Source organism: Pteropus medius, unplaced genomic scaffold, assembly GCF_902729225.1.
Source record: "Pteropus medius unplaced genomic scaffold, Ma_sr-lr_union100, whole genome shotgun sequence".
Classification (NCBI taxonomy): Eukaryota; Metazoa; Chordata; class Mammalia; order Chiroptera; family Pteropodidae; genus Pteropus; species Pteropus medius.
The window spans coordinates 10,980,214-11,124,392 of record NW_024340701.1 but is presented as its reverse complement, the minus strand read 5'-3'; the positions used below and the strand labels follow the sequence as shown (position 1 = coordinate 11,124,392).

The following is a 144,179-nucleotide window of genomic DNA, read 5'->3' as shown; positions in this document are numbered from 1 at the left end:
GGAAGGTGTTAAAAGAGCCCCGCTATCTTGCCTAGGATGGAAAAAAGGGAGCTATGGTGAAAAATGGGCTTTGGAGCTAGAGAGACCTTGAACAAGTCATTTACCCTCCCTTACTTTCAATTTTTTCATTTCTAAAATCAGAATGAAATTTAAAAAATTACAAAAACATTAAAAAAAAAAAGACCCCCAAGATATCTTATTCAATTATGTATTTCCATTTACTGAGCAATTACTATGTGTTGGCTACTTTATATGTCTTAGCTCATGTATTCCCATGGCATCCCTGTGAATTAGTTTTACAACCATTTTATAGATAAGTTTGAATACAATTAAGTCATTTGCCCAAGGTCTCACACTAAGAAGTGGTCTGGCCAGGTTCAAATCAAATTAAGCCTGATAGCAAAGCTTATGCTTTTCACAGGCTTTATATCATATGGTTAGTACAGTGTTCAGTAAGTGTCATGAAATGACAGAACAAATAATGTTTTTTACAAGGCGATATGCAGAGTAGATGAGTGGACAGGTTTCCATGTTCTGGCCTTTCTACCCAGAAAGTGGAACGAAGTTGAGATTGCCAGGTCTATGATGACTGGTTTTTACTGAAGTCTCTAGGGAAAAAGCCCCAAATTATACACACTTGGTGGTGTTCAAAGGAAGGGAAATGTATCCCTATAGAGAAATTCCAGCACTCACACAAGTAGCCATCTTTTCATTTACCCATCCACCCTGCCCCACCCAGCAATCACCACCACCCTTCCAAATGCACTTCTTACCCACTTACCGCCTACCATCCATCTCACCAAATTCCTTCAAATCAAATCAAATCCATTCCTTTTCATCCCCGTCACTGCCACTTACCCACCATCCGTTCTCCGTCCTTTCCATCCATCATTCCATCCATCCTACATCAATCTGACGCTCAATCCATCAACAATGTCCAACTTCTTTAGCATCTTCACATTCTTCTCTTCTTTTTTTATTCCCCTCACCATCACCACCATTGTTACATTTTCATTCCTTCTTTTTTAGAGGGATCTCTTAAACATTATCCTTTTAAAGTTTTTTTTTTTATCAAGCTTTCATACTTTTCACCACCAGATTAATATATTGAAAAAATGGGTTTTATTATATTACCTTTCTGCTCAAAAATCTCCAATGGCTCCCCATTGCTCCTAGGGTTAAGATCAAGTGTCACAACATGACTGCAGTCTATTTCTTCCCAGCTCATTGCTCCATCACCACAGCCCACTTACTATATCCTGAAATTGGCCCATGCTTTTCTGTATCATGTCTTTGCCCAAGTTATTTCTCTTCCTGGGGATACCCTACTTGACCCTTTCCATTCCCAGATCTCTACCTTTTCTGATTGGAATTGTGTTCTGTGAGTCTTCCTCTGAACCCCATAACAAGGAGTTACTCCTTTTTCCTATAAGCACAAACTATCTGGGGAGGCAGCTTAGACTCATATGAGTTTTGAAGTATAGTCACATATCTCTATGGGAAAGTCACATATCTCTCTGAGCTCAGTTTCTACATTCATAAAATGAAGGTAGAGGGGATATTAATATCTACCATGTAAACTTACTGTGGGCATTAAAGGAAAACATGAAAATGCATAGTTGGTGCTCAACAAGTATTTGTTATTGGATTCATATAGTCAGGCCAAAATTTTGCCAATATTCATTATTGTATCTTTTAATGAAGTTTAATATTGTTTTTTTGAGGGAAATATTTTTTTCAGGCCCGCTCTAGGCTAGAGCTACAGGTGTCGACCAACTGTAAGAGTTAGACCACTACCTTCTCACAATTCCTGGCTCAAATGAATGCATGTGCCATCAGTTCAGCACCAGGATACCTCTGGAGGTACATTAGGCTGAAAATGAGGACCAGCCCAAGCCTTGTAGAACCTTCCTCTCATCTGGTACATCATTCTTTGTGACACTTGGATATGTAGCTTGCTATCAAGGAGTAGAACTCTGGTTCAAATTCACCCTTATATTGTGTTTAGAGGTAAGAACATGCTGCTGGAACAGGCAGGAAGCTTGGAGTCTTTTGGGATCTGGTTTAGGATCTGGCTTAGAGTAGGTGCTAGGCTAGAGTTAGCTAAAGGAAGGATGAATAAGTGAGTAGATGGATGGGAGATGAATTGATAGATGGATAGATGAGGGATGGATAGATGGACAGATAGATGAATATGAATGAGACACTAACTCTCTTGGGTTTGGTTAGAAGTCAGAGAAGCTGTGTAATGGGATGTCCAGTGGACTAAGAAGCAGGGACACAGGTTTCAGGTGAACTTTTGTGGCTTCTTTAATATGTTACCCTGGGCAAGTTAAGGTGTCTGAGGATCTCTTTTCTTATCTGTAAAACAATAGACTTAATTAAATAAGATGATCTATTTGGCTTCTTATAAGATGATAGTCTATAGTTCTATGACTCATGAAGTAGGTGTAGGTCAGTATATGTATTTTTTATATGCTCTTAAAAATATAAGTATGCAAACATTTAGTTTTGTTGTTTTCTCAGCAATCAAAGCAGACAAACACACACAGTTCCTGATTCTCGGTTCTGTACTCCTCCCATCATTCCGCCCTGTCTGTCCTGTGTCACCTCTCTATACCTTCATTAGTTCCTAAGTGTTGCAATTCCTTATTAGTCATTTGTAAATGATAAGGCAGCTTGTTTTAGTGGAGGTAGCTCAGACTTTAGAACCAGACAGATATTAGAATCAAATTCTGGATTCTGTACTTATTTGTGATATGTGGCAGTTACTTACTTCTCAGGCCCCCTTACCTGATGGTGTCACTAGATGCCTCATAGTGAGGATTAAGGAGAACAGCTACGTCAGAAAGGTAATAGGTCTTGATAACCTGTTAAGTCTTCCCTTACCCTCTGCCCTATGCGGAGAAGCTACCAGTTGCAAAGTACATGTTTCAGAAAGTACTTGTTGAATCAAATGAATTTGAATTCCACCCAGCAGCCCCTGGGTTTTACTTGCTTTGCAACTAATGCTTTCAATCTATTACCAGCAGAGTATGAAATGCAAATGTGAAATTTTGGAGATGGTTTCCACACATTATAAATCTGATATTTTGAGAGCATGGCTATGAATAGTGAGCTCAGCTTTTACGTCATTTGGCCCGATATTAATGCACCTCTGGGTATTGGGAGGCCATCAGACATTGACCTCCTTGGGTCTGATAGAGTGTGGACATGAGGCTAGTAGTAGTGGGGGATGGGGGATGTATGAAAATTACTCAGACAGTGCAGAAAGGGACCCAGCCCCAGAAAACTTGCATCTGAGTCACATTGGAAGTATTAAGAGCTAAAACAGGAAGCCGGTGGTAAGGACACCGCCCCCACCAATAGTCTTTTTGCATGGGCTGCTCACAATCTTACCTCAGTTTCTACCATCTGGGGCACTATTACCAGGGAACCTAAAGTTCAGATGACCTGCTCCTGAATAGATGATCTGAGAGCTAGACACTGCTGTGTTTTTCTGTGACATCGAATATGCATGCTGCATTGTTCGTCCTTTCCTTTCAGCACCTCATTGCAGTGGTCCTGGCATATCTGACTGGTGATTGGCAGTCCTGAAGCTCCTGCTGTCCAGCCTTGCATTTTACACATGAGCAAACTGAGCCTGGGAGAATGGCCCAGGGTCACCATGGAGTTGATGGTAGAGCTAGGGTTACAACCCAGGGGTCCTGACTCCAAGTCACAACCCCCTCAGCATTCCATAGCTATGACTGTCTTCCCAAAGGGATCTGCCCCGAGGTATCTCCTCTGAATTCCTTAATATCATTCAAAATTCCTACATCTCGTTGTTCCTTTGGTTTAAGGCAGCATTCCCTAAAGTATGTTCATCTGATGCTCTATAAAGCAAAAGGGGTTTGAGGCCAAAAAGGATTGAGAAAGCTTGCAAAAATATGTTTCCCTTTTTATATTCACAGTGTATGGTATGGTAGCTAGTCAAAGCAGAGCCTTACTCAGCAAAGAAACTTCACTTAACTTTATTATCCTATTATTTCTCAAATTGATTGGACAACAGAACCTTATTTTCACTACTCTTTCACTCTTTAACTCCTGTAAATACCTCACAGAACCAGGTTCATGGAATACACTTTGGTAAATGGTGGTTTAAGATACTGAGCACCCTCATTTGTATTTATGGTTTGCTTTATAATAATCATGATTACAGAACTTCAGTTTCCAGAGCTTTTTCGCACCCATTATCCCTTTTGATTTATAATAACCCTATCAGGCAGATAATAATGTATTGTCTTCATCAAAAAACAAAAACAAAAAACAGACTTAGACGCTTGACTGACAGGACTGAAGATGGGAGATGAGATTGCAGTATAGGTTTCAGATAGCACATCTCGTGGTCCCCAACTCTTCCAGCCTCCTCTTCATGGTGCTGACCTTTAACAAACAGACAGCTGGATATTTCTCCATCAAAATGAGTTTATTTGAGAACAACAAAGAGTTGCAATTAATGTCAAACTACATACAAATCCAGAGAAACAAAGGATAGGACTGCTCTTTCTTGGACTTGGGAGGGGCTCTTGTAAACAAAGGGTCTATTGAAGGAAACCAAAAGTTCAAAGTATAGAGACTTTTGATTGGCTGAGTTATTGCATTCTCCTATTGGCTGAGCTTTTGCTGAGAAATCTTTTCTTCCTCCTGATGAGGTGGTAAAGCAGTATCACTTCCTGTCAGAGATGTAAGATACTTCTCTTCATTTGGGGGCCAGTAGTGTGCATTGAGTGACATATAAGACCTCTCTTCTAGCCTCACAATTCCATTTTAAATGAGGTTTCTATTTATTAATTTTCACAGTAGTAAGCCCATCTTCCTTAGTTCACCTCTACTGGCCAGGCACTGTCTGTCTCCTGGACTTTGCTTCAATGATAGACTTTCATTTTCCATCCTACTTGTCTTTGAGAACAAAGATAGACTCAGAGAGGGGAAATGATGTGCCCAAGAGCCCACAGCTAGTTAGTCATGGAGCTAGAAGCAGAGTCTCAAGGTTCTGAGAAGCCAGTTGAGAATGAGGGCCCTGTGTGCATTGGGGGTGGAAAAGTAAGCCTGAAAATAAGTACATAGCATGAAGAGAGGGGGAAATTGAAAGCTATCAAGGGTGAAATTAGCAGTGTTGTTTATTACTAGCCCTGTGAGGAATAATTGCATTCACTGATGCCACCAAGCTGGCTATCCTTATGCAGTACCTGGCAGCCAATTGGAGGTGGATCAAAGTAGAACACTTGGAAACTTGACAGTCACTTGCACTAACTTGGAGGTTCCTCATTTGTACAGCAACTTCATCTATTTGAAAAACAACTGAAAGTCTTGAATGAGGATGAAAGGTCTTCGAGCAACTAAAAGAGATCAATTAATGAATCGCTCAATTACTAAATAAATTAATGAAAGAAAAATGTATGAAACACAGGCCCTGGGAGCCTACTAACAGGCAGAGAGGTAAGACAAGGTCCAATCCTCAAGGATCTTAGAGCCAAAGATGGGAGAGAGACACATAGGATGAGACCCTGTAACAGAATATGAAAGAAAATTCAGGGTGCTGTGGGTTCTCTGATGAAGGGTATCTAACCCAGACAAGTCAGATGGGTTGGGTATCTTGCAGCCTGCAATTCTTGAGTAGAGTTTCAAAGGATAAGTTAACCAAGTAACAAAAAGAGTAAGTAAAAGAAACGTAACCTCTGTAGAAAAAGCACAGAGGCATGAAATAGCAACATGTTAACCAGGAAGGGGTATAAGATGCATGGTGGAGAAAAAGCAAGTGTTGAGACTGAAAAAGCAATCATACAATGAGACCCGAGAGCCTGTATGTGCCAAACTAGGCCCTTTTCTACACCATAGCAATTTGATGAAAAGAATTAGAGATGGAAGAAGGAGACAAAGACACGTTTAGTTTTCAAGAAATAACAACCAATAATGGTCTTCCAGTTTGTGTATAAGCTGAGATATATCCCCTAGAGAGAATAAGCTCATGGGACTATACAGAAGAAATCCTACTGAGAACTTCAAATTGAGATTCATGAACTTGAGCTAACATTACCCAGATCTCAAAGAGCAGGGAGGTCTCAGGGCTCGTATCACATTTTGTTAATCCACTTTAATTATGTCATCATTGAGGAGCTTTTTGTTAGGCTGCAAGCCCATTAGGGCAGTTAAATCAGGAGTCCTCTGGGCAGCCTCAGCAATACTGTATCTCACTCATGGTTGGTGTCCTACATGTGGGAGGGGGAATTCTCAGAGCAGCACTGGATCCTGTATGTACTACCCTGTCAGGTAGCCACTGCTGCGGAGAAAACTGCAAGAAGCCTAGGTGCCCCTCCTAAAGGTGACATTGATGGTCAGGGTTATGCAAATCAAGAACTGCAGAGTACAGGCAGCTTTTCACAGATCCTTGCCTGTGTTAGAGGAAGAGGAGCAAGACAGTCCACTGTGTGTGTGTGAACATTTAAGTTCTACTCTTTTAGCAAATTTCAGTTATACAATAGTGTTATGAACTATAGTCATCATGTTAGACATTAGATCTTCAGATCTTCTTCATTTTATAGCTGAAAAGTTTGTATACTTTTACCAACCTCTCCCTAGTTCTCCTACCCTCCAGTCCCTGGCAACCACTTTTCTATTTTCTCTTTCTAAGTTTGACTAACTGCTGCTGCTGCTGCTGCTGCTGCTGCTATTTCTACTACTATTGCTACTACTTCTGCTTCTCCTCCTCCTCCTCGTCCTCCTCCTCCTCTTTATTCCACATATAAGTGATACCATGCAGTATTTATCTTTTCTGTCTGGCTTATTTCACTTAGCATATTGCCCTTGAGGTCCATTCGTGCTGTCACAAATGGCAAGATTTCCTTCTTTCTTGTGACTGAATAATATCCCATTGTATACATGTATGTACATATATATGATATATATATCATATATATATATATCGTATATTTATCTCACATCTCTTTATCCATTCATCTGTTGACAGACCCTTAGGTCGTTTCCTTATCTTGGTTATTGTAAACATGGGAGTGTAGATATTTCTTTCATACCCTGTTTTCAGACAGCTATATGTAAAAGAATGAAAGTGGGCCCCTATCATACCCGATACACAAAAATCAGCTCAAATGGATTAAAGACTTGAAAGTAAGACCTGAAACTGTAAAGCTCTTAGAAGAAAACATAGGGAGGAAACTCTTTGACATGGGTCTTGGTGATAACCTTTTGGATTTGACACCAAAGCAAAGTAAACAAAAACAAAAATAGACAATTTACTTTTTTTTCCCCTCTTTAATCTCCACCCCCGCCCACCCCCACCACTTCCACCCCTGACCTATGGCTGTTACCATCTGCCCTTAAGAACTGGATCTCAGAAGGCGGGATGTCTTCCCCTACACGCTCACAATGCGCATCAGGCCTGGCGTCCTCAGGGTATAGTCCATGGCTCCACCTGGGGCGTGAACCCAGGACCTTCTGAGTGTAAAGCAGACATGCTGACCACTACACTGTGGAGCCACCCCCGACAATTTACTTTTAAAACCAATATTTTGAAAAAGATGGACCCCTTCCAAACAAGTAGTCATGGACCTCTATGTTACTTTCTTGGTGCACTGGAAGGTTCATGGGTTCATTCTGAGCCTCAAAGGATTTCTCCTGCCCCATCCTGTGGGGAGTCCGAATAAAATACTTCATTCTATACTATTTTTAATTTCCATTTTTGTTATCAAATAAGTACACCATAAAAATAAGAAAACCAAGTCTTAATTTCTCTAAATTCAAATATAATAATAGTAGTAGTAATAATAATAGTAATTATTATTATTATAAAAATAACAACAATGACAGAGTGAGTTTCTAGCCAGATCTATTATCACCATATTGTCTGCCTCATATAATAATGATGGCCATGTTTCTACTAAGTGCTTAGTATATGCTCAGCACATTGCTAATTATTTTAGATGAATGATCTTACTTGATCTCACTTAACCTTCAGGTTAGTTAATCTATGAGGAAGATGCCATTATTACTCCTGCTATATAGATAAAGCAGTTAAGGTTCAGAGAGGCAAAGACACTTGACTAAGCACACACAGTGAACAAGCAGCAGGTTGCACCCAACTCCATAGTACAAAGTCTTAAACTACCATGTTAAATTGCTTCATTGCATGAAATATGAGGAGAATCCAAGGAGAAATCAGGTGTCCAATATTTAATCTCATGTATCTGGTAATTCTTAATATCTAGCCCATTGCCTGTAATTAATAAAAAATATTAAAATTCAAAAGAGTAGACATCCCAATATTATTCAGGTAGACAAGTGTCTTGGCAAAGTGTAGTCATCTAGACACAGGTAGCTCATCATCTCTCTAACATGATATAGCCCCTAATTCATTACTGAGATACAGCCCAATGTAGCAGCTGATGTTGATACTGTTGACTCGACTTTTAAAACCATATTTAAAGAAGCAGGGATAAGAATAACATATTATAGAAAGAATGTGTGTGTGTTTTTTTAAAGTAACCTTTTAGAATGCTCGTGCTTAAATCTGTAATTGCTCATTTCTGTATGAGTTCATGTGTCTGGGTAAATAAGGTCTTGTGAGTATTATGTATAGAAATCTAAGATAATGTAGCAGGTCATCAAATAATATCATTTTTAAAAATGTTTCATGATAATGTTGATGAGAAACAAATTGATTCCTACCAGGGCCATGGTCTATGTGGAGTTTGCACATTCTCCCCATGTCTACGTGGATTTTCTCCGGGTACTAGGGTTTCCTCCCACATCCCAAAGATGTGCATGTTAAGCGAATTGGCGTGCCTAAATTGTCCCAGTCTGAGTGAGTGTGGGTGAGGGTATGAGTGTTCCCTGTGATAGAAGGGCATTCTGTCCAGGGTGGGTCCCCCATCACGCCCTGAGGTGCCAGGACAGGCTCTGGCCACCTGTGACCCTGAACTGGATAAACAGGTTGGAAAAGAACTTCTTACTTGTTTTTATCAGTCTTTCTCAAATGTATATATAGCTCGCATTTATTTCAATGTTTAATATTGGAATTACTTTGGGTCTTTATTTAGAAGTTTGCCATGTTCTGTGACCAGAAATATGCCATAGGAACTTAATTCTTGTTTATATCAATTAGCCTATGAAGAAATTGGTTTTATTAGACATTGTTTGACTTAAAGTCACTATTTTCAAGAACCTTTAGATGATGTTAAGTGAGTATTTACTGTATATATAATCTGATAGCAACCATTTTATTCCCCATGCTGTTAATGTGCATTCTAAAACTTATTGCTACAGCGTTACAAGATGATGCTACATACCACATATACACAGAGAAATATATACATAGGCATGCACACTCACACATCCATATACGTATGTATGTATATTCATAGTAACTAGGATGCTGAGATGTCAAGTTACTGTGAAAACCTAGATGTTTACACTAATATTTTAAAAGTCTGTGGCATTTCTACCATTCATATGATACTCATGACACTGTCGTGCACTAAAGTCGTGTGTGTGTATTTGTGTGTGTGCATGTATGTACGCAAGCACTTGCACGTGGTTTCACGTAGTAGAGTGGGAAGAAAAAGGAACTTGGCAGATCTGAGTACAAATCCTGGCTTTTACTAACTGGGTCGCCTTGGTCAGGTTTTTTTGGCCCCACCAAGCTCTTGTAAATGAAGTTAATCATAGTTTTGTAGAGGCTGCTTTTCCTGCATGAGGGTCCCCATTTCTACAGAGGAGGGGGCTTCCATTCCATCCCCAGGGGAGGAAAAGTGGAAACAGAAAACTTCTGCTCTCTCTCCACTTGCTCCTTGTGCTTCCCAAATGAGCAGGAGTGCTTTACCTGCTTCCTGAGTGTGAGTGAAGGAACTGTCCCAGAGCGGTCAGCCCTCTTGCATCTGCTAGATTATAGGACACCTTCAAGCAGAGGTCTCTCTGCAAGGGAGTCAGGGAAGAGAAAAGTTATAGGAAGCTTGATTTTGGTGACAGGCTGGCATTTTCTTTAATGCAGCTTCATCAACAATACTTTTGAGAGTTTGATCTCTATCTGGCTGACTTTTGTATGGATCTCTCTCAACTGGTTCTGGACTTGGAAGTGTGGCAGGGAGTACTGATCATCACCTAACTCTCTGACATTCACAGGGGCTGATGTGATGGCTAAAACAACAACGTGGATATTGAGAAATTAACACAGTGTGTTTTACATGGTAGATATGTGGTGACTTTGGCTTCCCCTCTGGCTTCCCCTCCTATGTATGATTGCAAATCGAACATGGCCCAGCCTTCATTTTACAAATGTCTCTCTCCTTCTCCCTCTCCTTGCCCCAGTACTTAGTACAGGGTCTCAGATATGTGCTAAAGAAGACTTTTATGAGCCAGAAGAAACTTAACAAATCAATTAGTCAAATTTCCTCATTTTCTAGGTGGGAAATTTGAGGACCAGAAATGCTAAATACCTTGCTTGAGATCACACAGCTAGTAAGGGCACACCTAGGCTGTAAGCAGGTCTTGTCACTCAACAATGCATGATTTCACAGAACAACGGGGCTATATCTTCTATAGAGGGTAAATTACAAGGCTGCTAAACCCGAGAGCTTTGTCAAGGTAAAATGTTTCCATTTTGATAGAACAAGAGAGCTCCCAAAATACTTTTCTTTTGACCTACTTAGCTATTATTCATCTCCCTCCCACCCCTACCCGCATCACCTTTTTCTTCTGCTTAGAAAATCCTGTAATAGTTTTATCATTCCATCTGTGGCTCTGGTTTTAAAGATGTTCTCTGGTGGAGCAGGGGCTAAAGAAAAACATGCTCAGGAAGGCCGTGAGAGACAACGGGGCCATATTACACCTGTGTGTTACTTCTCTGAATGTCTCGACATACCTGAATCCACTTGGGGAAACACAGTGGAGGAGAGTAGAAGAACGATAGGCACTGTTTCTTCCCCTTAGAGTCATTTCTCCATTGGCATAAAATGTCACGGCGATTACTTGCCCTTGTGGTTGCCAGTCAGAGGCCAGCTCTAGAGAGTGATGGTGGCCATATTGAGTGTATTTATTTCTTCCTGTCCTGGAGTGAATTGTGTTATAAAGACATAATCTCATTGACATTAAGAATATCTCAGAAAAATAGGAGAAAAACAGACATTCCTATTCTCATTTTGTATATAGGAAAGCAGAATGAAGAGAAATCAAGAGATTCCAAGATTTTCTAACTTCTGCCCTTTACTGTACTTGTGGTTTGTTCTTTTTTCCTAGAATATTCTTTCCCCACTTTATTTTCCTGGAAAGCTCCTATTCATACTTTAAAACCAGCTCCTTGATGAAACTTACTTGGTGTTCTCATTGTGACTTCTATGTTATATCTGGTACAATGTTTAAGCTGTTCTGCCATGAATTAATCATTTATATGTTTCTATCTTTCAGAAATGCTTTTGTCTTTAATAATGATCACAAAAATCTTATCATCCCCATTTTATAAAGAAGAACGTGAAGCTCAGAGAGGTTACATGTCTTACTCAAGATGACCTGTACAGTATGTGATGGGGCCAATTCTTAAATTCGGGGAGGTCAGCCTCCAAAGGCCAGTCTCTCTGCTATGGTGCGAAACTGCCTTTTTAATAACAAAGGATCTGGATGCATTTTACCCTTAGCTTATTCCTAATACCAATAACTAATTACTAACGCCATTGATAGAATGCTTTATGATTTACAGAGCACTTTTCCATCTATATCTCATTCGATCCATATAACAAAGCTGCAAGTTGGAATTGTTCTATAGTGTTAGAGTTTATTGCTTTACAGTTGAAAAATGGAGGCTCAAAGAAGGGACTTGCCAAAAGCCACCCTGCTATTTTGCTATTTTACTATTTTGCTAGTTGGCAATTTGCAGGAAATTAAACTCACATCTCCTAACTCGAAATCCCTTTGCCATGTCGCAAAAATTAATTCAGGTCCACAGTCAGTTTAACATGCAATCATGGAAGAATTCCCAAATAAATAAACTGTGCACAGTACTTAGGAGACCAAGACATTCTTTGTGGTTCCCAATGCCATCAGAGTTTTACTTCTTTGGCCATATGATACAGTGAACAGAGCCACACATCATAGTCAGGTAAAAGTGTCTTAGGCCTCAGAATATGATCAAGAACAGTCATTTGTCATCTCTGTATTTAGCATATTGTTATAGGACTTGACTTGGTATTACAGAGTGGCACTTCTCAACCCTTTTGTTTTTCTTCCAATACACACAAGACACACACTTGTGGGAGAAATTAGGGGTGTGCATAATTCCCCATGTTTTAACTTTAATTTGATACTTTTCTACTCAAGAGAATAAGGAAAATATTAATTTTTAAATTTATTTTGAATAGCTCTTTTTTTTTTTTCCAAGTGTGATATCTTAGAAAAATCTTCTGACACGTCTCACAATTCAATGGGACACAACTGTGTTGTGTGATGCAGTAGTAAAGAATAGATAGTTAATTATCAGGGCTCTGTTCTCAAGGAGCTTACAGGTGGTAGGGGTAGGCAAATATGGACTGTTGACGATCATTCAAGACAGGAAGTCCTAGTACCAAGAATCTTTGTTCTGGCAGTGCAAAGGAGTGAGAGGGTGTTTTCTGATTGGGAAAATAAACTAAACTTTGATAGAAAACTGAATCTTTGATTTGAATCTTTAGGGATGAGTGTAGGGGAAATTGAGAAAAAAAAATAGAAACATCATGAATATCACAATACTTTCTGTTGGGTCTGGGGGAATGTTAAAAAGCCCTGTTACAACCAGAATAGACATTGAAAGAAGGCGATATGGAATTGAGGTTTGAAAAGTAGGCAGCCCTTGAACACCATGCTAGTGTGTTTGCATGTGATCCTCTAGACAGGAACCACTAAAGATTTGGAGTAGGGGCATGACATGATCCAGCTCATGTTAGAAGATTACTCTGGCAGCTCGGATCCTATGATGTCCATGATCATAACCTGATAAAGAACCTTGCCGGTCAAAGCGGGAAACTAGAAGTGTTAGTTGATGAGCTGAAAAAAAAAATCAAAGATTCCATTTTCCTACTTGTGTCAAGTCAAATAAATGGAGCCAGATAAACGTGAAAAAAAAAAATCAAGATAGTAGCAAAATTGCCTGGAAGCAGAATGTTTTTCAAAGTCCCTAATGAGGTGTCAGTGAACCTAACGAGATGAAACTCCCTACACTACACCTAGTTTTTCACGTTGTCCTTTTCATCCAGTCATAATTAAGTTGTGAAATTGGAATTATATCCTATCATTAAAGACTGAGGCCAACTCTGCCTGACTCTTGCTTCTCTGAAAAGCACTCTCTTCCATCGCTTCTTCTCTCACCCGTGCTTCCTCTGATATTGCTGTAGGCGATGGCGTCATCGTTTTAGATTTTGATTAAGAGGGGCCACATGGCTCTTCTTCATTGATTTCTGTATTGAATTCTGTCATTCTTACTTAGGTATTATTAGGTAGCTGAAGTTGAAAGGAATATGTCATAGTCTTTTTAGTGCCGTTAGCTTGTTAGCGGAAGGGAAGGGTGGGCAAGAGGAGAGAAGTTTCCACCGTGGGCTAGACACTGTCAGGAGCTCTCTAGGTATGTTGGTGCCCTTCTGATGCTTTCAGGATGTTACCATGAGAGGGAAACATCATTCCCATTTGTTCAGATGTGGAAACAAGCTCACAAGGGTTGTAGGACTTGTATAAGGTCCTCCAAGCTTATTGCAAACCCACGCTTTTCCTTCACACTGTAATAAAGATGATGACTAGATTTGTATACTAACAGGATCCACTGACAGGAGGCTTGGATCCACCAGTCACCACTCAGTGAGTATCTTGCAATGTCCCATGCACTTTACTAGGACACTTTGAGGTGCATTATTTATTCCTGCAGGAACTCTTTGAAGTGGTATCATTTGCTTCTTTTTATAAGTGAGCTATTTGTGGAACAGAGAGTCTGAGTGATTTACCCCAGACCACACAGTTAGGAAGTGCAGACTCCCGTTTTACTCCATTGCTTTTCAAGTTGAGATCTCTACAGGATAAAATACCCAATCTCAAAGGATAAATCCAATAAAGAACATTTTTGTTATAGGGCCAGCTAGAAATATGAGAGAGATATTTGTAAGGCAGGCCCATGTTTTCTGAAACACTGACATTCTGAAATGTAGGGGTAGAGTGGGGAGAAATGTGAGGAGAAGGGATCAGAGGCTAGTCTGTACAAGGGGGTGTTGGCCCTGTGCGTCGTCAGTCTGGAGTCCTAGAAAAGCTTCTACAATAACTAAGTCACTAATAAGAACATCATGTCCCTTTTCCTGCCTGTACTATTTAAATAAACTTATCGAGCGGACTCATAAAGCAGTGACTGGACATGTGGCTGCTTCAGGAAGTGCCCTGCTGCAGATGCTCCACTGTCTCATGGTTGAGTCTGTCTCTTCCCCACCAAGGTGGCTCCAGCCCCACCTCTGCTCCAGCTCGCCTGGGGAATGGCTACTTTTCTCTCCAACAGCAGCACTGGTGAGAGCTCAGCCCTCCAGGTCAGGACCTGTTCTCTCTGCTCTGTCCATCATAGCTGACCCAGTATAAAAATGTGAATGTAAAGCCATGATTTCTTGTTTGAAACTTTAGGGGCCAGATGTATGTCAGAAATTTAGACTATTTCAGATCTGAAAAAGGCAATGTGATATGTATATTACATATTATGTGACACCCCCTGCCAGACTTGGGGCAGCACCCATAATTAAACACATTAACATCTCTGCAGTAAGATGTATAATAAATAAATGTAAGATGAATAAACACTGTAAGTAGTGTTCTGTCAGTTCAGGTCAGTTTGTGCCACCAAATTAATTCAGATCAGCTTAGATTTGCTACCAAAATGTGTTATACACTTACACACACACACACACACACACACACACACACACACAAATCACACATACACATACATGTACACACAAAATTCAGTTTTCAGAGCTTTTTGGATTTTTATAATTCAGATAAGAGATTGCATATAAATATTTGTTCAATGCCTCCTACTGCTAAAAGAGTAGCTCACATTGATTGATCGCCTATTATGTGCCAGGTACCGTACTAAACAGTTTACAGACATTTATTGCACAAGAGCCTCAGAGCCTATAATGAATATAGTGTTACTGTCTGCATTTTGCAGTGTAGAGATGCACCGTGCAATCAATAGCTACTACCACGTTTGGGTATTTATGTTTAAATTAATTAAATTAATTTAAACTAATTAAAATAAAATAAAATAAATTGATTTCTTTGTTGTACTATCAAGTATGTATGGCTAATATGTGGCTAATGGCTATATATTGGATCAGCTGTATGTGCCCGGTGCCTACCACATTGGGTAGAACATTTCCTTCAGAGAAGAGAGTTCTATTGGGCAGTGCTGGTCTGCTTATTGTATAGCATAGTGGTTATGAGCATGGGTTCTGGAGCTGTACTGCCCAGCACCACCATGTCCTAGTATGTGATCTTGGCCAAATTTCTTTACCCCTTGGCACCTCAGTTTTCTCATCTATAAAAAGGGGATTAAAAACAGTGCCTATCTCATTTACTGTTTTGAAGATTGAGTTAATGTTATAAGGCACTCATAACTGTGCCTGCCATGAAGTTATCTCCTAGTAACCGTTAATCTATTATGATTAGTAAAGATGGGAAAATCAAGGCACAGGAAGATGTTTTAAACTCTACCTCCCAAGTTCTTACTCTTAAGCTAAACATGCTTCAGCCTCTCCAGACAATTGTCTCATTCATCTATGCTCCTGTGTTGCTGAATAAGTGAATGGGTGAATAAATGGGAGGGTCTGAGAATGGTGACCTGGAAGCCAAGAGCAAGGAAGAGCTGTGTGATGTCCTGGTCTTTAGGGTCAGACTCAGATGTAGAGAGCCACAGTGGACTGTGGTTATCCTTTATTGATTCCTCAGACCAAGACTTAATTCATGTATTTTTTTTCCATTTTATTCCATTTTCCTGTTTCTAACCTTAATTTTTTAAAATCATCCATAACGAGGCTATTGTAAGGCATTGAACTTGCTGTCAGGACAATATATTTGAGATAATATGTTGAAGCTTCATTGATTCTGTTTGACAGCGGTCGAAACAAATAGAGTGGAGCTGCTGCCTAGATGTCACCCAGTGAGGCATTGGATCACTCTGGAGAGAGGTACCTGACAGATGTGCCTGGATATAGATGTGAGCAACATCTGGTCTGGAGCAACTGTAATGGTAATGTTTGCTGCAGGGCCTCCAGGCTGGGGTTCAGTTGCAGTGCTGAACCAAACCTCGGAAACCACATCATGGTGCTTAAGCTTTTTGAGATGCAGTGCCATCATTTGCAACATGGGGTAATAATTCTGATTCCATCTCTTTCACGTGTCATGAAGATCAAGTGCAAAGTAGATTAAAAACACTTTTCAAATTTCGAAGCACTGAGCACACACAAGTAACTCACTAGTGTAGGCAACACTTTTCTTCTGGTAGGAAGGGAAGTCTCTGAGCTTTGGGAGATGGCAAATAGAAATATCTGGTGTGTATTAGTAACTGACATTGCTTATTAAATGTTAGTCATCATTTTTGTCTTAGTGGCGAAAAAGAATGTTGTAAATATGTTACTGATATCCATTGATGGGTGAACAGACCATTTTCAAGGAGTAAATGAGTATGCTAGTGTGGCAGTCTCCTTTGGGGTTTCCTGAAAAGAAGGCTTAGAAGGCTGCTAGTAAAAGTATCCTTTCAGGTTGTCTTTTGTCTTCTTTCTAAATTTCAAATTTTCTGTTTTGAAATTGTATCAACAAGAACTATCCTGCATATAATCTTCTAGTTGTTATCAAACAATAAAGAGTTATATCATCATTCCCTTCCCACCCCTGACCACCAGGAAACTTATAATTATTTTAATGCACATTTGAAGTTGTCACCCTATTCTTCATGCAGTTTTAGAATTTAAAAAATTGAATTAGAGAATGAGGGAACAGGAGGGGAGAGTAGAGACTGAAGTTTAGCTTCTTTATTTTACAGATGAAGAAATCAAAAATCCAGAAAGGACAAGGAAGATGCTCAGAAGCTGAGGGTCAGCCAGTGGCAGAACTAGGACTAGAATTGCTGTCTCTGACTCATGGTTCATTCATCAAGCAAATTCTAATCCAAGTTATGTGTTGAGTGTTGAAGCAAGTCAAGAGAGTTAGATGAGTCTAATGTATATTGAAAGAGCTTAATGTAGCCATCTTACCATAGGGGTGACCTTGCTAATGAGACCTGAATGCTTGAGGTCCATGCTACTATAACAGTTAGGAATGTGTGAAGCACCAAATCGTTCCTTCTGGCTTAAACAAATAGAATTTTACATTCCTTATCTAGGAAGAAGTCTAAATATAGAAGCTGTTAGCATTCGTTCAGTTGTTCCAAGATGCCTCCAGAGACTTAGGCTCTTTCTATCTTTCTACCTCTGGTTGACAAGATGGCTACTTCAGTGCCAGGCATCATGTCACTGAAGGAGGAAAAGCTGAAGCTAAAGCTTTCCCAAAATTATTTCGGGAGACTTCCACTTCCATTTAATGTTTAAGAACTGTGTCACCTGGTGACATCTAACTTAAAGGGAGGTTGGGAAACTGAGTATTTACCTTTCTAGCCCCTATCATTGGGATAATACTTTTAAAAATTTAATCATCAGTGTGGCACAGGCATAGACCAATCACAGTGGATGCCAACCATAAGTAACTGGCACAGTTTTAACTATATATACTGACCAAATATTAGCTTTGCCTATTGTAGAAGGTTACCAGGGAGAAGAGTGTTGAGAATGGGTATTGAGTAAGTCTCAGTAGTGTGTAGTGTTGTATAATGTTCTGTGTCAGGGTCAGCAAAGGGTCAGTAGTAAGTATTTTAGGCTTTATAGCTTTATGATCTCCTTGCAGTTACTCAGCTCTGTCATCATTGTGTACAAGCAGACGTAGATAATATATAAATAAATAGGCGTGGCTGTGTTCCAATAAAATTTTATTCACAGAAACAAGCAGGAGGCCAGATTTAGCCTGTGAGCTGTATTTTGCTGATGCCTGTTCTGTATCCATCTCCACATGAGGGATGTTCTGGCAATGAGACTAGAATACCAGAAGTTGATTGCATTTAGCTGTCTCTTTCTAGAGGTATCCAAATGGGCATTGCTAACAATTTTCCATTTGGACTGGATAATCCTTCTTTCTCTCCTAATGAATAGAGGCTGTTTCTTTCTCCTTTGGGCTCTACGTACCTCTGCCATATGCCTACTATAAATAATGACATGGAAATTCAATCTATATCTTTCATTTTGGGGGCACCTTCCTGTATTACCCAAATATTGTCATCTTGAGTAGTCATAATGCTTGGGAGATTCAATAAAATAATAATTATGAAAGTGGTTTGTCAGCTCCAAAGCAGTATATGAAAACTCTTACGTAGAACAGCCTTCTTATCTGCAGATGTTCCCCATGCTTCAAGGACCTTCTATACTTTGCAAGGACTGTTCAGATTTCCTGGCATCACATTTGCCCCTATTTGAGCACGACTTATCTTTTCTTCGGCAGTACAGTCTGCATAGGGAGTGCATTAATTACCACAATAGGGTCATTGAAGTGAGCTCTTCATTTACAAGAAGCCCCTAGGGATTCCAGTACATAAACACGTACCCATACTCATACACTCTCATTAGATGGAAGTTTTTGCTGTTTGTGTCTCAGCCTTTGACAGCAGACACTTTATGATGGCAGAATGGATGATGCAGAGAAAGAGCTAGGACTTTTAAGAAGCCGATGTTTGCTAAAGGCAGATTATGGAGATCTTATGTCAGTCGTAGGCTAGCCAGTCACATAGATGTGTTTGGAAGGCATGCCATTACCTGGACACCTCAAGCCATAGCAGAATTCTTTGCATCATCCATAACATGTTCCTCTCCCTTGTACCTTCCAACCAATCAAAAGCTTGGTTCTTTTTGACCAGAGTTTTACCCACCCCCTCTTCTCCTTGCTGAACGCTCCTCATTCTTCACTCTGTCTGGGTATCAGTCCTTCCAGGAAGCATTTCCTAACTTCCTACACCTGTTTCATGTACCCTTCTCTGTGCCAGGATGGCATCTCCTACTATATTGACATTGCATATTTGTCTGTTTTTCCCACCAGGCTGTGGGTTTGTGAGGACAGGGGACACATACGTTTTACTTATCTTTTATGCCTGGCATGGTGACTGTTACTCAAGTGGAAGTCAATCAACAATTTTTTCATTCCTCTTCTCACAGGCAGGACTGTATTTCCGAGCTGCAGCTTCTCCCTATTTTTAAGAGCTTTGGGAGAGAGTGTCCCACAACTTTTCAGAGCTTGTGTTCTCTGTTTGGGTCATCAGATTTAGATCACACCATCTACTTGGAGAGATCGTGGTAGACTTTGGGAACATGCGTGTGATGTTTCATTTATCTGCTTAGCTAGCGTATTTTAAGAAAAATCATTTATTTCATTCATTATTTTATTTGGCAAACAATCATTGAGAGTCTACTCTGTGCTGGGCACTGCATTAAGAACTGTGGATTTCATAAATAATGACATAGAAGTGAAGTTATCATCTCTGTGCTATATTTGGCAGGCACTTTTGCTACGAACATAGTAAAGGTTCTATTTAATCTTCAGTACACTTCTATGAGGTGCCTACTGTTATTCCAGTTGACAGAAGAGAAAATAGTTTCAGAAAGTTGTGAGACCGCACAGGTGGAAGTGGAAGTGTATAAAACATGGCCTCTGTTTTTAAGAAACTTAGTGTCTATTGGGGAAAACATTCATTCAATCAAAAAATATCTATTGAGTACCTGGTTAATGATGGGCACTATTATAGATTCTTGGGATACAGCCTTGGACAAAGCACACTAGGTCCTTGCTCTTAAGGAATTTTTATTCTTTCAGAAAGGAAATAGGCAATAAATAAGTGAACATATATGTGAGGAAAACACTGGGATGTGTAAAAGAATTACTGGGGCATGCAGGGACACTCCAGTTGGAGAGTCAGGGATGGCCTCCTTAAGGAGACGATGCTTGAGCTGAGACCTGCAAGGGGATAAGTGGTGTGAGGATCCAAGGGCAGTGGGAATGGAGAGAAATGGACAGATCCAGGATGGTACCAGAGAAATAGAACTTAGCGAGCGAGGTAAAAGGCTTTCTGAGGCACAAAAGAAATCACAGAGGAACATTTATTCATCTTCTGATCCAAGTTTTCCCAAACTGTGTTCCAAGAAAACACTATGTCCTGTGGGATGTTAAAAGTTGTTCTTAGAAAAAGATCAAATTCCTTCCTAATAATAATAATAATAATTATAATAATAATAAGCCTAGACGATGCTGCATCCTGTGTTGCAGAGTAATGGTGAGCAGATAGTTTATAGGAGGCTCTAGGAAGCTCATTATTAATGAAACCAATTTAACTTTAATTTGCTTTTCTCAAGTTTATTTGATCCCAGAACTCATTTTTCACAGAACATATTGTGCTGTTCCAGCATTCCATGGAGAAGGTTTGATGAAACAGTATGATCTAAGACAATGCTTTTTTTTATTATTTATATAGCAAAATGGTGGTCCAGAGCGGGGAAATGACTTGACCATGATCACACGGCTTGTTAGAGGCAGAGACTGGCAAAAATCATAGCTTCTCTGATTTAAGACACACTGCTTCTTCTACCCCAGGGTGCCATCTGCATCTGCAGAGAAGACTTGTGCTGTTGTATTTATATGGTTCTGACTTCAAATAACACACATCCTTGCCTGCTGCACGAACTAAGCACTCTGCCCAAACTCCACCCTCCCAGAAGGGCCCTAACTCAGAAATAGTGATGCACTGTTCCCTGGTCAAGGTGTCAGGCTTATAAATTCTTACCCTAATGAACAACAGAGAGTTGTAAAAACTGCACACAGAGAGAAATGCAACAGTTATGGTGGCCTGAGGGGTTTAGAGAAATATTGAAACATACTGAAATATGCTTGCAAACTCTGCTCCTGAGCAACATTCTAAATAACAGTGGACTATTATGAGGTGATAATTAACAGAGTCTAGGCTCAGCAAAAAAAAAAAAAAAAAAAAAAAAATTAAGGGCAGAGAATGCAACCTGATTGTAATTCTGCATAAACTCCTGGGAGACCTGACCATTGTTTCAAAGAATAGAGTGTCTCTGTTTCTGACTGCATGCAGGGCATAGAAAGTGTGTTTCAAGGTCAGATTTTAATCCAGATTTTGCCAAATCCTGTCTGGGCAATTATGTGCAAATTGCTTAACTTCTCTGGCCTCAATTTCTTACCTATGAGATGAAGATAATATATCCTTGCAGGGCTGATGTAAAAAGTGAACCAAATAACATATGTCAGGTACCTAGCATGCCTGACTCAAGCTAGGTGCTTGGTAAATGAAAGTTATTAGAATTATGTATGTGGTATCTTTCTTTTCTGAACACAAGATCATTCTGATGACCTTTATCCCAAATGGACTTGGTGTTATTTATGCACTTAAATTGGTGATGATACTTTTGATTGCAAATGACAGAATCCCACTTTGAACTAACTTAGACCAAAGAAGAAGTGTCGTGTTTTGCTTATTTGTTGTGGAAAATATTAAGTTACTTTATGTCATAGTGGCAAGGGCAGGGGTGTAGTTTGGCTTCAGGGGCAGCTAGAACCTGAAATTCAAACGTAGCCACACTTCTCTTTTCCTCTCAGCTCTGTGTCTTCCTTCTCTGTGATCAGCTTTCTGAGTGGAGGGGAATGGCTGCCAAAGATCCTTCAAGACTCAGTTGAAAGTTTAAATATCCCAGGAAGAGCCCCTGATTGGCCTAGAATGTGTCAGGTGCTCACCCCAGGACTAATCGACTGCTACCATGAAGAGTGAATCCCTGAAGACATACCAGCATTTATTCATATCACAATTCGAGTGGGGGAGAAGGCTTCAGACAGAGCTGTCTGACAGGAAAAAAATATATAGTTCTCTAATATCTCCCTTTCGAAACTAAGCTTGTTGTGCGAAGTCTAGTGGACAGCTGCTCTTTTTGCTTGCTCAGCTTCTATCCCACCATCCTTTGTCAATAATATCATCTTTGGCATTAGAGAACTACCCTGCTCCTTCCCCTGTGCTTTGGCTGGAGGCGTAAACCTTCTTTTCTTGAGTCTACTCCTACATTAGCCCTTCCATAGTCCCACATTTTTGGCCCAGGTGCGCATCATTCCAGTCAGGTCGATCAGACTCCAGCTTGTTCCTGAGTGGTTCTTGACAGGAGTAACTCATGGATTAGAGCAGAATCATGCTGTTGGCGTGCTTCTTAAGAAGTCTATCCATGTGCTCTCCCTGTTGTGATCCCCAGAGCTTCATGGCTCTTGCCCAACCTGAAGTCTGATTGTTCAATTCTGTCATCCATTCTAGAGCTGACCTAAGTTGTCTTCTAAGAAATCGACGACTCATTTAAGTTAGCTGGAGTTGATTTCCGCTGTGAACAAAGATCCTTAATTGATGCAGGAGCGGGCTGTATATTATTCATATTAGTATCCATCACACTCCTACTGATTCCACCTGGTATGTACATGCTCAGAAGGGGTGTGGGGGATGTGTTGACTGTATGAACTCCTTTCTTTTACTTCTCTTTGTTTTTCCCATCCCAACATGTAAAATAATTAAAAGAGAGGCTGGGCTACTTGGGTTGAGGAAAGCCCAAACGCTGAAGGTTTGGCCTCTACTTTGCTCCTTAGGGGCGTTTAAGGAAACTTAGAGGTCTCTGGGACACAGTTTGAAAACCTCTGGACTTGAGGCTGTCTCAGGTCCCTTCCAGCACTAAGGTTCTGCACTCTGACCACATGCCAGGGCTTCCATTGAATCCTGGGTAATCATCCTCCTTCAACCCAGAATCATTCTCTACATCTCAAGCCTGTTCCATTTGGGGCCCCCCAAAGACACCTTTCTCTAAAGTAATATCTCTACTTAAAAGTGTCTGACAGTCTCATTCTCAGCTAAATGTTTTATGTGTACTTGTCACTGGGGTATTTCATAGTATTTGGGGCATTCATATGTCATTAAGCATGGGGCAGCCCAGGTTAATTGAAATTGTTATTTTTGGAATTGAAATTATTATTTTTTTTTATTAATTGAAGCTGTTTGCCAGAATAAAACTGTCACGTGCTTTGGAGTTCACAGTGGTGGCTCTGAAGATTTAGCACACGTTAAGTAAGAGTGCTGGATTTCAAATGCAGATTTCTGGGCATTTGAAGGTTTGGGTTTAGTATAGTTCCAGTGGGTTCTAAGAATCTATACTTGTAAAATAGGGAGAATAACTGCCAATATCATCAAGTTGTTTTCATTCTTAAATGCAGTAACACATTTAAAGTTCTTTGCCTACTAACTGGCTTTATTCTAAGGAAGTAAAACCATTATTATTGTTAGCTTTGTTTGTGATATAGTGTCAATGGGCTTATCCTGTACTGATTCAAGCAGGTGTTGAAATCAACATGCAACACTCAGGGAGGTCTCTCTCGATTCTGTGTATTCCCTACCTCTACTACATTGGTTTAAGTTCACTATCATCTCACCTCTGTGTCATCACCACAGCTCTCCCTACAACTGTTCTCTCTGACTTCAATCTCCTTGTTTGAGTTCATTCTCAAAAGAGCAGTCAGTTGTTTTACTAAAAATCCGATCTGATAGTATCACCTTCTGCTGAAAATCCCTCCATGTCTCTCGCAGCTTTCAGAATGAAGTCTAAACTTCTCACTTGTGCTCTGCACAGTCTGACTCATGAGTTCCCCTCTAACAGCAGCTTTCTCTCTTGTTTAACGTAGTCCAACTTCCCTAAACAAACTGTAGGTCCCCCAAAGCCTCACACTCTCCTCCCAAGCTTTGTTCATTTGGTCCCCTCTACCTAAAACACACTAGCCCCACCCTCTTTCCTGGCCAAAGGCCCTTCGGGTTTCCTTTTGTCTGTTACTCTTCTGTGAAACCCTCCCTGGAGGAAGGAGGAAGAAGGGAAGGAAGAAAGAAGGAAATTTATTTCAGCCAGACTCTAGACAGTGTTGGAAGATATAGAGAACAAGATCAAGCTCTACAGAGAAAAGAACTTATAAGTGTTAGGTGGAGTCATGTTCTCAGCTAAAGGGCTTAGTTTAAGGCAGGACTTCTTCCCTAGAGAACACCCATGGCCTGAGAGAGCTGGGGCACTGGATTTGAGTAGTAAAATCACAATTTCAATGTTGCCCTGTCACTGAAAGCTCCATAAGGTTGGCGAGTCACTTCAGTTTTCTGGGTCTTTAGTGTTATCATCTTTAAAATAGAGCTTATAATACCTATTACAAAGGATTTTTTAAAAAAATAAATTTATTTATTTGAATTAGTTTCAAGTATATAGTACATTGGTTAGACATCTATAATGTTTATAAAATGATCCCCCCAATTGCTCTCTCTCTTCCCTGGCCCTTCATTTAGCCATCATATTAATGCTAACTGCATTCCTTATGCTGTGCTCCCCATCCCCATGCCCAACTATCAACTACTATTTTGTTCTTCTTTAACCCTTCACTCCATTCTTCCAGCCTCCCAACCCCCCTCCCCTTTGTCTATCACCAAACTATCCACTCATATTTGCGAGTCTGTTTTTGATCAGTACGTTCTTTTTGTGCCTTAGATACCGCATATAAGTGAAATCATATGGTATTTATCTTTCTCTGTCTGACTTATTTCACTCAGCATAATAACCTCTAGGTCCATCTATGTCATTGCAAATGGTAGGATTTCATTTTTTTAATGGCTGAGTAATAGTCCATTGAATATATGAACCATAACTTCTTTATCCAGTTATCTGTTGATGGAGATTTAGGTTGTTTCCATATCTTGGCTATTGTAAATTGTGCTGCCATGAATATTGGCGCGTATAGATCTTTGCGATTTATTGTTTTGCTTTTATTTGGATAAATACCCAGAAGTGCAATTGCTGGGTCAAAAGGTATATTCATTTTTAATTTTTTGAGAAACCTCCAGACTGTTTTCCATAGTGGCTGTACCAATTTGCAATCCCACCAGCAATGTATGAGGGTTCCCAAAGGGTTGTTTTGAGGATGAAATAAGGAACTATATATTTAAAATGCTTTGCAAATTGCAAGGCTGTGGTCATCTTTGCTAGTCTGTGAGCTCCTTGAGGGCAGGAAATTTGATGTGATTGATCTCTGTTCTTCAGTGCCAGATACACTGAAAATGCAAGATGAAGTTTTTGTTGGATAAGTAAATAAATAAAATGATAACTGAATGGGTGGAGGGGGAGGGAAAGTCTGGGGCCCTAGGTTGCTTCAGCAAGAAATGACAGGCTCAGAACAGCCTTGTTGGGATGCGCTGCATACACACATTACGTTTTCCTCCTCCATGAAAAGTTCCTTGAAGTGGGGACAGTTTCTTAACTCTCTCCACAACTCCTAACCGAGAGCCTTGCTCAGCGTTAGTGTTTAAAAAAAAAAACTTAGGAACCCACATGATGATTTTCCAGTTGCGTAAGGTAGGTATATACCTTCATCCCCATTTTATAGATGAAGAAACTGAGGGTCAGAGATGTTTAAGTGAACTTCTCAAGTCTGTATGGCTGTCAAGGGCTAGAACCCAGGACTAGACCCCAAGTCTTCTCAATCTTCATCTGATGCTTTTCCCACTAGAGAGTTCATTTCTTTGCCTCTTGGCTTCCCTTGTCGTCATTGTTTCTCATGCACCCAGCACACTGCGGGGCCTAAAGCAATGGCGACCCTAAGTTAATGAGCAGTAAAGAACTTCAGCAAAGAAGATTCTTCTAATGGGTGTTGATAAATGTTTACCAATGGAGGTTGTGCTTTTAACAGACTGAGACCTAATTTTAAAATGCATTTAATTATTTTTAAGCCCTAGGGGCATTTAGAAATGACCATTGCTAACCACCAAAAGTAGGAGTGTCAAGACTCTGCCTTCTTCAGCAGCTGTCCTTTTCTGGGCTTGGCCTCACATGAGAGTGCCAAAGCACAGAATTTATAGAGTCTTCAGAGTTTTTGTGGTTGCAAATCACAAGACTTTATCAAACAAAGAGAGAAGCTTGTCTTGGAGGGTCAGAACATACTTTTCAGTCGTAGCAATGGGAATACACACAGGCCAATTCAATTTCTTTTGGGGTCATGCTTTGTAGCTTTATTGAATGTGAGACATTCCCTTTTGAAAGTCCATGGGATGTTTTCACTTCAGAGAATAATTTCCACATCCCATTCGACATCAAGAAATGGGTAATTATTATATCACTTGGTGGTTATTTATCACAGTTTGAATGGAAATAAATTGCTTCAAAGTGAAATCAGGCTACACAGTTACCTGTCTGCTCTATTAATCTTTCGTTTAATTTTCTTTATTTTAATGTGCATACCAAGGTTTGCGACCTGTCTCATCTGTCTCCCTCATAATTTCTCCAATGAATTTAAATATGTTAAAAGGAATTAAATAAATGGGTTAAAGGAAGGCTTGGGATTTGGGAAATGGGGGTTTAGCTAAGAGCAGTAATTTATTTCTGAATTGGCTCTCTCACTTCCCATAGAACAGGGGCATACTGGAAATCAAAAATGGGTAAAGCACATGGATTTTCCTGCAATAGTTAAGGTGCAAATGGAGATGACCCTTTTTTCTCACTCCAATATTATCCACAATGCCCACTGTAGCAATTTTTCCCAGTGCTTTCGTTTCAACTAACAAAATCCACAAAATAGACTGTTTTACTGTCACTTTAAGGGCATGAAATCAGTCTTCCCCAGCCTCCCTGTTTTTGCCCTAGTCATTTACACTCTGAAAATCTAGCTGAAAGGGCTTGTTCACTTCAAGTTGACAAATACTTGTTGAGGGCCCACTGTGTGCTAGACATTAGGATATGGAGGTTCACAGTCCAGTGAGGGAGAGCTCTCTGTTGCATTTCCCGCTCCGTGCCTTTGCACCAACACATGGATATGAGATAGGCATAGTTTTCTTAGTGGTTGTTGGAGAATTCTTTTAGGGAGAGATCTGCAGCATTGGGAATATTTCTAGATAAGACTTCTTGACGCAAAAGCTGATCCTTCAAATATTTTGAAGGTGAGAACTACCCAACAAGAGATATGGGAGGTGGGGGTGGATTTGTCAATGCTCCCAAGTGAGAGGAAAAGTGAGAGAGTGAAGGAGCCTGCACATGACCCCCAGCATGAAAATGTGCAGCCAGGTCATGAGGACCCAATTTGACCATGAATGGGAACAGAGAGAAAATGGACAAGAGGGCTGTCTCAAGGAAGAACAGAGATAGGGGTGTAGGTTTTGGTGCAAGAGGCGGGACCCAAACTAGGGCAAGGCCAGTGAGGCTCCAGCCCTGAGTGCAAAGTTTAAGAGGGCACCAGGAACTCAGTAATCCAGGTAAGTAATATTTGAGTGCAGTGATTTTTTAAAAATCACAACGCCAGCAGTTTCATGATGAGCACATCATCAAAAATTGAAATGGTGACAAGATCGGTAACAGTGCTATGTGGAGCCATATTGGAGCCTGAGGCAAAAGAAAACAGTAATACTGATCTTTTCTTTATTTAAATATTTCACATTTATTTAAATTGTTTTGTAAGAAGTTTTATTGGACAACAGGTGACCGTCGATTGTCTATGGCTGCCTTTGAGCCACAACACTGAGTTCGAATAGTTGTAACAGACGCTGTATGGCCCACGAAACCTAAAATATTTATTTATACCCAGGCTCTTTACATAAAAGGTTTTCTACCTCCTGGACTAGATAGTTGATCACTGGACTCCCTTCTGGTTCTGATATTTGAAGATTGTGTTTTCAGTTGATTTAATTAGTTGCTTTTCAAAAAAATTTTTATATTTTTTTTTTTTCAATTATATTTGACATACAATATTATGTCAGTTTCAGGTATATGGCAGAGTGATTAGACATTTATATAACTTACGAAGTGATCACCCCAATAAATCCATTACTCATCTGATACCATATGCAGTTATTACTATACTTCTGACTATATTCCCCATTCTGTACTGTACAGCCCCATTACTATTTTGTAACTATCAATCTGTACCTGTTAATGTCCTCCCCCTTCACCCATCCCTCTTCACCCATCCCTTTACCCCCTCAATCTGACAACCATTGAAATGCTCTCTGTATCTGAGCTTGTTTCTGTTGTTTGTTTGTTTATCCTGTTCTCTAGATTCCACATATGACATTTGTCTTTCTCTGTCTGACTTACTCCACTCAGCATAATACTTTCTAGGTCATCCATGCTATTGCAGATGGCAAGATTTCATTCTTTTTTATGGCTGAGTAATATTCCAATATGTATACATGCCACCTCTTCTTTATCCATTCATCCATTGATGAACACCCAGGATGCCTCCATATCTTGGCTACTGTAAATAATACCACAATGAACATATGGCTGCACGTATCCCTTCAAAGTAATGTTTTGGATTTCTTCAGATAAATGTACAGAAATTGGATAACTGGGTCCTTCTTTGTCTCTCTTTATAGACTTTTAAAGTTTATTTTGGTCTACAGTCATGCTACCCTGAACAAGCCTGATCCCATCTGATCTCAGAAGCTAAGCAGGATCAGGCTTGGTTAGTACTTGGATGGGAGACCACCTAGGAAGACCAGATGCTGTGGGTGTAAAAAGTAAAAAAAAAATAAGGGATTATAAGCTGACAAGGTCCTTGCAATCTATGAGGTCAACCAAGGATTGCCTCGCCTAAAAAGTAAATAAATAAAATAAAGTCTATTTTGTCTGGTATAAATATTGCTACCCCAGATTTTTTTTGTTTGCATTTTCATGAAACATCTGTTTTTATCCCTTTACTCTCAGACTGTGTGTAACTTTGATCTGAAGTGAGTTTCTTGTAGGCAGCAAACGTAAGGGTCTTATTTTCTTATCCATTCAGCCACCCTATCTTTTGAGTGAAGGATTTAGTTTATTTATATTTAAAGTAGTTTTTGCCATTCATATATTTTTTTAATCTCTTCTTTGCTTTAACATTTCCTGTAATACTGGCTTGGTGATGATGAACTCTTTTAGCTTTTTCTTATCTGAGTAGCCCTTTATCTGTCCTTTGATTCTAAATGATAGCTTTGCTGAGTAGAGTAATCTTGGTGTAGGTCCCTGCTTTTCATCGCTTTGAATATTTCCCACCAATCCCTTTTGGCCTGCAAAGTTTCTGTTGAGAAATCAGCTGAAAGTCTTATGGGAGCTCCCTTATAGGTAAGTAACTGCTTTTCTCTTGCTTTTTTTTTAATTAATTAATTTATTGTAAGAAGTTTTAATTAGTTTCACGTATACAGTACATTGGTTAGACATTTATATAGTTTATAAGATGATCCCCCTAATTGCTCCTTCTCTCCTCTGGTTTTCTACCTAGCCAATATATTAATGCTAACTGCATTCCCTATGCTGTGTTCCCCATCCCTGTGACCATCTTAGTTTGTTCTTTTTGTTCCTTAGATTCTACATGTAAATGAAATCATATGATATTTATCTTTCTCTGTCTGACATTTCTCTCAGCATAATAACCTCTAGTTCAGGTCCATCCGTGTTGTTGCAAATGGTAGATTTCATTTTTTTTATGACTGAGTAATAGTCCACTGTATATATGTATATTTAACTGCTTTATCCAATTGTCTGTTAATGGGCATTTAGGTTGCTTCCATATCTTGGCTATTGTAAATTGTGCTGCCATGAATATTGGAGTACATAGATCTTTGCGATTTATTGTTTTGGTTTTATTTGGATAAATACCCAGAAGTGTAATTGCTGGATCAAAAGGTATATCCATTTTTAATGTTTTGAGAAACCTCCAGACTGTTTTCCATAGCGGCTGTACCAATTTGCAATCCCACCAACAATGTGTGAGGGTTCCCTTTTCTCCACATCCTCTCCAACACTTGTAGTTCTCTGGCTGCTTTTAAGATTCTCTCTTTGTCTTTAAGCTTTGGCATTTTAATTATGATGTGTCTTGATGTGGCCTCTTTGGATTCCTGGTTTTGGGGGTTCTCTGAGCTTCCTGGGGTTGTATGTCTATTTTCTTCACCAGGTTAGAGAAGTTTTCAGTCATTATTTTTTGAAATAGGTTTTCAATTCCTTGTTTTCTCTCTTCTCTTTCCGGTACCCCCATGATGCGAATGTTGATATGCTTGATGTTGTCCCAGAGGCCCCTTAAACTATCCTCATTTCTCTGGACTCTTTTTTCTTGTTGTTCTGATTGGGTGTTTTCTGCTACCTTATCTTTTAAATCACTGATTTGAGCCTCTGCTTCACCTAATGTACTGTTATTTCCTCCTAAGATATTCTTCATTTCAGTTACTTTATTCTTCATTTATGACTGGTTCTTTTTTGTTTTCTATCTCCACTTTTATGTTTCTATCTCTTTGCTAAAGTTCTCACTGAGTTCATCTACTCTTCCCCGAAGTTCATTGAGCATCCTTATAAGAAGTGTTTTGAACTCTGCGTTTGGTAGATCGCTTGTCTCCATTTTGTTTAGTTCCTTTTTGGAGCTTTGTTCTGTTCATTCATTTGGCACATGTTTCTTTGTCTCCCCATTTTGGCTGCCTACTTGTGTTTGTTTCCATGTATTAGGTAAGGCTGCTATGTCTCCAAGTATTTGTAGAGTGGCCTTATGTAGTAGGTGTGCTGTGAGTCACAGTGTTCCCTGGTGACCTGAGCCAGGTGCTCCAGGCATGTCCCTCGTATGAGTTTTATGTGCCCTCTTGTTGTTGCTGAGCCTTGGTTGCTGTTTGCTTGTCAATGGGAGGGATTGACCCTCAGGTTGATTGGTTGTGATGATTGGCTGTGACCAGTGGAGGAGCTGTTGTCCAAGAGCTGACCCCACAGAGCAGGATTTGCTTCAGCAGGGCTCTGGTGACAGCTCTGTCTGCTTTTGGGTGTGTCATCCTCAGATGTACTCTGACTCAGATGGTGCTCTGGCTCCGACCAACACTGGCCACTGGGAGTGCAGGTAGAGGATTCCTGAGAGGGGTCCTATCACAAGCCAAGTTCAGCTGCAGCTTGTGCCCTGCCTGAGGTTATGGGCATGAGCCACCAAGCAATCCACAGATGGCTACCACCCATACTAGGCTTGGAAGTTATTCCAGAGGCCAAGCTGCAAACTGAGGCCAGTTGCCACTAGTGCTGGGCTTTGGGCAGCTCAGCAAGAGATATGGGGCATACCGAGGCCAGGTGCTGCTTGTTTAGGTTTTGTGAACTTTTGACAGATTTTAGAAAAGTCCGCAGCATGAGCCAAGTAAGACAAGACATTTGTATAAAAAATCCACTGGAAATGGCTTGGGTGGGCCCACATGTTGGGAGGGGCGGAGTTTCAGGGAATCACCTGGGTGGAGCACCCAGTGTTAGTTATGTTGTAGGAGACTCAGATACGGCGCCCGCCTGGGTCTGCAAGCTGGTCAGATTCAGTAAAGGATCAGTGCCCTCTGCCAGTACTTCTGTCTGAGAGAAAGCTGCCCCTCCAGTCCTTGCCTTGAAGCCAAAAAACTCAGTTTCTCCCTGTATGTTTGTGGCACCTTTTGAGCAGCTGCCCCAGCACTAGAGTTCAGAGGGAGCATGTCTGTCAGCAGTAAGTCTGCACCTGGGCCTCTTAAGAGGAATGTCTGCGACTCCCACTACCCTCCATCTCATTCAGCCACAATCTTCGCTGGTTTTCACAGCCAGAAGTTATGGGGAATTCTCTTCCCAGCACTGGAGCCCTGGGCTGGGGAGTCTGATGTGGGGCTAGGACCTCTTGCTCTTCCGGGGAGACCTTCACAGCTGAGATATTTCTTCCAATCCTCAACTGCCACATGCGGGTGTGGGACCAGCCTGTTTCATGTCTCTGCCTCTCTTCCGAGTCTCAAAGTGGCCTCTTCTGTGTGTTCCTAGTTGTAGGATTTCTGTTAAGCCAGACTCCAGGTGACTCCCAACAATGGCTATTCTGTAGTTGAGCTGTAACTTTGATGTGATTGCGAGAGGAGGCAAGCACAGTGTTTACTTACTCCACCATCTTGACTGGAAGCCCTAATTAGTTACTTTTAATGCAAGATAAACTCTAGCCTTTGGGAATATTTTAATGTTTTGTAAGCATTGAATCTTGTATTACATTAGAAAAATTTTAATAGAAGACCTACAGTGTATCAATTGCCACATGAGGTCTTGATTGATAGCTTGGTGCATTCAACTCTGTGTTGCATTTCCCCTTATTAGACTGTGGGCTGCTTGAGGACCCATGGGGGCATTCAATCAGAGTTTCTTGAATTTACCTGAATTGATTACCGGTGTTTCTCAGCCTGGGTTAGTCCTGTCTCTCTAATAGTCATCTGGAAATGTGTGTGGGGGGTGGTATCGGTGCTTGCAATGATTTCAGGTTTCTACTGGAATATAGTGGGTCGTGGTCTGGGATGCTAAACACCCCATAATATGCTGTATAGTTCTATACAATGAAAAATTATACCCCCCCTCAAAACAAAATGGCAGTAGGATCTCTGAAAAACACTGAGCAACCCTCTGTTCCTGCAGGTAATCCTTGTCCTTTGCCTTCATCTATTGCCAATTTTTGCATCGTTTTCCAGAGATAATTATACATACATATATATATATAATTTTTTTTTCTTTTTGCATAAGGTTGTACCACTTTAATGGAGATGCTATCTTCAGGAATTATGAAAATGACTAGTTGAAAGGCTTTAAATGATACTAGGCTTTTCAGTTATTTTTTTATTGAGTTGTATGTATTCTAATTTATTAAATTTATTAAAGGAAAAAAGTTTATGGTAATATGGGTAACTTTCTATTTCCCATTATTATTCACAAAACATGGATTTTTTTCTTGTTGCAGTAAAAAGAAATTTTTTTTTTTTTTTTTTTTGGTAAACTGATAGCTCCCATTTTTCTGGAAAAGTCCTATAAAGGAATGTCCTCTTCTAAGATCTTGCCTAAAAATAGGATTTGACCATCTCTGGATTAGAAAATGTGTAGCTAAGAGAAACTGTCTCATCAGAGGTGGTTCTAGGACTTTGGGGAAGGCAGCATTTTGGTTCCTCATCCCTGGCAGCCAGTGTTACTGGGAAGCTGCCTCCCCTCTAGAGATTCAAGTGCTTTCAGGAATCCAGCTTGATCATACTCACTTCTACTCTCTTTATCTTTTCTTTCCTCTCTCTTTTCTCTTTCCATCAGCTCACCCTTTCCTCAGTCCCATTCAACAGCACACAGTGCATTCTGTGCACCTTTTTGGGAGGCATACAGAGTTGTAGATAAAAGCCAGGGCCTTAGAGCCTGGTAACTGGGTTTGATTGAAGGCTCTACCACCAACTACCTGTGTAGCTTTGGGGAAGTGACTTAACCTTTACGTTTCTCAATATTCTCATCTCTAAATTGGGGATTAAATAAGTTAATACATAGAAAATACTCAGAAGAGCATCTGTCAAAAAGTATTTACAAAGGGAATATCTGCCATTGCTGTGTAGATGCATGTCAGAGCTGGAATAAACTCGAGTCAGAAGAGTAAAAAAAGACCCAGGGGTGTTCAAACCTTGTTGCAGACTCTTGGAGCACAGGAAAAGCAATTCTCAGCCACTGGGAAATGGTGGGGCTTTAGACTTCCAGCTCTTCTTTGACATGCCCCATGTGTGTACTCTTCTGTTTGGAAGTCTACTGGAGGGAAAAAGATTCTATAGTTTAAAAGGATGTTTAATTCATTGATATACTTATATCCATTATATGTACGGATAAATAAACTAAGTTACACAGAAAAAAGTTACTTGCCTTAAGTCATATGTCAAGATAGTGATAGCTTGGGATTAGAAACCAATCAATTAACAAATATTTGTTAATGCTTAATATCTCCAGGCACCATCCTGAACCTTAAAGTCAAAACATTGTATAAGAACCTCCATGGTTTCTTAAATTGAGCAGGCTCCCCTACCCACTATCCAGCTAACCCCATTTTAAAGGCCCCCCAGGCACCCCCACGTTGTTCTCACTCTCTGACCTGGACTGGACTGTTTACTGTGTCTCATCCTGAATGCCTCTTCCCGTACTACTGCTGGTCCCCCTAGCAACTGACCCGATGACAGATGTTCTTGTTTTCAGCCTCACGCAGACCCAACTCACGCTTGCTTCCCCTAAACTGATCTCTCACTTCCCTCCTTGACCTCAGTTTTTCCCCTTTGATTTTATTGCTTCGGATACAGTGGGCAAAGACCTAATTTTACTCTTTTGGTCTCTGGAACCCTTGACCTCAAGATCAGGACCCACACCAAATATGTTTATTCATTCAACAAATATTTATTTTGTACCTGTCTGTGAAAGACATGTTCCAGGTATAGGGAATACAGCAGTGAACCAAACAGAGAAAAATCTCTGCCTTCACTGGAGCTTATATCCTAGTGGGTGGTGACATTCAATAATCAAAATAAATTGTTAAAACATATAGTACGATAGACAATTATAAATGCTATGGAGGTGGAGGACAGTTTGGCAGTTCCTCACGAAAGTTAAACTTATAATTACTGCATGACTCAGCAATATCAATTCTAGGTATATATTCAAAAGAATGAAAAGCTCAGACTCAAATACTCGTACACATGTATTCTTAGCAGTGTTATTCACAATAGCGAAGAGATCGAAACAACTCCAATGCCCATTAGAAAATGAATGAATAAACAAAAAATACATGTGCATGCACACACATACACACACAATGGAATATTATTCAACCTTAAAAAGGAAGGAAATTCTGATACATGCTATAACATAGGTAAACCTCGAAGACATGTGCTAAGTGAAATAAGCCAGACACAAAAGAGTCAAATGTTATATGATCCTTCTTATATGAGATATCTAGAATAAACAAATTCATAGAGCAGAAATTAGAATAGTGGTTTCCAAGGGTAGGGGGAGAAAGAAGGGGAGTTACAGCTCAGTGGATACAGTTTCCATTTGGGATGATAAAAAAATTCTAGAAATGGGGAGTGGTGATGAATTTCCAACACTGAATTACTTAATGGCACTGCATTGTATGCTTTAAAAAGTTTCAATTGTAAGTTATATTAAGTATATTTTACCGCAATAAAAAAAAAGGTAAAAAAATGCTACAGAGAAAAATAAAAGTTGAAAGGGAGATAGCGTTGGGTGGTGATGGTAGGGGGCTGATTTTAATAGGAAGAATTGCTGAGGACATGACACTTAAGCAAAGACTGGAAGGAAGAAGCAAGTCATGTGGCACTCTGGGGGAAATATATCCCAAGGAAAGGGACCCCACGTGCAGGCGCAGTATGGTAAGACTGGTCAGCCAGGTCTGGGTGCAATCCAGGGTGAGAGTTCCAGTTCCATGCTTATTTTCTGCATGACCTTGCACAACGAACTTCTCTGAGCCTCAAGTTTCTAGTTTTTATAAGGGATATTATAAAATCTAGCTATGTTGGTATTTTGAGTATTCAGTAAAATAATGTACAAGAGATTCCTCAGCACAGTGCCTGGCACTAGGCTGATCTTGTTTTAGCCATGGTGTGAGCCCAGCCATAACTGGGTTTATGACCAGCATCTGCTCTGATGTGTTTGTCGGTGCCTGTGCCATACAGGTTGTTAAGTATTTTGCTGTCACCCCTGCCTGGCACATAGTAAATGCTAAATGAACAATAATAGTTTTTTTCACCCCCGGCTCCTGATTTGATTCAGGCAGTAATAAAATTTGTGAAAGCACTTAAGATAGTATTTGGCACATTGATGGTAATTGATAAATGTTAGTTGTTTTTTGTTGTTGTTGTTGTTGTTTTTTCAGCCCATTGGTCATTCTTTTGTTCATCAGAAATAAGATATAGTCTCTGTTCTCAAGATGCTCATTACTTTACTGCCAGGCAGTGTAGGACAATGTGCAGGTGAGGGCTCAGACCATCCCCAGGGACTCAGGGATAGAGGAGATGTGGCCAGGAGTGCACGGGAAGGACTATCAGAGGATCTAGACTCTAGCTGAGCCTCCCAGCCTGGCTGAGATTGGGGTAAGTGGTCAGGCAAGGGAGTAAACACAAGTACTGAAAAGGGAGAGCACAGTTCTAGACAAATATTGCTCAAATGGAATTTTGCCAGGCTTACTGATATTGTTCTATTATATCACGAAATACACATTTCCGAGGGGTCTGAGTAGGTAGGAGTGTGCTGGGTCTCTTTCATTTGCCCCTCCATATGCTTTCTCTTTCCTTCTCTATTCTGTGTCTTGGGGCGGCGGGCTACCCTTTGTAGACCACATCAACCAGCTTCCTTGCCCTCTGCGTGAGTTTCCTAGGTCTGCCACAGATTGGGTGGCTTAAACAACAGAAGTTTATTTTCTCAGACTTCTGGATGCTGGAAGTCTGAGGTCAAGGCATGGGCAGGGTTGGTTTCTCCTGAAGTCCTCTCTGCTTGGCTTGTAGGTGATTGCTTTCCCCATGTCTTCACTTGGTCTTCCTTCTGTGCATGTCTGTGTCCAAGTTTCCTCTTTTTATAAAGATACCAGTATGGGATTATGGCCCACCTTAATGACCTCATCTTTATCTAATTACTTCCTTAAAGACTATCTCCATTTATAGACATAGTCTGAGGTACTGGGGCAGGAAAGGTAAGACTTCAACATGAACTTTTTTAGGAAATGAAATTTAGCCCATAACACCCTCTGACTTCTGCATGGGTTTGGCCAAAGGGGAGCATCAGCGGGAAGTTGGAGTAGAAGAGAGTGAATTGGGGTATTTATTCCACTAGTTGCTGCTCTGTGGTGTCACTGAGGACTAAAGGTCAGGTGGCCTTCTTTACACAGCAATCCACTCCCCTTACAACCACATCCTTTAGAGCTAAGGTGATAATGGAGCCCAAGGTTCCTATACCTGGTGATTACCTGCCCTACACCTTTGCAAATAGGCCTTTTTATTAAACTCTCTTTGAACTGCCCAATGTGAGTGTGCCATCTGTTTCCTGCTGAGACCCTGGCTGTGGGGGAAGCGGGAGGACGCAGTGAGAAATGCTTTCCTGCTAATGCTTATGGTGAACTTTTCAAGCAGAGGAGACGTCCTCTATATACTCTCAGACCTTGTTTTCTGGGGCTTTTTGTGACATCCTGTACTGATTGCTTTGTGCACTTAAATTGGGGGGCAGCAGGAAGTAGTGGAAAGAGTGGCCTTTGAGCAGGAAAGATCTGGACTGAAAGGCAGCTTTTTCACATACCATGGTTTGGTGGTGGGCAGGTCCCTTTCTCTCTCCTATCCTTTCATTTCCATAATCAGAAAAAGCAATAGAAGCCTCAAACATTTCGTTGTGAGGAATTGATTAAATTACATTAAATGAGAGAACAAATGTTTAATAAATGTTTCATTTTCTTTCCTATGTAGGCAGAATCCCTGCTGTAACTTTCCTTTGGAAATGCCTGTGGGAATTCTGAGCAGAGGCAGCAAGGAAAGAGAGCTAGATGCAGGTGTTAGGGACCAGGCTCTAGGCTGAATGACTTTCAAGTCATTTCTCTGTTCTCCGCCCTGTTTCCCCATCTGCACAATAGAGATGATGGCAGCATCCTGCCCCCTCCCGTGATGGCCATTGGGTACGTCTTCAATCTCACCTTTACTCTCTAGCACTCAGAACACCACCACACTGGCTTCTTACATCTTTCTACATTTCATGCTCCCCTTTGCCTTGAGGTCTCTACCCTCATCTTCCTTCTGTCTGGGAGACTCATCTCTCTCTGTCTACCTGGTGAACTCCTGCTTATCCTTGGGAACTCAATGCCAACAGTTTTTTTTGTTTTTGTTTTTTCCCCTAAGGAAAGCCTCCCTGACATCCTTCTCCATCCCCACAAGGATCAGATCCCCATTAAATGTTTTCAAACCTCCTGGAACTTCTCTTTCATGTCATTATTAGAACTGTGATTAAACCATGCACTTAAAATGAATGGTGTGTCTCTGTGTTTCCCATTACAGTCATGCCCCCAGTAACAACACTGCGGCCAATGACGGACTGCAAATTTGAAAGTGGTCCTGCAGATTATAATGGAGCTGAATAATTCCTATCGCCCGGTGACATTGTAGCTGTCGTGATGTCCTGGCACAATGCGTTACTTGTGTTTGTGGAGATGGTGGTGTAAACAAACCTACTGCTCTGCCAGTCTTATAAAAATATAGCACAGCCAATTATGTACAGTGCATAACACTCGATATTGATAACAAAAAACTATGTTATTGGTTTATGTGTTTGCTATAGAATACTTTTGATCATTATTTTAGAATATAGTGTTTCTACTTATTAAAAAATAAGTTTTCTGTGAACCCTATGCCAAGTTACACAGGCTGTAGCCTCATACATCTCATGTTTACCATGTCTTAACTACATCATTTTCTCTTGCGCTTATTTTAATTTCATGTTGTTTTGTACAGTAACATGCTGTACAGTCTTGTAGCCTAGGAGCAACAGGCTATATACCATATAGCCTGGGTGTGTAGTAGGCTGTCACCTCTAGGTTTGTGTAAGTACACTCTATAATTGTGCAACAATGAAATCTCTTGATGATGACGCACTTCTCAGAATGAATCCCCATTGTTAAGTGGCACATGACTTTACATGAAAGCTCCAGGAGGGCAGGCAGGGGTTGTGTCTTTCTTATAATAGTCACGATAATGTAAAGAGCAAATAGTCTAGGTGTCTATTCTGCTCCAGCACTCGCTAGTTACATAATCCTTGGCATGTTACTTTCTGTGCCTCAGTTTCTTCATTCGTAAAATGAGGATAAGAATAGCACCTACTTCATAGGGTCTTTGTGAACTGTAAATGCAATAAACCTCTCATTGTCCTGTCACACAAATGCTAGCAATTGCCACTGAGTTCTCAGTTGGCCCTTGACAAATATCTGTAGAATGTAAAGTGGTTAAGAGTAGATTGTGGGACAAAGCTAAGGTGAGGTCTAACCACTTCAGGGTAGTCTCTGTGGCTTGTCAGATAGTCTCAGATTCTCATGACATTCTCATTTTATCCAGTGTCTAATGACAAGGGAGGCTCCTTGGCAACACTTATTGTGCTAGGGGGTGGGACATTCTGTAAACATAATGGAGTCTCAGCAGTGAGAATCCTAGCCAGTCGCTTCTGGTTGGGATTGCTAGATCCATCATCTGGACAGTGTGCAGTATATGCAACCTTAGACCCATCAGCATCTGGTACAAGGCAGCCTTGGAGAGAAGGGAGCAGAGATTTTGGAGATATTCGCTTTCGAGACATAGGTAATTTGGGGAATGTTTGAAGGCCACAAATTGTTTATATGTTCTGTATCTGCCTTCACGCTGTGACTAGAAATCAAGAGACCTAGTTTCTGGGTGTGTATCTTGGTGGAAGTTGTTCAGCCATCTAAATTTATGGGTTTCTTGTTCATTAAGTAGGGACAACAACACAGTATCACTGTCTTATTGATTACTTTTATCCAGTGTCTAATGATCTCATTAACAGATATATAAATAAGTGCATATGTGCGCTCACGTACACACACACACACACATTCTCACACCACAGCTGAAATAGCTGTTACAAAGCATGTGAATTAAACCTCATCTTCATTAGTCAGAGAAGTCTCTAAGACTATTATGATTAGTTTACACCTTCTTTGCAAACAATTATAATAATCCTGATTATCTAGTTTCTTGGTTTGAAACAAATTAGAACTTGGCAGGCATGGCGGACCAAAAGGAGCCAATGGAAAAGAGATGATACTGCCATAAACAGGGACAGCAAACACACAGAACTGACATTAATATTTAAATCCTGGTACTTTGGGGTCATTTTCTTTAAGAACAAACATTCTTTAACATCTCTCTGATAGTTCTGATAGTATCGTTGCTTTTTAAAGCATTATCATTTTAAAACCGGATGATCCAAATGATGCTCTAGTCCAAATGCCCTTATTCTCTCATAGGGAGTTTACGGTTTAGGATAACGAAGACACAAAACTAGCCTGTAGTTGAGTCAGGGTTAAAGTCCCAAATCCCCATTCTTCTAACTGTATTACTTTGCTATTCCTTTTATTAGTCAACATATATACAATAAACACCATTAAATGTCCAAGTCTCTGCTGGACAGAGAGCCTCTGACCTCTGGGGACTTACAAACTGTCAGGAATCTTTCTCTGCATGAATGTAAATGCTAAATTATTAATACAGTTTTAGGCATTTTTAGATATGATAATTGGTACCTTCAGGCTCAACTTCTACTACATATATACATATAAGGACCTGAGGACACAGAGATTGTGACCCAGATTCACAGCAATGTCTGTTAGGGTAGGATACTTAAAAATACCAATCAGGAATACTTTGGTAAGTGCCTTCCATGTGGCCAACACCATTATGAGAATTTAGAGTGATAGGAAAAAGTAAAAGGACTGATGTGATTCCAGCTGTCCAGGAAATTATGATATTCCTAGAATAAATAGTGGGAGAGGGACTCCAGGCCAAGCTGACTGCTGAGTGGTAAGGAGCATAGACTTGGAAATCTTCCCTGACTTGAAATTTGGCTTTCCTGTGACCTGTGGAGACAGGTCAAACCTCCATGAGCCTTATCTGTAAAATGAGGATAATTATAATACCTACTTCTTAAGGTTGTTGTGAGCCTTAAAGAAAATAACATCTATCAAGTACTTAGAATGTTTCCTGGAACATAGTAAATAATAAATATGAACTTTAGATTTCCGTTTCTACAATAAAGACTGAGTGTAATCTATGAGTTTGCTCAATCACACATCTAACATTTACTGAGTGCCTGCTCTGTGCCAGGCTCTGTGCTGGGTGATGAGAATAAGGAGGTCAATTCAATCATTGAATTCTTTGAATGCACATTAAAGTTTAATAAGCACTGCTCTGGGGTAAGTCAGAGACATTTAAATAAATCAGTCACCTAGGTGCAGAGAAAAAGCGTTTCAGCATGTATGAGGGACTATTTCTTGAGCAGTTACTTTGTGTCAGGGGCTGGCCTAAATGTGTTGGATACAATATAATCCTAACAATGGTGAAGAGGAGGATACTACTTTTAACCTAGTTGAAAAAGACCCAGACAAGAGGCTAGGTGATTTTAACCAAGGTTTTCAGTTAGCGAAAGGCGAGGCTGCAATTTGAATTCTGGTCTGCCGGGCTGCCGACCCTTTGCTTTTCACCATCATGTTAATCTGCTTCTTAAAAGCAACGTAAAGGCGGGAATAAGGAGGAATTTCACAGAGAACCTTACCGAGTTGGCTCAGTGCCGACATCAGTCTGGGTCCAATCAGGAAAACAAAATCCTCTCAAAGAATGTAAAACAGAGGAAATTTAATTCGGATAATTGATTACACAGTGATAGAGAAGCTGGAAAACCATCACGAGATTATGAGACATTCTGTCATTAGCAACGACAAGAAGCTGCTACACCCTTAGCCTGAAGGGACAAAGTGAGGGGATGATGTCCTTAGAGCTGGGCATCCAGAGCCACCTGTGGAAAGCTGAACCCCCGTGGGCCCCTCCAGCAGAGGACCTAACCATGGGGACACGGAGTTGCTGGTGGTGCTGCTCAAGGCAGAGCTGGAGGGGAGTAATGAGCTTCTCCCTCCTGCCCTCTGTTTCCACACTCACTAGAAGCCAGCTCATGTAGGAGCCCAGAAAATGTTGCCAGCAGGGAGCAGGATTCTATAGTAGAGAACAGAGCAAGCAAAGGGCAATCAATGGACCTGCGAGCAAAGGGCCCAGGAGGACTTACAGTGCCCTTAATCCTCTCCCCATGCAAGGAGAAGGCCCCAGTCACTATCATAGGTCTCTTCTCCAAAGTCTCAGGCAGCCTCTCAAAACTCCATGCCCCCATGTTAGTGCACATAGATTGCTGTTCTTGTGCTTTGTTTCTAGTTTCCTTTTTTCTTTTAGTTCTCTGGATGCACGTTTTATATAAATTGTCCCCAAATCTCCTTCTGTCCCTAGCCACTGTCCTCAGCTTTCTTAATTGCATGCTTAGCCGTCTTTGGGTCAAACATGCATGTTTTGAAAAAACAAAAGTTTGATCGGTGTATAGGATATGTAGAGAGGATTATGGTGAACTGAGACTGGAAGGGGAAGTTGTCATATGTGTGAGATGGATCTTGAGTCCTGTTATTTTTTTTAAAGATTTTTATTAAAATATAGCTAACATACAGCATTTAATAGTTTCAGGTGTACACCATAGTTATTCAAAATTTATATTCCTAAAGAAGTGACCACCATAAGTCCAACAACCATCTGACACCGTACAATGCTATCACGATATTACTGACAATGTTCCCAGTGCTGTGCACCACATCCCCGTGACTTGTTTTATACCTGGAAATTTGAACCTCTTATTTCCTTTCACCTTTTCCCCTCTTTTTTTTAAATTTTTCAATTAACAGTTGACATTCAATATTTTATATTAGTTTCAAGTGTACAGCATAGTGGTTAGACATTTATGTAATTTACAAAGTGATTCTCCGATTAGTCTAGTACGTACCAAGCACTATACATAGTTATTACCATATTATTGATGATATTCCATATGCTTTACATTTCACGACTATTTCATAACTACCAATTTGTACTTCTTAATCCCATCACCTTTTTCACCCTGCCCCCCACCTCCCTTCACATTTGGCAACTATCAGCTTGTTCCCTGCATCTGTGAGTCTATTTCTGCTTTGTTTATTTTGTTCTTTAGATATCACATATAAGTGAGGTCATAGGGCATTTGTCTTTTTCTGTCTGACTTATTACACTTAGCATACATAATACCTTCCAGGTCCAACCATCTTTTTGCAAATGCTAAGATTTTAATTTTTTATGGCCAAGTAATATTCCATTGTATATATGTACCACTTCTTCTTTATCCAGTCATCTGTTGATAGGAACTGAGGTTGCTTCCATGTCTTGGCTATTGTAAATAATGCTCCAGTGAACATGGGGGTGCATGTGTCTTTTTGAATTCGTGTTTTGGATTTCTTTGGAAAATATCGAGCACGGAACTGATGGGTCATATGGTAGTTCTATTTTTAATTTTTTGAGAAATCTCTTTATAGTTTTCCATACTGACTATGCCAATTTGCAATTCCACCAACAGTGCAAGAGGGTTCTCTTTTCTCCACATCCTTACCAACACTTGTTTGTTGATTTTTTGATGATGGCCATTCAACAGGTGTGAAGTGACATCTCGGTGTGGTTTTAATTTGCATTTCTCTGATGATTAGTGACATTGAGCATCTTTTCATATGTCTGTTGGTCATCTGTATGTCCTCTTTGAAGAAATGTCTTTCTGCCCATTTTTTAATTGGATTTTTTTCCTTGGTGTTAAGTTGTATGAATTCTTTATAAATTTTGGGTGTTAACCCCTTATTGGGTGTATCGTTGCTGAATATCTTCTCCCACTTATTAGATTGTCTTTCCATTTCGTTGATGGTTTCCTTTGCTTTACAAAACCTTTTTAGTTTGATATAGTGCCATCTGTTTATTTTTTTCTAGTGTTTCCCTTGCCCAAGGTGACATATCAGAAAAAAAAATTTCTAAGAGCAGTGTCAAAGAGTTTATTGCCTATGTTTTCTTCTAGGAGTTTTATGGCTTCAGATCTTACATTTAAGATTTTAATCCATTTTGAGTTTATTTTTGTATATAGTGTAAGAAGGCGGTCTAGTTTCATTTTTTTTGCATGTATCTGTCCAGTTTTCCCATCACCATTTTTTGAAGAGACTGTTTTTACCCCATCGTATATTCTTTTCTCCTTTGTAATAGATTGACCATATAGGTGTGGGTTTATTTCTGGGCTCTCTATCCTGTTCCATAGATCTATGTATCTATTTTTATGCCAGTACCATGCTGTTTTGATTACTATAGTCTTATAGTATAGTTTGATATCAATTAGTGTGATACTTCCAACTTCGTTCTTCTTTCTCAAGATTGCTATGGCTTTTTGGGGTCTTTTATGGTTTATGTAAATTTTTGGATTATTTATTCTAGTTCTCTGAAAAATATCATTTTGATAGGAATTGTACTGAATCTATAGATTGCTTTGCATAGTATGGACATTTTAACAATTTTAATTCTTCCTATCCATGAGTACGGTATATGGTTCCATTTATTTGCATCTTCTTCAGTTTCTTTCTTCAATGTCTTATAATTTTCTGAGTACAAATCTTTTGCCTCTTTAGTTAAACTGAGGTCTGTTAGTTATCACCTCTGTGACCTTGGGCATTTTGCCTAACTTTTTTATGCTTCAGTTTCTTAATCAATAAAATGAGGGTAATAATGTAACATTGTAAGGATGAAATGCAATGTATACCTAAACCAAATATAACAGTTATTATTTAATGGGACACATGAGGGGAGCTCTGGGTTGTGATATGCTGAGGGCTGCACCTAATTCAGCTGGCAGGAGGGCTGTAACATGGTTAGGAGAGCAGAGGCTGGTGACAGGAAGTTCAAGTCAAAAGTCACTGCTAAGGTCTAGACCAGTAGTTGTCAAATATCCCATAGGCTCTGAATCTTTTATTGCAAAGAAAGCTTATCCAAAAGAGCAAATAAATAAGACTGATAAGAACAGAGCTGCTTTATAAGAAGTAGAGAAAGAGGGGACCATAACAATCTCCCCTCCAACCCTTACCTTAGTAACTTCTGACCCAAGGAGTCTATAGATCTCTGTGGGAAGCAGGCTGGGTGTTGCTAATACAGACAGGAAGCACTGAGGACAATGGCTGTGGAGAGGGTGTAACAGAGTGTGACATATTCAAGAGGAGCACCTTTGAGGGAGCAGCGGTTAATAAATATGTGTAACACTAAATCAACTTTTTCAACTAAACTTTCAAATCTCTTACCTAGAGAACGCCTACTTATTCTTCAGAATATAGCACAAACGTTGCCTCCTCCAGGAAGGTTTCGTTGACCAGTCCCCTGGTGTCCTTCCTTTGTGCCTCCTCTGCTAGAGAAATTACCTTCTTATTAGTCTGTCTTCCTCCCTGACTCTGAGCTGGCCTGTGTCTGATTAATCTGTGATGCCCCAACAGTGCCAGCTTAGTACTTTGCACTTGTCTGAATTGTCCCTCTAAATGAGTAATGGGTGGCTTAATTGAGGGGCCAGCTTGAAGGTTCAGATGTAAGAACTGGGGCCTAAGGGCTGGAGGTGGGACTGGATGCCTACCCCAAGGAAGTCACAGTTTTGGTTAAGGGCAAGAGAAGGGGAGATGGGGATAGGTTAGAGCACAAATACTGAAGACTAAATTTAAACCCTAAGGGGCAGAAGCCTAGTGGTAAATGAAAGGGAACAGGGGCCTGATAGAACTAGAAGAGAAAAATAAGATGCAATAAGTACTGTGTCCAAGATCCTACAGGCAGCAGCATCGAGTGGACTCCAAGCCAGGTATCTGACTCTAAGACATGCAGCCCCTCTTCCCACCCCTCCCCTCTCCCTTTGCTTTTTCCCTCCAGTGGCCTGTACAGGGATGAGCATGGGGCTGCCTCTCCAAAAAGACTTGTTGATTGATTGAGTGAAATCATTTTGTCTTGATTCTTTTCCTAGATTTCAGCGGCTTATTTAAATGGTGTTTTTCTGACCTTGCTTGGCATTTCAACCAGGCAACATCAGTGGGCTCCATGTTGTTACACATCAACAGGGGCACCTCCTCTCCCCGCCGCCGCCTCCCCGACGCTGGTTCTTGGTGTCCAAGATCAAAGAGAAATATTGTTCAAACTGCAGATGAAGAAACAAGGCTGGCTGCCTTTGATGTCAGGCAGCAGCAGCAGCGGTGTAATCTGTGCCCCCGACTTGCTTTTACTGCCATGTAATTTGCAGCTGCGATGTTGAGTCTAGGTAATTGTTTCTCCAACCCAAACGCCACTAGTATTTTTTATTTAAGTGTAAATTTTTGTTTGGTTAAATAAACAGTTCCCGTTTGCCCCCAGTGGCTGGTGGCCCTGAAACATGGGGTGCTGGGGGGTTTTCATGAAAACAGAGCCCAAGTAATCAAGAAGGCCTAATAAGAGGCCATTATGTAGAGTGCACCCTTCTTTAACTTTCCCTTTTATTGGAATAGTGTAATTTTAGTTTCATAAATACTAAGAGGTTTACCGCTGGGCACTGGGGCTATCCATCTCATTCACCTCGGAAATTAAGGCTGCTGCCTTCCCTGCAATGTTTCTCTTTGTCTCTAATATCATTTTAGCTGCCTTCAGGAATCAAGCCAGGATGTAAAGAATTCAGACCATTTTCTTTTTTACAAGGTCAGATTGCTCATGATTCCTAATAGAGAACATTGAAAACCTTTTTATTGAGGGGCAATCTTTCTCCTAATATATTTCCCCTTCCAGAAACAGTTGCAGTCAGACATTAACTTAAAACCTTAATCTTTGTTCAAATAATAACAGTAGTGGTAGCAATAATAGTGGCAGAAAAAGGCCATGTGCTCATTAAAATGTAACAGACACAGTCTTAGGAGGCGCATGCACATTATCTCATTTAACCCTTGCAACAACTCTGCCGGGCAGTTATTGTAGCTCTATTTAGCAGAAGAGGATGCTTAGACTCAGAGAAATTAAATGCCTTCCTCCCCAAATTACTCAGTAAGAGAGAGAGGCAAAGAGAGGGTAGGAGCCCTGATTTTTCTACTATACTTTGGGACTGTGTTTTTCCTAGGATTTGATGGAGAAGATGGTGTGGATTTCACAAGTCCATAAATTACAATCACATTAAAAGAAATGACATGTGTGATAGGTAGTAGAGCAGGAGGCCCATGCCCTATGTTGCTGAACTGTGGCTTATAAAGCACTTGAATGCTAAATTATCCCTTGTCTCATTCCTCTGCCCCAATGTCCTCCCAATGTGCTGCCCCTTTCCTTTTGCCTCGGGTTCCTTCTTGGGAGTCGTTTCTGACCTCATAATCAGCCCCTCCCATGCGCTTTTGCTAACTTGTCTTATGGTGCTATCACATTGTTCTATAGCCTTGATAGCTGTGACTACCAGGTGGTGAGCTCTTTGAGGGCAGAGATCATATCTTATTTGACATCCCGGTCTAGTGCCTGACACTGTGCTTGCTTCATGGATGGTGCTGAAGAACATTTATTGAATGCTCGATGGATTGAAGTGAATAAACAGATAGGTAACAACCTACTGTATCATCACCATTGAGATAGTTAATATTATTTCCCATCACACCTGCTGGAGTATAATTCTAAAATCACACTTATTTCCTCGAGTGGGTGTCTCTGGTTTTCCTATTTTCTACCCTAAGATGGAGTCAAGAGAGTGCTCAATATTCCTCCCTGATGCCTATTTCCAAAAGGGTTCTGTTAAAGAAGATATGAACAGTGCCTCCAAAGGACCTCATTCATTAGTGTTAGTCAGATGAGTTTTTATAGATGACTGAATGCCTGTAAAATCTAAGACAAAGCAGATGCTGAATAAATATAGGTCCTTCTTTTCCAGTTAGATTCCTCTCAGCAAAATGTCCCTATCTTGTGTCTCATTTTTTCAATGTCTTTCAAGATATTCTCCATAAAAATATTAAGGCAAAGCTCTTGTTCAAACATACCTTAATCTTCTAAGGTTAGAGAGGAGAGTTCTAAAATAAGAAAGTCTTCTTGGAGAGAGATTGGAATCCTCAATTTTGACTTCTGAGCTGCGAGTGTTCCCTGTTGTAAATTGTGGTTTAAGAATGAGAAGAACTTGGCTTTCTCTCTTGATTTCCTTAGCATAGTAATGCCAGGCTGACATTTACAAAAAGAACCTTACTACATATGCTCGGAGAACAATGGAGAAAATGGTTGCTAGAAACAGTAAAAGTAGTCATGTTTGCCTTTCCCAGTAGAATGTGAGCTCTAAGAAGGCAGGAACTAAACTTAATTCATGTTCATGTTCTATCTCCTCACTGGAAGCATAGTTGGTGTTCAATAAATACATGAATAAAAGTAGAAAGGAATGCATAAACCTAATGTTGAAGAGCTCGAGCAGGCCCTAATGTCCATAAATGTTGTCACTTAGACCTTGACAAATATGTGCAAATTTTTCTATCTTTCCTCCCCTCCCCCCCCACCCCCCCCCCCCCACTTTTTTTTTTTTTTTTTAATCTCAGCTTTTTGTTTCTAAGTGGTAAATAACATTCTATTTCCTGACAGAGTAAACTTCCTGTCCTGGATTGAAATCCTACTCTTAGGTCCATTGACCCTCAAGCTCCTTCCACTCATTCTAGTTTTGTGTCAGGATCATGCTTATTTCAGAGCTGATTCGCCCAGCAGATGTGATTGGCATTCATTGAGCCTCAAAGTCAGATCAAGCTCCTTCAGTCCTGGGTTCTTCCCATCTTTGGAGCCTTCTTTAAAAAGCCCGTGTTTGGCAGAGTGACCTCACAGGCATATAATGAGAATTGATGTGTAGGCAATAACAGAACAGTAATCTGTTATTTTCAGTTTCCGATTAATTGATTCATGGTAAGGTTTCTTTTTTAAAGTGCTACTCCTTTAAGTGTTAATTGCCTTTAAGAGGGCATAGAGAGTAATACGTTTCAGAATATAGTCATTGAGTCCCATTACAAAACTGGGGATACAGTAATAGCTACTACATACTGATACCTTCTATGTAATAAGAACCTTACATACAGTATGAGATTTAATGCTCACCTCAGACATGCTATGTAGGTATTATTATTGTTCTGTGAAGTTGTTCTCATGATATATTTGAGGTACCTGGGACTTGGGAAAATTACATATTTGCCTAAGGTCAAATGGCTAGGAGGTGATTAAGCCATAATTTGAATCAATGGCTGTCTGACTCCAAAGCTCATGTCCTTTGCACTCTAGCTAACAGCAATCCACAAGGACTTCACAGTGTATAATGGCGATATCTGGTGGGAGATGCTATGAAAGCTAGATGCCAAGAGTTGCTGAAGAACAACGGGGAAAGGGACAAAGGGCAAAGAGCAAATAATTTCTAGAGAAGACATCTTACTGGGCTTTGAAGAGTGAATAGGGGTTTGCTGGCCAGAGAACAAAGGGGAGAAAATTCCAAACAGGAGGAAGAGCAGGGATAAAAGTACAGAGGCAATGCAGCTGCCCACCACATCCAGGAATGCTGAGTAGTTCCAGGGGCAAGAAAATGATGTGGGGTGGCTGAGGCCGTGGGGACAGAGGTGCAGGGCAGCCGGAGGGAGGACTGCAGAAGTAGGTTAGGTTAGAGCCTTAGAAGCTCAAAGCTTGTATTTGAGGTGCTATAAAAGACTTCTAGTCATCAAGTGGCTAGATGGTATCCTTCTCCCTAAGGGCCTAGTAATAGTGGAACTACATACACCGTAGCAAATGGACCAGAGAAAGGGTGTGAGCTGGGGAAGTCTTTCAGGAGTGTACTTTAGATCATCCCAGCTACACCTACAGATAGGAGACTGCAAACCAAGAAATACAGTTTTAAACAAAACAAACAAACAGATACACACACACACACACACACACACACACGTGTGTGTGTGTATATAGTTTGTCACAAACCATATATGTATACATATATGTGCATATATATGTATACATATGTAGTTTATTATATATGTTTATGTGTGTAACTTGTCCTGACATATATATATGCTTGTGTGTGTGTGCGTGTGTGTGTGCATGACAAATTTCAGTTAAAAGTATTGGATGGAAATTTGATTATAGGCAGTGGCATTATCAAGAGAGATCAGCCCACAGCATTTTAGGGCTCTGCTAATGAATTCCTTTCCCAGACCCCCTGTTTGAAATGAAGCATAATGAGAGTGATGATTCTGCCCCATGCAGGGCAGACTTGGAAAATAATGGCTTTTCATCATCTAATTAAAAACATTTAAATACTTTAGTGGAACTATGTAGCATACCCCAACAGAAAATGTAGAGGAGGGTTGGAGACTTCAGGAGAAAATAATTTCATTTTACTGGGAGATTGTTAGCAATTATTAAAGGAGACTGATTATATTTAAACTATGAGCTTTTATATAGTATTTTAAATTAAGAGAAAACTATCAAGATTACCTAGAGCCACTGGATCTCTTACTTACACAGAGGGCAGCGGCTTCATGGTATTTGCTTTACTTTTTGAGAACCTCTAACTCAGAGGATTCTAGAATAGATCACATAGGGTAGTTGGATGTGTGGACCCAATTCCACCATCCGTCCTGTCTGCACTAGGACCCACTACTCCTGGGCAAAAGGCAGTTTCACAAGCCAACATCGTCCATAAAAGTGGATTCATTTATTTTTCCTCCCGATCAAATACCATTATTTTCTTTCACTGGCCCTCATTAAATGCCTAATATAAAATTCCAAGAGTATTCTACTCATCTGCTTTCAAAGGCATCCTCACAGTCATGTAACAAAATGCACCTACATGCTGTTAACCTACTTGTGCGATGCTGGTCTTTGTATGTATGTGATTTTTCAAACGTATTTCCCCTGATGTAATCATTATCACTTATTCCATATGTCCTGTGATAATCCCATGTTTATGTAACTTAAATATGTTTATTTAAATTTTTTCTTTTTCTCTGAGTTAAGTGCGTATTTCTCAATTTTTCAGAGAAGGGAACTGAGGCTCAGAGAAGCAGGGGAGACTTGTTCAGGGACCAGCTGGCCAGTAACTAGTGAGCCTCAGGCTTGAACCTAGGTCTCTGTCAATCAAAATGTAGGCTTTTGTATTGTAACACGTACCACATGTGCTTGGGTGAAGGAATGGTTCCAGTTCCCAGCTTCTGTTTAAAGACAAGAACTGTGTAGCTCTTGTTGCAACCAAATGTGTAGCATTCTTTACACTTGGACATGGCTGATCAGAGAGTCACCTTTTAAAATGGGATTGTTTAAGAACAACTCTGGGGCAATCTCCTTTCTCCCTGAAGCAAAAAGAAAGACAGCCATAGAAAGGAGACAGTGGTTCCCAGCGACAACCATATGCATAGCAGAAAAAAAAGGTAAGCAGATGGAAGCTCAGAGCTTCATATAAATCTCTAGACCATGGTTCTAGAGCAAAGAGACAATAACGATAATAACAATAACAATAGCTGACCTTTACTATAGCATTTACTGAAATTTATCTTGTGCCAAGAACATATCTTTTGATCTCCTCAACAATCCTATGAGGTACAAACGACTATTCTTATTTTACAGATGAGGACATCTAGACTTAAAAACTCAAGCTTTGAAACGCAATTTAAAGGTTTTAAATGCATACTTTTAAATTGGCGATTTGGAGGCCCCTGCCCGCTGGGCCTCCCTGACCTCATTTTCACCCCTGCTGCTCTTTCTCTGGCCACGATGAACTTTTTGCTTTTCTGACAAGGTAGGGAGCAGGCAGCTTCTCCAGGCCCTGCTCTTGCTGATCTCCCTCCCTGGAATGTTTGGCTTAAATGTATTTTTACAGCTTACTTCCTTACCTCATGCTGGTCTCCTCCCAAATACCACCTCATCAAGGAGACCTTCCGTGACCACCCCAGGTCCCTCCCTGTTCCCTTCATGTTGCCTTATTTTTTTTTTTCTTCAGAGTAATTAGCCTACCTCTCATTGTATTTTGTGTCTGTATGTCTGTCTGTTCATTGTTTGGCCCCCTCTCTTTAACATAAATGTCATAAGCAAAGATTTTGCTTAGTTTATTCCTGATGCACCATAAAAGCCTAGTACAGTGCCTGGCACGTGATGAGCATACTTGTAGTTGTCGAATGAATGATGTGTTAAATGCACCATAAGTTGATTTTATTGTGAGAACTTTCACACAACTGAATTCACAAAATACGGACCAGATCCCAAGGTCGCAACATTGATTCACAGTCCTTTCCATTATTCAGCCTTTCTGAGCTCAGATAAACGTAGAGGTTCTCACTGGTCACATTTCTAAGGAGAAAATGCATTCAAATGGAAGGAAAGAAAAGGGATTGGGAGGTATTCATTAATTGCTTTTAAGGCTCAAAAATCTAAAGTTTATTCTTTATATTGTATTTTCCTACATATTTTCTCATTTAATCTTATCAGCATCCCTTTGAGGTAGCCAAGATGAACAATTAGGTCGCCATTAATGCCATTTACCAAAAGGTTCCACATCTCCATTCTTTTAAGGGCATAGTAGGAGCATGATTCTTAGTCTGCAGTGGTTGGGGGTTCCATGCAATCAGTCTGTCCAAAGCATTGTGAGCTTCCAGAAGTAATGTTTGTTAACAAACCTCAAGCTGAGCATTTAAGTGCAGGTATGAGGCCATCTTGTGTTTTCTCTTCCCTCTGCCAGGGTGGCCAGAAGTGTTCCAGTCAGTAGGTGTTCCATCAGCTTACGTTCTGGAGTTAGGCTAAGATAGAGAAGAGTGCCCAGATGAACTTAGAAAGACATAGCACGAGCAAAAAATTCTTTATTGTTTTAAGACACTGACATTTTGGTGCTATTTCTTACTGCATCACAACTTAACGTATCTTAGACTGACACAGGAATTAGCCCCATTTTTCACATAGGGAAACTGAAGCTCACTGAAGTAAAATAAACAGACTTTCTCAAGGTCATAAAAACCTTATAAATGCCCAAGCCTGTGATTTGAACTCGGATCTTTTGACTCCATATTAGTGCTATTTTCCTTGTACTACATTGCTGCCCTGATTAGCATTGAGCAATAAACTTGATTCCATTTGAGCCCACCTTGTGGGTCCTGGTTTTCATGATGGATCTTTGGAAGGTAAAAAAGAATAGTCATCAAGATCACAGACTAAGTTTGAGTTTCAGCTATGCCCATTATTAGCTTAGTGTCTTTGGCATGTTGTTAGAATATGGTCTTCTAAGAGTTCCGATTTAACCAAGACTGCAGAGAGTGGAAATTCTTAACAGTAGAGAATACTTGCTGCTAATGGAATAATATCAAGCATCGGTGGCAGGGTAGGTATTTTTGGGTGGGGTCTGCCTTCTCAATATTCCTTGAACTGGAGAGCTAACTGACTTGCCTGGGGTCATGTAGTAAATTTCAGAGCCTCAATCTTAATCCAGACCTCTCTGATTCCTTCCAGTATGTCTCACTGCCTCCAAGACATAACTAGTTCTACAAAAATCCCTATATCAGTGAGACAGGAGAAGCACAGCCCAATTTTAATGATTGACTTTAACATGGGGAGCCTTCCCATTTCTGTTCTTGTTTGCCTTAGAGCATCAAGTTGATTTATTCTTTGAATATTCTTCTCCTTTCTCTTACTCTGGCTTAGCATTGAGAACAGCAGGCATTGCCTTGGCAAGGTTACAGGATAAACTTGCTGCTTTTAGGACATCTGCATCCAGGAAAACCTTTATTTTCTATCCCTGGGGCATAATCTTGGAAAAACACATCTGTTATTCCTGGTGCTTACCTGGCTGGGCTTATTTTTCCTCCCTTGGCTGGTAAAATGTTCTGTGAAGATATGAGGAATTGTTTTCACACCCTGTAAAGTCATAGACCTTTTGTGTATTAAAAAATTATCCCTCAGAATCTTCATTGACTCATAAGGTTTTATCGAAATAATGGGAGCACCACCTATATCAAAGTTACTGGACATGCTTTCAGGGTCCCTTCCAACTAAGTCACTGTTGGCAGTGGTTGGGGGTTTGAGTGTACCCTGAGAGACAGACTCTACATTTCACAGATACCTGCCCCAAGACACATCTCCCCTCTCCTTCCCTTTGCTAAGCCACATTTATACTAGGCTGCCTCCAGCCTCATCCTCTCCAGCGAACTTTCCAGTAACTGGGGAAGGGAAACAAAGATGAAGGTAAGAGTTAAAAACTCAGTTCTACCTCATTTATTCATTCATTCATTCACTCATTTTAGAACAATTATTGAGCATGAACCTGTGCTAGGCACTGTACTAGATACTGAGGAAACACTGATTCAACCCCTGATCTCACTGAGGTTTTAAATAGTGGAGGTTTAAAAAGCAATGAGACAATTATAATATGATTAATTAATTATTTTTCATTTAGCAATATTGAGTGCCAACTATTTACCAACCATTGTTTTAAGTCCTGGAGATATGTGTAACAGTGAGCAAAATAGACATCTCTGGCCTCATAAAGCTTACCCTCTGATGCTGTAGGCCGATAATAAGTACATGATGCAGTGGTAAGTGGCAGTGGTGAGCATTATGAAGAAAAGGACAATGCAGTCAGTGGGGAGTGTGATAAAGGGTGTTGTTTAGCTGGGGTGCTCTGCAAAGTGATCTCTGAGAAGGTGATGTCTGAGGGAAGCTCAGTGATGATAGTAGGGCCCCAAGACCAGAAGCACAGCAACCCATCCTGTGGAGACACCTTGGGGGTATCTAACCCGCATCTGCTTTTAACCCCCTCTGACTGTGGACAGGAAAAAAGAGAAACTTCCTGAACGAGCTGCCTAGCTCTCCCTACGTGGATCTGTGAAATATTCTCATCTCTCTGTTCTCCAGAAGACCTAGACTCATAACGATCTCATAGCTTCAGTGGTGCAGATGAGAAGTAACAGACTCAGCTTTGAATTTTGCCACCAAAAAGCAAATGTCCCAGATTTTCGGAGCCTGATTCCCTCTGTATAATGGAGATAATGAACAGAACCTGCTTTTTCTGGTTATTTTCAAGACTAAATGAGCTGGTGCATTTAATGCCCTCTGATGGGTGTTACCCTCCACAAAGTGTTCTGGCACTGTGTTCATTACAGTCATGTCATAATCATTATATTTATTCATATTAAAAATAACAGCAACACATATGGATGCCTCAATATATGTCTAGCGTGTCATTGATACTCAGCAAATATTATTGCCCCTCCCTCTCTTTCTCTTTCTTCCCACTCAGTGTCCAGTGATGTTCTGTTTGATCCAGAGCCGAAGTTGCAAAGAGCTGACATCTTAGGTTAGGCTCGCGGGAGAGAACGTAAAGGAACTTTTTAACCTCCTTTTTCTTGGAAACGTTGCACTTGGAAACATCGCACTTCTGTAGAACTCCAGTCTCTGTTCGCATCACTTTACATGTATATTAACCTACTTAATCCTCACGTTGACACTTTAAGGTACATTCGTCGATCATTCCCATTTTACAGTGATGGAAACTGAGGTACAGCAATGTTAAGTAACTTATCCAAGGCCACTGAGCTGATTAGTCAAGGGGTTGTCCAGCCCAAACCCCCAGACAAGAAAGGATTTAGGGACTCTGGACCATAGTTCTCTAAGGAATTAAGAAGAAAATAAGTGGAAGGTTTCTCAGGGTTGTGTCTCTTCAAAGCTCGAAAGGTGCAGTAGGCGGGGGGAGGCTAACCCCCAGTATGGGGAGGCACCCCATACTGGAGGGCGTGTGGGAGATGGGTGCCCTGTCCCTTGAGCTCTGCTTACCTTCTTTGATCCACCTCTTTCCTTCTCTGGGGCTGGCAGGCATGTCCGCAGACACTTGTAAATTGCTAATCTCTGAGAAAAGCAGTGCAGAAAGACAAAATGAATCATTAAAGAGAAAAACTGGAGCTGCTTGTGTTTGAACTCTTGGGCTCTCAAGCACTGCTCGTTTCAGCACTCCAGGATCAATAATTGCCAACTCTCTACACCCTGCCCTCTGAGAAGTGAGGTGGCTCCTGGGCAGTGAGAGGCAGAGCTTGGATTCCCAGGCACGAAAACAGCATGAGGGAGACTTGGTCCTTAGCCTTTGGAAACTGCTGATCTTTCCTTTCCCTTTTTCTTCTTCTGGAAAAGCAGCTGGCTTTGAGGAATAGTGGGGATACCTAGTCAATTAGACTGCTGGCACACCCATTGATCTTTGGGGAGCTAAGGCCAGAAGAACAATTACCCAGCCTGTAATCCTTCTCCACCTCTCTCTCTCTAGACCTGTTGGAATTACATAAGATTGTCAATGCAAGCTTTGTTCTCCTGGCATCTCTCTCCCTCCTGCCATTTCTCTTTTCCTACCCTGTCTGTCTTCTTCATTCTCATTATTTTCCTGACTTTTCCCCTTTTCTTCTCTTTCCTCCTCATCTAGGGAGTAATGAGCCCACTTGGTCAATTTCAAGGCCATTCCCTGGCATACTGTGGATCATCTATCCACTGGGATGACAGCACTGTGCAGGGGAGACCTTGGGGAATAATCAGATAGATGATTATTCTGATGAATAATCAGAATTCAAATTCTGGTTTTGGGCTTATTTGCTATGTGACCTTGGACAAATCATTTAGCCTTTGCCTCTTCCTCTTTAAATATAGGTCATGTGAGCGATGAATGTGCTGGTGATTGGCCAATGGCAAGTGATCCGCAGACGTGATTCTCACCATCATTGCTGCTGTTATTGTTACTGTATCCTACAGGGAAAGGGTGTCAATGAGGTCAGTCCCTGCCTGCCTCAGCCCCACCGGATCTCAGCCACAGTTGTTGTTCCTCAAGGCTCTACTTCTCAGGGCCTGAGCCAATCCTCTCAGCCTGATGGAATATTAGGAGCTCTGTCCTTAGATAAAAGGTCTAGAAAAGTCATATGTGCAGTTAGGGACAGTGAAGATGGCCAAGGAAGAAATCCCCCATCCTCCCCATGGGCAGCATCGGGCTGCAAGTTCCCAGTCTGACATCTTCATGTGTGTCCACTCTTAGCTACCTGGCCTCCTCCCAAGTTCCTGGTTTCTGCACCAATTTCCTGCTGGGACAGGAGCCCAGCCAGAAAGCCCTAGCCTGGTGAGATCTCAGCTCCCTGCCAGTTCTGAATTCCAGAGCTCAGGGCTGCTGTTTCTTTGGTGTGAGGTACAGATGACGCTACAGAAGCCTGGTGCTTGGGAAGTGTAGCATTGGAAAGCCTGGAGATTGACACCCCCCCTCTCCCCCCAGTGATGCTGCATGAAAGGGGCCTTCGTCACTACCTTCCAAGCCATGGATGGTAATGTCCTTTGAAGGCACTGAGAGGGAAGGGAACAGAGTTTAGTCATAATTGTGCAGTTGAACTGAAAGAGTACAGGATTTGGAATCAGAAGACTTGTGTCTGAGTCATGGCTCTGTCATCTACTAATTATAAAAACTTGGGCAAGTCATTTAACTTCTCAAAGGGCATTTTCTACCATTAAACGATAATGATTATTTAATGTGGATGCACTGAGCACAGTGCTCAGTAATACTGGCTCCTTCCTTTGTTAAAATAGTCTTATAGGAGTGGGAGATATTTGTCATGGATTTCTCCTCTGCTTGGAGATACAAGGTGTTTATATGATGTCATTTACTCTATAATAAAGGCAGCATGGCATTGAGGTTAGTGCAAGGACTCCTGTGTGACACTGCCTGGGTTCACATGTCGGACTTACTCATCAGCTGTGACCTGGGGCAAGTTATCTAACCTCTACAAATCTCCATTTTCTCATCTGTAAGGTAAGGATTGTAATAGTACCTGCCTTATAGAGTTGTTCTGAGAATTACGAGTCAAGAGACCCAAAGCTCTAAGAACCATAACCTTTACAGTTGGAGCTTTTGTCTCAGGGTTAGCCACTAGTATTATATGTCCAACTCACAGTAAGCAGTGCCTCTCTCATCAACATGTTCTTTTTTTCACTCCCTGGCTATATTTGATTGGACTAGGGTAGGCTCTGGATCATCTTAAGTGAAGCTGACTAGAGTCCCATCCCTGGTACTTTGGGAATGAAACCAAGTAATGGGGTGTGTGTGTGTGTGTGTGTGTGTGTGTGTGTGTGTGTGTGTGGGAGAGAGAGAGAGAGAGAGAGAGAGAGAGAGAGAGAGAGAGAGAGAGAGAGATCCACAAGGACAGATACACAGAGAGGCAGAGATGGGAGGAGGAAAAGAGAGACTGAAGCACACGCATAGAATGGGATACAAGTGTGAGAAAGTCAGGCAGCTTGAGAGCCCTTGTTTCTAATGCCTTCTAGAAGCTCAGCCGCATTTCTAACCTTGGGTCCAGGGGGGATGCTCTTGTATCCTTATAACAAATCTCTCTGAATCAGTCTGGATAGCCTAATTTATGCTGCAGTAACAAACGCTCCCCAAATCACAGTGGTTTAATACTACATAGGTTTTGCTCGTTCTGTGTGCCAACCTACATATTCACCAGGGAGCTCTTATCTTCATTACTCAGGGATGCAGTCGTTATTTTTGGTGTGCTTCCACAATAACTTTGGTAGGGAAGTCAATGTGGCAAATGTGCACTGGCACTAAACATTCCTCTTGGAAGTGACACAGATTGCTTCTGCTCACAATTTCATTGGCCAGACAAGTCACATGACCACACTTATGTTTAAAAGAGTGGAGAAGTACAGCTTTACCATGTGTCAATAGAGGGAACCCAGACTTTTTAAATATCCTCTAATCACCACCATACCCTCTTTTCTTCTCAATCCATCTTAAATGGCTTTCTATTAAGAAAGCAAATAAACAAAAAGTCCTACTTAGCAGAAATAATAACATATTCTCAGTTCCCTAGGTGGTTGGTTGTTAAGTTGGCTGGGACAAGCTGTCAGTTCTTTCAGTCACCAGAGAAGTTGCAAATCAAAGGGAGGACAGAGTTATGGAGACTGGATGAGGGAAGGTAGTAGTTGAGCTGGGCTATGATAAATGAGAGTGTTTGCTTCGCACTTTCAGGACTCAATCTTCAGAACTTAAAATTGCACATGATGTGAGAGACTTTGGGATCATGCAGGCTGTGGTCTGCATCCTTTTGCTCTTTAGGGACAGAATGAGGTGATGAATGGCAAGTACTTAGCATATTACATGGCATTGACTAGTTGTTGAGGTAACGTTGCTTGTCTTTCCTTATCTCATTACACTTACGATCTCCCTTTGTCACTGCTTCTGCAAAGTTTCCTTCTTATTTCCCCTGGGAGACTCTAAATACTTCATATTGGCATTATCATTGAGAGCCATGTGATTGAAGGGTTTGCCATTTTACCGGAAAGACGAGTTTAATTGTTGGCATAAAGTTTGTTGCCTTGGTGTTATAAGCCAACAGAATTGAGGCTCTGAGATACCATCTGTTTCTCAAAAACATTTTTTTCCCTGGAATCGTCCCTGAGAATACAATTTTTCAGTTAACTTCAGAGGTACATTTTATTTTACCTATGAGTGGAAATCTCAGGTTATTATTATTTTTTCTTATGAATAGTAACCTGTAAAACTAAAGACAAAGAGATGTAGGTATAGAATAGTAATTGGAGCCTAGTCAGATGGAGTTCTGTTTCTAAACCACAGCTCTGAAAGTGGCTCTTCTCTGCTCTAAAACCACCAGTGGGTCCCCAGTGACCACAGAGTGAAGTTCAGGTACAATTCCAGTAACATATCCCATGATGTTTTGTACTTCACTTTCTTGTTTTTGCCCATGTTATTCCTTCAGGTGCTACCCTTCTTCCCATCTGCAATCATTGAAATTAACTGGGTGAAAAATAATTAGAATGCATTTGATTGTAAGTAATAGAAAACCTAACTCAAAAAGACTTGAACAATAGTGGAGTATATTGGCTCATATATTTAAGAAGTCCAGAGGTGTGGGAGGCCTCTAGGTTGGTTTAAACCTGTGGCTCATTGATATCACAAAGTTACGTTCCTTCTGTATCTTTGATCTACCTTTTATAGAACCAATTTTATCTCCTTGAGGTCTCAAGATAGATGGTAATATCTCCATGGGCTACAAGCTTTCTGCTCCCCTCAGGGAGCACGATAACATTTCTATTCACTCAGCTTCTGAACTCATTTCCAAGCTTCCTCTGATTATGCCTTTATACCTTAGTTTCCCACTCTGCAGTACTCTGGCTAGTATAATGGGTTATACTGAATGCCTTAAGCCTGGGTTATGAGTATATTCCTGAACACATCACAGAGACTAATAGACTTAGGCCAGTCAGCCTCTCGTCCCCACCTCAAACCCTACCTGAATTTCCCAGTTTGAAATTCCCTAGTTGGAATTTCTAAGTCTGTAAGAAAGAACCCATGAAAGTATGCATGCCGGGGCTGCACTATCAATATATCTTATACAGTCAACACTTAACCTTGTCTGTATACTTAACACATATTTATGGAGGGCCGACTATGCTCCAGGTAGTCTACCAGAAACAATCTGAGGCTTAAAGGAAGTTACATTTAGTGGCGGGGAAGGACCAAGAAAGAACAATTTGAGCATCTGTAAAGTGCTATGATAGAGGTAACATGAGGTGCTGCATGAGCCCAGAGAAGAGGAGAGGACACCCACTCGGAGACTAGAGGTGGATGGGATCAGAGAGGGCTTTCCAGGGGATGCTGAGCTGAATCTTGAGGGGGAAACTGGAATTAATCAGGCGGGAATGTGGACAGAGAGGAAAGGAAAGGATGGTATTCCAGACAGAGAGTGTAGTATGTGTGAAGACAGAGCAGTGGGAGAAAGAACAGTGATTCGGGTAATGCAGCTGGTTCAGTATAGCATAGGGTCAAGAGTGTGGACTCTGACATTGGAATGCCTGGTTCTACCACTTAGTGGCTGTGTGATGGGTAAGTTACTTGACTTCTCTGGGCTTTATTTTAGTTTCCCCATTACAAAATAGGTATAATAATAGTAACTACGTCATTAAGACTATTGGTGAGGACAAAATGAGTTATTATGTGTAAAGTACTTGGATTATATCCTGCCATAGAAGTGCTGTGAAAGTATTAGCAATGTATTATGGGTACACATGCCTCCTCTTTGGAAGAAACAAAATCTGGGAAGTAGATGGGAAACCTGGGGAAATTTGATGTTATTTATAATACAGTCTTGTTTTCCTTTTGGTTTCAGCCCTGGCAGAAATTCAAAGTCTGAGAACTATAATGTCATTGCTTTTTTCTAGATTGATGATCTGGACTGCTGAGTCAGGGGGATTTTGCAAGATTATTCAATGTTGTAATCTTATCATTAGCATAATAACTGCTGCTTAGCAATTTCCCCAGCTCAAAAATAAGTCAGTATGGTTTGTGCTTAAATGTTTGTGCTTTGGAATCAGACAAATCTATCTGATTTGACTCCTACTTTGTCATATGTGTTTGTCTTTAAGTTCTCACACCAACTCTGTAAGTTCTTGTCACCTCCATTTTGCACATGAGGAAACTAACATTTGGAGTTGTTAAGCAACCTGCCTACTCTCATATAGATGGTAGAGCTGTACTTGAAGCCCAGGACTGTGGGAGCTAGGGTTTTTTACCTCTATTTTTTTTTTTAATCTTTAGAATGGGATTATGATAGTAACTACCTTCATATAAGTGTGAAGATAAAATGAGATAGTGCTTGTGAACCGTTCAGCACTATAACTGGCCCAGAAATAAATCTTTGATAAATTAGGTCTGATTATGATGGTAACATTTGCCTTTCTTGTGTTTTTAATAAGGGTCATATTAACTAATGGGTATGAAAACAAATGTAGAGAAGGAAGACCATTCATTGAGACTACTATAAAAAGAGTTCATGATCATTAATCTGGTTAAAATTACAACCCTCCAGCACTCACCACCCTTGTCCTGCTTTATTTTTTCTCAGAAAACTTACTTCTCACTATCTAACATACTATATTTAATTTACTTGTCTTTTTATTTTTGCACATTCCTGACTAGAATATAAGCTGCACTAGGGCAGGAATTATAGTCTATTTTGTTCTTTTTTATGTTCCCCATCCCTAGAACAGTGCTTGGGAGAAATAAGTTATCAATAAATATTTGCAGAGTGAATGAATTAACTAGCAAAGTAATATATCAGTTGACAATTAGTGAAATGACATTTCAGGCCCCTTCCACTTCTGAGATCCTATAATTCTGTGGGTTTCCATGAATTTCTCATTCATTCCTACTTTTGAAGGTTAGGTTAATGTGAACATATCAGTCTCAGTTACTTTGCTGGTGAAGTCAAAGATACTTCGTGAATCTCAAGCCTTGTGTAGTCATGAGCATTTATTCTCCAAGTGTTCATTTTTTAGGAATGACCACTTCCATATTTGGTTGTCATCACGTGTGTGTCAAACATTAATACTATTTCAAAAAGCAAAAGCAAAAACATTGTACTTTTCTTAGCACATGCTCATGGAGAGAAATCACAGCCACAGTTCCTGCACCGTCTTCTATTAGCAGGCCAGCAGCTGGGCCTCCACAATCTTCTCACTTTCTCCTTTGATCTAGACAGAATTCTGAATTGTTTCTCACATAGACTCCAGATCTTTCCCCATTGTACTGTGTTTCCCCAGGATAATACAGATCAGATCAGAGATAATGCTTTCTCAACTGGTTAGCAGCTACCTTCATTTCTTAATGAATATCCCACAAAAGAGGACTTAGTCTTTTATAAGCAAGTACAGATTCTCCTTGTTACTTCCTGTCCTTCTGGCCACTCTTCACAAGCTTTTCTTGGGGCGTTGGGGGGAGGGGTTTCCTTGTTTTTCTTGATGTCCTGAGAGCTCTGTGCTAACTACTCCTACATCTCACTTCACCTCCTCTCATAGCAGTTTAATTCATGCCCTTGGCTCTACCTACCAGTTCCATGCTGAGGTCTTCTCCACAGTCCAGTCTCTCTGCTGTTCCTCATTTCCTTTGCAAGCTGGACATCTCCACCTGGAAGTCCCACAGCCTCAACATGTCCACAAGTCATCATCTGTGCCCTCAAGCCTGTGCTCTTAGTTCAGTGAATGGCAGCACCATCTATCTAGTTGCACAGGTCAGAAACCTGCATGCCATCCATGAGTTTTCTCTCCTCACTCTTTTCCTACTTCCTGGCTCCGAACTTCCTGGCTGTGGATTCAGCATCCTGATGACACAAATCTAGCCACCGCTCAATTGTATATCTTAATAATAGGTCTTCATCTATCTCGAATATGTACTTTGAAACTTCTTTGCCCCCAGTCTTTACTTTCTCAAATTCATTCAGTTCATAGGAACAGAGTGATTTTTCTATAACATAATTCCAACCATATCACTCTCCTGGTTAAAACTACTTCTGTAGGACTGAGTCTAAGCTTCTTGATCTGTCCTTGACCTACCTTTTTGGCCCGTCAACTACCCATGAGTTTCCTCAGCTACAAATAACAAATATTAATCCCTCTCATAGGGTTATAGTGAGGATCAAAAGAGCTAATTCATATAACACGTGTTATTTTGCCAGCACAATGTCTGGCACCGAGTGGGTGCTCAATAAATGCTAATTCCCTTCCTGCCTTTTTTTCTGAACCAACACTTGGACTAGATCAAGGACTTTAGTGGCGATGTCTCTCCTGTAAACTCAGCCTGAAGCATTTCTACCTGCCTTTCCTTTGCTGAGGCACAGGCTGGACTACTCTCTCCCTTCCCTAATCCATCTCTGTGATGATAGATCATCAAATAATTAGGGCAGCAAGCATTTGAAATTGTGTCAGTTCCCTCACGGTTTAGTTTCTAAGCTCCTGGCCTAGTACTGAATAAAACATTGCTTCTCTCCATGCTACTTGCCCTGGAATGCTCAGCCTGTGCCTGGGATGGAGGGAAGGAAGGAAAGGGGAATTCCTAGGCTACTGATGCTGCAGGGGGAATTAGCAGCTTTTCCTCTCTCTACAGGAGACTTTTTACAGGAGGTGGGTGTTTGGTAGTGGGGGTTAATGAGAACAACATGAGTGTTAGAATTAGAAAATGTGAGTTTGAGTCCTGGCTCAAACCCTTACTTCTGTGTATCTAGTACAAGTCAGCTAACCTTTCTGAGCCTCACTTTCCTCAGCTCTTTGTCTAACTGGGTTCTTGGAAAAATCAGATTAAATAATGAATGAATTACATAGGATATAATTTAAAAATGGAGACACTATTGATTTTAGGTGTGCTATATTGAATAGGCATTAGGGACACAAAATAGTATCAATCCTCAGAGCAGACTTTCTTTTTCACTTACTGTCTGGGTGAAACTATTAATTATCATCTCTGAGTCTTAGTATATTTATTTTTCAATCAGGAATAATTGCCCTCACACTTTGTAGGATAGGTTATGTATATGTTCTTGGTAACCTATAAAATACTAATGATAGTTATTAGTTATTCATACTAATAGTGTTGGATATAATTATTTATTTTTATTAAATCAGGACAGTAAGTAATATTGTTCTTAGAGGATAGCGCCCAATTCAGAAGCTATAGGCAAGTCACTTAATCTCTAGGTCTGTTCTTTCAAATATAAAGTTAAGAGGATGAGTTTTATGGGCACCTAAAATAGGGTCTGACACACAGTAAGAATGTAATAAATAGAAACAGTAAGTGTTCAATAAATACATGTGGAATAAATTAATGAGTAAATGAAAAATGAAAGTTATTTCATGAGGTTATTTTGAAGTTTATATGGAACGAGAAAGTGCATTATATATTGTGGAATGAGGCGTGTATAAGGAAATAGTATGATATGGCAGATTAGTCATATCGCATGCCTAATTTTTTCTTGCCATCTCTCGTCAGAATAACCTCCTTCAACATGTCTTTGTGTGCCCTTCTAATGCAGCAAAGATGGACCCCACATCCAGCCCTCCGGGGACAAGGCCAAAGCTGACCGTGAAGCCCAAGGAGACTGTGGTCTTGTGTGCAATAACAAACAGAAAGGACAGTAACAAACACATTGGAGGTGCCTTTGCCTTATTCTATTCCCACTCATTTTCATACAGTCCATTTAGGAAGAACATTGAACCCCCAAATCAGAGATTTATGATGGTTTAACTTACAGTGTTCCTTAAGAGGTTCTAGGATGTTCCAGAAATCTATAAAGACATCTTTTTAAGCTTTGCTGTGTTCTTGACAAATGGTGAATAAATACGTCCCCCTCGCCCCTTTTTTTTCCTAAGTATAATTGAATTAAGGAAAGAAAACACTGCTGCCCGGAATTTGAAAACATTAGAGAATCTTATTATCTCAGGATCTACAGACACAAGGACCCTTAGATAAGAGTTTCAAACACAACCTCCACCCAGTTTCTTCGACTGCACCCTTGGCAAGCGCTAGTCAGCCTCTATGTTCATATTTCTCGAGATCAGACATTGCTATTTTATTTGGCATCTCATCTGCTGAGCCAATATCAGCGTGGCCTGAATCGTACCTTCTTGATCCTAGTTATGCCCTCTGGAGTCTCATAGTAGAAATGTTGTCCCTCTACTAGGCATCCCCACTTCAAATGTTTGAGTCTTGTACCCTTGTGCCCATTGTCTTCTTTATGCTAAGACTGTCTTTAAATTCTTCTTGCTATATTCTTGTTTGTGGTAATATATGGCATTGGTTGGGATAAAATTTAATGTGTGCCCAAATATGTCCTAAATGCTTTATTTATTTTTTAATCCTCACCCACAACCCGTGAGCATGGCACTCTCATTACCCTAGTCTTACAGATGTAGTTGTGGCCCAGCCCAGCTAGCAAATGGTGTGGCTGGGTCTGATTCTATGGTGTTGGCTACAGAGTCTGCACTCCTAACCTCTGGTCCATAACCCACCCCTCTGTTTTGTAGTTACTAATAAAATACTATAAACAGTATTATTATAGATGGCAATTATTGCTGGGCTGCTAATTGTTGGAGTCTGCTAGGTGTTTTATATACATTAGCTTGTACCTTTACAAGAACTATGCAAGGAGATCTCATTATTTATAGGAAAGGAACCTGAGGGGTTGGAAGCCAGGAGTTACTCTGACCTCCCTCTTCTGCTTTACCGGTGAAGCATTCATCATGCTAGCATTCCACAATATTAGGTGAGTGCTTTCTCTACAGCAGGCACTGTGCTAGGCACTGGGATGTACAGTGATCTACAAGACAGAGTTCTCTCCTCATGCTACTTATATTGTAGTGGGAAAATAGGCATTAACCACTAATTACATAATTGCTGATTTAGTTTATGTTGTGATGTTAATCACTTAAATAAGGAATTCACATTATATTCAGTGCTATAGAGAAAAAGTGAACTGTGTAGAGAGAGTAAATAACAATGGGATCCAAGATTGTGAGATGAGAAGGAACTAACTAGTCCAAGGGTGAGCAGAGATTGTGGGGAGAGCAGAGGAAACAGCATGGGCAACTGCCCTGAGTGGCGTTGGAATACAAAGGGAGTGAGCTAAAGCGCAAGCCTGGGAGACAAGCCCAGAGGCCAGGACCTGCAGAGTCATGAAAGCCAGATAAGTTTAGCTTTTGAAATAGGGAATGTTTGAATTTGTTTTGAAAAGAGCACTCTGACTTCCAGGTAGAAAATAGGTAAAAAAAAAAAAAATTAGGTAATCATAATGGCTAATGGTATCTGATGCGTAAGACCCTTGTACCTTCAGCTGGACTTTTACGTGCTGTGAACATAGCCAGTGATCATGCATGGGGCACATGCAGTGGTCAAGAGCCCTTCCCAAGAGCCCAGATACCTAGGTTTGAAGTCTGGCTCTGCTTGTTACGAGGCACACAACTTCGGCCAAGCTACACAATCTCTTTATGCCTCAGTTTTCTCATCCATAAAATTACACCTACTTTAAATAGTTATGATAATATTATATGAATTAATGTATACAGAGCACTTAGAACAGGGCCTGGCACATACCAAAATCTTTTTTTGTAATTCTTATTTTTAATAGCTGCACACATGGTTGTTTGAAAGCATTTGTGGTTAATTACATCAATAAGATCATTTTAACATTAATGAAAATTTATGAGAGTTTTAAACCTAACAGATGAGTCTGTCTTCCTAGCCAAACATCACAGGTCATGCTGAATGCCTCCACTGCTCCTGAGTGTCCCAGTCCCTGGGTGTGTGTTTAAACGGGAGTCGTGTGTCTCGCAGTGTCCTATGTTACCCAGTTTTTGTTTTGAGGATCTGCCTTTTCTTCCCTACCAGAAGAGCACGCCCTTGCTTGGGTTGCTTTTGGCCTCCCTCATCACTTGCTCTACTCTATCTTGTTCAAGATTTAGCCTCAGAGAGTCCCCTCCCTTACCCCTTCCGGGGGACAATGTAAAGTGCCACCTAGGTCCCTCTTCATGGATGGACTTGTTGGCCCAGATGTTGGGACTCCATCGGGCAGACAGCTTTGCTTGCTACTCCTTCCAGGATTGCTTCAGCTGCAGAGAGCTAGCTGCCTTTTCCTAGGTCATCCCTTATCTGGGCAGGGCTCATCCAGGGACTTACTGATGGGAAGGGATACAGTTCCAAACAGGGCTGCTCTGCTTGGCGGCTCAGCTCCAAGACTCCTCTCGGGGTTGGCTGGGGCTGTCCTTGGGATTGCATTGCAGCTGGATGTCTCCATCTGCCAACCCTGCTTCCTTTCCATCCTCCATGGGCACGGACTCCAAGAGCCTTGGACATCCTAATGAACATTCTGCACACTACTCCATCTCAGAGCCTTTTTCAGGGGGAGCACACCAACCTGCTACTATGTCTACTGCTCTCTCTGAGCTGGAAGGAGACCACCTCTCTCCACTCTAAACCTTTATATCAACACACTGTGTACAATTTTTTTTTTATAGCACAAGTTAGAGTATCATGAACTGGATTTGTTTATTGCTCGTTACCCCTTACCCCCAATTCTCTTTACTAAAATATAAGATTCTTGTTTGCCTTGAAAGCACTCAAGTATCGGGCGAATGAATATAGTATTATATCATAGTTAAGTTCATTCAACATTTGAAGGTAAACTTCCTAGTTTTAAATCCTGACCGTGATGCTTATCAGCCAGTGATCTTATACAAGCTTTTAAATGTTGTGACCTACCAGTGCTTGGCCAACAGCATGCATAGCACAGAGTAAGTGCTCAACAAATCTTAGCAGTGAAGAGTCAGTTCATTCACAGGGTTGTTGAGAGGATTAAATGAGGGAATTCATGCCAATTGCTTAGTTAGCACAGTGTTCAGAGTAAGCACTCGGTAAGTTTATCTGTTGACATCAGCAATTGTCCACACTGAGTGGAAAGCAGGTCTGTGTCCTCAACCTCAGCGTCCAAGTCTCTTGCAGCTCCAGGCACCATGCTGAGCAGTCTGGAGGTATAAAATTAAAGCTGATCAGTTGATGAGCAAGCCTCCATCCCAGGTCTCTTGGACAGAGAGTGGCCTGACTTTAGTCTGAGAATTCCATGCTGCCTATCCAGGGTCAGCACGCAACAAACACTTTACACACACACTTTATAGAGGTGGTTTGAACAATATTCCAGTGGCATCTCATTGCTCAAACGGGGTCTCCGTGGCTACTCCCAGCCCAGCAATTTGAGGAAGGCGCTTTCAGATCTGAGGGCTGGCGCACTGCAGCCTCCAAACGCGTGCCATATTTTTTCGCCTTTCTCAGACAGATTGCGGATTGTGTGTTCATTAATTAAGATGAGAATAATTGGTCCCAGCAAATAGTCTGCACATCAGCTTGCAAATTGTGTGCACAACGAGGCCCCGTGGTTCTTTTTCTCCCATCTCATATCTCTATCGCTGGTTCTTTGGCTCCTGACTGTTTCCCCAAATCCCCAGACCCTCGTTTTACTGTAACAGTTGAAGAATAAAGGGAGAGTAGGATTCAAAATGGAATTTCTTTGGTTTATTGGAAGTCAGTTCATGCCCAGGGAGGAAAGAAATAATAAACCCCTTCTTATGTATGCAATACTTGGTGATTTTTTTAAAAGTGCCTTCACATATACAATTTTATTCTTCACTCAATCACTGGGAACCAGCTATTATTTTTACTAAAGGTATGAAAAACTCAGGCTATGGAGCTCGAATCTTCTCTCTTCCACTTCGTAGCTGTGGAAATGGCAACTTGCTTGGGCTTTTCATGTGTTACTTTCTCAGTGTGGAAATATCATGGTAATTTAGGACCAGCTTCACAGGATTAAGCTGTGGACTAAACGAGGTAACGCAGGGGAAGCACAGAGTCCACACAGTGGGCTCTCAAAGTTTTTGTTGTGAATATACCCATTTTACAGGTGGGAACTAAGGACTCTGTGTTGTCTAGTTACTTGGCCAACATTGGCTTGTAATGGGCGTAAAAGTTTAGGCTTCAGTTCCTAAATAGACACTTAATAGTAGTTACCATGGGCTGAGTGTTTGTTAAATGTGGTATCCTGGGCTTTACACTGGATTTTGATTACAGGGCTTCTGGTTTATGGGGTGCTCTCTGAGAGGTTGTTATGTACAGAGAGCCTCGCTCCCATGAAATACTTCCTCTGATTTTTTTTTCTATGATGAGGTTAATTTGCAGCCATTGTAAAGGTGTCATTTTTTATTTTCCCCTCACATGACGAGATGACTTGTACCCTTCCACAGTGATTGTATCCCCAGGCCATTTTAGTGTGCTGTTATTTATAACATTGTGACTCTAGAGCAGCCAAAGGCTCTGCTGCTTTTCTTATCGTCTGTAATTATTTTGTTCTTTTCTATCCCCAAAACAACCTGTTTGGTTCCGATCAAATGGACCTCTTCTGACATTCTGCTATCAAGGACCAGAGTCTCCCTGAGGCTGGGACCACGCTGTGCACCTCACTTCTAGACAGTGCCGAGCACAGGGCTTATCACACAGCAATCCCTCAATCAGTATTTGTTACATGGCTGAGTGAACCAGTCAGTTGATTGATAAATCAAAGTTATTAGCTCATATGCTAAGATTTTGGATTTTGGCCTTCTCTGGACTATTTAGAATGGCTCATTTATTCCCACACGCTGTCCTGACATTTCCTGCAAGTGATTCACCCAGATCCTGATGCTGGTTCTTCTTGATTCATCCAGAGGAGGGAAAGCTTGATGCCTGATGTCTACTAACCTTGGGGTTTAAGTTGCCAAGGGCTAGGAGACTTTCCCAAAGTAGAAAGCCATCTGGGCGCCCTCTGTCATATGCCCCACCTGACCAAGCATCAGGGCTTGGATTCCTGGCACCATAGTGAGTGTTTCCACCCTGCGCCAGGAGCAGAACCTGGGACCTTGGCTTGGTTTACCATGTGTTAGCTCAGTGTCTTTGTATGTTGTTGAGCAGCAGAGCAGCATGGTGAAAGATGTGTGTTGCAAAGAGTAATCTGGAATGGCTGTGAGAAAGATCTTTGAGGCATGGAGACCAGCCAAAGGCCATTGAAATAATGGAGGCAGGAGGCTAGCGCCTTGCCTAGAAACCCTCTCTGAACCTTGCATGGGATTCTTCCATTTGAAAATGACTGAGAGCCACATGAAAAACCGCAAAGTAGAGAAGAAAGCCCTAGACATGAACTAGTAAGACTTGAGTTCATTAGGCCTGTGACCTTTGACAAGCTCTGTAGCTATCTGAGCCTCAGTTTCCTAATCTGTCCAAAGAGAGCAAGTTATCCCCGCCCTGGGTTATTTTGTTGTAGTAAAGCTTGAACAAGATGATGGCTCAAGAGAAGGTTTGAGAAAGACAACTTATACTACATGAGATAAACTATTAGTGTTATTGTAGGGAAGTGGGGAGCTATATATAGGATATTTTACTGTAGAAAATGTTTTCCTGGATGAAATGGCTTCTTATTCCAAGGAGAAAAATTAGTTTAAGCCCAAGGCTAGTCATTAAATCAGTAAAACAATTTTCCTTTTGTTGTCCTCAGTTTCCTAAGGATTTGAAATGGAAGTTAGATAAAATGATCTTTAAGTTCCTACTAGGAGCATGTTAGGGTACTAAGTTTGGTTAATTTATGAATAGATAATTGGCTGTCTGGAAGAGAGGTCTCTCCTCACCTTTGGGAAAGGAAATCACATTTACTGATTCCTAACTGCTCTTTGTCAGGTACTCAGCTCCCCTGCTCATTTAACTGTCACACAGCCCTATCGGGCAAAGATTGCCAGCAAACTAGTGGAGATGCGTGGAGCAGATTTACCCTCACATCCCTCAGAAAAAAGCAACCCTGCAGACATCGTTGATCTAGGACTTCGAGCCGCCACAACTGTGAGACAATCAGTGCTGTTGTGTAAGCCAGCAGCGTTGGTACTTTGTTATAGCAGCCCTCGGAAACTAATATGGAGAGGCTAAACAACTTGCTCAAGGTTGCAAAGCTAGTACTCAGATTCAGATCTATTTCATTCCAAAGGCTGTGGACTTGTCATTATCCACCCCTCCCTGCTCCCACACACACAAAACAAAACAAAACAAAAAAACACTGGACTGTCAGACCCATGCATATGAAGGAATGGGGCCAGTGAGGATGTTCTGTAGTTAATCTCAGACCTGGAACATCCTCTTCCTGCAGCCATTACTGGTCCTCAGCTCTGCCTAAGGAAAGGAATGGAGTCACTGTGGATCAAGGGCCCTTCCTTCTCCCTCTGCCTTTTTTCTGACAGCACTAGGGGAAGCTGCAGGGGGCAGACAACCCCTAGCTTGGCTGGCTTCCCTAAATAGTGGCCTCCCACAGTTAGAATGTGGCGATTTTCTGCCAAGGAACCAGATGCCCCACGTAGGAATGTGATATCACTGCAGGAGGGGTTGTTTCAGCAAAGATTATCAGGGAGAAGCTGCTCAGGCTAATGTCACCTTTTGTCTAATAGTCCATGGGTCCTGGCCGAGGCAGCTGAGAACTGACAGTTTACCCCAGGACTTATGCACACTCACTTATGAAACCCGAGATGAGCTTTCTATTGGCAGTCCAGAACTTAATGGGCAGTGCAGCAGCGGGCTCCCATAAGCCCCACAGCAGGTGGAGAAAGGGTATTGAGGGAAAGACCCTCGATTAGAGAAAAATTCAATTAGTCTACCTCTTTTGGGTCTCCTTTCCTACTCATATAGAACACTTCACTTCTGACACTTCTGGCCACTGATTTGTCAGATCCCACAGGTTAGGGGCTTAGTTTCACAAGACTGCATCTACCCTAGTTCAGATGCCAATCACAGGTTACCCACACCTCTGTTCGACTTGGCTACAAAACAAGGTTCCCAGGACCCACCTTATTGGGTTCAATTAATTTGCTAAAGTGGCACATAGAACTCAGGGAAACACATTTACCATTTTATTAAAAGACAGGATCAATACAAATGAACAGTTAGATGTAGAGGTACAAAGGGTGAGGTTTGGGAGCATCCTGAGCCCAGGAAGTTCTGTCCCCATGGAGTTGGGGTGCATCACACTTCCAGTATGTGGATGTGTTCACCGACCTGGAAGCTCTAAGATCTTCGTACTTTGGGGATTTTATGGAAGCATGGATACTTAGGTATGATCTGTTATTAACTCTATTTCCAGCCCCTCTCCCCTCTCTAGAGGGTAGGGATGGAGCAGAAAATTCCAAGCTTCTAATCATGACTTGGTCTTTCTGGTGACCAGCACCCATCCAGAAGCTATCTAGGAGCCTGCTCAGAGTCACTTCATTAGAATGAAAGAAACTCATATTGCCCAGGAAATTCCAAGGGCCTCAGGAGCTTAGTGTCAGGAATCAGAGCGAGAGACCAAATATTAGAACAAAAGATGCACCTAGTGCTTTTATCTCTTAGGAAATTACAGAGTTTTAGGAGCCCAGTGTTGGGAACTGGGGACAAATATATACATATACATATATATATCTATCTATCTCTATCTATCTATCTATCTATCTATATATATATATATAGATATAGATATATATATGTATGTATACACATACACACATATATATACACTCAAACATATATATACATATATGTGTGTATATATGTTTGTGTGTATATGCATGTAAGTGTGTATATGTATGTACATATGTATGTACACGTACATGTCTATGTATAGACATTCACACATATATACACACATATATACATGTATGTATAAATGTAAACAATTTTATATGTATATTTTCCTATGATCTCACAGACCCTCAGAGGGAATTTGTCCCCACCCCAGCACTTGGTTCTCATTAAACCCTCCTACCTATCTTTTCTATGAGGCAGCTTTAACCAGTTCTTCTCTGCCCAGGGAGAAAATGGGCTCAGAAAGGTGAAGCAGGTTTTCTAAGGTTACACAGCAAGGTGTAGGAAACCTGAGATTAAAAACTACTCTGTCTACAGAATCTACAGGAGTCTCTCTGTGTTTTTTCTCAGCAGCACAGACCACAATACAGAGAAGCAGTGGGCATGAATCTGGCTCTCTTTGCCTGCTTCCTAACTTGGAGGGCTGGCGAAAGATGGAGAGAGAACTCAGCACCTTGTAGGAGATAGCTTGAACTTTGGTTTCCTTTCTACATTTTAGATTTTACTATGTGTTTTAACAAATGAGTCCCCACTGGCTACCAGAAAAAGTTCAAATTCTTTAACTTGGACCCAACCTAGCTTTTAGCTCCATTCCCACCTTTCCTCCTTCCTCCTCCTGATACTTCCCCCAATGCGGAGTCCAGCTTCCAACATTCCTAAACTAACCCACTGCCCTGAACATGTGCCCTTCCCACTTCTTTGCTCAGACTGGTTTTTTTTTTTTTTTTCCTTGGCTTGGTGTGACCTCCCCTGCACCATAGAAAATCCTTCTCAGGTGTCCAAAGTCGGTCTCCTTTGTGCAACTTTCCCGGACTCTCCTGGTAAGTTCTCCCATCTCAGCTCTTTGATTTGCGTTAGCAGCATATCACAGGGACTGCAGGCATAAGCTCTGGAGCCAGAATGCCTGGGATTGGGAATGTAACCTTGGGAAAGATGCTTAACTTCACACTGACTTCATTTCCTTATCTGTGAAATGGGGATGGCAATATCGAGTGCCTACTCCATTAAGTTATTGGGAGGATTAAAAATGGCAAGCATATAAAGGACTCCATTTAGTACATTGGGCTATTACTAATTCTTCATTGCTTGTCTGCCTCTGTTAGTATGTGTGCTCTTTAAATGTGAGGACTGTTCTGTTTGCCTCTGTACTTCCCATGGTTCCTAATACAGGGCCTCATGCCTCATTGACAAATATTTGTCAAATAAATAAATAATAAAGATGACTAGCTTTGCAGAGGCACTGTCATGAATGTCTCCAGCATCAACCAAGTGATATTAAGAATAGAATTAGCTTATGTTTATTGAGTGGTTATTATGTGTCATGCAGTATCTTAAATAATTTGCCTGTTAACTCATTTTGTTTTCTTAACAACCCTCTGAAGTAGTTACTAAAATAGTACTATCATTTCTTTACCATTTTATGGATGAAAAAACTAAGCACCTGGAGTTTCAGTGACTTATCTGTGACTACGCAGCTGGAATAGAGCAGAGCTGGATTCAACGCAGGGCACCAGGCTCCAGCGTTCATGCTCATGGCCACTCCATTGTACTACATTCAGGGAAGGTGTGATGGCAGGGCATAGCCCAGGGAAGCAAGAAGAGGGTTTTGAATCACCAACCCTTAATAAGAAGCAGGATGGAGATGGGGTGGGGGCAAGACTGGATGGTGGTGTTTAGATCTTCACTGCGAATGGCTCTGATTAAGTTCCTCATTTTTCCCTGCAAGGCAGTCCAATTGTCTGAAAGGAAATGAGATAGAGCAGATGGCCATCAGGCAGCAGGTATGGTCCTCCCTGAGGACAGGAAGATGGCTAAGATGACTCCTTCCTTTTGTTTTGATTTGTGTTCCTAGTGTCTACTCGAAGGCTTGACACATAGTACACGTTTAACATATGACAGCTGAATGAATGCATGAGGATTCAGGATTTCCAAGGTTCAGTTGCATGCACAGGTATCCAGTTTCCATTTATGTTACTGTAAACCACTTCTCATCTGTACATCAGAAAGCCCCAGGTTAGCGGGGAGGGACACATCTGTACACGATGAGATTTTGCTTATCCAAGAAGCGCGTCTCCCATCATTGGCTTGTGCAGCCACCATCCAGAGTCCTGCGCTTCTGAAACTCTGGCGGGTGGCATTTCTATGAATGATGAGGCCCCTGGATGGTCTCAGTGGTGAGCAAATATTAACACTTTGAATCAATTGCACCTTCTTGATTGCTGAGAAAACTGTTCAGAGGCCGGCAGAGAGTTATTGTGCCATGTAACAGTCGAGCGTGTGTGATATAGTGGGAGCGGGCAGCATAAATGAGTTTAAGGCAAAGATGGATTTGCACTTGGAAACCGAAATCATATGGTGGGTTTGCTGGTGGAATTGCAAAGCACACCTGGAAGAATGCCAAGAATAATGCAGATGGGCCACTGGCTGTCTCAGCCCATGCTTTCTGTTGTGGCCAGCTGTAAAATGGGGAAATTAATAGTATCTACCTCATAGGGTAGTAAGGAGAAGTAAATGATTTAATACAAATAAAGCTCTGAGATCAGTGCTGAGCATGTTGTAAACGCTCAGTGAGTATTAGCATTAATATGTACTAAGAACCATGAATAAAACTAAGAAAAAGAGACTGGGTCATATTGTTCTCACAGACCTTGCAGTGTATGAACAATCAGTCACATAACCGTTATGCAATGTGACAGGTGCCGTGATGGCACAAATACAGGGCCTTGGGCCACTCAGAGGTGAGGTTTCCCTACTTGGACTTGGAGGGTCAGGAAAGACCTCATAAAAGAAATGGCACAATAGAAGAAATAAACAAGCAGGGAAGTGGTCAAGTGGAGAATGGGGGAGAGGATGCTTCTAAGCAGAGGGAATAAACAGTTTATGCAAAGACCTGGAAGTAAGAAAGTGTGTCATTGTGAGAACTCAGAGTTCAAACTAGCTAGAATGTGGAGTTGGTGGGAGTACTAGTTTCCTAGGGCTTCTGTAACAAATACTACAGAGTGGCTTAAAACAATAGGCATTTATTCTCTCAGAGTTCTAGAGGTTAGAAATCAAAAACCAAGGTGTTCAGAGGATCAAGTTCTCTCCGACGGTTTTAGGGAAGGATCCTTGCTTGCTTCTTCCTAGCTTCTGGTGGTTGCCAGCAAGCTTTGCCATTCTTTGGCTTGTAGCTATGTCACTCCAATTTCTGCCTCGGTCTTCACATGGCTGTGTGTGTGTGTGTGTGTTGTCTCTTTTTATAAGGACATCAATCATTGCATTGGGGCCCACCCTAATCCAGTATGACCTCGTTTTAACTTAACTAATTTTATTTGCAAGGACCTATTTCCACAAAAGATCACATTCTGAGGTTCTGGGTAGACATGAATTTTGAGAGGATACTATTCAACTCAGGACAGTAGGAGTGGCCAAGGGGAGTGGAAATGAATGAGAATAAAAAGAAGATGGAACCAGACTATGAAGGGATTTGTAATAAATAATAATAATAAAGCCATATTCATAAGCACTTACAATGTGTCAGGACCTGTGGTAAGCAGTTTACGCATATAAAATGCAGACTCTCTTTGAAGGAGGGGAATCTGGCTGAGTGAGGCCAGAGGGAGAAATCTGAGCTCGGAGTTCATAAAGGGTATCATCAATCAGGGTCCCAGTAGGAAACAGATGGCATGCTCGGTTTAGGATAATTCAAAGAGGGTTTAACGAAAGGACTGGAACCCAGAACCAGAACATTGTGTGAAGAGGGCCACCTTGAGAAGAGTTATGACCTTTGGTTGAGGAAGGAGCCAGCCCAAAGTGACCATAGAGGGAGGGAGCCAAGAAAATAAATACCCTGACTTGATTCCTTCTTCTCTCTGGTTTCTTGTTGAGACCCCGTAGCCCACCCCAGCTGGAAGCCAGAGGATAAGAGGCCCGCTGATGTAGTCCACATGTATCAGCCTCCTGGGGCACTGAGCCTAGCAGAAAGGACTATAGAGTGGATCTGAAAGAAAGAGAACATCTTACACTAGGACACTGATGAAAATGCAGAGCCAGAAAACAGGCAAGTTAGATTGTGGTGAGAAAAACAATATAACTTTACCATTAAGAATGAGCATGGGACCTAGGATGAGATGGCTTGCATTTAAATCACTAATTCACTCCATCTCCAACTAGTTGTGTGACTTGGGGCATATGAGCCCTCATGGGGTTATTAAGATGATTATACACACGAGTACAACTAAAGTCCCTAACACCGTGCATGGCCCTTTTAATAAATACTCAATAAACATCCACTACTATGGATATTATTATGAACAGCACTGAACAGCAGTCTATTACAGTGGGGCCTCTTTTGAAGGCCTCTGGCAAGTCACTGTCTTAGTACTAATTCATTCATTTGTACTTGGATCCATTAAACATATACTTATGAGCATCTACAGTGTGTCCATCACTGGTCTACCTGGTAGTGGCAAACAAAGCAAACAAAATTCTCTGCCCTCATGGAGCTTACATTCTGATGGGGAAAATAGAACATAAACAAAGAGAATAAGAAAATAGACTGTCAGAAAATGATCAGTGCTATGGATAAAAACAATACAGAAAAAGAAGACGGGGGCGGGGTATACTTAAGATAGTGTTGCAGGTTGAAATACAGTGGCAAGAAGGATCATTGAGCAGGTGATCTTTGAACAAAGATCTGAATGGATTGAGGGAGGAAGCCATTCTGATACCAGAAGGATGGCGGTTCTCAGTAGAGGGAAAGACAAATGCAGAGGCAGTGAGGCTAGAACATTGGAGCATCTGAGAAGCAGCAAGGTTGCAGCAGTGTGGGAAGTGAGTATCATGAAGTCAGGGAAGTATTAGGAGCCAGGTCTTCAGAGCCTGTGGTCTTCGAAAGACTATGTTCTACATGACACAGCAGCACATCCTGTAGTCCTGGACATCTCACATTAATGTTGTTCTGCCATCTGTAAAATGGAGATAATGATCCCTATTTTGTTTATCTCCCAGGTGATTATAAGGGTCTAGTAAAAAGATGGGTTATGATGTTGTGTTGAAGATAATTATTAGGCAAGATAATGTGCCCCCCCCCCACACCCCGCTTAGTAATTCTGCTTTAGGCCACCTGCTGCTGAGTAGAAAGACTGCCCATGCCCTCGAGAATGTGGCTGTGCTGGACCATTGCTTGACAGCGGGTTGTCATCTCTTTTACACACAAACTCATCTTCTTGCTCTGCCTCTTCAACTCCAGGGCTTGGCTTTTAAAACAGCAGTTTCCTCCCACTGCGTTCCATGCCCCAAACCTCCTCAGTGGAATTACAGACCAGTAATTCACAGAGGCCTGTTATTTATCCTATATGCAATAAAAACCTTCTGTAGCTTATAGAAAATAAATGTGCTTTTTAGTGTCATCCATGGTTCTTATTAAACTTATCCCCTCAGTGGGCAAATATCTTTGTGTTGCCAAGCAATTTTATGTCCAAATGGCCAATGAGCTGATAATGGGTTTTATGTCTAGCTGTAACCAGCGGCATTGCAGGCAGCACTTTCTTCATTGTAGTTAGGACTTGTCGATTTCTCAACCCACAGCGTGTAAATATATCTCATTAATGTAGTGGTCTGTGCTTGTAAATAAAGAAACTGGGGTCCCCATGCATATCTGCTGGTGGAAACATGCAATTCGAGGGGCTTTAATGGAACTGAGGCAAGAAACCTGGACCGAGAATGAATGGCATGAGATTATAAAAAAGGATGGAGCAGTAGAAAGAACAATTTGCACTAGTGGCATCTTTAAGCCATCAGCAGTTTTGTTTTTTTTTCATTGCAGATATAGGAGCTGCTCTGTTATTTCTCTTGGTAGAGGAATGGAAAGAGCAAAGACAACTGCAATTTATTGATAATTATTCTGTGTATCAAGCACTTTACATATACCATGGTTTTTGATCTATCAAAAAAAAAAAACCTGATGAAATTGATATTGTAACTCTGATTTTGTATATGATATAAAAGGAGATTCAAGATTAAGAGACCTATAGTTGCTATATAACTGAGCCACGGTTGAAACACAGCTTAGCCACATCAAGTCAGAGAGACCAGCTTTTCATCCCAGGAAACTTTGTAAGACTTAGTGTCTCCATCTGTAAAGCAGGGATGATAATGCTACACCTATAGATTTGTGGTAGGAAGAATCAGCATGTTGCTGATATATAATTCGTGTTTGGCAAGAAGAAAGCCTTGACTTCTGGTTTGAGCTTTCGTCTTCCTTGCTAACTTCTTCCTCCTCTTTCTTCTCTTCAGTACTACGATACAAGTGAAAATAACCAGCAGGAAATGTTGTGGGACCATGGCTTAGGTGATATGAGGGGAAGTTAGATAAAAAAAAAAACTAAGTATTATCAGTAGAGAGTATAGGTGACATTATGGGATGCTCAGACTTTTGTTTAGAATCAGTGTTGGTGTAGCTTGTAGAGTGATTTTATAGAGAGTTATTTAAATGTAAATATAGAAATAGGTTTTCTTTTCAATACAATTGGGAGAGGGAAGAAGAAAATGAGTCAATATTCATTGGTACCTACCATGTGGCAGCTACTTTCATATATTATCCTTATTCATTTTTTAGAGAATGTAAGTTTCATGAGGCTTCCCCAGTGCCTTGGGGCTCTGTAGGGAATGTTCGGTCATTTGCGGGTACTTGCATACAGAAGTTTGAGAAGCACTCACTGACACATTGGGCTCCTTTGGGTACAAATTGTGTCTCATTCCTCTCTGTACCCTCATGCTGAATTCAGGGCCACCCACAGACAGTGATCCCAGGGATGCTTTGGTCCACCCTTCCATCATCCTATTGTTCTATCCACGCTTCCATCCAGTGAGCCCCTTGTAGGCCCAGCTCACAGCAAGGGTCATTGGGCAGCAGCGGCTAAAGTACAAGCAGCCTGGTACCAAACTCTGTTGTGACCCTGGGCAAGTGCCTTCTCCATAGCCTCTTTACCACATTCTTAGTTCTGCAGAGTAACGACAGGTTCACTGCCTCTTGCTTCCCAACAGGGGCTATGCGTCCCCACTAAGCCAGAGCTGAGAGAACTTCTTGGAAAATGTTTTCAAAAGCATCTACTTGGAATGACCTGTCTTTCCTAAAAGATCTGGGGGCAACACAGCCTTTTTTTTAAAAATAAAAACCACCATATACATATATGCATATATATTCATATAAATGCATATATTCATATGGGCGCTCTGGAATAACACATGCAATTCACGTGAATTGTAAGCTAAAAGTGGAGACTTCCAAGAAATTTCTCACTTGTGGCAAATGCACAGGCGTCCCCAGTGCCTTGGGGCTCTGTAGGGAATTTCAGTCATTTGTGGGTACTTGGGTACAGATGTTTGAGAAGCACTCACTGACACATTGGGCTCTTCTGGGTACAAAATGTGTCTTATTCTTCTGTATCTTCATGCTGAATTCAGGGATGCCCGCAGACAGCGATCCCAGGGATGCTTGGGTCCACCCTTCCATCGTCCTATCCATGCATCCATCCTTGTCGACGAACAAGCCAAAATGACAGCCTTAAACTGGCATAAAAGCTCCGTTTCGGGAGACTTCAGACAGCTGTGTTTCTGAATTCTCACTCTGTCACTTATTAGCTGTGTGCTCACCTCTCTGACCCTCAGTTTTTTCAATTTTAAATGAGTATAAAAGGAGCACCACGACCAGCCCAGGTAGTAAGGTGAGGGAGGGGAAGAACTCTGCTCCAGTTTAGAAATCTGATTTCAGATGAAGAAATCAGGAAGGAGTTGCAGTCTCAGGAAGGAGCGCATGGGCCTCTGGGGTGAGAGGGACCATGTTGAATTGTGTCTCTGGAACCTCCGTCCACACTCTGGGGAGGCAGTATGTAGTCCATGCTGGGGCTTCATTTCACCCATCCAACTTGTTCTATGAGTTGCCACTCATTTGCACATGCACCAAAGGGCAGCAGCAGCAGAAAAGGCTAACTTCCCCTGTGCCATTCTCCATGCCACGCTGTCCAACAAGAGAGCTGTAGGCCACATATGGCTGTTGAGCACCTGAAATGTAGCTAGAGTCATGTTAACATGTTAACATGATAATATTTGGTTAAATTTGGTTAAACAAAATATATTGTTTAAAGTATTTTTGCCTGTTTATTTTACTCACATAAACGTAGCTACTGGAAAATTTAAGATTACATAAGTGGCTTGCATTATGGCCCACATTATTTATTTCTGTTGGATAGCACTGCTCTATGTAATCCATTGAATAATAAAACAATTTCAAAATCACTAAAATTAAGATATACCTTTTCAGTCTATAAATATGTTGCACAAATATTATGACATGATAAGACTTAGGAGGGGTCTTCGAGCTTATCTAGAATGTCTTTATTTTAAAGCTAAAGGAACAGATGCCTGGGAGATGAAGCAATTTGCCCAAGGTCAGTAAGTAAGTGACAAGATTGGGCTTTGAACCTAGGCCTCCAGCACCAAATCAGCTCCCTTCATTCAGTGTGTGTACCACAGAATATAGGCATCGTGGGACTTAGGATGTATTCCTGAGAGCCCCCCACCTTTCTGACCCCAGCACCAGTGCCTGGCATGTGGCAGGAACACTTTTATTAAACATTCACTTGGTCTGAGATGTTTTACTATACTGCATAAAAGACACAAAGATAATTAATACTCATGCTCTATTCTCTAGAGAAGATACTAGATGAATGGTAACCAGTTAAAATAGTAAAACAGAGGTACTGGCAAAATGCTGCTAAAAGCTAATATGGAAACATATTCAACCTCACTAGTAATTTAAAAAATGCAAATAAAAATCTTGATTTTCATTGTTTACCTTACTCATATTATTTCTAGTTTCAGAGGGATTTAGAGTAGTTCATAATCTTATGTTAGAAAAATAATGGAATCAATAGAAAAAATATTAAAAAAACAGTATTATTTCTGTGAACATGGCCTGGTGGGGAGGGGGCGCGAAGCTTCAGCCTGAGTAAGTGATTTGGACCATATGAACATTTTGGTTACCTTGGTGTGTCCTCTACTCTAGTTTGCTTGGCTTTAGGGAAAAAAAAAAGTTATATGCCATTGGATATTTAATATACACTGGGTAAAATGTTTATCTTCATTTAGTTTAAGAAAATCCAAAATTCCCTGGCTTTTCTTTAGTATCAAAATGAGAAAGTTCCTTGGGAGAAGAAACAAAGTCTTAATCTCACTCCAATGTCTTTCACGGGACTTTACACTTAATAAAGACGCAACTCAATAAAGCTTTGCTGAATACAGGAAGGAGCCACATTACTGTGTCATTTATGCACTTTACAAGCCTCTTTATATATATGAGCTCATTTAATATCAAAATCCTGAGAATTTGAATCTCAATTTGCAGATAAGAAAACAGAGGCTCCAAAAGGTTAAGAAATATGCCCCAAATCCCTTGCTACAAGAAAGCAGAGCTGGGATTTGGACTCATAATGTATCTGACTCTAAAACTTATATCAGTATGTCATGTGAAGTAATAGAAGAATAAAGTGTGTGTGTGTGTGTGTGTGTGTGTGAGAGAGAGAGGAGAGAGAGAGAGAGAGAGAGAGAGAGAGAGGAGAATGCAAAAAGAAAAAAAGAGAAGGATACAAGAGAGGAATGGAGAGAAAAGGGAGGGAAGGAAGGGGTGAGTGAGTATGAATTAAAAGTCTTTTGGCGCATAGTCTAAATATAGAGACAAAGAGAAAGGTCAGAGTTTCCTTGGAAAAATTATTCCTGGCAATTTAGAGAGAAATTTTATAGAATGCGAGGTTAGGAACTCAGCCACAGTTGAAGGCTTGGCTCTCTGAAGTTCCCCCAGGACGGCCTTCTCTCTTGCCACCTCATTATTGCAGAAACAATCTGCATGGCCAATAATTAGGGAATCTTCATGCCTATAGTCTCAGGGGTGGGTAATGGCCTTGCTTGCGAGTCTCAGGTCATAGGTTCAGGCCTGGATGCTGTAGAGTGAGCTATGTGGAGCTGCCAACTGTCCCCCTGGACTGGACTGACAGTCCATTAACCCCTACCCCTTCAGCAGGGCAATAATAAGAAGGCGAGGCCCACATCACAACCCTTTACCAGCAGATCATTGGGGTGAGCGTGCAGCTTCCCCAATGGCAAGCACCACGTCCTACTGTTGACCCTGACCGGCCTACTCTCCCCACAGTGCTCTTGGTCCGCCTGCAGGCAAGCTTTTGTCAGGAGTATGGCTCCTCCAAAACTCTGTTCCTAACAAAAGTGCATATCAATTATTAGAGAGCCAGATAGCTCGGGCTTTACATTTGTAACAGGCTTTATAGAAGGGTCCTCAGCTCCCTGGCTGCAGACATGTATTGGTCCATGGCCTGTTAGGAACTGGGCCGCACAGCAGGAGGTGAGCTGCGGGCCAGCAAGCAAAGCTTCATCTGTATTTGCAGCTGCTTCCCAGCACTAGCATCACTGCCTCGGCTTCACCTCAGATCATCAGGCATTAGATAGGAGCACTGGTTTCTGGTGCCAAAAAGGTTGGGGCCACTGCTTTATATTTTCCGATTGTATGTTTCTATTTATGAGTCCATTCTGTAGAGTGGAAAAAGCAAAGACTTTGGAATCAGGGTTTTAATGCTACCATCTTTCTCTTTTTATTAGCTATGTGACCTTGGGCACATTACTTCATGTCTTTGAACCTCGGTTTCCTCACACGTCATGAGGAATAATAGCATCAGCCTCACTGATTTATTTGGATCATCATCATTTTTTTGTATTAATAATAATAGCTAACATTGAGTACTATGTGTTGGGTTCTGTGCCAACTGCTTATACATATTATTGATAATCTTCACGACTCTACATATAGATATTGTTTGCATCTTTAACTTACAGAAGTGGAAACTGAGTTAGTACATGCCAAAACTGGGACCTGAAACCTGATCTCTCTGACACAGTTTTTAATCTTAACCACTATACTATACTGAAATTATAAAACACCAAGAGCAAGAGTCTGACAGGGTACGTTGTCAATAATATTTGCTGTTTTCTCCACTCCGTTTCTCTTTGACTAATATATCAATTAGATATATTAGTCAGAAAATAGAAATCTTTCTAGGTATTTCAGATAGAGGGAATTTAATACAGGGGTTGGTTGCATGGGTGTTGGAAGAGCTGAGAAGCCAAAGGGGAACTTTGAAGGAAGCCAGAGATTAGTGATGGGAGAAAACCATTGTATTCTTTAGGCTAAAGGAACAAAGGAAGAATGTGGTGCCACCAAATCCCAAAGAGCTGTGTGGAGCTGCCAGCTGGGTTACCTACAGAATCTAGAACTACAGGGGAGCCACAGAGAACAGCTACCCTTCTGGAGATGTGATTCAAAGCCAGGAGATTTGGAGGTAGAAATACTTTGACCTCTTCCCCGCTCCTATTCTCCAGTCACTCCACAGTGCCTCCAATTGGTCATCCATACTCAGAAACTCTAGAGCAAGAGAGTTCAGGATATGTTATTTCCTGCAGGTTTGAGAAACGACAGAGAACAGAACTGAGATCAAAGAGACAAGTGTGTGGTATGTCTAACAACCCTAGAAATAGGTAGGTTGAGATTATTCTCTCTATTTGATTCTGTCAGGTATTCAATCCATGACACAGTAGTGATCCTATTTTACAGATAAGAAAAGGAAAGGCCAGACATTAAGTACTACCAGAGCCCCAAAGAGGGAATGATTAATCCCATGGGATCCAAGGCAAGCTTCAGAATGAGAGGGACTTTGATGATGTCATGGCTTCCAGACAAGTAGGGTTTTGTCAGATGGCTCAGCTTAGAAGGGTACTACAAGAAGTGAGAAGAGGAGAGGTAAAGATATATGGATCCATGAATTGAAGGTTTTGGGCTATATCGTCTTTGAATTTCCTGCCAATGCCAACTGTTTTTGTTTTAACTTTGAAATTCTATTGGAGATTGGAGATGTATTCTATACTGTTTTCATAGTACCTTAAAGGAGCCACTTTCTAATACTGAATTATATCCCCAGGCTCCTATTTACATTGGCTCTATGATATCCCTTCAGGTTGATGGAGAAATTGATACATAGATGAGGAAAATGTTGCTAACAAGATCTGCCCAAAAGGGACAGAGAATTTTGGTCTCCCATCTGCCTTCTTATTGCCAAATGTGTTAACAGTTGGGAATCAGCAATACAGCAGCCATACATTAATGTTTGGGTGATCTATTCCTTCTACAATATGGTCGGGATATTTGATCTGTACATATTTCTATTAAACACTCCTTTGTACTTAGTTTGATGGATAAACTTTGCTACTGACATTACACCCCACATTTCAGCCCTTATCATGCAACACTCCCACCATCTTAGAATGCTACCTCTAGTTTCTCTGGGTTCCAATCATCATCCCACACCCTGGTGGATGGAGTGCTTGTCTTGAAATGCAAATGTGATGATAATAAAGCCTTCAGTGGTGCTCCATGCCTTCAAGATAAATCTAAGCTCCATAGACTATCTTGGCTTCCTCTTAAGTCTCCAAATTCTCTGACACCGAACTCTGAGTTTCAGGTATATTGAAGCACTGACCCCTCTCTTTCATGCTTTCATGTAGAAAAACTTTGCACATGCTGTGCCCACTGGAATATCCTTTTCCAGCTTCTGTCACTGCCAATGTCTATTGCTTCCAAGGAGATTTACCCCTGCCCACACCCTCCTTTTTGCATGTGTTTTCAGTGTGCCATGTACACACTGCCAGCACAGAACTATCAGTATTTGTAGCTGGGTTGTATATAACTTCCTTGAAGGCCCAGCATATAGTAGAAGCTGGTAAATGGTAGCTATTGGGAGGAGGTTTTTGTTTGTTTGTTTGTTTTTTATTAATTTCTGCTTTGTTTTATTCTATTCATTTGTTTTAAATTTATTTAATAAAATCGTTGCTTTATTTTATTCATTTCTACATTTCTTGTACCTAACACAGTGTCTGGCACACAGCAGGTATCAGATAAATGTTTGTTGAATGTTTGAAGAATTGGTGATTTAGAAATAAAAGTAAAACAAAACATTTAAAAAGTCTCCATCTATTAAATACGGTAATGTTAAAAGACTGTCCTTAATTCTCTGTCTCAGCACCCCAGGTAGGCGCATGCTTCTGAGGTAAATATAATCCTGCTTTTGTCCGAGGGACATTAAAGAAGCCAGTGTCTCCTCATGCATGGCCCTATCATTTTATTCTACTCCCTTTGCTCCTTAGCCCTGCAGCCACCTGTGACAGGCTCCCAGGTTAATTAGCAAACCCTTTTCCTGGAGCAGAGCTGACCTAGCTCACGCCAGAAAATAAGGAAGAGCCTTGGCATATGAGGGTGAATATTTGTGCCTTCTACTATTTATCAACCATCCAAAGGTCCAACCATTTAAACTGCCTCGGCTGAGAGATTGGTGTGAGGCACGAGCCCCTCCATTAGCAGAGTCGCCTGGCTGACCACTCAGCAGTCAGAGGTCAGTGCCATCCTGTTGCTCTGTCTCTATCTGATCAGAACACTCTTTCTCCACCAGCCCTAATGCAGTCTCCAAATCATACAGAGTCTAGAGCACACCAGGGAGCTAGCACCAGCCCTAGCACACTGGAGGGCTCTTATTTGCCAGTCCTAGGGTGTTGTCACGGGGTCCCTGGGCAGTGTGAGGTAGTGTTTAGGGGTCTGTGCTCTGCAGCCAAACTGAATGGACTGGAATCCACACTCTGCACTCTATTACTTGTTAGCTGTGTGACCTTGGGCAGGTTACTTCACCCTTCGGGTTCTGCATCTGTAACATAGGGATGATGATAAGAGTAGCTTGGGTGTTGGAGTTTTAAATGAGTATATACAGGTGTTATACTACAGGCCCTCTAACCCCTGGGATGTGGACTGATACCTGTCTGTGGCCTATTAAGAACTGAGTGGCACAACAGGAGGTGAGCGGCAGGCCAGCAAGTGAAACTTCACCCGTATTTGCAGCTGCTCCCCAGCGCTAGCACCTCTGCTCCACCTCAAGTCATCAGGCACTAAATTCTCATAGGAGCACTGGTCCCCGGTGCCAAAAAGGTTGGGGACTGCTATTGTGCTATATAGAGCTAGGCCCGATGTGTAATAAGCACAATATAAGTTTGGCTCTTACTGGTCATTCTACAAATATATGATGAAAGCCAGCTAAACGATGTGTTGTTCGAGATGCCATGCAGGGAAACAGATGAAAAGATGGGCTTCCGTTCTCAATAATCTCTGCCTACAAGGAATAAGAGACAAGTAAGCAAATCGTTGCAGTAGAGTTTGATGACTATAAAAGCAGACTTGCTCAAGATTCCATAAGAGCACTGAGCATCTGTCCAGGATCATCAGGGATGTCATGAAAGACTTCACAGAAGAGAAGACACTGGAGCTACTTCTTAAAGGAGGAGTGGGAATTTGGCAGAAGAGTTAGTAGAAGAGAATATTCCGGATAGGTAGTAATGCATATGCAGAGGTTCAGAGCTCGGGCCCTATGTGGCCTGTTTGGGAAACTGTCATGTGTCCCTAGTGCCTAGGTGTGACAAAGCAGGATGAGGTGGGGCTGTCAGACAAGGGCCAGTCCTTGGGCCCCAGCTATAACTCTTAGGAGCTTGGGCACAGTTTCTGTGGGCCATGAGGATTTCCTGAGAGTTGTGAGATTCAGTGAAAGGAGAGAATGGAGATGGATGTTTCTTGTTTTACTTTGAGCTTTTAAGAGAAAAAAAAAAGAGTAAATCATAAATGAAACTTTCATAAGATTGGTGTTAGACCTGAGTTTCAAAACATTCAAATAGTATATTGGTTCATGAGCTAATTCTATTTGGGCATGCGGTATATTTTTAACTCTGATTCTTCTGACCAAGGTTTTCAATCTAAAGGAAACTCATTTACCCTGAAGGTTCTGTACCAATTATATAGTTTTATAAGGTCAAAATAAAAGTTGGGAGTCATTTTATCTTCATCTGTACTGGTAGAAATTACAGAATCAAGATGCTTTAATGAGAAAAAGCACCAGGAAGGGAAAAGTGAAAATAGAAATGTCAGCACCATCAGAGATTTCTCTACATCTGGGCGCTGGAAGATGCGGCCAGGGCTGGGCTGTGAAGTCCTTCGACAACGCACTCACTCCCCGAACAAGCTGCCAGGGCTTCAAGAGGAATGGACTTGAAACACAGCATCCTTCCACCCTTATTAAGATTTAATCCTGCTTTCAACAGGATTGCAATGTTATTAAATTAGATTTTTTCTTCTTCTTTAAAAGGAGATTTAACTTTTGCTTTCCTGACATCATAATCAACATGGAACAGATGCAAAGGGGAAATTGTGTGACCACTGGTAATATGGACCTATGCTTAACATGTAGCATGTGAAGTTATTAAAATGGAAATTAATTCCCTTTATTACAATCGTGCCCTATCAATTAATTTGGTTGGAGGTGCTTATGCATATGCAATCATTCCTCCCGGCTGCCTGCCCCTTATTCTATGTGTGTAGAAAGCATTGGTAAAGCAATATGTACAATTTTAGATTCTGTGACTAGTTTTGCTAGCACTGTTCCTCTTTGCTCCCTAATAATACTGATAATGACAATAACTAAGAGTTATTGAATTCTTTCTAAGTGCCAAACACTATTCTGAGCACTTTACACTCTTTGCCTCATTCAGTACTCACAGTATATTACTGAGATGGGTGTTTTTATTATCTCTATATGAGGAAGAAGATGATGAGACACATAGAGATAAAAGCAACTTCCTGAGTCCCTCAGTTATTCTAACTCCAAAATCTATACTCTTCGCTGTTGTGCTACCCTGCCTCTTATAGGTTCCAGTGAAGGATGGGGATGGGGCATGAGTCTTAGACACCAAGCTCTTGGAGGCTGAGAATGAGGATAATGGCCCTGAGATGGGATAGAGGGCTCCAAGTAGTGGGCACATGTTTTATAATATTGATTCTAATATTATCTGGCAAGGCCAACAGATTAGGAGATTGCCATTAATAGTTTGTTACAAATTCTAAAAGGAGGGGACATGCCACACCACAGAGGCCGGACGGGAAGCTCCAAGCTTGGTCGCAAGCGGGGAGTTGGGAGTGAGAGTTGGGCAAGAGCCTTTGTCATGGTTTCTATGAGAAAGAAGCAGAGGCTTGGGATTGGTTACTTCACATCATTTCAGCAGGCACTGGGGCATAGGGGCTGTCCTTAGCTGTCTGATACCTGGCCCTGGGATGCCTAAGGCAGGTCGATAGTGGCCTGGAGTGTAAGAGGTTGGAGTATGGGATCCGAATTGGCTGGAAAGGGCAGTCCCTGCAAGATCAAGACCCTGATGCCAAAGTATCAGAAATACAGAAGATGAAATGACATGGTTAATGGAGCAAGGGCTCAGTGGGGATACTGTGGGAGGCCCCCAGAGGGTGCCCGGGTTGGGAAGGAGGTAGGAAGGCAGGGAGACAGGTTGGCCAGTAAGAAAGGCCTGGATACACAGTGGCCTTTGTGAGGCCTGGACAGGGGCAGGGAACTGGGAACACTGACGTTAAGCTTCAGGATGGCCTTCTGTCTTCTGCTGCGATGCATGTTTAACTTTATATGCGTATTAAACTTTAAGACAGGGAGGAGGTTATAACTCATATTTTCGACTCGACATTTCCTCCTTGGGAGTAGAGATTCTATCTTTGTCATGCTTGCACACCCTCCAGATTCTGATGTGAGTCTTGGACTCCCAGAATAGAGAGGTTCTGGTTCATGCCCCATTTGTAAATCCTGGTTCTTCAATAACAGCCCACCAGGCTGTCTTTCTTCAAGTGCCATTTATAAACTGTGCTTTTGGAAAGAGGAAGACTATTAACCCAGGACAGAGGAAACCTGGTTGAGGGATCACGGTCATGGCTTCAATTTTCATTGTCACTGGATTCATATGGAGGAGGAGGGCCAGTAGCTGCAAAACCAAATCACCTTTTTGACAAAAAGCCCTAGGGACCAAGAGAACTCAGATCATCCCAAAGAAGAAATTCAATGACATCACTTTATAGCTATGAGGTCATTGAATTTCTTCTTTGGGATGAAAAGAAATAATTTCTGGGTTAAGTGCTGCTAGAACAACTGTAATCTGGAAACATTTGATCCTTTTCTCTGTTTATTTTTCTTCTAATTTTCCCATTCTTACTGTGGGATTTGGCCGACGAGAACTAGAACCATGTCAGTAATATTTAAGTTGGCAAAACTCTTGTTATTAGTTTTCTATCATTGCATAATGATTACTCTAAAATTTAGGGGCTTAGTTTAACAGCACTTAATACCTCACAGTTTCTGTAGATCAGGATCTGAGGGTGGCTTCGCTGGGTTCTCTGGGTTCTGGGTTCTGGCTCAGGTTGCACTATTATTCAGAGCTGCAGTCATCCTAAGTTTTGACAGTGACAGGGTCCATTTCAAGCTTACTCTGTGATTATTGGCAGGGCTCATTTCCTGGCAGGCAATGGGGCTGAGGGCTCAGTTCCTCTGGCCATTGGCTAGAGGCTGACCCCAGTTCCTTTACCACGTTGGGCATCTCCATGGGCAGTTCACAAATATGGTAGATAGCATGATTAGAGCTAGCAGGCAAGAGAGTCAGAGAGAATGAGTGACTGCCAGCAAGACAGAAGTCATACTCTTTTGGAACTGGATCACCAAAGCAACATTCTATACCTTTGCTGTATTTTGTTAGAAGCGAGTTATAGGCCCAGGCTACACTCAAGGGTAGACAATTCATGGGGGCACGAATACTCAGAGGCAGGGATTGCAGCAGACATCTAAGAATTTCAACTATCACTATTTCCAGCAATTGTAGAGTCCTCAAATTTCACTCCATCCCTAGATATCACACCACCATGCTTGGGTTATAATTAGGGTGACTTTGTGTCCCAATTTGCCTAGAATTGGCCCGAGTTAAGTGATTAAGGAAAAAAATCACTCTAAATGTAAAATAACAATGCCTTGAATGTGAAAAAACTCAGTAGAAATTTTCTTCATTTTCATAAGGGAGAAATGATTTGCTTAAGAAAATTTAATTTTGTCACTCTTAATTTAGTCAACAAGTACTTATAGAGTGCTTTCTAGATGCTGTGCTACAAAGTGAATAAAAATACTGTCCTTGTCCTTGAAGAGATCAGAAGAGAACGTGACCACTGGTAGTGTGTGTAAGAATTGTTATGAGGGAGGGCAGCCCAAGGTGTCCTGGAATTAGAGATGGTGACTCTTGGATTGTTCTGAAGGATGAATAGGAGTTAGTGGGTGAAGAAAGTTTCCATCAGGAACAAAGGGCATATTCGAAATAGGACCATTGAAGGAGGATTTTTTTCCAAAGGCGTGGGTATAAGGAAGCCAGAGGGAACAGTGTAGGTATGTGGTGCTCAGCCGATACCACCCAGGCCCCACGAGATGAAAGGAAGCTGCAGTTATCTGAATCTGGAAAGTGAAAGTCCTGTAGCATTGGTCTCTTTGAGAGAGGAGACTCTTCCATGGAGAGATATAGCCAGCTCTTGTCAACCTTGTAGGAAAGAGCCAATAGAATAAAGAATCTGACCTTTCCCTGTCATCTCCTTTCCCTTTCCTTGTCATTCCCTGCCAAACCCAGCTGGAAACTCGAAGACCTGGGAACGCTCACTGTGGCCCAGATAGATGAGCCTCTAAGGGCACAGAGAAGAGTGGAAGGTTGAATGTGGCTCTGGAGGGGCAGCTAGAAGCCATTTGACACTACAGGATCAGCCAAACCCATACCAGAGAAAGGAATAGTAGTGAAATGAGAGAGATGTGAAATGATCTGATGACTTTGGACTGACAAATATGACCTGAAACAAGAGGAAAGGAGGAGCTGAGGCCAGAGAAGCAGGCAGGGGTCAGATCATGAGTCTCCCTGTTTCTTTCGCAACATTGTCCTAACTGACCCAGCCCGTCCACGCCCACGCTGCGTTCGGATGGCACCTCTGAAATACAGATCTAATCACACATCCCCAGCAAAGCTGCACAAAAGAGCTTGAATTCTACCCGGAAGGTGGTAGGAGAATTTTTAGCAGGGCATATGTATGATCTCTGCATTATGAACAGGGCGGCTGTGGGGTGAAGGATGGATTGATGGGAAGGGGCCTGGTTCAAATTCCAGCTCTGCCCTGCTGCCTAACAACTTTCCACCAGTCCTTTAACCTCTCTGGATCCTAGTTTTCTGGTTAGTAAACATGGCAGCCAGCTGGCAACCCCTGCTGGCTGAACATGAGGATTAGATGAGGTAGACATTTTAGAATATACAAAATGATCAACATAACTTATTAGTACACAGTTCAACAATTGCTTTTAGCAGGTAATTGGAGTGAGAAGGGAATTAGAACTTCGTACATCCCCCCCACACACACATGCCAGGCATTGTACTTGAACATGTTATGTAATATTCCATTTACTCCATGCAATAGCCCCTGAGATAGCTATTATTTCATTTTACAGAAGAGGGAACAGAGGCCTATTTTGATTACTAGTTACAGGCCATGCACTGTGCCTGGGGGATATGAAGGTAAGTAAGAAATAGTCCTGGCCTTTAGGTGATCGTAATTATGGATGCTTAGGTCATTTAGATCAGTGCTCTTCATTTTATAATATGCACACAAATCACCCATCTGACATGTTGTTAAAATGCAGATTCTGACTCCTAGTACTAGACTTGGACAAGAGATTCTGTGTTCCTAACATTCTTCCATAATATCCAGAATATGTTGATGCTGCTGGTCTATGGACCATACTTCGAGAAGCAGAGAGGGTCAGATTCAGGGGCACGCACACGTGCATGCATGCACACACACACACTTTTTTTGACAATAGTTGCAGCCCTGATAAATTGAAGCATCTCTTAGGCAATTCCATCTTTAGGAAGTGGGAACAGAGAAGGGAAAAACCACATGCCCTAATATTTGCCGGAATAGCAGGTACTAAGGCCAGGCATTCTGCTCCAGATTCTAAACCATCCCTTGTTTGGGCCGAGCAGGATATTGTTTTTCTGCCCTTTGGATATATCCCATTATGAGCTTTGATCAAAGCAAGCCTTTCCCTTTGAGGCTTAGGGCACATGTTAATGGCTTTGTTACTGGCATGTATCTGCATATATTTGCAAAGCAATTTAGCTGCTTCTGAGCGGGAGGAGGGATAGCTGCTGGTGCTTGAGCCAAGGGTGTAAGCATCTCTTGAAAGCTCGGTCCTTCACGTCTCAACTTAAAGGGAATCCAGCAGCAGAGAGCTGGAGCAGTCCTAGTGATCGAAGGAACTAAGAGCTGAGTTTCCAGCTGCTTAGCTGGTTTAGTATTCCCAGATTTTCACTGGAGATTTTTGCTGTGGGGAGTTTTCCCACTTCAGGTCCCGCCTCCCCCTTTTCCTATTCATTTTACCCACTGCTGCCCAAGTCTCTTTGTAAAGCACTTCTCTGAAGAGGTCACTCTTCCATCCAAAGACTTCCTGGTGTTCTCAAGCAAATCTTAATAGGAGAGTCACAATCCTCTCTCCGTAACCAGATTCCAGTATGGCAACAGTCTCCCTTCCACTGCCTCCCTTAGATCTTCATACTCTATAGCCAAACAGAAGCATTTCTTGTTTGCTCTAAGCCGCGTAAATGTCCCACCTTAGAGACTTTGCTCATGTCATGGCTTCAGTGAGATGCCTTCTCTTCCCTCATGTCCAAATTCTGTCTATCTTCTAAAACCCAGCTCCAATTCTGCTTCCTCCAGAGAACCTTTTCAGAACTTCCTACATGGAGAAATTCTTTCCTCTTCTGAACTCCCTTAGCTTTTTTTCATAACTTCTTTATTGCATGAAGTTCTTTATTTGTTTATGTAGTAGGACTATCATGGACCATTGCATATCTTGATTGCTGTCTATGCCTAGTCATTCACACACACACACACACACACACACAAAGTGCTTAATAAAACTTTGGATGAGTGCATGAATGAATGAAAGATAAGGCAGATGGCTTCTGAACTGTGATTTTTATGGCAGCATATTTTCCAGTGTATTCATTCTTTTAGCATATTTTTATTGAGCTCCTGCTCTGTTACAGGTATAAGGTTCTGGAAGTACAAAGGTGAGCGAGGAGAGTCCTGGCCCCCAGGAGCTGTTCTGGGGATAGGGCCATCTCATGTTCTTTGTTTAATTAAGTGGGCTACACTCCAACTAGTTGCTTAACAATAAATGATTTGAAAAATCTGAAAACATCTGATATTTTTACAGATCAGTGACCTGTTAGATGAACAGGCTAAATCTTGTTTAATCTGTGCTTCTGTTCATCAAAGCAGTCTTTTGGTGTGGAGTGTGACAGCAAATTGTATTGTACTTTCATTGTGCTGTTTGTCTCTGCATCTTAAAAATAATAATAGTGTGTATTTATGGTAAAAACCTTGGAAATAACAAAATGAATAAAAATCACTCATAATTTCACAAAAGAAGAAATCAGTGATATGTTAACAGTGATTGTTAACATATGTCTTTTCAATTTTTTGTTTTTGCTTTTAGGATACATACACACACAACACAGTTTGAGCCATACTTTTTGTATCTTACTTTTACTTTCTTTTTACTTACTATTGCCATTTGAGTATTTTTCCATGTTAAAAATTTCTAAAAATAATTTTTAATTACTTTTAGTATTTTATTGTATGAATATATCATAATTTTTAAACCGATTCTCCATTATTTATAAAAGTTAAAATTTAGAAGCTACTGTACTATGCATCAGTATTTATGCATCGATTTTTGTTTGTTTGTTTGTTTTGGTGCCAAAACTTGGGAACGAACCATATGCATCAATATTTTTATGCATCAATATTTTTCCTGATCTGATCATTTTATTAGCATTCTTAAAGTGGAATTACTGTGTTAAAGAGTATGAATGTTTTTAAGTTCTTTCTCTCCCTCTTTACCAATTCTTTTTTATCAGAGATGGTTAATTCTTTTAATCTTATTTGGTTGAGTCTAGCCTCAATTATTAAATACCCTTTTGTAATTAACACAGAGCCCATGAGCTCCAAGCCCTCACCCTCATTAAGGCACAGCAAGTAGCTTCAAGATGGTTTTTGAGACAATATCCTCATTCATCAATATCCACACTGCTGGCTAATGCTGCCGCTGTTGATTTTTTTTATGGCCCTGGGTGGTGGATTTTTGTAACAGAAACTGTAAGTGGACCTGACATCAAAAACACTGTTTTTAGTGTATCCAACCTGCATTTTGATCTTTTAGCTAAAATATACTGTAAGGATTCTTTTGTTCTTAGAACCCTAGAAGAGTAATCCCATTGAGGCTGCATTGTATTAGCTTGAATCACCAGCTTCTCCTTGCTTGCTGGGATAAGGGCTGCCTAGCCATGGACCTCGCAAGGTCCTGGTTCTCATCTTGGTTCAGTATTCATGCAGCTCTATAAAAAACATAACGACTGCAAATAATGAGAATCAACTGTATCTATTTTTATGGGGTTGCTCTGCATGTTAAGTAAAGCTGTGTGTAAAATGCCTAGTGCGTTGGTGCTGGTATAACTCTTCATCACACAGTGATCCTGTAAAATAGGCATTATTGTTATTGTTACCATTTTAGAGACCTGGAGAAGTTAAATAAATTGCTGAAAGTCACACAAATTGGAAGAAGAGCAAAGATAATAATTCACATCTTTCCAATTCCAGAGCCGCCATTCTCAATCTTGACATCAGAGAGTCTCAAACTCTGGGGAATTTTGTAGACTGATAAAACAACCACCACCAACAACAAAGTGGAGAAGGACATAGAGTCATCATCTTTTATTCACCAAGGTAAGGAAATTAAAGAAAAAAGTTGACATTGACTATCATTCTTATTTTATCAAGAAAAGTAATCTTAATATCATAAAAGTATGAAGAACTTAATTTCAGATTTAAAAGAATCCAACCGATTCAACTTTATGTAAACCTCACAACGTTTTTGTTGTTGTTGTTGTTTGTTTGTTTTTCTCATTTCACCCAGAACAGGGCTGTCTCTGTTACAGATAAGTGGCCTTTGGCAAGCACACCTTTATACTTTATTCTAAGTTATTTCTCCTGATCTAGGCCTGAGTTTTTTCATACATCTAGAGCAGTGGATTAGATCAAATGGTATATAAGATCGCTTTTCAATTCCAAGGACGGTTTAAGAGGTTGGCTCATTTCTCCTTCCAGCCCAGAAACAAAAAGGTTAGCCTCATGTGCATTAGCTGTCAAGTCAGCAGCCTCTGGTCTATCAATCTTGTCCTTGACAGGACAGGCATCTTGTGAGTTGGCCTCCAGGAAAAGAATGAATGCTTAGTGATGGCAAATAAGTTGCTTTACCAGTTGGGAGACAGAGCACATACATAAATCTCCTGTAGATCTATATTCCTTAAGGAAATTCATCAGGGAAGAGAGGCAACTCATGGAAGATGAGGGCATAACTCTCTGGCTTTTTCCTCTCCCTAAGGTGGATACCCTTTAGAAATGGAAGTGGCCCATGAGATAAGTTAGCTTGAGGACTCTCTCACTTTTCTACTCACCCATAAATCAGGAATCCTCCATCGTCCAGGCCTGTGCTCACTTGCTAACACATTGCTAAAATAATAAGAATAACAAGAAAGAGCTAATAGCAAGTAGTTTGTTAGTGTAAATATGTGCTAAGTTCTTAGCATATTTAAAACTCATAACAGCCTTGTGAGGTAATTCTGTCATCATTCTCACGTACAGATAATAAAAGGGAGACACTGAAAGGTGAAGTAACTTGATCCATCATATCACTAATAAGTAGGAGAGGTGTGAACTGGGCACAGATATGTCTCTCTCTAGCTCCTGCTTCTAACCAATACACTGCGCTGCCAGGCCTATACTCTATGTCCTCTTTTCCTGTCACTTTCAAATTTTGCAACAAAATGTCCAACTTTTTAATTTTTCCCCTTTGGTAACCATGTAGAAAAATAGCCTGAATCAACCCAGTTAATATACATGAATCTCACTGTGTACCAGATTCAGAGATCTGGGGACACAAATCTGAAGAGCAGACCTCTGCTTTCGAGAAGTTCTCATTCTATGAAGGAGACATGTACACAAGTAGCTATGACATAAAGCAGTCTGTAAGAGAGGCATTAGAGAAGTTGCCTGAATAAAGTGCCATCAGAGCTAAAACTCGGAGGATGAGTGTTAGTAGTAGCAGTGCCCTCCAGGTGCAGGTAAGAACAGGAGCAGTGCGTGGCGTCAGAAGGGGACCCAAGCAATCTCTGTGGTGGTTGGACCATAAGATGTATGTGGGTGATTATGGTGAAAGATGCTGCTGCAGTTATCCAGGGGTCATGTTTTAGAGGGACTTGGATGCCATTCAGAGGAGATTGGATTTTATTAAGTAGGCAATGGGGAAACCCCGAAGGTGTTTGGATGTGGGAGGAACATTATCAAAGCTGAATTCAGGATAAATATATCCCAAATTTATGGTCGTAGGCCTTATATATCTTTTCTAGTTTATCTACATTTAACAGGACACAAGATAGAAAAAGCAATCTGTGAGCCCCACGTGATAGAATTTCAGATGCCAGGGGAGATCCATGATTCCTAGTTCCCTCAATCAAACCATTAAATGGGTAGTTCCCAAATATGGTTAGATAGTTGAAGTACTGGGAAGACGATTAGAAATCCAGATTCCTGGGCTCTGCTCCCTCAAGAACCTGATTCAGAAGATCAGGTCTCAGGCCTGAGAATCAATGTCTTTAAAGCTGGCCAACTAATTCTAATAACCACTGACTTATATAAATACTTCTGATGGATTCACTGAAAATACTTGTAGTGATGGAAGGAATTTTATTTAAAGAGGATTATGTCTGAAGCCCTCCCAAAAGGGTTTATATTGCTATAGATGTATATTAGTCAGGGTTCTCCAGAGACACAGAACCAATAGGATACATGCAGATTCCAGCCCCAGGAAGAGCCGACACTTTGTCTGAAGATGGAAAAAAGCAATGTCCAAGCTCAATGAAGTCAAGCGAAAAGAAAGTCCCTCTTACTCAGATTTTCTGTTCTACTCAGGTCCTCCAGCTGATTGGATGAGGCCCACCCACATTAGGGGGCGCAAATCTGCTTTACTCAGTCTACCATTAAATGTTCATTTCACCCAGAAACACCCTCATAGACAAACCTGATGTAGATGTTTATGGTACTATCTAGTTGAATAAGACACAAAGAGGTGAGTTAACCTGTTCAGGGATATGGAGTAAATAACAGGGCCAACTCAGACCCAGGGCTTCTTTTATGATCTTTCCACTGTATGACACTAGTTCATTGCAGATTAATTACTGGCAAAGGCACGCAGACTTTCATGTTGTCTTCCCCTGACCATCAGCAATTTTCTGATCTTATGACTACATCTATTGCTATCTCTACGTATAGGAGAGGCACAAATTAATGAGTGAAAACCAAGAGATATGTTTGTGCTTATGCTACTAACAGGCAGCATAGTTACAAGAGAGCTGAGAGTGTTGCTTGACAAACAAATTAATAAAAAAAAACTCTTGTGACAGTCTCAAGTGTAAATTACACAGCAGAAGCAAGAAGAAGCTGGGTTTGACAGTTGTGGGATAACAACCTTGAAATTTATCTACACTACATGAGAGAACTTTAGAGGTCCATCTTTTGGACTTGCTTAGAGACCATGCTAATGAACCATCTTAATGTTCACATTTTCACTGGACCCATCTATATTTCTTTTAAGGCCAAGTGTTACAATTGGGAAACTGCTTAGTTAGATGTGGGGTTCTGGTCCATTTCTATGTTTGATATAGTTAACCAAACCTGTCTAATTAATCAGAAGTCATTAGATTAATATAATTGTTTGCCCCATAACATTTTCTCACAAACTTCTATGGATAGACTTATGTAAATTGTTCTTTATATTTCTGTTTGGTTTATAATTACATTTGACAACTATTGAATGGTAAGCTTTGCTAATAACAAATTACAAAGACAAATTTCAGTCCTCGTTGTCTAGTAGCTCATTTTGTCCAGTGGTTCCCAACTCCGCTACATTTATTAGATCACCAAAGAGCATTTAAGAAATGCTGATGCCCAAGCCCTAACCTGAAGATCCTGATTTCCTTGGTCCAGAATGGAGCCCAGGCATCAGTATATTTTAAAAGCTTTCCGGATGATTGTAACATGCAGAGCACAGATTTGGTGGTAGAACAATTGTACAACCAGATAAGGTGCACTGTCTTAAGTATAAGAAGAGAGGTATGTGTTACTAGCTGTGGGATAGGACTGCTGAATTCCTCCAGAAAGGATCTGAGAAGATCTTATTAGAGCTGTCATTTATATTTGAGGGTATCAGAGAGGTTTATTTTGATTTTTTAATACAATTTTATTGTATTATTTGGGCTGCATTTTAGAGAATGGTAGATGAGAAGGGGGAGAGAAAAGAGTACCAGCTACTGTATGTTAAAGGCACTTGGGGAAAAGATGTCAGTGTCTTCAGAGAATTTTGAGTTGTTTAGTTGGACCGAAGTATTGAGTATGTGAATTATTAATTCTTTCATCCAAACAATGTTATCGTGCACCTATGCTGTGTGACTCATTGTGTTAAGTGCTGTCAGGGATTCAAAAATAAGACAAAAAGATCCTATCCCTGACAAACTCATAGGCTATCCAAGGAAATACATTATGAGTGATGGTGATGGTGATGATGATGATGGTTAGATAGTAACTTGACTAAACACTGAGATGTAAAAGAAATGAAATTCCAAAGTGAACTGCCAAATTATAATTACGCAGATGTTTACAGGAAGTAGCCTAAGGTTGAGACAGTGGAGAGTAAGATGTGTGATGATATTTCCTTTCAGAATATTTTTGCAGAGTTCCCATTGACTGTAAGGGAGGAGGAGTGGGAGCAGTTTTTTACCTCCCAACCTTAAATCTGCTGCGAAGTCAAGGATCTGTGCCCACACTCAATCCCAGAGGGAACAGCCTGTGGTGGGAGCTTAGTAAACAGGGTTCTGACCTCCTTTCTCCCCAGAAGATAGAGAGTAGGGGTCAGCAAACTTATTTTGTAGAGGACTGGGTAGTAAATTAGGCTTTGCACAAAGGATATTATCTTTGCCACATATTCTTTATTTTTTCCTTCTTGTACAAATATAAAAACCATTCTTAGCTCTGTGGCTCTAGTTTGCTGCGACTTGATCTAGGGGAGAAACTGCCTGACCCTTTGAGGAGGGAGCCTGGAAACAAGGATGAGGAAGGAGACACCAACTCCCACCCAGGAAAGAATGGTACAGACAGGGTGGCTGCATGATTTGTTATCAAAACAGGGACACTTGGGAGAGTGACTTGGGCACTAATAACCAAATAATTTAATGAGTAATAAAAGTAGGGCAACAGGACTAAACCGGGACGTGTGGTCAGGTCACCTAGTATATGGACAAGGGAACTGCAAGCCACAAGTTGTCAGGGTTGAGGGCCTCTAAACTATGCTGTTCAATATGGTAGCCACTAGCCACATGTGGCTACTGGGCATTTGAAATTTGGTGTCCAGATTGAGATGTATTGAAAGTGTAAAACATACCTGAGTTTCATATTAAAGACTTAGTATGAAAGACAGTGTAAAATATCTCATTAATATTTTCATATTGATTACTATGATAAAGTTTTACATATGTTGGGTTAGATGAAATATTTAAATTAATATCACCTGTTTCTTTTACTTTTTAATATGTAGCTACTAGAAAATTGAAAATTACATTGGAGGCCCCCATTCGTGGCCCACGTTATATTTCTGTGGGACAGTACTGATCTAAAGAGTCTTCAGAACTACTCACTAGAACAAGAAGGAGCCTTAAACATTTGCAAGACCCAGAGACCTTAAAGCCAGTTTGCCTTACTGTGGCAAGTAAAAGTAAGACCATTCCTGCCTCTTCTTCCTTTTCCTTTCTTATCTGCCACTCCTGATTGGGAAGTGAGGAGGAAGGGAGGAGGCAAGAAACCATATTTAGCTCACAAGCGAGGCAGATCAGAGGAAATAAATCAAAGGAAGCTTTTCCAGCCATGTCTAATCCCTTTCCCTCTGTGAGTCTCCATCCTAAAATGACCAAAACTAAGAGATATAAAATCAGTGCTAAATCATGGTCAGGCTTAGATTTATCCCTTGGACTGGACATTCTCATTTCTGAATTGAAACTGCATTTGTGACTTACAGATCCTATAGAACTGTCTGTTACCTAAGAGTGAGCAGGAAAGTCATGGAATTTTAATCTAGGGGCAGGGAAAGACTACCCCACTGAATATATTTATTTTCTATTATTTCTTAAGTTTTTACTGTGAACATTTTAAAACATGAATTAAGGTAGAGGGAATAGTATAATAAACTCCTGTTTTCCCATTGCCCAGTTTTGACAATCTCAACAATTTGTCAATTTTATCTTTGTTTGGGGAGTGGGGGGAGGGACTCAAGTATTTTAAGGCAAATAACAGACATTGTATTATTATACTCAGAAATACTTCACTATATAAAGGATAAAGACTTTGCTTTTAACAAAACTGATTTTATTTTAAGGGGACAGCAGAAAATTAAAAAGTAAGTGTATTTCAAATACATCATGAGTCATGCCTGTTAGTATACTGGTACAGATGGTAATAACCATAATAGATAAACTGCAGGGGTCTTAGAGGTCTTTTAGTCGTGTCCTCTTATTGAAGTTCACAGTAGGGAAGAGACTTGCCTAGAGTCCCTGGAGATATAGGACTCAAACCTCGTCCACAGATCTAGGTCTCAAACCTTGTCCACTCTCACAAGACACAAGCCTACTTCATTGAATCTCACTTGGAGAGATTTGAACTTGGCTTCCAGAGAGCCTCAACTGAGTCTCTTTAGTACCTCTAAAGCATCCCCTTTGCGTTTCTGTCCTGCAAGCTGAAAATCAAAGAGGAAATCTCAAATATCAGTTGTAATTTTACCAGCAGATTAAGTTTGGAGGTCTGCATGGGGCAATTGTTTGGCCCTTAACATCTTGGAGATCTTTTGAATAATGCTTCAGAGACACGTAAAGAGTAGGCAGATCCTTAAGGTATGCAGGCCCTTTAAGGTTAGAGGATTAGCTTAGAGGAAGGTTTCATTCAGGGCTTTGCCCAAGGGCTCTCTCTGGGTTCCTCAGAGAGGGCAGCTAATAGCCTGAATTCTCTAGTAAGGTGAAACCTTCTGCCACCCTCTTGGAAGCCATTATGCCCAGACTGCCAGAGGAGAAAGAAGACTATCTAGACTAACTGCTCTATGCCCCTGGTCCCCAGCCTCTGGTTCCCCACAGCTTCTGAGCACAATGACAGCCTCAGCTCCTGAGTTCTCATCACCTTAATTTAATTAGATGCTTTATGTTGCTTAGAATTGATCTAGATCATTGCCCTTTCAGATCCACTGCTCCTTGCTTTCGTTTTACCTGATTTTCCAATCATTCCACTGTACCTACTGGAATATTTGCCTCCAGACTTCCATTCTCTTAGGCTAGTTCTGCTCTGACAATACACATTTTCCTCTTGTCACCATCCTCCGTTTTACTCTTTTGGCCACAGTCTATGCTTTGCCCATTTTTTTCGGCTATGGCTATTGTATGCTCACATCCCCCTTGTTTTTCCACTTGATCCCATGGGGTCCCATCTGTTCTTATTGGTAGGAATTTTCTTATCCCCCTTGAGTAGTCCCTCTCCCAATAGTTTTATCTGGAATTTCTGAGCTCTATCCTGGGCCTACCACTTACCAGCCATGTAAACTTGGGCAAATTACTTAACTCTCTAATCTTCAGTTTCTTCATTCATAAAATAGTGATAATAAAGTAACTACCTCATAGGTTGGAGGACCAATTTATAAAAAACATTTAGAATAGTGACTAGCACATAGTAAGCGGTCATATAGGTTTATACGCATGCTCAGCTTTTGTGCCCAATATATGACAATCACACTAGGGAGATTAAGCCAGTTTTAATTTTAATTTTCAAATTTTTATTTATTTATTTATATTAAATTTATTGGGGTGACATTGGTTAATACAGTTGTATAGGTTTCAAGTGTACAATTCAATAATACGTCATATGTATATTGCATTGTGTGTTCACCACCCAGAGTTGACCCCCTTTGCCCTCATCTACCTCTTCTCTTCCCCGCTTCGCATAAGCCTCCAAGCTATGGGTTTGAGCTTGGGTCACAAGTTTAAATGATCATTTTTCTGTGGTAACTTCACCTCTGCAATACTTGCTTTGTTGGTTATCATCATTTGGGAACTAGCAGGATCCTGGTTTTTTTCTTCTCTGGAGACCTCTTGACCTTAGCAGTTTTTACCCAATTTCTCACTGGCCACCTTGGGAGAGGAAGGCCTTGTCTACAGGGCCTGCTATACTATTTTCCTGTACTATTTCCTACACTATTATACCATTCACAGAAGTCCTAATCTTAGTTTTGAAGTTGTTCATTTGTTGGAGATTTAGCTGGAATTTCTTTTGATTAAAAACTGATAAAGATGAAGAAGACAATGATGATTTCATCTCAAGAAGTGTTCAGTTACATAAACTTCTTTACATGGAGACTTAGTCTCTGTCCTCAGTTTATTGTCTAGTGAGGAAGCTCAAACATATTCAAAGTTCCCTATCAGAATTCTAGAGATAACAGCTATCAAAAAGGAGAAAGAGAGTGATTTTATGTGATTAGTGTCCATGGCTTCATGTAGAAGTGGTCTTTAAGCACTTCCTTGAACACATCTACTAGAAAGAGGGGAGCTCATTATTAAGCAGGGTGTTGCCTGCTTAATGTTGCCTAGGATCACAAGTGGGTATTTCCTGTGCAATTGAATTAAATTTCACATTCTTCATTTTATATTGGTGCAGATAGTCTTAATGCAGAATAATAATTCTATGGTTCCAGTGGGTCATCAGAAGAATGGGATGATGATAGCAGTTGTGGGGGGGTTAGATTGTGGACTCTTCTGAATTTGACTCAGATGTTATTCTTCTTGGAAAAACAGATAGTTGTAGAAAACATTAAAAATAAAAAGAGATCACACATTGCAACTCCTCTTGTGGGGGGGATTGTCCTTAGTGATATTTGCTTTTTATTACTCCACTTCAGTGATTTGTCATAGAACCATTCATTGACTCTCAGATTGGTAGGGACTTCAGAGTCCATCCATTCAGGATCAGTCCTCCAAGACAGTGATCCTTCTTATGACATCTCTAATTGCTGTTCGATTAGTCCCAATGATGGGGAGCCCTCTACTTAGTAGAAATATTTCAGAAGTGATGCTATAGGAAAAATAATGGTCTGATATCAGACAGACCTGGGTTCAAATTACCTTATTAGTATAAGTCACATCCTGTTGGGTCTCAGATTTCTTATCTATAAAATGGGGAAAACAGTGCCTACCTCGTGGCGTGGTTATAGATATGAAATAAGATGATATAAGAAATATCTCCGATCTAGTGACTAGCTTGAATAAATGGTAGCTGATAGTAGATAGGCAATAAATGTTAATTTATTCTCCTCTTCTGGTGCTATATATTTTCTCACCTTCTGGGGTTGAAAAATGGACCCCATTACTGATGATGTAAAAGTTCTTAATAAGGCTATAAACACAAAAGCACAGTTTTATTCCCTTTTTATTTTCTAAATTTAAAACCTAATGGTATAGCTTTGAAGTCATGGGCATTTGTTCTGGCCGTGAATGGGGCCTCTATAGCTGGCCAAAGGAACTTTCCTATAATTTAAAAATAAATAAAATATGAATTGCCCTAGTAGTCTGAATTGCCCTTCATTTTTTGATATCAAAATGTCCCGAGCCATTTTAGCATCTCAGTATTAGAGCTAGGAACATTGTAGAGATTGTTATACATGGGTCATTCATTTTATAGATGAAGAAACCGAGGCCCAGAAAAATTAAGTGACTACTTCAAGGTCATGCAACTAGTTAGTGGTGAAGCTGAGGTTTAAATATAGGTCTCCTAACTCCAAATCCCATGGCCTTTCCCTAGAATAATATTTTCAAATGACACCTTCATCTTACTGCCTAATCTCCAAAGCAATAATTATACAACTGGAATGTTTTTCCTTCTTTATGTATCTCTTACCCTGAATCTCGTCCATAGGAATTTGACAACATAGTACCACTGTGAGTTTCTCAGAGAAGACTAGAAAGTGTCCGAAGGAGAAGGAAATGGCAGTGTGAGCTTGGAAACTTGAAGTGATTATGAAAACAATTAACACCTTTTGATTCCAGAAAAAAAATGAATAATAAGGATTTAAATAGAGATTGAAGGTCAAGTGAAATAAGCACTAACATGTTTGCAAAGATACATTGACTCAGATATTCTGGAACATGTTTTCATCTCTTAGAGAAACAAACAAGTATATGGTAAGGCTTCAAACTTAGTGGTATTTAACCAAGGCAACATGACACCTTGCTAGTCTTGTGTGCAATGTAGTAAAAGTGAGTTTGTTGAGGATGTTTAAAAGGTGTCTCTATTTACTTTCAGACTCAGGCAGGAGGTGGGGGATTGGGATGGCAATTTGAAATGATGATGAAGCCCCTATTGAAATTTATTCTTTCGACATGTATTTATCTACTACGTGCCAGATAATGTGGTAGATATCAAGAATCACAGTATACTCATTCATTTAGTAATTCAACAATCATGTCATATGCCTTTGAGATGCTTGAGACAGATCCCATGTTCCTTAATTAATTTTTATGCTTTCATTTATTTATGCCATAAATACTTCAGCATCCTCTGTGTGCCGGGAGCTGGGCTACATAGCGCGCAACAGGTATTTCAGGCTTTCTGGATAAGATTGTAGGAAAGAAGAATCTATTTATGTAGCCATGTTTAACTTGGCTCTAACTTCATCACTGCCACCAAACCCAGAAGCATATACACTAGTACTACCTTAACTGGATCTGAAATCCATGCCTACTGTGCCACTGGCATAGTGTCCCGAATTGAAATTTGTTACTGGCTTATTCCAGCTCACAGCACTGCCTAGCCTGCTCTCCAGACTCTCTCTTCATCACTCCCCAACTTTGTCTTCCTCATTAGACTGTGAAATCCCTTAAAATAAGGACTTGGTCTTGTTCATCTTAGTGTCATCTCCTAAAAACTAGTCAGTAGATTGCATGCAGTTCTTCCCTCTCCTTCATTTTTCTTATCCTCCTACCTTCCCTGATTCTTTCCATTCTTCTCTGACTTTTTTCTTCTTTCTTTTTCTCCCTCCCTCTCCCAATTCATTCTTTCTTTCTTTCCTTCCTTCCTTCCTTCCTTCCTTCCTTCCTTCCTTCCTTCCCACCCTTTTTTTCCTCTTTTTCTATTCCTTCTCTCTCTTATTTCTCAGCCTCTCTTACCTTCCTATCCTAAAAGCACTCATTGGGTCCCATTCATTGTACTAGGGTGTGTAGAATTCATAGTACTTATCCTTTCAGAACTTATAGGCTCATAGAAGAGAAAATCATGTGTATAAAAATTTCTAGTACTATCTGATGAGAGTAGCAGTTGATGGAAGCTCCTTCCTGGTCTAAGAGTGCAAAAATGGACTCAAACCTGAGATGAGGCATGTGGGCAGTCAAATTTTGTCATAGAATGAAGTATCACCATTGAGAATTTGCCAGGCTAAAAAATGTTGGGGTGTGGTGCATGACACAGGATGGATGGGCCTGGGCAGAGGGCGCCATATCAGCACAACTCATGGAGGAGTGCTCCTTGGGGGAGCTACAAAGATGCATATGTCTGGAGTCTGAATACTCAGTGAACCTTTGTCGAATAAATCCCTGGTCCCGGAAATTCCAAGGCAGCTGGCCCCCAGAACTTTTCTTGTCAGCTATACCTTTAAGGTCACTGGTCTCTGGGCAGATGTTCGTTCTGAGTTCCTGCTCCAGTGACCAGGGATTTCATACTAAATATATTGGTTAAGATGGACATTCTTGAAGGATAAGGGAAGTGACAGGAAGTCTACTGCATACAGCCTGAGGAAGGAGCAGATGAGTGGGGGAGGGGCTAGGGAGGGAGGGCTTGTTACTAGGCAACCAGGCCCAAGGTTTGGGAACTCAGCTCTTTAAGATCTGTGGACATTAAGACAGGCCAGATCCAGAGATGCTGGCAGCTGGAGAGTAGCCCTAGCTACTGAAGGGAAACCAGAAAGAGAAAGAGGAAACAGGAGAAAGGAAGGTAGGGAGAGAGGGAAGAAAGGAGAGAGGGAGATGGAGTACGAGTGCTGAGATGGGGTAAAAACACTTGGAATAGAAGGAAAAGCACTGGCACTGTGATCGGAGTCATACCTGGGAATTCCAGCTGTGCACCCAATAGCTGTAATTTACTGAGTCTTCGTTTTATCGTCTGAAAAATGGCTTAACGATGCCTACTTAAGTACTATTGTAAGGAGTAAATAAGTTACATGGAAGTGCCAAGCGCAGTGTCTGGCTATTAGTTGTCCTACAAATTGGAGTCTTCAAAGTTTTAGTGAAACAGGTAGGCACAGATGTTGGCTGTTACTTGGGTACCTGGCTAGGGGGGACAGCTGACATGAATGAGGGGAAGCCCCAAATTTGGCCAACCTGGTGTATTAAACAGGTTAGAGAGACACACGACATAAAAGGACTGCTCATGGTGTACTGTCAACTACTCACCGGATAATAATCAGAATGGGGCGTGAAGATGGGAACCAGACAGGTGGCATGGTTAAATGCTTAAACTCTGGAGCAGAAACCTGGGCTCAAGTCCTAATGCTGCTGCTTGCCAGGTGTAGGGTATTACTTAATCTCTCTGAGTTTGAGTTTCTTCACCTGTAAGGTGGAGATAATTACCATGTAGGGCAATGATAATTAAATGTAATCTGCTTGTGAAGCAGTTAACAGAATTTTTGGAACAGAGAAGGCAGCAGCCCCGAGGAGGGCCAGGGCTCCATCTGCATCGGGCTGAGACTCCTGAGCTACTGAGAGCACCTCAATCTACCCTTCTCTGCTGGCTTCACCTAGAGGGGAGCCTCCAATTGGGAGGTCATTATCTCTGTAACCACAGCAGGGAACGTGGCTGCCACTCACTGAGCCCAGACTCAGGTATGTGCCATGCTCTCCCTTCCTCCCCACTGCATTGCCTTCCACCCCTTGGGTCACCCTAGGCAGGTAGGTAGCATAATTCCAGTTTAGAGGTGAGGCCGAGACAAGGGGAGATTGGGTTACTTGCCCAAAACTGCCACGGCAGGATTTAAACTGAGGTCTGCCAGCTCTAAGGCTACATTCCTTCATTCGCCCTCCTACCTCTGAGTTGGTAGTACGATGAGGAAGATGGCAAAGCAGGGCAGGCAGAGCACGACTTTGGAAAGAGCATCTTGCTGAGAACTCCCAGTACCTTATACCCCTCCCCATCCCTAATATGTGGGTTTTCGTTGTTTTCTGGGAGAAGGCCCTGCCTGGACACAGGTGGCAGTCCTGTTTGGCAGAGGGCTGAGAGTGACTGATTTCCAACATGGCTGTTTTAACAGCCTGTGCCTGATTGCACAGCTCTTGTGCTGATGAGGCATTTATCGTGGGCCTTTTGCCAAAGTGAGATCCAGGTGTCATCCTGGGTACTCGGTGATCATGAATTCCCCGAATGACAGTGTGGTTCAGAAAGCACCCTGCTGCAAGGATGCACAAGGGGTGAGGGGTGTGAGGAAGGCCTGGCTGGGTTTTGGTGTGGGGATAGATCTGCCTCCCATTCTGGTGCTGCCACCACTGTGCCACTGTGATCACAACAATTCAGTTTTTCCTGCCTCAATTTCTTTATCTGTGAATAAGAGATGATAGTATGTACACTCAGGTCTGCCCTGAAGCTGAGCGCTCTCATTGCAAAGTGCCTGGTACAGAGCCTGGCACGTAGGATGGTCTGAGTGATGGTAGGTACCAACTATCCTTTCTTAAGAATCCTTTCTTAAGTTCAAGACTGCCTCTGCTTTGTGCATTGTTATATTCTCAGTTCCAGGTATTGTGCCTGGCACATAGTAAATAGATTTTGATGGACAGAGAATTGAGAAATATTTTATAGGTAGGATTGGTGGGACATGGTGGCTGTTTGACTAGTGACAACAGAAGGGGGAGGGTTAGTTTGAGCAGCTTAAGGTGATGGTGCCACTTGCTAACTGGGGAATGCAAGAGAAGTAGACCTAGAGATGGATGTGGGGAAGATGAAATCAGCTTTAAATATGTTGAATTGGATGTGCCTGTGAGACATCAAGAAGATTTTGACCAACAGATACATAAAAATGTATATATGGGATTCAGTGGGGGTAGAAGGAGTCAACAATGGAGCCTTGACTTTGAGAAATTCTTATATCACTTAAGACACTATGAGCTGCAAATAAAACACACTGACTCAAGATGATTTAAAGTAGGAATGGCAAACTATGGCCCACAAGCTACATCTAGCCCACTGACTGTTTTTGCATATCATGTTCCATTGGAACACAGCCATGCCTATTCATTTATGTATTATTATGGCTACTTTTATGTTACAAGGCCAGAGTAGCCGTTTTGGAGTCTGTATGACCAGCAAAGCCTAAAATATTTACTCTTTGGCCCTTTACAGAAGACAAACAAATGTGCTGATACCTGACTTAAAACAATAAAGACGTATATTATCTCAAATAACAAGACTTGAGGTCAGGATTGGGTCCTTAGTTCAAATATGTGATCGAGACCCAGGGTCTTTCCATGTCACTTGACTCAATGTCCATCTCACTGTCCAGTTTCCATCTCACATTCCATCCTCAGTGTGTCGGCTTTGCCCAGGCTGTCTCCCTTTATCATTGCAAGATGACAGCAGCAGTTCCCTGTGTTACATCTAGAAATGACATTCTGATGCCAAGGAAGGGCTGAGTCTTTTCCTTGTGTCCTTCTTGCAGAAGTCCTCCATTTTCCCCTTATGTCTCTTGTTCTAGGATTTAATATCAGGCCCATTCCTCGTAAGGGAAATGAGATTAACAGATTGGTTTAGACCAGTGATTCTCGGTGTTGGCCATACATTACAATGACCCCTGAGACTTTTAAAAAGAAGTCTGTAACAGGCTCAGATATTGGATTTTAAAAAAGCATCCCAGGTGATTTTAAGGTATGGTGAGGATGGAGTGGACACTGAGTTAGACAAATCATTTTGGGGAAGAATAGATGTTGAGAATACAAACGTTATGACCAACACAATCTCCATGGAGAACAATGGAAGCCATGGAGCCTGGATCCTTGCTCAAGACATGCTCATCAGGGGCAATCTTGGCAGCTGGGCTGGACTACAGAAGATGTTTGCCCAGTTAAGGCCAAAGGCAGTACAACCAGAAGTATAAATTGTGACGAAGGAGTAAAGCCAGATTTTAAAGCCAAGAAACAGAATTAAATATCAAGTCTGGGGGACAAAACAGAACGAAGAAATAAGAAAATGAGCCAAGAGTGTGAAGAGGTGAGAAGAGGGTAAAGGGATGGAGGTCAGAAGTTCAGGGGGATATGAACAATAGGGGTACCAGAGACCAGATATGGTGCAAGCGGGGGCTCTGAAGAGGAAAGAGAGTTGTTCTGCAGAGTCAAAGGGATATGGTGCTGAACCAGAATGGCCGGGACACGTGTCTTCGTCTCAGGCCCATGGGCTCCATTTGGCATTGGTCAAGCTAGAATAGCTGAGGCCAAGGCTATTGATGGGCAGCTGCCTCCTTGCTCCCTCTTGTTTGACTCTGGCTTTCTTTCTGAATTCACAAAAGGAGCCTGCAGTTTTGCTAATTAAAAAGCATCAGGTTCACAATAGGTTTATGAAGGCTGAGCTTTGCACAGATCCTTGACAAATGCAGTGAAGAGGCTCAAGTGGTTCTGTAGTGACCACTATTTTCCTATTCCATGTCCCTTTCTTCTTCACTTTTTTTGTTCCCTCCTTTCTTGGGGGCCAGACCTTGCCCTGCCGATCTGTGTCCCATTCCTTCCCTGTTGAGCCAGTCAAATCCATCCCATCAGTTCATTGGCACCCATTCAGTCATTCATTAAACAAGCCTTTATAAAACCCCTACTATGTTCCTGGCACCAACATGCTCTACTCCTGAGGCACCAAGATGAAAGATCTCTAAATCTATTGTCAGGAGACTCACGTGGAATGGAGAGAGGTAGATTTATGAACAAGCAATTATATTGCTGGGGACAAGATATGATCAGAGCGTGATCTTTCAAGTTCTAAAACTGAGTAGTGGGTTGGAAGACCCAGGGCCCGGGAGCCACATCTGCCCCCGCCATCCTTGTTTGGTGCAGGGCAAACTACCCATGTTCGTGAATTCAGCCTCCCAGTCTGCCCAAATGGCATGGCAATGATTGATTGCTCAGAATCACCCACAGCAACCCCTAGCAGATTAGTAACAGAGTATGTGAGTATTTTTACAGCATCACGTAATCTTACACAAAGACAGAGGTATTTTAAATATTTTATTCTCCTCTTTCATGGTAGAAACAAACTTATAATAACCCTTAAGAATCCAGTTTTGAAGCTCAAACTCTCCTTTTATCTAATGAAACAGGGTAGGAAAAATATGAGCTTTGAGTCAGACAGAAAGGGCTGTGTTCAAAACTTGGTTCTCCCAATTCATTGCTATATGTCCCTCAGCAAGTTACTTCACTTCGCTGAGCTTCAGTTTCCATGTTGGAGTAGCGATAACACAGTAACATCTGCTTGTCTGGCTGTTATGAGGAATGAGTGAAGTTACGTGTCTTTAGTTAGCCTTTATTGAATCTGGAGCCCTGGCACATAGGGAGTGTTCAGGAAATGATAGCTGCTTTTATTATTATTATTATTATTATTATTTGTATTTGTATTATCAATAGTGTGCTGGTAATTTTTTATAGTCTTCTTGCAAAAAAAAAAGAGAAGAAGAAAAAGCATAATTTGCCCATTTGTTGATTTCTGTGGTATAGCACCCCCCACCCCCCACCCTGCACTGCCAATGGCTGATTTCAAGCCCTTACATCACTAGAAGAGGATTTGGGAAGTAATATGCACAATGGAGCTGGTGTATACTCTCTTAAGCCGGTGTGAGCCAGCTCCAGCACACTATTGATTGTTATTAATATTACTCACATAAGATGGGGACAATGGGACAGAAGCAAGGAGCAGTCGTGTGTTGGAAATAACCATCCAGATATATAGGAAGGAGTCTTAACCTGATTGTGCCTGACATTGACTTTCTGACAGACTCATGTCTTAATTAAAGAATCGATACATGTGTACAGGGTTGTTATGAAAGGAGGAAACCCAAGGAAAACTCCACTTTTTGTGAATTATGTGGCTCAGGTCAGCACTACTTTTGTCTCTGGAAGAGCCTGGACTTCCTATCCAGCAATCCACCATGTATTGGAGAGGCTTTCTTTGCTGTCTCTATACAGGCATACCTTGGAGATATTGTTGCTTTGGTTCTAGACCATGACAATTAAGTGAGGATCGCACTAAAGCGAGTTGTAATCTTTTTGCTGATGGAGGGTCTTGCCTTCAATTTGTAAAATTTACAGCATATGTGCAGCTTAATAAAGCAAAATACAATAAAACAAGGTATGCCTATAGTTGGAATCTCAACTTCTTCTCCAAGGTAAAATGAATAATGGTAACCATAATACTTTAGATCACTTGGGAGTTTTCATACCCATTTTATAGTTGATCCTCATGACAGGAAAGTATTATTTCCATTTTAGAGTAAAGGAAATGGGATCTCTATTAGGGTAATTTAGCAAAAGCTGCTATAACAAATAATCCTGAAATCTCAATGGCTTAACACAGCAAGTTTATTTCTCACATCACAATCTGAAGTAGGCTGAGGGACTCATCCAAGGGGTGACTCAGGGGCATCCCACTGGTCAGAACCTAGCCACATGGCCCCAACCTTTAAGAAAAGTTGGGAGATGTAATCTTTTCATGTACTAAAGAAGAGAACAGTGAGCATCTAGTCATTCTACACCCCAGAAGCTCAGGGGTGAGACTGGCTAGATGGCTAGTGACATATGGGGCGTACCCCTCTTCCAGGCCTAACTCTAAACCTTCTCACACAATCTGCCATACCCTCTCTCTTCCTGCTCATTGGTGGAGGGACTCAGCAGAGGACTCTGAAGAGACCCTAGGGATGGCAGAGATATAAGATGGAAGAGCCTGAGTCCCTGAGTTGTCCCATGGAGTAGGGCCTCCCAGCATACTTCAGGTTGTGATGTGAGAAATAGACCTTTGCAATGCTAAAGCAGTGAGATTTGAAGGTTGTTTATTTCAGCAGTTATTAATTACCACAACATCTGAGTTCTGGACCCACTTAGAAGTAACCAGGATAACTAAATATATAAATGCGCAGTTGTATATTTGTTGAAAAATATATGTGTGCTCAATAAAACAGTTTTAGAAGGAGGTAAAGGAAAAAGGTAAAATAAGAAATAAATTACTGTTTGGTTAATTACTTTAAATATTTATGTTCTAAAGGGAAAAGAGATCAGAAAAAAAATCATTTTTAAAAGATCTGAGTTTGCATCTTGAATGTCACTAAACTAGCTGTGTGACCTTAGGCAAAGTACTTAACCATTCTGTGCCTCAGCTTCCTCATAAAATGAGGATGATAATGGCTACCTCAGAGACTAATGATGTAAAGATTAAATGAGATGGTATTGGGCTTTGATTTAAAATGTGGAGTTTAGAGTAGCTAATCACTTGGACTCCTTCCAGATCTTACACTTTTATTTATAAAGTACAGAATAAAGTTTGCTGTATAGGCTAATGGGAGAACATTTACCACTCAGAATTAGTCTAACCTGGTAGAGATTATTTTCCTTACACCCTTTTGCATTTTCCCTCAGAGGCTAGGACGACAGAACCGTGCTGGGCCAGGCCCACAGATAATCATAAAGTGAAGACCCAGTGAGTTTTATACTGAATGTAAGAGGCCAGAGAGACTTCTTATTAGTGTGATAGCTAGCATTCGGGTAGGACACTTCACCTCTGTGATCCAGGGTTACCATTTGTGTAAGACTGCAGATGCCACCACCTTATGAGAATTAAACGGGAAGGGAATTTGCAAGAAAATGTCTAACAGTAGGATGGCAAATCAATCAGCTGGTAGTGGTTGCCTGGAAAGCCCTGTTGGGAAAGATTTTGAGGTTTCCACTTGTCAGGCTGAGTGTGGATTGGGAGGGGAGCACTGCTGGATTAGGGATGTCTGTGATAGGTGTGAAGGGGGTGTGTGGAAGCCCACGTGCTGTTTCTGAGGGCTCTGCAGGGCTAGGACCTGATGAAGCATCAGTAAATGTTAGTTGAGTTGAGTGGAATTTGAACACAGTCATTGTGCCTCTCTCAATTTTTAAGCAAATAATTGAAGTGGAATATAAAGAAACTGAAATGTGATATGAGGAAATTAACATGGAAATCATATTGCAAGCACTTGACAAAACTAATTAAACTGGGAAATGCAGCTAATTTTTTTTTTTTTTTTTGGTGTACATAAACATTCTTCTCTTGCAACAAGGGGGTAAAACCGACAAGTGTTCAAATTATGCTTTTATATGTGTGTTCTTCCAAGCATGTATGGTGCTTTGAAGAAGGTTCTGTTATGTTTATAGCAAGAGGTTCAGTAATTGCTATGAGAATTCCTGGAATTTTTCAGATATGTGTATTTTTTCCTGAGGTAAGGCAAAACATGTTTCTTACTGTGAGAAAAAAAAAAATACAACTACTTTCTAATCAAGTGTGTGGCCTTGAGCCTTGGTGTTTTCATCTCTTAGGTGGGAATCCTGTCTACGTTAGTGGGTTATTATGAGGATTACATGAGGGAATGGATGCGATGGCACTTATGAACGATTCAGGACTGTTCACACATTCCAGATAAGAGCTACTAACAGAATGCAGCTTTGGGGACATGTGCCCAACTACCAAAGCTGGAATCCCAGGTCTGCCACTGACTGGCTGTGTGAACTGGAGCAGTTCCTTTCACTTCTCTCTGTCTACTACCTTATCTGGAAAATGGAGGAACTAGTAATAGCTACCTCCTAGGATTGTTAAATAAATTATAAGAATTAATAACTGTCAAATATTTAACCAAATTCCTGGCACATAGTAAGTGCTCAACCGATTCTAGCAGTCATTGTCATCACAATTATTAAATATGAAGAATTATAATTTAATTCAGTAAACTGAGTTTCTTGGAAATATGCTATCCTGGGTGCTAGGGTGTTGTCAAAGACATATTGAACATACTTTCCACCCTTAGAGAGTTTATATCGTAATAATGGGAAGCAGAGAACAAGTGTACAAAAAACTAATTATCTTACAGAAATTTAACTTTTCCTCTGGAAGAGGAATAGAGGCTCTTTCTTACAGTACTTTATATTATCAAAAAATTTTCACATGCATTGTCTTTTTATCCTCCCAACTGTATATCTTATAAATATCCATTTCAGCATTCCTCTGACAATATGTAGTCTACAACAAAATGAAGTTGGAATGTTGTTCATTACTTAGCAGGACACTTCTGAAATGTTCCACAGCATACAGATTGAAAACCACCATCAATTTAAATGGCTAGTGTGAGGCAGTTGCAATGTATTGGAAAGAGCACTAGATTTAGGATAACTGCATTTTTCTACTTTCTAGAGCAGTGATATTGGTCTTAGCTATTTGAATTCTTGGGATCTCAGTTTCCTCATCTGTAAAGTGGGATAATGCTATCTAGCTTTCAGAGTTGTTGGGTTAAAATGAGAGAATCTTTGTGTCGATTGCTGGACTTAGCTCACATTGGTAGTGGTGCGTGCATAGTTTCTGGAATATGTGTGGATAAATAAAAACATAATGGGGATCATTTAAATGTTTTCATTAGTTGTCCTGCTATGCGATTGACACATGATGCTTTATCTAACCAACCCTTATGATTGTGAGTCAGAACAATATAAATAATCAAGCACCAAAATGTAGCTGCTATGAAATTGTGTGACGGAGTTCAGGTGCTGTTGAGCAGATGAGCTCAAGAATTGAGACTTGAACTCTAATCTTCTGACCCCAGATGCCGTACTGGGACTTGAATATATTCAAGAAAGGGGGATTTGTTTTTAGCTGCATCGATATGTCTCAGATTGATGTGAAACTAACCATTTCTCAAAATTCGCTACAAGTGGAAGGAGGAACCAATTTTCTTTCACTTTTTTAGAAATGCAAAAATGCTTTTTATGATATTAGAAGTTGTGCAATCTGATTTCACACTTCCTTTCTACCCCTTTTTATGTATCTTTACTCACACTCTGAACATTATCTATGTTTTTCAGCCTCCATGTTTTTGCTAAGGTTGTTCCCTGTCCTATAACTGTCCTTTTTACTGTTGATCACTATATGCCCAACACCTTTAAAGACCTAGATCAATTCCTTCTTCCTCTAGAGATTCTTCCCCAACACTCCCACCCCTCAAGTTGATTGCTTCTCTTTTCTCTATTTTTCCATAATGCTTTATACACTTGTTTTTTAAGCACTTTCCACCTTTGCCATTCATTACAACTATTTACCACATGATCCATAAATCCTAAGCATTTGTAATTTAGAGTTGGAAAGAGCCCTGAACTAAGAGTGTGGCAGTTCTGGATTTGAATCCCAGCTCTACTATTTCTTTGTTGTATGATCTTGGGCAAGTTAGTCAAACTTTCTGAGCTTTAGATTTCTTATCTGCGAATGGAGATAATACCTATCTCTCAGGGTGTAAGGGTTACGGAGAATTCTCTGCACAGTTGCTGACACATGGGAGGCCACATGATACACAGTGATTCTTTTTCTCTTCTTCCTTTTCCTAAACAATCGGATATATTTTTACATTACTTGCTTAAGTACTATACATACTGCTTGACACGTAGTAAGTGCTCAATGCGTACCACAGGTAATATAATTATAAATTAAGTAATTTATCCCATTATAAATGAAAAGAGGATGGACAGATACATGAAGGAGAGTATAGCCCCCCAAACCTAAAAATAAATCTGAACTTTAAATATCTAGTTTCAGTGTAATCGGTATTTTATTGTCCTATTTTACTATTTTTCTTTTGAGTCTATCGTGAGGAATGAGCATCATCTAGATCCTCAGGTAGGAGAGTGTCATGAATCCTTACTGCTTTTATTCCTCCGTCAGCTGTCTCTTTTTCTTTGAGCAAATCTCTGAAGACACCACAGGGCTCTGTCTTGGGTACATTGGCTGGGATATGCTAAAGACAGGTTATCTCCTGGGAGAATAATGCCAAACATGACTGACGTGACTTCCATTTCTGAGCCCTGCCAATGTCTCCCGCCCTTGTGCGGCAAACACCAAAGACGCAGCTGACGTGCTGAACTTAAACAAGTTCTGTTGCTTACACACTGAATTAAGTCTACATCTGTGGCTGTTAAAGTGGGGGGAAAAGATTAATAAAGTACATGTTGAAGCTTGAAAGAATAATTAGCGGGATGTTATATGTTTTGGCTGCAAAGCCATCTCCACATTTAACATAAAGCAGAACCTTTCTTCTAATCCTTCTAAGGATGAAGGATTGGCTCAAACTAAATTGGTTTTCTTTGTGCGTCTTCAGGTTTTTTTTTTTTTTAGTGTTATCATTTTTAAAAATTATTATTTTCCAAATTTCAAATAAGCTTTTTAATCAGTCTCTTTGTGGGATCTGTGTTGTTTCTGAATTTGCCATCACTCTGTCACATGATTAGCTGGGCCCTGATAAAAGAAAGCACTTGAATTGTGGGCTACAAAGAGCTTAAATCACACATCTTTTGCAGGGGTGCATTCCATTGCTATCAGGGCTGTGATGGTGGCTGCTCACAGCCCATCTTGCTGAGATGTAGTGAGTTATTGGTGTACATAATAAACTAACATCTGTACTGTGCATCTCAGAATGGGTGTCAAGGAAGCTGGAAGACAAAGCAGGATGGCATCATTAGGGCCAGATTTAAGACTCCAATTTGTGTAGCATTTGCATAACAATGCACAAGAGCAACTATTCACTGTTCCCTTTCAGAATTCACTTGTTTCACCTTCACAAGAACATTCCTGAGGGAGGGGAGGCAGAGAGGAAGTGCTTGCAAAAGGAATTTAGTCAGGGGGAGCATCCTTTCTGAAGGCTCTGGATTTGAGGGACAGGTGAGGATTCCCCTGCCTCCTGACCCACTGAGCTTCCCATGCAGTCTCCCTGTGGTAGTCACGGCTGGTCTGGGACCTGGTTTGTACCTGTACCTTCTCTTTTGGCTGGGAGTCAGTGTCCTGGCGTGTTTTCCAGTCGACAAGTATTTATTAAGAACTTTAAGGCTTTGGAGTCCCTTGAAAGTCCAGAGATTGGGAACTTATGTACTGCCTCGGCCACTTTATACTTTGGGTCCTTTGCTAGGATGATTCACGCTTGTGAGCCAGAATCTTCTTATTTCTATAATAGGGATACTAATACTTGTCAGATGTAGCACTCATTGAGGGCTGACTAGGTTAAGCAAAATGCTAAGCATATTTAATTCTCACAACAAACCTCTAAAGTTGATGGTTTTTGTTTTTTTTTACATATGAAGAAATTGAGGCACAAAGAAGTAACTTGCCAGTCACTTGACCTTTGAGTGACAAAGCCAACGTATTTCAGTGTCTTGTTACCTCACATGATAGATGCTCATCAGTGTCAAAATGATAAATTATCAACCAGCTCTGGGTGTCAGGCATGGCACCCAGGGCTAGGGATTCAGTGATGAAGAGAAGCAGACACAGCCCCTGCTGTCATGGGATTCCCATTGGGTCACATGCGAAAATAGTTGAGGATACACTCCCAAAACTCTCACGTGCTAGTCCTGTGCTCCCTGTCACTGTTTGGTCAGTATAGTGTTACTTGAGGGAAACACAGGCTCTGGAACCAAACAGACTTGGTTTTGAATTTTGACTCTGCCACCTCATTCCTCTGTATACTTGGGCAAGTCTCTTAACATCTCTGAGCCTTAGTTGTCTCATGGAAAAAGTAGAACAATAGATACTCCTTCCTCAAAGAATTGTGGTGAGAATTAAATGACATCATAATAAATGGACCATAGATTTCTTAGCCAAACGCCTTGCCACAAGTTCATTTCTAAACAATGGTAGCTATTATTATTATTATTAATCAACCAATATAGCTGGCATGCAGCTGAGGTCCTGTGACCTGAAGGATCAAAAAGGATCTTGCTATTTATGTCTTATTCGGTATTCTTATTTAGGGTTGGATCTTGAGGCATTGATTTTTATTTTTTTTTTTTTTTTTTTTAACCAAGGCCAGACACACAGATCCCCTCCTGGCCACAGCCAACTGTCTGGGTATCTGGACCAAAGATCCCCATGAGGATGTAGCATGTTTGCTGATTTTCTCTTCAAAGCAGCCTCCCTTGAAGTTGCTGTAGTGGCAGAATCACAATGTCTTCTGGCCACATACTCATGAGGCTCTCTGCAATGTTATGGGATGGGCTTCATGAGTTCTGAATGACAATGACCAATCTACCACCAGACTCCAGCACTAGACTCCAGCCCTGGGCTCTGGGTCTCAAACTCTGGCCTGTGTAATTGGGCACACTCACGTATTTCTGCCCTGTCTGTAATGATGCCCCCTAATAACCCTGACCCTTTCAACCCTTGTATCATCCTTGACAGGTTAAAAGGGCACAAGCACAGGAGATTTTATTTGGGTGATGAAAATGTTCAGGGGTGACGAAAATGATTTAAGGTGATGGTTACACGACCAGGCAACTTGACTAAAAATCATTGAATCATACAATTGAAATGAGTGAATTCTATCATATATAAAATATACTACAATGATATTATAAACAAAAGTGGGGACATGCATTTGGGGTCGCCGAAGCTCACTCCAGTCTGACAAAAGTCTCAGTTTCTTCATCTGGAAAACAGAGATTTCTTGTAACAAATGGCTTACTTGTGGCTGAGAAGATCGTGACATATGTTTTATTGTCAGCGGGAGGAAGTGTAACTATGTTAGAAAAAAACTGGGGGATGGCATGGGGTCGGCGTGTGACTGTGTTTATTCTGCACTCCTCAGGAGACTGGCTTTGGGTTTGAGGTACATGTACATTTTTTAAAGGGACCTGTTTAGAGCACCTCTCTGAGGCTGAGCTTGGCTGCCTGGGTCCTCCTGACAAACTCTGTGTGAAGTGATAATGACAGAGCAGTATAGGTAAGTATGTTGAGATGTTCTCTCTGCTCCAGGCACTATGTAAACATTTCTTTTTTTTTTTTTTTTTGAGGATAATCTCATTCAAGCTTCAAACTGCTCTCTCAGTCAGAAATGTTCTACTTTTTCATAGATGGAAAAACAGAGGCTCAGAGGTTGAGCCGTGACACCAGCCCAGGAGGAAGCAGAGACAGGCCTCCCAGGACTTTCTCCTTCTCCTTGGCGGGTGGGGGTCTCACAAGGGCACTTGTTAGAAATGCAGATTCTCAGGCCCCACCCTGACCTACTGGATCAGAAACTCAGGCAGTGGGGCTCAGAAATCTGCTGTAGACTCCAGTTTGAGAACCACTGCCTCAGCCATGCTATTTGTCTGATCCTATTCCCAGGGCACCACCACTACCTCAGGGAAATCCCTGGTGACAGCCAACTCCTGGGGCAGTGGGTGCCTGTTCTTTGGAGCACCCCCAGTGCTGTCATGCCTGTGACCCAAGAACAGATTCTGTGCAGGCTGTAGGACGGCAGTTCTGCCTTAAAAAACCAAACCGGTCCTAAATGAAACCATTTATAAAGATCAGCTTGGTGATAGGAAGAATTGACTTGCTGCAGGGTCAGGCCAAGCACGAGTGAGAAAAAATGATAGTCACTAACATGCATCAGGTGCTCATGGTGGGCCAGACACTGTTCTCAGAACTTTGTGCGTGTTATTCGGTTTAATGGTCCTGACGACTCTGTGAAGACAGTTCCATCTTGCCCCCATTTAACAGATGAGGGCAGTGAGGTAGAGAAAGGTTAAGTGGCTAGCATAGCTGGTTAGTGGCAGAACCAAGAGGTGAATCTCAGTAGCCTGGTTCCCTCTGCTCCACTGCCTCTCCCTAAGTATTGTCCCAGCCGGTGAGAGCTGCCTGGGCTTGCTCTAATTGCATCTCAGTTGTTTTCTCCTTTGTCCTTTTCTGAAAGACCCCTTCTTTCCCATTATGTGTCCCAATGAGCCCTACCTACATCCTTTTACTGGCCCATGGATTAAGGCCAGGGACTTTCAGGTAAACCAGGAGCTTCCAATGGCAAGTGGCATAGTATCCTGAGCCCTGGCCTGCCCTGGAATCAGAGCTGCATTTGAATCCCAGCTCTGCCACCAACTAGCTGTGTGACACTTAGCCTCAATTTCTGCAACTGGAAAATATATATGTATTTGTATAATGCGCATGCATATACAAATATGTATAATATATGAAAAATAATGTGTATGGTTACTGACCTTTCTGGGGTGGCTGGGAAGAATAAATGTAAATGTAAGTGTTAGTGAAAGAGCCTTTCCGAAGACTGCAAATCACTCAGCCACGTGAAGTGTTCCTTCTGGTCTCCTCTGCCTGTTTCTCCCGCCTACTTGATTCTGATTCCTTTTGTAGTACCTCTGCTTTGGCATGAGTCTGTCATCTCAGTCTCAAAAGCAGAGTTCCGGATGGCCTAGCACTAGGTCTGGAATGAAGTATGCAAATTTATTTCCCCAGTCTTCTCACCCCCACCTCCCATCCTTCAGCCTTCAACTGGGGGTGGCCAAGGAAGGCAGAGGCTGGCGGAACCAAGAGATGGATTCTGGACTTAGAACCAGGCAGAGAAAAAATGGACAGGGATTGTGAGAAGGGGCTGTGTCACTTTCTGTTTTCTGTTTGTAAACTTCAAGGCCAACAGGTGCTCAAAGCATCATGTGACAGTGATGGCCAGCAACATTTCCCACGTGGCCACCCTGCTCAGGAAGCATCCACAGATGCCAGTCAGAAAGCAATGACCCAGTGGACTCTTAGTCTAAGTTGAAGTCACTGACGTGGGCCTAGCGTGCAGGGAGGCAGATCGAATGCTGAAACTCCTACACAAAGAGCAGAGCAGTCCTTCCCCACACAGGTGTCATTTATATAATAAAAGGGGCCCTAACAAGTTGGGTTAATGAAAATTTCCTCATTTGAATCATATTTTAGAAGGAAGTAGAGAATTGGATGTTTAAAGAAATCCTTGAGCACTTTGGCTAAATGAAGAATTGTCTGGTAAAATGAAGTCTCTCCCTTCTACAATACAAATTTTAAATAATGGCAGTTGGATTTTCATAAACTTGAAGGCCAGCTATCTAAAACATGTCAATAAACAGAAACCATCAAAATCAGGTTCTTCTTTAGGATTTTTTTTGTTTGTTTGTGTTTTGTTTTTTGTTTTCTGTCAGTGAAACAGAGAGGAGCACAATATACTCAATAATCTGGGGAAATGAATTCTTATGATGCCTAGTATGCTATGGTCATGATGCCAGCCACTGTCATATATGTGGCTTCATCGAGTTCTTATAATTATTCTGTAAGGGAAGAACAGGTACTTCTGATCCATAGATGGGATACTTGAGGCTCCAAGAATTTGTGATTTTCCAAGGAAGTTGCAGGTAATAAAATGGACACAAATATGATGATGTTTATTAATACTCATAACACATATTATATGCCAGACACTGTCATGAGCACTTCCGTACACCTTAATCCTTACAGCAATAAGCCAATATGCTAAATAGTATTGTCCCCATCTTACAGATAAAGAAAAGAACTCAAAGAATGAATAAAAATCTAGCCCAAATTTAGAGGACTAGTGAGTGGTTGAATTAGGTTTCAAACTCAGATCTATTTGGGTCCAAACTCTTATTTTTTATTTCTTTTTTTTTTGCTAGATATATGTTGTTGAATCTACTCTATACACCTTGTATCATTTGCTATCAAGGCATTTGTTTATTTAGGATGTTGTGGGACCCCCTATATAATATACCTCACATTCTGTTTGCTGATTTCTTTGCCTAAGGTACCTAAAGAAAAGCTGTTATCCCTGCTTTATAGATAATGACTCAGAGGCTCAGACAGCTGCAAACCTCACAGATGATGAGCCATAAACTAGATCTGTCGGACTCAGAGCTATGTTGTTTTCTACATTCCAGTAGACCAAGGAAGAAAATAATATAAATTTCAGACTGATGGATATGTAGATAGTGGTAGAACATAGGAAGGTTTAGAAATTTACTATATTTAAGAACTATAGAATTAACTCATAACCTATAGATACTAAAATATGCAAAGTACCCACAAGTTAAAAAAAAAAACACATCTTCTAAGATCATAACACAGCTCCCCATCATTAGATAAGAATCATTAGATAAGGATGGAGTCAGAGACTAATAGGAAAAGAGAGACAGTCTTAAAATTCAGACCTTAATGTGTTGGATGTCTTAAGACTCAAGGTCAGTATGTTAGTTTCCTGTGCCTGCTGTAACAAATAATGACGAACTTGATGGGTTAAAACAACAATAGTTTATTCTCTTATGGTTCTGGAGGCAGAAGTCTGAAATCAGTATGACTGGGTCAAAATCAAGGTGTCAACAGGTAGCGCTCCTTCTAGAGACTCTGGAGCAGAAAATTTTCCTTGGCTCTGCCAGCTTCTAGTGGTTGCCAACATTCATGAACTTATAGCGACATCACTCCAATCTCTGCTTCCATCTTCCCATCACCCTCTCTTCTCTGTTTGTGTCAGATCTCCTTTTGTGTCCCTCTTATAAGGACACTTGTAATTGCGCATAGAGCCCACCAGGATAATCTCCCTATCTCAAGTCCTTAACTTAATCACATCTTCAAAGACCATTTTTCCTTGTAAAGTAATATTTATAAGTTTCAGAGATTAGGATTTGCTATCTTTGGGGGCCATTATTCTGTCCACTGCAGTCAGAAATAGAGGTCATGGTCCTATAATACAGCAAAGGGATAACATCCTGTCTTTTTAAACCTTCACATTTAGGAGTACCCCTGCTCTCCCAGAGGGACAATACTCCCTTTCCAAAAGCATGCATCCTCACACCTTCTGGGAACTCGGGAGAGGCATGGTTCTGAACAAGAGCCCCTTTCATAGAAGGTGAAATGCTGGTTAAGGCTTTACAGAGACAGAGGTGGAGGTTGGGGGTGGGGGTGATGGAAACAGCAAGTGAGTGGCAAGGGAAAGGATTGGAAAACTGAGGGTGCAAGAAGAAGAAAGGGAGATAAATTGAGGAAACAGAGAAAAGGGGATGAGAAGAAGGGATTAAGAGAAAGAAGAATGATTTAGAGAAAACGGAAGAAATGAAATAGAAAAATTGAGAAATTGGGGAGAAGATAGGGAGGAAAGACAAAGAGAACATGATGAGAAAAAAAATTGAGAGGAAAAGTAGGGGAGAAAGAGATTGACAGGAGGCAGAGAGAAAAAAGACCAAAGACCGTGAAAAAAGAGAGAAATGCAGAAGATTGAAAAGCAGTAAATAGGAGCCCAGAGAAGCATTGAGAGAGAAGAGAGAGGCTGAGAGGTATGAGATCACGCAGGAGGAGAGAAAGAAAGACAGCAGAGTTTGAGCTCATGCCGGGAAAGAAAATATTAAAGGCATTTGGTAAGGTGACAAACGTCTATATGTTTATATGCTGACATAAATATAGCAGCTGCAAGTTACAAATCACATTCATTGGCTGTTACAGTCTGGTAATTGTCCATACGGATATTTTCATTTTGGTTCCAGACCCTGGCTTATCAGGGGACAACATGCTTTTGAAATACCACATTATTTTATAAGTACATTTCATGTCCAAAAGTCTACTAAGTATGATATACTGAAGACTTAGTTAGTTTCTATTCTGTGTAGCTCACAGGCTCCAGCACGATGATTTTATAATGGCCATTTTGATCATTAGTTTCCTGACATCCTAGGGCAGGGCAGACCTTCCCACTGACTGTTGTCCAAATCAGTCATATAGCCTCCTGCTTGCCTCCCTCCTCCCTCCCTTCCACGGTCCTCCCTCCCTTCTTCCTCCTCCTTCCTTCCTTCCTTTCTTCCTCTCAAGATTTCCTTTTGTCTCTCTTCCCTTCTCCCTTCTGTTTCTCTCTCTCACCTTTTCCCCATTTTAAGTGTCTTTTCACAAGGCAGCATAACATCCATCATAGACTAGGATTTCTCAACCTAGGCACTACTGATGTTTGGGGTCAATTAATTCTTTATTGAGGGGGCTGTCCTGTGTACTGTAGGATTTTAGCAGCACACCTGGCCTCTACCCACTAGATGCCAGTAGCACCCCCCTTCCTCAAGTTGTGACACCTGAATTGTCTCCAGACATTGCCAAGTGTCCACTGCAGAGCAAAATCACCGCTAGTTGAGAAAATCCTGTTCTGTAGTCATATAGACCTGAGTGCCAACCCCACTCCCACCATGTCCTGACTGTGTTATCACAGGCAAACCTGTCAGAATTACAGATGCATTAGAATTGCCTGTAGGGCTTGTTAAAGCAGAGTGCTGAGCCTCTCTGCTGGAGTTTTTGGTGCTGCAGATCTGGGCTGGGACCTTCCCCAGGTGCCACCATTGCTGCTGGCCCAGGACCACACTCTGAGAACCACTGCCCTGCTTCTAACCTGGCTGATTTTTAGTATCATTGCCAAAATAGAGAGTTAATAAGACTTCCCTCTTTGAGTTATTCTACAGATTAAGAGAATAATGTACCTAGATACCCTGCATAGGATCCTGGACCATGCTAGGTCATAAATAAATGGTAGCTCATAAAGAATGTCCTCTTAAAGGAGGGTTGGGCTTTTATCAGGAACTATGAGGATTAAATATGGGCATGAATCTATGTACAGCAGCACACAAATGCTACCTTTTTTTTTTTTTTTTTAAAGCAGTCCACGGTTTTTGAAGCAACAAACTACCTATGCTTATTAACAAATTTCTCTCGGTGGGATCACTTCTCTGAGGTAATAGAAAATAAATGATGAAAGCCAGCATTATACCTCAGATCCTGGGAATCTAAAACCGATACACCCATACACATACTTGTTAAGACTAAGCATTATATCCAATACTTGTCCAAAAGGAAGGACTATCTGTGGGTATTGTTTCTTAAAAACCCTCTAATATTCTTTCCCTAGCTGAAAGGGAATTAACATTTATCTTGCATCCACTATGTACCTAAATAACATAGCATCCACTATGCTATTTTATATACATAAGTACATTTATTCCTCAGAATAAGTCTTATCCTTATTTGTCACAATAAGAAACAAAGCTCAGAGAGAGGTTAAGTAATTTGCTGGTGCCATGTAGACAGCAAATGCAGTGGCAGGATTGTACCTCTGCCCCTTGCAACTCTGACCTCTGTACTCTGCCCACTGCTGCAAGGTGCTAGCAAGTTCTGGTAGGCACAGAATGCTGTGAGCCTAGTGCATTGAAACTCTGTTCACATGCCTTTTTCCCTAGTTAGAATTTGAGTTCTCTTTTTGAGACCAGTGGGTCTGTTCTCTTCTCTGTCATCCTGGAGCCTATTCTAGCATAGTTTATTGCATGTGGTTGTCACTCAGTGCTGTTAGGACAAATGAATGAAGAACTATCTCAGTCAGGAAATGTCACTGAAGCAATATCGGATTGGATGCCGAGAGTTCTTGGTTCTGGTCCACAATTTATATTGTGTAGCTTTAGTGAAGAAGTCACTTTCCCCTCCTGTTATAGACTGAATCATATCCCCCCCAAATTCACATGTTGAAGCCTTAACCTCCAAGGTGACTGTTTAGAATGGAGTCTTTAGGTAATTAAGGTTAAATGAGATCATAACGGTGGGGTCCTAATTTGATAGGACTGGTGGCCTTATAAGGAGAGAGCTTTTTGTACACAGAAAAAAGGCTATGTGGGTACACAGTGAGAAGGTGGACACCTACAAGCTAGGAAGAGATCCCTCACCAGAAGTAGAGTCTGTTGGAATCTTAACGGGGACTTTAGCATGTAGAGAACTGTGAGAAATTAAACTTCTGTTCTTTAAACTATGCAATCTGTGGTATTTTATTATGGTAGCCCGAGCAGACTAATACACTTCTCCCACTACATCTCCCTTTTCTGTGAAATAGGAAGAATTTAGATTAAATTAACTGTTTCAAAGAGTTTTCTAGACAATGCCAGTTTTCGGCAAAATGTTAATAGGTATGCTTTCCAAAAAGAGTTCTGTAGTTAAAAGAGTTGGGAAACCTCTAAGATTTCTATCTCCTTGAAATCCATGTGCATATATAAAATTATAATAAATCCTACAGGAGAAACAAACAAAAAACAAAAAACAAACAAACAAAAAAGTAGCCCTTTTAACTCTGTTTAACTCAACAGTTTTCGACCTTACTGGGTAGGTAATATATTATTCCCTCAATCTCATCTCCATCTTGTTGTTTATTTTTAACAGATGAGGAAATTGAGGTTAAGTCAAATTGAAAAGCTTCTACCAGGCATATAACCTATAGGTGGCAAGTTCAAACCCATGTTTGACTGTCTCAAAAACCTAGACTCTTTTCAGTATATAATTTGGCATCTGATTTAGAGTAGCCAATCCAAATCTTTCTCCTGTGGAGGTTGTGGCAATGAGCAGAGTGTTAGTATTTGCTACCATTTATAGAGCATTTAATATATTATAGGCAATGTTCTAAGTTCTTTAAACATATTAAGTCATTTGAAGTTCACAAACAGTAAGGGCACTATTATGATCCCAGCTTTACAGCTAAAGAAAATGAGGTACCAGGTGTTAAGTAAGTTGTTTAAGGTCACATACAAGGCTAGAAAATAGTGGAAATAAGATCTAAATCCAGCCCAACCTGGCTCCAGGTCCTACCATCCTAGCTATACCTGTATACATTTATACTATACTGCCTCTGGCAGTATGCACAGCACTTTCAGAATTACCAGGGAGAAGTTATAAAGAGGCAGCTCAAAATAGGCAAAAACTTTCTAAAGGAGTTTATAATAGGGCTTTCATTCCCCCTCCTACGTTTATTCTTCAGAAGACAAGCAGAACAGAGGGTTTTCTAAAGATACTACTACATTTTGTTTCTCTTCTGGCACTGATTATATTTAATACAATGATTTGTTCATTTGCAAGGTTCTGAAGGGAAGAAATTGATGTATTCAGCTCTGAATTCCCCTACCTAGCATGGCGCCTGGCACACAGGAGGCACTTGGAGTTGTAGAACTGAATTGGAGACCAGTGAACTTCACCTCATAGCAGCAATGGGGTCATTAGGAACTAAATGATTCTGCATTTAGTCGGTGGTCTCAGAATCAGATTGTTCTGCTGGTTGGAAATTTTGACTTCCTCCTGCCTTCAGCCCCCAGCCCCTAGCCCTTTTTTCCCCAACACTCACACCCAGCTCAGCTTTTTCTGAGAAAAAGGGCTAGGGGCTGGGGGCTTCACTTTTTATAAGTGAAATTTAAGCTAATCACTAGGGGTACCCTCCCCCAACCCTAATTCTTTGGATTCTCTGGAGTCACCAATAGCACTTTTCTCCCCGAGAATGGCTGGCTTAAAACAAATCTTGAAGGAAGAAAAATTCTAAGAACCCACTATTTAAAGAAAGAGTCATGAAATACTTACATGTTAAATACTGAGAGACTTGTAGACATTGTTTATTCCAACACATGACAAGACTGAAGCCCAGTGAGATGAATGATTGGCTGAAGCTTGTGCAGAACTGGAATACAGTTTTCTTGAGTCTCAGATTTACAGTCTTCCACTCTTCCATGCTATTTTGTCACAATCAGAAGTTAAGATGCTATCAGGGTGATCTGACATTTACAAAAACAGCTTAAGTCAACCAGAAAAGACCAACGTAAGGGTTCGTGAATGATAGCCATAATTTTGAGAAAAGATGAGGAACTTCAGTTTCAACCCAACAGGTGAGTTAAAAGATTCTAAAATTGGTATCCTCAGTAAACAGGGCTTACATTTCCCTTCAGTACCCTAATGGAATAACTTTGTTATTTATGAGATTTAGCCTAAATTATCATTTATCAAACATCTATGTGCCAGGAACAACACTAGGTTTTTTTAAAAATACATAATTTCTTCTAATCCTCACTACAATTCTAATGGGAGATATTATTTTTCTCATTTTTCAAATGGAGGAACTAGGGCACGTAGAAACTCAATGACTTTGCCAAGGTCACACAACTTAGTTATGGTCAAATCCTAGATTCTATCCCAGGTGGTTCATGTGGTTGATCTGCTTGGGCTTCTGTATCTTTTTCCTGAGAAATCTGAGACTCTTAATATAAGTTTGAGGACACCTGCTGGCCTCAATTTCAAGTCTTTAAACTTTCGAAATTTTCAAGGTTATACTAAACTGCCTAGTCTCTTTCTCTAGAGGATTTTGATTTTGATGACATCAAGTTAAGATTTGTTTGAATAATCCATTAATGGTGAGAAAATTGCCTTCTTATTATGAAGTATTCTATGTCACTTTAATACTAATTACTCTAACCATATTTATTGAGGATTAATGACTGAGGAATATTTTATTAATAACCAACTGGCATTTATTATTGCATAAATAATAAATAGAGTGCCTCATTAAATATAAATGCATTTTTTATTTGGGCACCTTCATTGAAAGTGTTGCCAAATTCTTGCATTGATTAAAAATCTCATTAAACTAATCTTGCCTTTGTGGCACCCCCCTCAAAGAGTCCCTGACAATTCCTGCACAATAGCTAGACTTGGAGGTTATTCATCAGCCCGTCAGAAGCCCCTTTAACAATGCGAGGCTGCTATGAATTCTGGTTGCCATGAGAACCTTAACTTTTTGCTCTTCTCTCACTTTGTTATATTTACATTTGTAACCTGGTGTTAGAAGGTTCCTGCATTTATAAGCTTGTGTACCTGTAAGTAGCTCATATGAAATCATGGGCTCAGATGAACAGAAAAGTACTGTTGAAATGATCTTTCCTCTCATTTGTAGCCAAGAAAACTGAGGTCCAGAGAGGGGCGATAACTTGCTCTCCATCACACAGGCAGTTATAAGCAAAGCAAGGACTACTACTGGTCCCCTGGCCTGCAGTGTTCTTTGCATGGTACCACATGGCTTGGCTCTAGTAGTTCTTTTGGCATATTCTCAATTTGTGCCAAGGGTCTTAGTCATCTTTCTCTCTGTGCTGAGTTCTTTCTGCCTTTCTTTTCTTTTCTTTTTTTTAATCACTAAAAAGAAAAACAAATTCCCCAAAGCTGCTTCACCTTGTTAACAGCTACATTCAAGTTTTTTGGGCTGAAAGCCCCTCCCTGCAAGAATTTCATCACCTTTCACAGTTATCCCCACCCTGAGAATCTCCAGGTATGCATTAGGGGTGGTCACCTAGTCTCATAAAACCAGTCATATCTTCCCGCCTTCCTCTCTGGTCCCGACCCCCTTGTTGAATGTTCTCCCATCCGGAAGCCGGAAGGAGCTTCTCTGCTGCCACCACAGTCATGCCCATGTGAGAAGGACATTGTCCGTGCAGAGTTATTTACTCTCTGTGCCCCAAATTCTCTATTCCTAGAGATGCTAGAAGGTGATGGGGATCTGCGAAGGAGTGAGGCCTTGTACCCAGACTGCTGCTGCGCTCCGTACACCTGGGACCCACAGCACTATAACCCGGGTGCCATGTCTCACCATCTCTTATAGACACAACTGCTTCAGCTTCTGGCCTCATTTTTATACGCATATGGGCTGCAACCAAGACTGAAAATTAAGTAGAGGACGGATGCCATCTTGTCACACTGTTGTCCTCTTCTTCAGCCCAAGGTCTCTGATCTTAGATTTCTTCTTCTTTCAAGGAAAAAATACATATTATCCAGATACATGGATGACCAGAGAACTCTCCAGCCCATTACTTCTACATACAGACAAACTATGCATCAGTTTTGTCTCAGCTGGGACACTGAGTTCTATGTACACTTTAGTCCCTGTGCCCTGTACTTTTAGCTGTCTTCCCTTAATAAAGGCTTGGCAGCCTCAGCTGTTACTACTGTTAATCCACACATGGAATTAAAGCATGTTTCCTATAGTAGTAGGCTTGACTGTGTTCCCCAACAGACTGTGCTTTTCTTTTTAAAGGGCAGAGATTTTTTTTTTTTAATTTAAATTCAGTCATTTCAACACTTAGCCCAGGGCCTGGTATATAGTAGGATTTCCAGTGATGTTGGTTAAATATTATTGAATAAATAACTAAATGCCTATTTCTACTGGGGTTGGGATTGCAGGAACCAGTCCAGTTAAGCTTTCTTGGACCTAAAGAATGGGCTAAGCCTGTGAATAAAGGTCTAGTCCAGTTTCTAGCTTGAACCAGTACAGTGAGCTCTAAAACATGACATTTGCATCTATTTCACTAAGACTCTTATACTTGCCCTACCCGTGTCCCCCCTCCCCAAATCCTGTAACAATAGAAGTCCTCATTCCACTAAAACTGTGTCATTTCTTTAGCGTTTTGAGGGTTAGAAACTAGGACAAGACTATCAGCCAAATGCAATGGGTACCAGTGTACTGGGTGTATATCTTATCAGATATTCAAGAATGCAGCTAGAAATGTCACGGGGAGCTTTTGACAAAAATATTTAATTAATAGCAACAGCTACGGAAATGAATAACAGCATCCAGGCAATTACAGTGTTCAATAAAGCAGCTCTCTGAGGATGGGGTGGCAGCAGATTACTGACTGATGGACTGCATTTAAATATGTTATCTGCTCATTGGAAAGACCTCATGGGTCCCTCCCCTCCAGGACATGGCCAGCAATAGTATTATTATTGTATCTGCTTTTTTTTTTTTAATGGAATAACAAATTGAATTATCTTGGAGAGATTTCTGACCCTCTCTGAAATATTCATCAATTCTTTGACCCTATCAGAGAATACTGGGAGCAACTGGAGGGATAGTGAAAAGTACTGTACATGTGTTGTGTTTCAGGGTAAGAGTGGCCATCAAATGTTAACTGAGCATTAGTGGGGAAACTTAAGCCTCCAATCCTGGCTGTATTACCTTGGATAAGTTACCTTACTTCTGTTAACCTCAGTTTTTTTCTTACTTGTGAAAGGTTTACTGAGACTTACCTAACAGTATGGTCGTGATAATGAAGGAATACTCCTGACGTATGGTAGCAATTCAGTACCTGGTGGTCCCTATGGTAGGCAACTTCATCGGAGTTGAGGAGGTGGAATTTGATTTCCTGGCCACTGAGGGGTCCATGGTAAGGACACTGACCCAGCTGGATTACGTAGGAGGAAGATCAGTCTAGCAAGGAGAACATAGTAAAATACCATTATAAGAATTCAAGGGGAGTCTAAAATTTTCATGTAAGTCACAAAGATACATTATTGTAAGGTCAACACAGTGACCAGCAAATGTGTCCTGTAGAGGACAGAGCCATGTACCAATCATTTTATATCTAAATTTGCATTCTATGGGACACGTCACTGTGGGATGTTACTCTAAAGGAATTCGTAACTGGTGGGAGTTCTAGAAAGTGGCTGGCACTGGGAGATTGTAGGGGCTCGTTTAATGTGATTCAAAGCAGGACATCAACACTTGAGAGACTAGTGAGTTTTTCAAGGTAGGGACATAGGCTCAGAGTTTGCAGAAACAGTCTTTGCATGTTCATTTGTGTCTGTGTCATCTGCTCAGCTGTGAATTCTTTTCTATTCATTCAACAAATATCTAATGGGAAAACTGTTGTGTGCCAATCAAAATACTAGGCACTAGGGATACAGTGGTAAGTAAGTAATGATCAAGCAGGAATGACTGACATTAAACATAAAACTGCTGAAATAATTAAACATGTTATCAGAGCCATGAAGAAAAAGTAAAACATGCTGGAGAGCATGTAGCAGGATGAGGATTGAGCCTTTATCTATATCAGCCTCCTTCATGACGTCATGTAGTAAGTGCTTAGTAAGTTCTCGTTGACCTGAATTAAATGGAACTAAACAGTGAAGTTTAGTTAAGGGAGTAAATAGTTCTCTCCTACAGTACTCTCTTATAGACACAATTCTAAAAGTTACTTGGGTGATGACCCAAATCAGATTCTAAACAAGATAGTACAAAGAAATACAGAAGGGCTGCTAGAAGCGTATACTTTAACAGTAGAAAGAATCATCTGCTTGATGTCAATTTGACAGCAAGGGAAGTAACAAACTATAATAAGCAGACACAGGACCTATGAGCATTGCAGGGTTAGGCCACTTAGCATATGTTAAACATGCTTACGTATACTGGTTGCTTCTAAGTGTTTCTCCCAGAATATAGCAATTCATATTCATGATGAAAACCCACCCACTGAGCTGACACTATTTGAGCTGGTTTGAAAGCATATGGGAATAGACACAGTAAGTTTGGTTCTGTTCCAGGAATCATTGCTTACTCTTCACATGACTTGGTGTAAGATCCTCAGTCCCGCTGAACCTCGGTTTCTTCATCTGTGGGAATAGACTTCTCAGTTATAACCCAAGGGGTGGTAAGTAATAAATGCAGGGCAATATGTGAAAGTGCTTTGTGCACAATACAACTTAAGTTCCATTACTCCATTCCAGAGCATTCTTCTGATCTTCAACTTTGGACTCCCAACTGCCTTCTGCCCATTTTCAAATAGATGTCTCCCAAGTATCTCATATTAGCATGTTTAAAACTGCTGTCTGACTTTCCAGATCTAATCCACCAGTTAATTCAAGCCGGTGGCTTGATCTCTGTTATTTTTTCCATCTGCTTTGCCTCCACCTCAATTCGAGCCACTGAGACTGTTCCTGGACCATTGCAATTGCACACTAAGTGGTCTCTTTGTTCTTCCTCTTGTATCCACCACCTACTCTCTTTACAACCACCAAGATAACCTTTTAAAACATAAATCAATTTATGTCACTTTTCTGTTCAAAAACCTCCAATGTCTTCTGACTACACTTAAAAAGAAATCTAAACTCTGTCCCAAGGCCTCCGAGGCCTGTGGTACCAGGCTTCTCCTCTCCTCCTCTCTGCCAAGTTTCCTCTCCCCTCTGCACTCACCTGGCTCCACCTGCTGCTTCAACCTGCCAGGCTCACGCCTATCTAAGCACCATCAAAGGGGAACCACATACTCTTGGAAGTGGTTAGGACAAGGAATGGGAGAATCCATCCATAGGAACATGTCCCCTCCCTGAAAAACATGATTCTCCTCCTTCTGAGGGAAACTGTTCAGGGCCAAATCATTAAACTCAAATGCCAATTCTCACCACCCTCCTCTTGGCCAGACTGAGAAGCACAAGGAGCAAAATCTTCTGTTAATCTTGGGCAGTGGGATTAGACTTTCCACTGCATCTTTATCTGCACTGCCTAATTCATTTTTTAATAATTTTATGTTCCTTTTTTTTATATAATCTTTATTTTGAAGTATTACACAAACATACAGAAAAGTGCACAAATTGTATCTGTAGAACTGGATGAGTTTTCTCAAATAGACCCTTATAACCAGCACCCAGATTAAGAAGTCGAACATTTCCCTCACCCCTGAAGCCCCATCCTGCTCTCTGTCACTCAGTATCCCACCGCAGTAACCACAATGCCATCTTCTAACAACACAGATTAAGTTCATTTGTCTCTGAACTTTATATATGAGGAATCATCCAGTATGTACTCTTTCAAGTCTGGCATCTTTCACTCAACATTATTGTATTTTATAGTCAGAAAAAAGCTATTCCCATTTTGTAAAAGGGACAGTGATCAAGCACAGTGAGCCTTGGCTGATGGCTTATAGATTCCCATTCTGCATTGTGCCTCTGGGCTTCTTCACCCGCAGATCTCTCTGCCTCGGATGCCTTCTCCAACCTTACCTTCTCAACTCATGGGCAGCCAAGTCTCCTGTTAGCTGCCAGCTCCTCTAGAGAGCTTTCTCTGGCCTGTAGAGCCTGGTGCTGTGCCTCTCCCCTCTGGGCCTTTCTCCCACAGCCACTGTGCTTTTACTGTCAACAGAGCTGCTCACACTGTGATGTCCTTACTGTTACAAGTCCATCTTGTCCATGAGGGATGACTCAGAGGCGGAAGCCATACTTTATTCTGTGTCCCCTGTACAACACCCAGCAGAAGGTATATATTAGTCAATGCTTGTTAAGTTGAACTCATTGAATTAAAGCAAGATAGCAATGATATCTGCAAGACCAACTTAAAAACAGAAGTCGACTCATGTATTAGGTTACCGGAAAAGTTATTGATTGCCAATACTTTAGAGAATTATTTAACACTCATCAGAGGTAATACAATTTCATTAATAGCTTCTGCTTCTATTAATTTCTTCCTGGCCAGCAGAACTGAAAATTAATTAATCAGTTCCACACATTGTTATTGTATGTGTGTATGTGCTAAGCACTTTGCTAGGCATGAGGAAGTTAGGGTAAGGATGAAGGAAGGTGACAAAACCTGCTTTACAGAGTTGTTACAAGAATTGAATTCAGCACCATATAGAGCACGATGTTTGACCACTGCTGCTAATTTTCTCCTTCTTCATCCACCCCAAGCCTGGGAGAATGCTGTGACCCTGGAGTCCAATGAGCTCAGGGTGATGCCTTAGTGCATATCTCAGCACCCCAAACCCTGATAAGTGCATCCAGTTAGAATTACTGGGCTTCTCATTTATCTCTCAGGAATCCCTTCTGGGATTGCCTTGCCAGAGACCACCAGGTCTGACACTCTGCTTCTGGGCCCTCTGGAATTTGCTCATGTCCCCACATTTGCTCATGTCCCTACACTGCTGCCCCTTATTTTCCATGTTGTCTGCCGCCTTCCCTCACACAGCTGTCCCATCGTTAGTCTGGACCTCTGGGGGAAAAGCATCAGGGCTTGTGGACAAAACATGCACTGCATGCTCAGGAAGATGTATATCTGGCCCCTTCCTCTGTCTCTTAAGGCTGGGCACCCTTCAGTGAGTGGATTAACCTCCCTAAACTCAGTTTTCTAATTTGCAAAGGACCTTCTGCATATCATCCTTCTCAGCTTATTGTGAGGATAGAAGATATACGTGTGTAAGACATTTAGAGTTGAAAGGACCTAACCAGGAAAGGACCTAACAAATAGATGCTGTTATGTTTTGGAGAAAATTAAACAAAGGTGGGCTTTGGTAGTGGTAAAGAGCATGAGGTTTGTAAGGAAACATCTATGAGGTTGAATCCCATTTTTGTCATTTACCAGCTATATGATCTAGAGCGGGTCACTTATCCTTTCTAAGTCTGCCTTGTAGGGTTGTTGTAAAGATAGATGGAATGACACATGTATGTAGTAAGGGTTCTGCATCATCATCATTTGGACTCGTGTGAAGTCCCAGTTTACCATCACCCTCAGACACCAGCTCCTGGGAACTGATGAGACACTTCTGCCATCTGACCAGCTCCCCCATCGCTGGCCCTGGCTTTCTCCCCTCACCACCTTCTCATTGATGAGTTCCCAGGGTGCATTGCAGCCTAGCTTGGCTGAATTATGACAGTCAGGGTTGCCAATGACAAGTACAGGTCCTGACACATCATGAAGAAATGGTGTATCATTCGTCTCATTCCCACCACTACTTTGAATTTTGAGGGGGGAGAAAGTAGAGGAGGAGGGTGTAAATGATAATGCAAAGTCCTAGAAATTAATGAGGTAATGGGTGAGCACATTTCCATCCAAATGAGCTAGGGTCATGTTCCTGAGAAGGAATGACAAAGAGGAATAGCAGATTGAACAAGCTCAAAGTGGAAATCAAGCAAGCAGGCTGAATAAATCAATGTCCAGTTGAGTCTTATTTGTGGCAATTACTTCTCCAAGGCTCTAGTCCCCAGTGCCCCATGTGTGGGCTGCGGATGCTCATTTAGCAACCCCAAGTTTGACATCTTAATGTTTTCCTTCCCATGTTAAAAATGGATAACTGCTTCGAAATTCATGTATGTCATTAGTGGTTCCATCAAAACCTTTCCATTCAGAGAAACGAAGTAAGAAGAAACTCAGAGATGAGGGCATCCTGGTGTGGTGGGAAAACAGCAACCTAGCAGTCATGACATTCGACTTATAGTTCTGACTTCATCCTTTACTAGCTGTGTGACCGAAGGCAGGACATGCCACTTTGTGAGTGAAAAGACAAATGGGTTTAATCATCCCTGCTCATTTGTTCTTTTTGTCACTTGTTTCTCATGTGATGATTGTTAAAGTGCTTCCTACTAATCATAAAAACATGTTAGGAGGTTCCACCAGGGCGTGGGACACTAGAGACAGGCTAAGAGAACAACTACATGTGAGGCATTGTTACTGGTATTAACCTGTTCAATCCTCACGTCTACTCTATGTGGTATTAGCATCATTGTCCCGTTTTTAGACAGAGGCAAACTGAGGCACAGAGAATTTAAGTAACCTGTCCAAGGTCACATAGCTAGTAAGTAATAGAGTTAAGATTTGCAGCCAGGCCCACCTGACTCCAGAGTCTACGTTCTCCTCTCAGAGGGCAAGCCTGTGGACTTCAGATCACCTCTGAAAATGCTTCTATGAGCTGAGGAAACCAGGCTCTTGAGGCTGTGAAGATGGAAAGGCCCAGAACTGAGCCTGTTGAGGTCTTCTTTGCTTCTCAGCTGCCCTCAGCAGAAGCCAACACTGGGAATGCCCGATGATTCTAAGATAGTACTTAGACATTTATCTAACCTTGTGAAGAGGCTCCAAAGTACTTTGGCTGTTAAGCAATTAGAAATCTCGGGAATACTGGTTGCCTGTGGTCCCCAACTCCATCTCTCTCAATTCCCCTCCACCCACCCCCAAATTTTCTACCAGGAAACTTGAGGACTCTAACAGTCCAGTGAGCACTGAGCTGTGCTTAAATGACAATCATAGGGGGCCAGGGGATTTCACCTTATTAGAGGACGAGGAGGACTCAAGGGGAAAATGAGTCTCAGTGACAGAAACCTGTCGAAGCTCAGTGTGAGGGGGCTTCTCCCAAGAGGAAGGAACCCAAGTCTCTTGAGTACCTACCATGAGCCAGGAATTTTATTTACATGGTTATCTGTAATCCTTAAATCCCTTACCTGAGATGCATTCATCTGAAGGAAATAAACTTAGAGAGGTTAAGTGACTTGCCCAAAATGACACAGCCATACACATGCGAGTGAGGATTCAGGACCAGAACCCAGGTTTATTTAATTGCAAATGCTCTGCATTTTCTGCTCTGGCACCCTGCCTTTCCTGAGGTAACAGAGGGCTCTTCTTCCCTGGCAAGCTCCGTGTGGATGGGGACAAGCTTTTGGTTTTCTTGTCACTCTGCCTGCAAAGCTGATACAGACCAGTTGCCTCACACATGTGGTCTTGACCCCCTCCAGGGCATCTTAGTTTTTAATACGATGAGTCTCTTCTGGGTGCAACCAGACTTGTATATGCTCAGCTGGCCCTAAGCTCAGTGGGACCAGCCAATTGTCAGTTTTCTCTCATATTAGCTACTTAATTGCAACCTCAGGAAGGAAAGGCCGAACAAGATGCTCCAGGCGTGCGGTTGCATCCCAAGTATACTCATCTTTGTTGCCTTTTTTTTATTTCTCCATTAGTAACCTCAGTGTTTTTCAGTATAGAAATCGCTCCACTTTGGAGGGGACACTTCACAGCTCTCCCCATTCCCTCCCCAACTCCTTCACCAGCAAATTAAAACTTCGCTCAGCACCAGCAGAGGAAGGCAGGCAGGCATCTTATATAAATGGTAATTAGTGCAGCCTCACTAAAGACTGGTGGGAAAGATGAAGGCATCTCTTTTTCCGAGCTGAGTACTCTTAGCTTTGTTTGGGCCTCTCTGAAGATGTTTATCACACTCTGCCGTGTATGGTTCATTTGTTTTTTCTTTCTTTCTCTCTTCTTCTTCTTCTTCCTTTTTTTTCTTCTTCTTCTTCCTTCTTCCTTCCTTCCTCCTTCCTTCCCTCCTCCCTCCTCTTCTCCTCCTCTCCTTCCTTCCTTCCTTCCCTCCCTCCCTTTCCTAGCACAGTGGAAGAAGCACATGCCTTGACTTTAGACTGAACCTCGAGATTGAATCCTGGGGTTATAAACTCTGCTACCCAACTGATCTTTTGTCCTTGGATAATAGACTTCACTTTTCTGAGTCCCAGTTTCCTCATCTCTATAACTAGGGAACCAAGGCCACCCTCATAATGTTGTGGTGGGGTGAATGAGATCATCTCAGTGAAATGCATCTTGTAAAAGGTAAAACAAAACAACAGACCACTCAGATACTTTGAGTTATACCATTATAAAAAATAGGATCCAGATGGGACTGTGTGTTGGGTGAAATTGTCTATGGGACGGACTGATGCTGGGCATGGAGCTGGAATTCCTGTTATCTGAAGAGCAGTGTATAAAAGGAGCCAATGTCTTATGTGTGGTTCCAGAGGGAGAACCATGACTGGTAGATGGAAGTTCCAGAAAGAAAGATATTAGTTCTGTTCACAAAAAAATAATTTATAACAATCAGAGCCCCAACAAAGGCAATATTGAGTAGTTCATGCATGGAATGTTAAGTTAGAAAACGGAATGTGGAATCTCAGCTCTATCCCTTATAAGCTGAGTGACTGACCTTGAACAATTTATTTAAATTCTTTGACTCTCTACATCCTTATCTAGGAGTTAGAGATAATAATAGTAACTCTCATGGGATTTTTGGTGAAGCTTAAATAAGATAATGCATGTAAATCCAGTGCCCAGCATGCAGTAGATATTCAATGTGGTAGTCAGTGACAACATGAATAAGAGTAATAGTTGCTAAGAGACTTCAAAGGTGTTAAGCTTCCTGCAGAGAGCCATGGAGAGGACACAGCTTGGGAGTCAGCCTTAGGAGATGGCTTTTGAAGACTGTACAGTTAAAAAGCAGGTAGCCAGCCGCCTGCTCTGTGTCACAGATAAGAACTTCTAGGATTGGGGTGTCTCACTTCTTTGGCCCCTGTTCCACACTAGAATAGAAGGTGAAGCAGCAGAAGACACATGGCTTGCCATTAGGGAGACTGGAGAGAAGGATAGAGTAGGTGGCAAAGCCAGGGGATTCTTTCCCTTCTTCACTCTTGTAGCTTCCAGGCTGCCAGGAAGCTGAGAGTAATCACAGTACAGTACGATGAATCCTATACTGGTCTCAGTGTCAAGTGTGAAGGGCATTGCTTGAAAATATGCATGATAAACTATGTATCAGTTTGAACAAATTGGTTAATCTCTGAGCCTCAGTTTCCTGATCTATAAAAAGAAGGAATAACAATACCTACCTTATGGAGTTGTCAGGATACAAGCAGCTGATTGATGGGAAGCCCCTAATATAAGCTCTAGCACATGGCTTGATCAGCTATGTTGTTAGTATGTTTTCTGAGTACCCTGAGAGGGTCACGGAGAGCATTTGAGTCTTGGTGATTGTACCTGAAGAACACTGGCCACATGCCTTCTCATATCCTCCCCTATTTGGTCAGTGGATAACTGCTCAGGAAACTTTGACTCCATCTTCCTCCAAGGCCTAACAAATTAGTGTAGCTAATACAATTATTCTTTTTTCATTTTTGAAGGTCTACGATGGGTAAGGAACCACACTGGAAAGTTTTTTTTTTTTTCTCATTGAACCTGACATCAGCCATTCATTCACCCATTCTTTTGAAATTATTTCTATTTAGGACATATATTAAGCACATATTATATCCCAGACACAGCAATAGGTAGAAGAATACAGTGATAAATAACACATATTCCTTGTCTTCAAGGAATATCATCTGGTAGAGGAATTCAACTAGGAAATGCAAAAATTGTAAATGGATATCATTATTTCCACATTATAGATACAGAAACAAAGGCATAAAGAGGTATAAGGAGACTAAGGCACGTTTTCAATCCAATTTCTACTATGCCTTCTTTAATGTTGGCCCTCCCAAACTGTAGTCTCTAAAGGTCCTTTATTAAACTATATGCTTTCCAAGTTGGACAATTGCATTTGGGAAGGAAAGAAAGCAGAGGGAAAGAGAGGATAGACAAAGAGCAGAGAAATGAAATTTAACCAACTCAGACCCTTTTAAGCAACTGACCTTCATGCTTTTTGTAGAACCTTTTGAGCTAATAGCATGTTGGGGGGCCCAAATTATTAACATGTAGTTGGGAAATGTGTTTCTCAAATGCAAAGGTAAAAAGCACCTTGCCTCCAAACTCTAAGATCTCATTAAATGAGCTAATTCACCTACTGCTTAATTTGCTGGAAGCCCTATGAGTAATTAGGCTTCTGATATCTTCCAAAATTATATTCTTAATTGTTGCATTCTTTTGCATCACAATGAAGCTGCCCAGCCTTCCTCCTAGAGTGTCTTCCTCCTCTCCCAGCTCCGTGCTGGAGAAAGGAGTGAGTTTTGCATTTAGCACACTTACCATCATGAACATAATTACTAGGAAATATTAATTAGAAACACAAGACCACCCTGGAGATCCAGCAGAATATTTGAAGCAATGGATTCGGTTGTTTTCATTTTTTTATCTTTTCTTTTTCTAAGGCCAGTCCTGCACCCTGAAATCCTGCAGCTGCTGTTTTATCAAGGCAAGCTTCTATTTTTTGATATTGTTTGCAACAATTTATAAGTGCTTACTGGAGCGATGCTGCCATGCTTTGACTTGTAACCCACAACACAATATTTCACTCTTGAGATGTTATATCCATTTATCATTGTGTGTGTGTGTGTGTGTGTGTGTGTGTGTGTGTGTGTGTTTGTGTTTATATTCTGGGAAAGAACAGCATCATCCTTATATAAATAACGCTATTCTGGGGAAAGTGTATCCTGAGCTATTTCTCAGAGAACCACTGGAAACACATTTTGAGCTCACTGTCCATAGACTCTCTAATTGTTTTGGATTTACTTCAGTACTTTACTGAGGATTGCTTTGAGGTGATTATGAAAGACTAAGGAGGCTTCTGCAAGAAGAATTTAGAAAGAAGATACTTAGGAGGTATCTTATTTTCGGGTTTTTGTGTGGTGAGCCTCCTGTTGTGCATGAGTGTCCGTGACATCCCTTCCACAAGAACAGCAGGACATGGCCTTCTCCTTGGCAACTCTTCTTTTGGTGTAAGTTCAACTGTGCCTTCACCGCCTTGCTCTTTCATTGCCTGGGAAACTCCATTGCTCTTACTTTCTGGCTGCTGGAGAGCTGCTTAGCATTCATGCTTGTGCTCTGGAAGACAGTTCTATGCCCAGGCTGCCTTCTCTTCTGCTCTGCTCAGCGAGCTCATTGGCTGCCTGGGATCCCCATCATCCAATGCCCAGAATATGTTGGCCAGAATTTTCTCCCTGAATCTTTCAGTTGGCTTTAAATAAGGAAGTTGCTTCTGTGTGGGAAGAGACACTTTCTGGTTCTCATGCCTCCACAAGCTCTCTCTCTGTGCGGGCTTGAACATGTCATTTAAACACTCAAGGCTTCTTTCTTATTTAATATGTTAAAGGGCAAGGCTCCTCTCGGCTACAAATTTTAGTGGATGTGTGCATCTTGGGTGTCAGAAATCTGACTCAGAGAGATTGAGCCTTTGAAGGTTTATCTCTCTCGGTTATGCCTTCCTCAGGAAGAAAGGCCAATGACCTAACTGAGTAATGAGAATGGACAAGAGGCCTCAGGGTGCACTCTTAAGAGCAGGGATTCAGATTCAAACAGACCTGGCTTCAGGCCAGCTGCACAGCTTAAGAGCTCTGTGACCTCGGGTTCCTCCCCGTCTCTGAGCCTCCATTTCCTCTTGACAAAGCAGGACCATAATGCCTACCTCAAGCCCAGCCATGGAAATTAAATGAGAAAATGCTGGTGAAAGTTATAAACACAGTGCATGGCATGCACAGGCTCTCAAGAAAGGTTAATTCCCATCCCATACTCTGTTCCATCCTCTTAGAAGGGAGAAGGCACCAGAATTGAAGTCATAAAACAGAAACTAAAATTAATAACTAGCAGCAGAAGACAATGGATATAAGGAGAAAATGGAGAGCCATCTGACTTAATGATGGTAGAGAATTTTGCTCTCTTGAAGGCAGCTTAGGAAAGATGAGATGCATAGCTTCTTCCTGACTGCAGCAGGGTTTCTGAAAGATACTCAGATCACAGTGAAAACACTAACATTTATCCCTGCTTTTTGAGTCAGGGTTTGGGCTTGCACAGTGATATACATAGAGTAGCTCGAATCCTGACACCAGCTCAGTGTTGCATTTTATAAAAGACACAAAGTCAGATATCTAAGAAGGAACAGAGCTCAGGCTTGAATGGTTCGATTCTAAATCCATTACACCTGTTCTACCTCTGTGACATATAGACTAGAAAAGCACAATGGTCACTTAAGTGAACCACACAGTTGAAGCTTTTGCTTCATATGGGTGCTTTACCTAAAACAGATTCTGGTCTAAATTCAGTTCACCTTCTCATCCCCAACATCTGGTGCATGTAACTGCCCACGTAAATGCTGAATAACTGAATGAAGAATGAGTTGTAAACCTAACTTAAACTGACCACCAGGATGAACCCACACCTCACCTGAGGGAAGAGTCAAACTCTATGTCCTGAAACAAGCTCTCTACCCTACAGGGAAGAGCTCCCTGGTAGGCAGAACACACACCATCGTCCAGGACTCAGGGGCAAGAAATGAAGGCTGACCTCCCATCACAGAAGAAAGAGAATTTTCAGTAAACCACAGTTAATTCTTGGGATCGGATTTTGACTTGAATGCCAGGATTAGCTCTGACAGAGGGACAATGGTGAACTTCCAAAGAACAGATACAAAAGTTGACCCTCACTCACACTCCTCTGTGCTCAAATCTCACAAAGTCATGATGGTCAACATGAAATTAGTCAGTGGCTTTTCTCTGTGCACCAGTGTTCCTGTCACCAAAAACTTTTTGACAGTTGATCCAAATGCACTGTATGGTAAGCTGTTTCGTAGAAGCCAAAGACAGCATGGGCTCTCCGAGCCACTTCTCGTCTTGCCAGCCAGTTTGGACATTTTTAAATAAAGCAGAAAAGTAAATGAGGCAAGGGAAAGGAACCTTATATTTATTGAACACTATTCTGTTTTAGGTACCACCTTGGGCATCTCCGGTAAGTTAAGTCACGTACTCTTTACCAAGAACCCATAACATACTTTGTTCGCATTTTACACATGAGGACATTACTGTCTGTTCAGTCAGTACAGCTCATTCTCTCAGTATTGAATTCATGTCAGGGGACCTAGAGTTGAAAGAAGATTATAACACAATTTTGCCATATTTTTCAGGATATGGCGGTACTGTTTGGGCAAGGAAGGGCACACACAGACAAAAAATATATAAAGCCACAATATAGAAGAATTACAACCCCCTACACACATATGTAGTCTCATTACTGTGGTATAACTGTTATCTATTACTTACATTAAGTGCATTTTTCTAAGATTTTTTTTTATTTTATTAGATTATTACTGTACACACAATTTAGAATCCTGTGTTCTCACTGATCATTAATTCATTTTCCATATTATTAATTTAAACTCTGTAAACATAACACTTAATGA

General features: G+C 41.1%; 1 pseudogene; it reads left to right on the top strand.

Annotated features, from left to right (window-relative positions):
* Positions 1–28,619: 28,619 nt before the first annotated feature.
* LOC120622961 (uncharacterized) lies at positions 28,620–28,738 on the top strand (annotated as a pseudogene).
* Positions 28,739–144,179: the final 115,441 nt, after the last annotated feature.